This window comes from Melopsittacus undulatus, chromosome 4 (assembly GCF_012275295.1).
Source record: "Melopsittacus undulatus isolate bMelUnd1 chromosome 4, bMelUnd1.mat.Z, whole genome shotgun sequence".
NCBI classification, from domain to species: domain Eukaryota; kingdom Metazoa; phylum Chordata; class Aves; order Psittaciformes; family Psittaculidae; genus Melopsittacus; species Melopsittacus undulatus.
The window spans coordinates 54759613-54903791 of NC_047530.1; the positions used below are offsets into that span (position 1 = coordinate 54759613).

The following is a 144179-nucleotide window of genomic DNA, read 5'->3' on the forward strand; positions in this document are numbered from 1 at the left end:
ATAAAGTAGCCCCAGAACATCTGTAATTGGAAAACCTCAAACAGAAAGAAAAAAAAAAGTCTGATTCATACTGGGTAAATTCTTTAAAAACTTTTGTCAACATTTGTCCCATGAGAAGGAGAAACTAGGAAAGTTGGTAAGCACAGGATAGTAGAGAGGCAAATAAGTGGAAGCATACCGCTTCCTGAATAGGAAGAAAATGAAATTAATTTCTCATGTTCCTTTACAGAAGTTCAAAATAAAACCCTCTGATGGAGATTGCTATCGATAACTGCTGAATATCTATTATACTCCTTGGAAGGTAATTTGCTAGGTGTTTTTTCTGAATACAAGCAAGGCTGTACTTAAATCAGTTTTGAAACATAAACAATGTATCTATGGATACCATCACTTATGAGGTCATCATTCTATGAAAACATCTCTTTCCACACAATTCAAAGAAATCTAAATGCAGCAAAACCCTCTTCATGAGGCTGGCCTTTTGAGGCCTATCCAAGCAATCAGTACATATGTGGTACTCAGACTGTGGGAGTCTGTTTCTCTGTACAGAACTTAAAGTAATATAAAACATTATCTTGATCTCCTTTGTTAGGATGCTGTTTTCAATGGCTGTTTTGTATTATTAGAAAACAGTTCTGCAGCAAGCGTTCAGCTTGCTCTTTTTACAGAAGGATTTCACCTGTGACTTCCACAGACAAAGGACTGGGCCTGTCCTTTCTGTGTTCAAGACCCGTACCCTAGGCTTCCCCTACAGGAGTTCCGTATTTGGCTGTAAAAGAAAAACATGTTTTATCAAGTCCTCCTGGTTTTTTAAACATAGCTCTTGATGACTGAAGACTTCACAAAGAGCAAACACACTTAAGCAGTCTCTACATATAAGCCCAGTATTAAATAACTTGCTTTGGCTTTGAGCTGTTGTAGGCTCCTTGAGTGGCCATGGACCAACTGCCATGCAGGGATCAGAAAGCTGGTGGTTCCACATAAAATGCTAGTTGTAGAGCACCTGTCTCCCCATTCTCCTTGGCTTTGACTGATGTGAGAAAAAATACTGATAAAACTGCCATAAGCATTTATGTTTTCCTTCTGGTGACCTTCTTAGGAGCAAGGTAGGAGTAGAAAGGTGTAATATAATTCATCCAAACCTAATCACCTAGGAAGCATTTTGATTAGACTGCCTTGATGATATCACAGCACCTACAATAGTGAAACCACCCTCTGACAGCTGTAGCTAACAGCTAAGAAGGCTCAGGTGATACTACTGCTCTCGCAGCTGCTGGTGATCCTTCCTGCATATCCCTAGAGTTACAGTGGAAGAGAAGTGATTCCCAGGAATGCTGTGCCAAGCCAGCGGTGCTCTCCTGCTGGTCATGGAAGGTTGTTTGAATTTGGCTTAAGGATTGATGCTTTGAGTAACTTCAGTTATCAGACACTGAGGATGCCCGTCTGAAGCAACTGCAAAATCTCACCACTACTATGCTAAAAAGCTTTTCTTTCTCCACGAAGAGACAAAAGTTGCTGCTCCCGGTAAGTACATCATTGCCATAGAACAATGTATTTTTCATGAGGGATCAAGTGAATTATTTGTTGGCAATGGACTGATGACAACGTTTTTGATCAGGGCAATGCTCCTTTCGATGCCCTTACATGCTAACTTTGCCACTGCCAGCATCAAGAAGTGCTGGCCAGTTTAGAAAAGAGACACAGACACTGAAACAATAATTCCCCCAATTCCTGTTTCTAGGACCAAAGCAGAGACTCCCAGAAATCCTACTGTGAGGTGCCTGAGCTCTGGTGAATAAGTGGTGGGTGATGAAGCTGTGGAAGGAGACAGTCCATCAGGTTAGTCTGGTAATGGCTGGCAGGACCTGGCCAGGGACTGCCATCTCCCTGTGGCTGAGGTGCTCAACAGGAACAATTTCTGGGATCATCTGCCCAGTTCCAGCTGTTCAGACAGCAGCTATCTCTTCTGTAGTAATTTAAGAGTCTGGTATTCTGCTAGCGCAATGGTCTGCAGCATTAGTCAAAGCAATTCTGCTCTCAGCTCAAGTCCAATTAAGGGTAGCTCTTGCGTAAAGTGAGCTAAATTCAGTAGTCACAGCCCAGACCCCATGGAAAATAGTCTAATTCAACTACAGTAATACAGTGTAATATAAATATAATGGAAATACAAAACCATATAATTTAATTTGACATGACTGGCAGTTTTTTGCTTAAGTCGGTGAAAATGAACAAGTACAAACACTGAACTTCCCTCTTTCCTGCCATCTTTTATTGTCAGTACAGCAGGAAGGTGGTTTCAGAATGACTTTATGCAGCTCCAAGCTAACCAAATGCACCGACAATATGCAAATTTCAAGCTCTCTTCTGAAAATATATGCATGTTTATAATTTTGAAATTTCTTAGACTGTTGCAGTAAATTGAATTAAACATGGTCTGGACTTTTCTGCAGCTGTCCCATGTGCTTAAAGGAGGGAGGAAACAATTCCACATGGTCAACACAGGTGAGCCATGGCTTCAACCAGCTCTTTGAGCCAAGCTCTTCCATGCCCCTTCAAGTACTGCTGCCCTCCCAGCATCAGTTCTACCCCAGGTAAGGTTCTGAGCGCTTCTCAGGCTGTGGAGAGCACCACTAACCACACTGCTTGTACTGGTACCAGCTCACAGCGCACCAGGAACTGCAGGCTGTGTCCTGCCACCACTGCCACCAGCAGAGACACCACTGAAACCCCTTCACAGGCAACAAAAAACTGATCCAAGTGTGTATTTTTTGTATCTTCCTTCAGTAAGCGTTTGCAGTGCTACAGCCAAGGGGGGGAGACTGAGTATGGAAAACACTTATGGCGGAGTTAAGAAGGGACGAAATGCTCCCTGCCGCCCGTGCCTGATTTGAGGTTGAGGTCCGTTTCCATAGGTCCTATGGGAAGCCTAGACCATGACCTGCACTTCCCATTCCAACCCTCGACCCCACAGAGCGGATCAATCTCCCCAGCGAGGCCCAGCCCCTTGCCTCCCTCAGGGTCCCACCCGGCCTCGGCCACAGGGCGCATGCGCGCATCTGCGCGTACCCTGCAGGGGAGCGAGTAACGGTTCGGCGGCGGGGTCTGTCATGGCGTACTCGACGTGCTGCAGGGTGGCCGTGCTCTCCTGCCTGGTACTCTGCGTGTCCCTGCTGCTGCCGCGGACCTTCTTGTCTCGGGGCGGCGGGCGGCAGGAGCCCGGGGCTGCGCCGCCCGAGGGTAAGAGGCCGCGGCGGGCCCCGGCTCGGCGGAGGCGAGGGGAGGCCGCTCCCCGCTGCCAGCCCCGGTCTGCCGCCCCGGTGCGCCGAGGTCCGTGTGCCGGCGGCTGCTCGGGGGTTCAACGGCGAGTTTGGGGTTAGGGTTAGGGCGTCGGTGCTGCGCTGGGCCCCGCCCGTGAGGACCCCGCTGCCGGGGTCGGTGGTGCCGGCGGCCTGCCTGGTGCGAGCGGGCCCGGGTTGTACGGAGCGTCTGGAGGGTGCGCTGCCGCCTGGTATGGAAACGTAGTGTAGTCTTTCCTTACCGTGTTACCTGTGACACTCATGCTGTCCTTAATGATGCGTGGCATGACAGATTGAATTCACTGTTGTGTGATCTAATTTTTGCTTTTCCATGCAAAAAAAATATAGTTTAAAGTCTTCCAAATTTCTCTTTGTTTTGGGTAAGTGCGGTACTAAAGCTACTAGAAAAACACCACTTTTTTTCTTTTTATTCTTTTCCCATTGTGATACATCACTTTTTATTTGAATACTTCATTACTTCGTTATTTTCTGTACAGAATGCTTTTGGTTTTGCACATGAAATAAAGGTTCATTTGAATTGTCTTCATTGTTTAGTTTCCTACTCTGGTATTTTAAACTTGGCTTTCATGCAGTATAATATATGTGCACATGGTGCCTCATTTAGAGTCAGGTTCTGTCTATGCTGTCCCTCAAGCATATTTCATTTTAAGTTCTGGAGGAATGAGTTCATACAAGCATCTGCCATTCTCTTTATGCCCATTGCCCTGTAGGTTTTCCTCCCCAAGGCACTTCACAGAAGTAGCTAGTATCATAGCCCCATGTCTGGCAGCAAACCAAAGGTGAGTCTGGTGGAAGTACAGAGAACTTCTGGGTGGCACTGAATGCTGTCCCATAGGGACGCCTGTCCAGTCACTTCATCCTCTGCAGCAGCCTGGTACTGATGTGACTGTACCATTCCGCAACATGATTGTCATCTGTCCAGGATTTTTTAAGGACCTTAGGTTGAAGTTACTGCCAAAACAATGTTACACTGAACTGAAATCTGTGTCTTGCATTCTCTCCCGTGGTGGTTTGTATTCTTGGTCTTTTAAGAATGTCAGTATAGGTTCATCATCACTGTAGATCTACAGGTCTAGAGTTTCATTGCAGAATCTCTGAACACCAAAGTCCTGAATGGTAGCTGGTGGGTCTTTCGGCAGAACTTCAAGAGCCTTTATCATGAGGGCCCACAGAGGCCCAGAAGGCAGCACAGAGGCTCTGTAAGGATGTTGGAGACACCTGCCTGAAGCAGGGATGGGAGCAGATGCTCTGGGAGCTGGTACCTGTCTCCATTAACTTCTGACCTATGTAACTCCTGACTGATCCTGGGGTGATACCAGATGATGAGATTTGACAAACCATTTTCCTGTAGCAGTGAAATCTTAGTTGTAGCTAATGTTGTGGGGCTTCTTTCTTTGGACTGAATTCATCTGACAGAAAAAATTGCTTTTAAAAAACCAAGCCAAAACAAAAATCTTGCTCCCAACTTGTTTTCAGTCACAGCTGTATGGTGAGCAATGTTCATACCTGCAATAGCATGTCCCGCTTTAAGCCGTGCTGTCATAAACTGACTAATCTCAGCCACCGTTGAATGCTTAACATAAATACTCTTTTTCATCATAAACATGTCTAAATACTCTCTCCATCACCCTGCAGGAGATAGCAGTTCAGTGTGGGTTAGTGTGTGCCTGGCACAGAGTGAATGCTTGGTATGCACTTCTTGTAGCCTAGCACCTGTCTTTGGCTGAGAATGTAATACCTCACCTCAGCTTATCCATTTCAGGTGAGAATTTATAGTCCATATTTTCAATTTGATAGCAAGAATTTCATTACACCTGCTCTGTAGACCAAACTTTATTTCACCTGAAGTTATTTTTTTATTGGAAGAATAAATCTTGATAGAACAGTTCAATTCATATCTCTGTCATTAGTTGTCCTCTTCAATGAACTGGTAACTGCAGTTACCTGGCAAAAGTTTCAGGAACTTGAAGTAATCATTTCATTCTTGAAGTTAATAAAGTACTTATTGTAGTCTTGGGGGCAAAATGCCTCAGAATAAAACATTCTTAAAGTTTACTACCATTTGGTAGCACTCAGTGTTACCATGAAGGCTTTTTATTCAAACAAGCTTTAAGCATGGAAATGTTGCTTGCTCTAGTAAAGCCATTTTCAGAAGTCTCCTAGGAAAATTATGAACATGGCTTCTATATTAGTAGAGGTTATTATGGTCTTTCAGACAGAAATGTTCTTTATCACAGTAATAGTTTAATGCATAGAGAACAGAGTCATAGAATAGTTAGGACCTTAAGATCATCCAGTTCCAACCCCCCTGCCATGCCAGGGACACCTCACACTAAACCATGTCATTCAAGGCTCTGTCGAACCTGGCCTTGAGCACCACCAGGGATGGACCATTCACAGCTTCCCTGGGCAACCCATTCCAGTGCCTCAGCACCCTAACAGTAAAGAACTTCCTCCTTATATCCAATCTAAACTTCCCGAGTTTAAGTTTGAACCCATTACCCTTTATCCTGTCACTACAGTCCCTAATGAAGAGTCCCTCCCCAGCACCCTTGTAGGCCTTGAGATAACTTATTTGAAGAGCTCACTGTGAATGTATCACTTTTCTGGTTTACTTCAAGGGTAGGCATTAGCATTTTTTTTTAATCTTTGGAAAAGAGAAAGAGCTACTATCAATTTCAAAAGTACTTTTAAGTTTGCTGTTCACAAATATTTGCCATGCATTTTGTAAAGCTACTCTCTGAGATGGTAATTTAAGAAAAGCCTTCAGCTCCATGGCAAAGGGTGTTTTGTCTGTCTATTCTTATGAACAATCAAGTGGCACCAGCTTTACCAGAAAAATACATGACTGTCCAGGTAATGCATCTGTCCAGCGTGGGTTTGTGCAATGTCCTTACTTAGGAAAACGAAGATGTTTGTTTCCATTTGGGTATTTTTTGTGTTTTCCTTTTTAACCTCCACCTGCAGTATTTAGTAGAAAATGTTGAAGCATTTAACTGTGTCCATTAAAAACACTGATGTGGTGGTTTACAGTTAGGATTTCAAAACTATCATTCCTTCTAACTTTTTTGTGTAGGTTTCTAAAGTTGTGTTAGAAGCACAGCTAGAGCTATACTGTAAATGTCAGTAAAACAACAAGAACTAAATGAATGCATACTGTTTGTCCATTTTATCTTGATGTTAGACTGTCTGCCAGAGTGAAAAGTATTTATAAAAAGATTTAGAAGAGAAAAATATAAATGATTACATGTGTAAAAAATCTAAAACATGGGTCTCATGATAGTGTGTAACACTGAAATAGTGGCCTCAAAAATAAACCAGACATGAACTTGTAGTGTTATATAAAGGGTTACTTACTTGGGCTTTCTGTGGGCAGAGGAGTTGGGGAAATTACAGGATGTTAAAGAATAGCAACAGAAATGATATAGTGGCTTGAAAGAGGATTTAAATTAAATGTCAAGAAAACAGTTTCTGTATATATTAGTCTAAGCTATTATACCAAACTTAGATGTTATGCAAGAAAACCTAGGAGAACACTTTTCAGCCAAGAGAAGATGAGGTTACTTTATCATGCAGTCCATGGGATTTCCTGTGTGTTGCCACTTGCAGCTTTAGAACCTTTTGGCCAATTCATCTTGTTAGACAGAGAGTGAAAAAATAAATGTTTTATGAAAATACACTGCTGAGAGGGGCTAAAGATTGATTCAAGTGTCCTGAGATGCAGGTTTCAGTATGAATGCCTCTTTATTGGCATCTACCAGAGAGGGAGGTCTTGCATAGCCTACTCAGGAAAAGCTTTGCTTAGAGCACATACCTTCTTCAAATATCAAGTCCAACAGAGCAGGGGAGAAAAGCGTACAAAACTCTGAGTTCTGTTTCTCACAGAAGCACATTTCATTGCTGATCCCTGGGACTGTCTGAAAAAATGCTGATTTTCTTTTTTAGTCACTATGATGAACATTTTACCAGGCAAATGTAAATGTCAGCTAATGTAAATAAGCATCCCTAAATGTGGGAGTCCAAGTACAGTTTGAAGATAGGTTTGAGAACTGGAATTTGCATTGCTGAGGCAGGAGGATAGTTCTGTATCCCACTGTCACATGGTTTTTTTGGTTAAAGCTTTTGCAAAACATCTAGCTGAGTTTGTTCTTGGCTGTTTGCTCTTGGGCTGTGTTTTTTTGGTTGGTTGGTTTTGCATGCACAGCAAGGAAAAGTAAATGTCTTACTTGGAAAAAAAACACACTTAATCTTAGCATTTCCAAACCAAAGTGATATAATCATGGTTTTGGAATGGAAACAAAAAAGCAGAGCACCTAATGCAGAGAATACCCAAAGCTGTGGGTGCTGTCCCCCACAGTTGAGATATGAGGAGCAATCAGAACAGTGTCCTTTGCTGTCAGCTTGGAAGAATCACATGCACTTCTCAGATTGCCATTTCCTGTCTAACCCCTCTCCTATGCTTCCTGGTGTCTGAAGAATATGCCCATTTTATAAATGAAGTAATGTATCGTAAGTTTCCCGATGAATTGAGTGCAAAGTTAACATAGCACCAGCCCATATGTACTATATGTCAAACTTTTATTTTTTTATTATACATGTATATATGTATGTGTCCCAGCATTTTACAGCTGGTCAGATGTCACAGAAGGATGTATTATCTAGACTAAGTGGCTGAATCATACAATAACTCAAGTCTAAATAACTTTTTAAATAGTCAAGTTGGGCTCAGTAGCAATTCCTAAATCCCATTCGAACAGAACCGCAGAACAGCTTTCTTGGAAACCAGATACTTGGATGGTCTGTATATTATCAGCTTGTTGGCTGTTGTGTGCTATAAATACATATTTTAAGAGTTGCTTTTTTCAGTTGAGTGTTCTTATTGTTAAGAGATTAAAAACCCCACCATAATTCTAACATGATACTGCTATTAATGACTTTATCTACATTCAGAAATCTACAGTCTCTTAGAGAACACAAATGTGAGTTGGGGCATAATTTCATTTTTGGATTTACAGCTTTTGAAGGGCCAGGATTAGACAAAGCGTGCTCTGCTTGCCCTGTAGCTGCTTTGCAAAGTTGGTTTGAAGCATTAAACAGACAAATTATTAAATGTGTTGGGTAAACCTTAGGTAAAAAGACTGCAAAGCCAGGTAGGGTGTATTCAAAACAAGGGCCCAATGTGTGCCCTTCCGTGCTGCTGTAGCAGCATTTTATTGATGGAGTGTATGTTGTTGTCTCCATTTGAAAGTGGTCTGTTTCATCCCTGGAAATGCGGCATCTGGGCACATCACCTACTCGATTATGGAGTTAGGATGTTGGGGTTTTTAATAGCACAGGGTATCTTGCTCATTTGACAATGGCATCCAAATCATTCCTCATTTCCATCTATATACTGTATACTTGACAGTTTTGTGCCTGTGTTGCTTTTGAATCACATGTGCTGCCAATTTGTTGGCAGTACAGTTTGCATGGGTTCTTCACAATAAAAAACTATGAAAAATAATATGTATATATTTTAATAAGGAAATCATTATAAAAGTTTTAAAATCAATAGATTTAGAACTAGGAGCCATGAAATTCCCCTTTTAAATTATTTTGATATTGAAATGACTAGTATGTGTCCCTTTGGCCTGAAGGTTTTAAAGCACAAAAAAGGCCTTGTGTAGTAGAAAACTATTTCCTTTAAATATAGTTTCACCTTTGTCAATTATTTTCTGTTTTATCTTTTTTTTTTTATAACAAATATTTGCATAAGTGTAAGATGTTTTACAAAGGTTTATCTACCCTGCTGTTTCATCCCTGCCTCAGTCATACTGCTCTCTGCACGACATCACACTTACTTTCACAGTGACCTACTGCTACAAGGCATTCCTGCTGGAGCAATGGGACTGTTTTGTAAATAAGATGCTATGCTTTCCATCACAGACCTTGAATAATTCACTAATATTAAAGTGCATTATAAAGCTTCCTCAGAGTTAACCCTGAGCTAATCTGAGAGTGGGTTTGGTCAGCAGTGGTATACCTGGATAGTTCCACTGAAGCCTACAGCACTCAAAGAATGTGTGCCATCACTTATAAGGAAATGTGTTTTTAATAGTAGCACTTCACGAATTATTGATATCACTTCCTAATATATATTTACTGTAATTTTCTATGCTCAGGAATTTAGCTTCCTATGATGGTGTTTCCTAACAAGAACTAATGCTAATTTTTCTCTTGTCTTGCTTCTAATAAAAATAGTTGCAGCTGGGTACTCACAGAAGCAAAGTTAGTTATTTTCAGTGCTATTTCAAACCTGCTTTTCATTTTCTTTATGCAAATGCATGCAGGCTGCCCCAGTGCCAGTCAGCAGGCTGCTTGGCTTTCCTGCTGCATGTGCCAGGGTTGGAGAGTTCTGCAGCTAGCATCAGGGGGTGAGCTGCAGCTCAGTGTGGCACTCCCCATCTCTGGTGCTTCCATCCAACGCCTCCCACCACTAGACTTGGTGGTAGAGGAGCTGGATAATTCAGTTCAGTCCCAGTCAGTGAGAGGGAGTGCAGGTGCAAGTCCAAGCTGGATATGGAGATAGAAAGAAGGATGTTAAGTACATGGAGGAGTAAAATAGCGAATTTGATGGCAAAAGTGTTGAATTCATAACAGCAAGAAAATAGAATAATGTGTGAGCTTACGTTTATTGAGATTCTAGTGCATTTCAATTGAATGGAATCATCCACAGCAGTGTTTCAGGCTCTCTGCAGTCTTGTAGCATCCACACATTCATGTAAGCTCACTTCCATTTCTTGTCTTTGCTGCTCTCAAGGCTAGAAACTATTTTTTTTCCTCTAAAATGCTGAAGATAATATGTCCCAAGCTATATTCAGTCTCCTCTTACATTGCTTTAGCTAACACCTTTTTAAGCAGAACCATTTGAGGTACTACCACTTTTCTTTCTCTTTCATTATTCATTTGTCAAAATCAGGTGATTTTTCGGTATAGCTGAAAATCTATACTGGGCAAACACTGGAGTTGTGTATCAAGATGTAGATGGGTAGTACACGTTGTAGTAAATATATGGGTTTATACATTAACATGCCTTTGTGTAATATTGACAGATCAATCTCACAACAGAAAACTGGTATGTTGTTAGCTTGGTTTATTTTTTTTGTAGTAGAGAGCCAGAAGTAAGACTTTAGGTTTTCATCCTGTTAGAGATGTTGATTCATAGGGTTCTTTGGATGATTATGTACCTATTAAAAAAGTATATTTTGTTAATTGCCCTGCCAGCTTTTTCTCTTCTTGAAATCAAGAGTAATTGCATATACCTAACTCTCCTAGCGTTACATATAGTAAGTGACTGAGGGTTGAGTTTACAGGCTTAGTACTTACAGTCCAACAAGTTACTTTATTTATCAGTGATGGTATGTTTACAAGTAGAGAAAATAGGTCAGCCGCACCTGCTGCAGTTGTAGGCTGCCTTTAGAAGGGTGAAGAGTAACAGAATAAGAATAATGGTTGTGTGTTTTTTCGCAGGGAAGCTCGGTCGCTTTCCACCGAGGATGCATTACCAGGCTGCTCCCGACAGCCGAGCTACTCCTCATTTTCCAAGGTCTCACCTTGCTGAAGCAGTTGCCAAAGCCAAGGCAGGTGGAAGTGGTGGTGGAAGCACTGGTGGAACTGGGAGAGGTCTTGTGGGGCAGATTATCCCTATATATGGATTCGGCATCTTCTTATATATCCTGTACATTTTATTTAAGGTAAGACCAACATAAATGGAAAAGTCAGGGACATAACAACTAAAAACCCTCAAAACAGCAAAGTCTCATTTCTGTACCTGGTTCCATTTCAGCCTAGCTCCAGAATAAACCCCACAAGTGTTCATGCTGGACCTTTGATTAGTGGTTGAGAGATTGGTGTATCCTCTGGGTTTTGCTATTGTAAAGACTGTAACAGAGAATGTAGGGTGGGTTGGTGTGATCCTGTATTGGCCTCTGACCTCATACAATTTTTGAAGGATTTTCTTTACCCCCTGGAAATTGTGTAAGTCTAAAACATCGTTAGATTAATTTTCAATATACACATAGTATTCTCTTTTTTTTTTTAATGTGTGACAACATATTATATATACTGTGTATGTCATGTATTGTGTTTTAAACAATCTCCCAGGCATCTTTCACGATTGCTGGTTTTGCTGCTGTGCATACTTTTCTGTAGTTACTTTCTAGCATATTTTAATCTTCTATCCTTTTTCTGTTGTGTTTGGTGGTTATATTTTACTATTACAGTAACTCATAGAAGGGTCATCTTTTTCACTCATTAGCTGGCTTCCAAGGGGAGAACTACTGCTGGAGAGCGGAAATGCCCTACTGCTGCACCTGGAAACATGAAGAGAAAAATCAGTATGTATGATTTCTGAGTTACGTCTGTGTTGTCTGTAGAGGTACAGTCCAACCCTATTCTTCAAGTTCTGGGCACACTGTAAAGCTGTTGTTTTCCCCCATGAAGAACTAGCCAGGAGCTTCTGTGTTGGAATGAGCAGGAGTTAAAGTGAATTACTGCACTGTCACTTTCCAATCTCATTCAGTTAATGAGACTCTGCAAGAGTAGACTGATCCCAAGCCCCTCTGGAAGCAGTGGCTTCTCATGAGGTTCACTGAATTAACTGTACAGATTTGCTGAAAAGCTATGTAGCTAATGATTAAAAAGGAATAATAGGATGTCCATCTATAATTATTCTATAATCTGTGGTATTCTAGTAATAGTATATGAAGATATTATTAAAAGCTAGTTTCCTTTATTTGAATTTGTGAATTCTTAGCCACCCCCAGGTACTTCCCTACTTTCTCCTTTCCCCTTTTGCAGTGCTTGAAGTTTTCATGAGTGCAATAAAGAAAGCAAATAGTATTCTGAAATACTATTTTGATTTTACCTAAACAGCAATCAGTGGGATAGATTCAACTACTTGTAGATATTTATTAGATAAATTAATAAGTTTACGATTGAAGATTGGATGAGTAGTTACCATAATAGTATTTAAATTAGCTGACTAAATTATAATAGAGAAGAAAAGTACTTAGGGCTTTATAGAAAGTGCTACCACTAGGTAATTTTCTTTAACATGCTGTAATTGCCTTGACATTAATGTTTATATTAGGAATACCTAATGTACTCAGCACTACAGATTGTGTTTTCAGTGCACTTGTTCTGCGTTGTGCCTGGAAATTTTGTGCAATTTATTAGCAACAGTAATTGTATTTTTTCCTCTAATGCTTGGTGAGAGAAACTAACTTTGCAGTAAGTTAAAACATTTACCATCATTATAACCCAAAGAACTAGTGACAAAAATTATTCGGCCTTCTTCTAGAGGTCTTCATTTGTATTCCTAAAGCATTCACGGTAAGCTGTAGCAGCGCAGGGGACAAGTCATTGGACTAGGAACTTGAAGATGAGTGACCATTTACATAGGGACTTGGAGGGAGTAACTTCCTTTTTCTATGCCAATTTCCTTTCCTCTATTTTTAAAGGCTCAGACATGCAAAACAATGACATCAGTGATACATTAAGTAATGATGTTATTTGCAGAATAGAGATCTTTCTAAAAGCAGGATGTTTGTGAATGGCTTTCTCTATTCCTACTATGTTGAAGTTCTGTCGTGCCTTTGTGCTACTTCAATGGATGTACCTGTAGCCGCTAAGTGTTTAACTAAGCTGGGTTGGCTTCATTTTGTTCTGCAGTGGGGAACAATGAAGTCTCAGCTACAGGATTTTGAGCATGAGTTACAGCAGCCAAACAGAAAGCTTCAGCTTTCTTATAGATGTCCTTGCTGTTGCATCTTTACTGTTAACATTTTTGGCTACATTAAAGCCAGTACGGGTGTTCCTGCATGTCTGCATGTGTGTCTGCTATTGCAGCATAGACACATTTTTTGTAAGGAGGTGCAACTATGAACATACCATGCTTTGCTCCCCAGACAGGCTAGCTTTTCTTCCTGGTAAGCCTAGTAGACCGTTAACACTTGCTGCCTGCTGTAGCACACCTATGCAGGGTTAGTTGGATGCCATCATGCCCATGAACTTAATTCTCTTTGATAAAGATGTGGTTTCTCAAACCTTGAGACTTCTTAAAAATGCTCAAGTGACCTTTTGTCTCTGTTCCCATGGACTTAACAGAGAAATTCCATGAGAACTATTAGTTGAGCAATAGACAGTAAAACAGTATGGTTTCCTTATGAGAGAAAAAAAAAAGGCAAACCCAACCTATTTTCCATTCCCTAACTTCAATGTCCAGGACATTTACAGTGGCCCACTCTGTACTGTGAGGTTGCTCAAGAGCCTTTTGAAAGAAGGTGTTTTCTGTGTGTCCTATTACCATTAGCAGTAGACTTCACCTTCCTATACCAGGAAAAGTATGTAGAACTCTTTAAGCTGCATGCTTTAGTTCACTCACAACCAGTCTGGTTTGGTACAGCATGTGCTACTTGTGATAATGGGACAGGGATACATTTTCAAAGCTTCTACTGATAGATCTTGGGATTTTATTTGATTTACAGCTGACTATGAACTCACTCAACTTCAGGAAAAACTGAGGGAGACAGAAGAAGCTATGGAAAAGTTAATCAACAGAGTAGGACCTAACTGTGACAGGTATGTTTCAAATTACAGCATTTTACAGACAGATTCTGTTCTGATTAGAAATGAAACTTTCTTACTTTTGCTGTATTAAAATAGCATTTTATTATTACTTCAAATTGTAGGAATTTGCTTTTACACAGCACACTTTTTGTTCTGCAGTGTTGATCTTTTCAGCATCTAGATTTAAAATAAGTAATTTCTTCCAACTCCATTCTCCTTAAGCAGAAAAGGAACTATCCCTAACTTCCCCTTTGTACAGTGCATTGTTTGCAAGATAATGACAGGTATGTGTAAACAGAAAACAAAACATCTACATTTAAAGTATATAAACCAATCTGTCTTATGTGACCAAAGTAATATTCTGAATAATTCCTAAGAGACCAATTCATTTTATGTTATTTTCCGGTTATATAAATTGTTTTTCTAATAGAAATGCTGTTATAATCTATGTAAATGCCTGTTAGAATAGCCATAAAATATTTCTTAAAGGACAGAATTGTATAATAATCTGATTCCATAACTTAGTTCCACCCTGTAGCTAGTAAATCCATGCATTTGTTTCTAAACATAACAGGAAAAAATAAGAGTTGTAAAATCAGGATTTAAAAATTTATTATGTTTATTGTTTGCTATAAATCTGAGATCACTATTCTATGTTATAAGGAAACTGGAAACAAGTCCATTTTTCATGAGGAGTGTTAATAACACATCAATAGGACAATGCATAACTGCAGTGCTGAAAATTTGAATACCATGAATATTAAGGTGATGTTTGCAGGCAAAATAAATAGCCGTTCAGGTTGTAATGCATGTTAACTTTGGATCTGTCAATGCCTGGTTTAACCCATTCTGTAGGAACAAATCTCTGCTGAATTTGCACATGATGTTTATTTATGCTTCAAACTGCGTTCTCTTTGAGTGTGTAGTTCTGCCCACTTTGCACCACGGCCTGTATTGTGGCTGCACTCATCTCAGCAAGATGAGGTGCCAGACTTGCCTGTGTTATTCCAGGTTCCAGCGGGAGAACCCCTAAACTGCACTGGTTTTGTTAGGGAAACAGATACTATTTTGTCTATCTTTGGAGAGCTAACACAATGCTCTATGCTTACTTTTAAGCTGCCATAAATAGGCTTATGAGCTGCCCAGGTACTGTGCTGACTCTCAGATAGGATATTTTTTACTGAGAAAATGGGTTTAGGGTCTGATCCAGTGTTTGTTCCACTCTGTCTTATTGGCTCAGAGCCTCTATTTAGTGGAACTTCCTTTCTTTGTTCAACCAAACTATTTATATAGATGGATCTAAAGGCCTCAGGGGAAATCAGAATCTAAACCTAATGAAAAATTTTTATGTAGCTTCTTTAAAGAGAAGGGAAAAGCACCTCTAGATGGAGCAAATAGCTGCTTTTAAAATACACTCAGACGTATTCTTTTAAGACACCAGACTTTGAAGAAAAGACACAGATTTTGAAGCTTTCTTAATCTATCCTGTGATACTCATTAAGTTCAGTAATACTGGATGAACATCTTAAAATGTATGGTTAGAAAGTGTAATTACAGCACAGAGTATAGTGCTAGGATTATTCAGTCTGGATGTTGATAGATGAAAGAGGAGAGCAAATATACTTGAACCCCATTTTATTAATATGCAGTTGATTTTATTAATATGCAGTTGAACATAAGTATTCCATTTTTTGCCATACAACAGAAAAGGCAGAGGAAGAAACAAATGGTATCATATTTAAACTAATGCTGAAAGAACCCAGGTGAGACCATGGCCCATTATACTAAATATGGTAAAGTGATTCCCAGCCTGCTAAGTGAGGCGCTAGCAAACCAAAGGCTGTATTTTGCGTTGTCACAAAAATGATATAACCCAGTGTTTGCAGCAGCACTGAGGTCTGAGCTCATGCCTCTGTGTCCTCTCACTGTACTTCAGGAGTATTATTCTTGTGGCTGAACTGCTCCAGGGTTCATCCTGGCTTTCTCCTGGTGAAGATGTTTAGAATCTGAAAAAGAAATCTCCTTTTGTATATTTCCTTAAAAAAAACTGTTGCTTTTGAAATTGGATACGTTTGGAAGGACAGTTTGTTCTCAGATAACTGTACCTCAGAAAGAAAGCTTCTTCCAAAGGAGTAGTGTATACTGTGCTGTGTGATTTTACTCTTTTCTCTGTAGCAAGTGTACGTGCTGATTTCTTGCTGTGGTGTGTCCTGCCCATTTCTTTTTCTGTCAAAAGCATTTGAGCAAATGAGGCTGGAAGACCTCTCAATGCTCTTAGCAGGTTTTCTCAGATGGGATAGCTCATATCATCCAGCTCTATGTTGTAGAAGGTAGTCTGGTTGGGTTTTTTTTATGAGGTTGGAAGACCAACCTTCAAACCAACCCAGGAGACCTCTTTCCAAACCAGCATACTAACTGGAATTGCTACAGCCTTAAGTAGAGTTTGCAGAAATGTAAAACTTACTTTCAGAAGGTAAAAGCACAGATGCTTTTAAAAAGGCCTAGCATGTAGTAGCAAGGACTAGAAGCAAGTTAAGGAAAGTAAGAGGAACAAAGAACTACCTGGCCAAGTCCTCAGCAACATAACCAAATCTAAACTGAGACGGACAAAGACAGTTGTTACCTAACGCACATATTTAAATGGGTAGTATATACCACCTAAGGATATAATGATTCACAGCTCTGAGAAAATCTAGCACTTTTCCCAGCACTTTTTTAACAGGTTATAAATTTAAATCACATGATTTTATAATTTATCATCACATCCTATCACTAAGGGGACCTCAGTATTTCCAGTCTCTACATGTAGACCTTTATAGTCCAGTATCTCTCAGCAGAGATGAAAAGCTTGGCTGGAAATTTGGTGATTCAGAAATAAAGACTTGATCGATGGCTATAATAGGGCTCTCCACATTAAAAATATGCGTACTGCTTTTTTTCCAGGCTTTTAGCAGTGTTTCAGTGTTGGAACAGTGATATAATGGTACAAAGTTTTTCCCTACCCATTCTCATGGATGTCTTACTCATAGTCTTCTCACCACTGTTTGTAAAGTTTGGTATTTTGAAACCACTTTAAATTGAAAAATGCTAGTTAATATTTTTCTCAATGGGAGTATTGTACAATGCTCTCTTGTAAAAAATTCTCAGTTTATGGTGATTAGGTAAAAGGTAAAACTAATCAGCTCAATTACCTCCTTTTAAAACCCTCTTTACTAGGCTATCAGTTGGAAAAAGTATCTTTTTACTATAAACTAAACAAATGTAATATGGAAGAAAGAGAGAGGCTGTAATCTGCGGAGTGCCAGTTTTGGGCTATTGTTAACAGTGATTGTTTTCAGGTCATGAACCAAAAAACACACTAGTGGACATGTCTGAGATACTGTGTTAGATTATGGATTTTCACTGAAGTCATGATAATTCTTCAGATGTTCTGATCTCAGTGTAAGAATAAGAAACCTTTACCTGTTAGTGCATTGCCACTATGAAAAGTAATAGCTGTGTTGGAGCCACAAGCACATAAAGCAAAAATAATTACCTTTTCTTATACTGTAAACCTTTTACATCCGTTGTCCTTGGTGTTCTGAAGTGCATTATACCCTGGTAAATCCCTCATATGCAGGCAGCCAGATGTCTTATACATTGTCAGCATCCTACACTAAGTCTTCCTAGAGGCCTTAAAGGAAGTAGAAATAGTGCATGGGCTTTGGTTTCTCCCCCTCTAAAGGGAGATTTGTCATTTAAGCAAGGTATCTGGAGGAGGAATACTCTGAAATACGGAGCCCTTGTGTTGCAATATGACAGTAGTGCTTTCTAATGGGAGTATCCAGCATATTAGAAATTCTCCCATACGAAATACCACAGTGATGCAGCTGCTTTGATTTATCCTATATATGAGCTAGCATATCTCCCCATTGTGTTAAACAGATAGACCTATCTTTATCCAGGTGATATATATTCAAATTACATACACTTTTGTCTGTAAGAGGAGGATTAGTTTGGCAGTTCTATTAAAGCTTCTGTCAAAGGCAGTAGCTGATGAAACCATTTCTTTTTGTGTGTCTCTTAATTCACATCTCAAATTCTACATCTGCCTAGCCCAGGCTTTTCAGAAGATGCAGTGTCACACCTTCACTTGTTCTGTGGAACACACTGCCACCACAACTTGAGGAGAATCAGCCCAACCTCCATATAACATTGGGGGCAAATCAGCCTTTCAAACTGTGGGGCTTCTCAGGGGAAGCACAGAGAAGTGATGTTCAGCTTTGTGGTCTCAAACAGTTTAATCTGGGTAGCTGCTAATGGAGCCAGTGGGCCTGCTGTTAAACTAAGTTCAGTTACAGGCAACTGTGCGTGCTGCTGTGCACAAAATCTAACCCATTGTCAGCACTGTGATCAGCAGTACAATGCTAATCTTTTTGGCTTTAAACTTGTATGACTCTGCTGCCTTTAGTGAAGTAACTATCATGTCACCACCATTCCTGGATATGTAGAATAGCACAAAGTACCTCTTAAACTGCTGCTCTAGTCATAACAGTTAGTAAGAGGGAAAACTAAAGATGGATGCCACAAGTTTTCAAGTTTATGAGATTTCAGGCACCTGAAACAAGGTTTAGGCAAATACTAATCACCTAAATCCAGAATCATTAACCAGTTTCCAGCTCCCCTCTTCCCATCTCACCCCTAAGATTCCCTGAGCAGCTGTCTGATCTTGGAGATTATCTGTCTGATAGTCTGCAGCTCACCAGGGATCACTGCTCTGACCTCACCTCCTATAGCACAGCATTACATGCATCCCAAGGGCCACCCTCTCTGAGTAACTGGGGGCAATGGATCCTGCCCAAAACATATTCAAAGTTCAAAAGAGCATTAGAGTAGTGCCTCCATCCCCTGAGAGGCTCGAAGTAGCACTTACACAGAGGTCAAACACCTGCTCAAGAGCAAATTGAAACTCAAGATGAAACAAGCACCATTTTCATCCGTAAGTACAGCCAGTATCTTTCTTATTCTGACCTACTGAGTTAGTCAGTAGAGCTCAGATCACCACCCTTCAAATATTGTTTTGTCCATAATATTTTTAGAGAACTATTTATAATTGGGTATCAATAGACTCTTGTGACTAATGTCAGTGTGAGACATTTTGATCAGCCCTATGGCTGATAGCATAGGTTTTGAATTATATTTTCTGATAATGCTTTAAACAAGGCATGCCCCCCTAATTCTCACCTCTTTTAAAGGCCAGAAATTTCTGTAGTATCTTTTGTACCATAACTCTTCCCTGTGTGTCACTTTCATCTCGCTCTTGCATTGGCCGTACCTACCTTCCTTTGCCTGTTTAAGTTTCCAGGTTTTCTGGGTAGATGGATAAACTTTATACCAAGCTGAAGTGCAGACCACATGCAGATGTTGAGCAGTGATCATACTGCAGCCAGGTTTCTTCAGGCTGTACTGCTGGGACAGACCAAACAGTTGGGTTCAAACCCTGTTAATAGTTTGTAATAATAGTGGACTGAATTCTGGTGTCTAATATTTTCTAGCAGGACTCAAAATGTTACAACAGACCAGGAAAAAAGGTTACTTCAGCAGCTTAGAGAAATTACTAGAGTTATGAAGGAAGGAAAGTTCATAGATGGCAACTCTCCTGAGAAGGAAGCTGAAGAAGCTCCTTACATGGAGGACTGGGAAGGTAAGCAAGGCCTTTCTTACCATTGCCCCGATGAGAAAAACTGAATTAGGACTGCTTATATCCTTCCTTCACAAGTCAGTGTTCTAAACTTTGCAAAAGGTGGTTAGTTTTCCCAACCATAATTAAAAAAAAAGGATTTTGAGGTATCCAGCATTTCCTTTAGTGTAGTCACTATGCTGTGGGCTGCCAAAGTGGCATATGAATATTCACACACACTCCGTCTGCTTCTGGCTCTTGGCTGCTCTAGGTTTGTATATTTCTCTTCTTTGCTGGGCTAGATTTTAACCAAAATCCTAAGCCCCTTGGAAATCAGAGTCAGTACATTTTGGATAGCATACAGTTTTTACTTTTGATTAGTAATTGTTCGTTCCAATGTTGTAAAAGTGATCTCCAGGAAGTCTGTCTTTCAATAACTCTGTATTTTCATGTCCTTTCCCTTCCTTGGAGTTTACTTGTTACATAAATGTGTTTTCAAGATACCCTAGTTGAGCTGCTCAGTATCATAATTTTAAATGCAGACTTAAATCCTTGCTCTTTAAGAAGCTTTCAGAATGATCCAAAACATAAAGCATAAACAGTGGACTCCAGCTCTGTTTTCTTAAGTCAAGTTCATGCTGCATTTTCTAAAATAAAATGCACATAATAATTCACATATCTGTTTTTTCAACTTTATAAATAATGCTGTTTATAGCAAAAGTCTTCAAGACATGAATCAGTCCATCTGTAGATAGAAACAAACAAAAAAATTGATCTATTTAAAGATCTAAATTACCCAATTTTTACCTGATAGCTCCCATTGCTTTCAGCAAAACTCAGATACTCACTCCTGAAAGTTAGGGTTGATATTCTGGCTCCCTAAAAACAAGTGGAGTTGTCTCATCATTACCCGAGAACATTCTTGCCATGGATTTAATACTGTGATATATACATGCCATTAAATAGATGAGACTTATACTGACAGTGCTAAAATCAACTGTTCTAATAAACTTATGCATCTGTCACTGAAGTCAGTTCTACTTTTAAATGCTGGTAACACTTCAAGTTGCGTAACACTTTATTAATCCTTAGGTTATCCAGAAGAGACCTATCCTGTCTATGATAATTCTGATTGCATCAAAAGGAAACAGGACACAATCCTAGTAGACTACCCTGACTTGAGCCAGCCCTCAGCAGAAGAGCTGGCAGAAAGAATGGAGGGCATGGAAGATGAGGAGCTTCTGAGCAATGAAACCCTGCTATCTGATCTCATCATGGGAAGGGGCAGTCATGATTTAATGCAGAAAAAGGATGAGGTAACTGGCATCAGTGAAGAAGAGGAGGGGGAACTTCATCACAGCCAAAGCACTGAGGAGTGTTGCTGTTGTTATGAGGATGACGATCCTGCTGTCATAGCAGAGAATGCTGTATTCCACTCTGAGAGCTGCAGCGAAGCAGATGAATCAACCCAAGAGGATCTGTCTATGGAATCAGAAAATGAAAATGCAGCAGTGAAAAAGCAAAAAGCCAGTGATTCAGATGAAACAGGCACACTGAGGAAGCGCAACACAAAAGGACTTGAATAATAGGGACAATGGCCGATGTTACCTAGATGGTAACAAACTATTACTCATGTGAAAACTTCGTGTTCATCTCCTTGTACCGCTTCACTCCCATGGTAACAATAACATCATCTACCTGAAGTGGAAGTCAATGCCCTCTTTCATGCAGTCTTGTCATGGCTTATTATTGCTTTGCCAACAGCAATTTGTCCTTGCTTTTTGGAGACTGGTATCTCAGAGCAGATTATTTGGTTCAGATATTTGTGATTCTTTCTAATTCTGAATAAACAGTCCTTGGTTTTGCCCTTTGTCATCCCAGAGTTCACCAAATGTGTCTTCTGACTTTCTCAAAAACATCTATTTCTGTGCTACCAGTTATGAAAATTAATAAAATCCATAAATATTTATGAGATTACCACAAAGCTGAAGGAGGAAGTATGCCTTCTTTCTCTTATCTGAAAGCTAACTGGTCAGCAGAACAGATGATAGTCATACACATAACTTTTTCTCAACTGTGTCATTGCTGCTGTATGCCCCAGAAACCGTTGTCACTACAGTCCACAAGATTCACATGCTACCCCAAACCACAGCCCATTTCCCAGCTTATTCCATGCTGCAGGACCAGTAGCCTAATCTATGTGTTCCATGGGAAAGACTGAAGCACTGTGAGTTGTTCTTTGTGTTTGCTTATAGCTGTGGTGAAACATTTTGTTGGTGAAACTCCCAGATGATTGCAGGAATCAGGCCATACTGTTAGAGAAGAACACTAAAAATACCCCTGTGGTTTAAAAGAACAAAAGGCAGCAAGAAGGTCTGAACTTGAAAGCAGAGAAGAGAGTAAGGGTGAACCTCAGACTGAAAAGAAGCCCTACCGCTTCCAGACCCCAGGGACCTCCCAGTGTCCTCCAACAGACTCTTCACATGGCATTGGCAAAACGGCCAAAAGGATGTTGCCAAAAGGGCCTCTCCTCTGACTCCCTCCAGGCTCTGTGCAGAGGAAATGGCACCTCCCCATGCTCCAGGGGCTGGGCCAGGAGATGGGGAAGAAGGACCCACACATCACTTGGCCATCAGTAACTCTTCTATGGAGTGCTGGGAGACCTCACGCAGGCTGCAGCGCCTCCCATTCCCACCAGTGGGATCACTGACCTTTGGTTTGAATTCATATTAGCTTTAAAGGTAAAAATACAGTATAAACAGCACTGGGAACTCCTCATGTTAAATAACCTCCATACGTTATGTAGGTAATTTACCACGGTGTTTCTGACCTTTGGTAGGGAAAGACATAGTTGCTTCAAACAAATCAAGTTTAATATTTCTGCACAGTGTTCTGTATTGACAAACACCAGAACCTCTATGACATACACAAGGTAAATTATGTGAAAATACAAAAATCATACATACTGGTAAATAAATACATTTACTACAGAATACCAAAGAGTTTCTTTAAAAAATTTACTTTGTAAAAGCACATTCTTACAGGTTTATCTAAAACTCTATAGGTCTGAACAAAAATGAGATTTCTAACAACTCAAAACAGGTCAGGACAGTCTTTTGTGCAAACAAGTGAATGTATTACATTATGAAAAAAGTGACTGGTTAAATATTAGTTCTCATGGCTAAGACATCTTTTGCAGTTTTGATATTTTCCACTCTTTAAACCCCATAGAATGTAAAGGAAATCTAGACCATAACATACTCAAATTCTACTGTATATCTGGTTTATTTAAGAAAGGCAAAGTGATTAATTAGATGATGCTAACTTGTTAACTGTGGAAATAAAAAAAAAAACTAATTAAAAACCCCTATCTAAACTGGGTTTTAATTTTATGGGGACAGAAACATTCATGTAGCGCTTACTGCTATTTTCTGCTTCTCAAAGTTTAAGTAAACATGTCAGAAACACAGACTTTTCTGGTTGGTTTTTTTTCGCAGGCAGATAAAGTCCCAGCACATTCTAAAATGGGTATTTCTGCAGCTGCTCCCAAACACTGCATCTTTCAGATGGTCATAAGTGGGATGAAAACAGTGTTGGGAAATACAAAAACAAGCCAGTGTGTACTAGGAACTCTCAGAGATTAACCAGCTCTGAAGTCCTTGTTTTCTGAGACACTTCTAAAGGTGTATCCAATTACAGAACATCATCCACAGACAGTTTTACCATTCTTCTACTCTTGAGTAAAAGAAATTGTTCAAACAGGAGAAACAAAAGCCCCAGCCTTGTAATGATAGGGTACAGACTGACACTCTCTATGGATCAAGCCCACTGAGAAGTCAGCTCAAAGGAAAAAGGAGAAGCAGATGTCTGTAAGTAACAGGTACAGACACAGGGAGAGCATTTAAGATAATTTTTTTAATCTTTTCCAAAGACAGATTTCACCTGTTCAAAATGATTTTAAAAGGGGTTTCAAGTGACAGACTCTTTAGAGATACTTTGCAATAATTAGTGCCAAGAGAATTTATTATTGTTGTTTATGTTGTCAGTCTCAACAGTGGGAGAGAAGACTGAGTAATCTTCATATATCACCAAAGGAAATGTTGTAAGACTATATATGATTGTTTTCTAAACACCCTGTTTAGTTGCAGTAATGACATCATAGACTTTGAGAGCACGTTTAACACAAGATGCCAACTTCTTCACCGATAGATATTGGAGGTACCCCTTTGAATGTCAACAAGGCATCATGGGTTGTATATATGAGAAAAATTGGCCTTCCATACACATGAAGTTTTCTGAAGTATTCATGCCAGTAATGCCCAATTTCTGAGACCCAGGTAAGCCCACTTTTAAACAAAGACGGACAAGAAAACATTAGGACTTTTGCAGAGACACGCAAATGGGGCATTACAGAGACACGACAGAAGTTAGAAAGAAACATTTAGTTACACCAGCAGGCTTTGTATTAGGCCTGAAATAGAAATAAATTGGTGAAAATGCAGAAATCTACATATAAACTGCTTAGGAGACATACAAAGGGTATTGTCAGATTTCTTACCAATATGATGCAACATAACCAGTGACCATCATTCTATCAATGAATACTAAAATCCATTACTTGTCATCAGTGATGCCAGGCAGTGTGCTAATTCTCCAGCAAGAAATCACTTTGCAGCCCTTCTCCAGCACATGCTGCTGCCCTGTCTACATGCTGGAGTTCCTCCTCACCTGTACATGGAACTTGTTTGCACTTTAGTATGATTCTCCATAACTGCACTCCTTGGACCATAGGTTCCTGTTCCTGGGCTTAGGGCTCAAGATAGTGCAAGTATAATAAAAAAGTCTTACGTGCAACACAAACACAAGGAAAGTTCAAAGAACTTAAGAGCCACAGGTCCCAGTTTCTGCCTTCAGGAGGAGCTCTTTCTTCAGTATAAGGAGAGCTGTATCTTAATGGCTTTGGTTCTGCAGTTTCTATGCTAAGCTTCCATGCCCATCTTTGCAGCGTATCCTCTGACTGATGCCGAGCACATGGGCTGGGAAACAGCACACAGGTCAAAACATGCACTGTTACACAGTAGAATGTCAGTTAGCATGTATTAGTTGCATTACTTAGCGATAAACCCATCCGTAATAAACCTGTTGTGTGTGGTTTTCTTATGTGGTGGCTGCTTGTGTGAATGCTAAGAGAGGCTCTCATCCTCCAGATCCAGGCAGATGCAAATGAAGAAGAAAAAGAGAAAGGAAGATTATTTTCTGAGAAACAAGTGTATTTCTGATGGATACTGTAAAAAGAGATCTAGTTATATTGGCATTATTTATACCATACTAGTCTCTGGTACCCTAGTAAAGCACTTGCTTTCAGCATACAGTCCCCAGATCCCTGGCATCACACAATGCAAAGAAGAAAGCACAGTGTTGTTAGGAAGCTTAAATTCATCATCATACAGGTGGCAATAAATAAGAGAGCACTGCAAACCACCGCAGTAGAAAAAGAGGACTTAGGAAATGTGGCCTGTAGTGTGTAGGTGCTGAGCTTTGCAAATACAATTCAAGGAGCCAAGTGTTAGAAATGCTGCACTCTAAGTCATAACTGCCACCCTGAGAATACAGAATGTGAATCCTTTTACATATGTTCTGCAGTGTCTTGGTCAGAAACATATTCAGTGCTTTAAAATTCACCAACAACCTTGAATTGCGCAATGTGATGAATATCCCCACTGAGGATTATGCAACTGGAATTAGAGGCCAACCTACTTCAAAATGAGAACATATACACAGGGATTTAACACACTTTAATTCACAGGCATTAACTTTATAGGTTTCACTGACTTAGCTTTCTGGAGTGTCTCTATATGGAAAAACCTGTACATGTTTGAGACAAGTGAAAGTTATAGATGAAAGAAAAAAGCAGGGAGCTTAAGACAAAACAAGGAAATTGTAGTAACACAGATTACTAAACTGAAAATCATCTACCACCTGCAAGAAAGTATTTGAAGTGATACCAAACAGGAATTTAAGTTACTTGCTGAGCAACTTTTCAGTTCCTGATACTTGTACTGTACCCTCGTGTTTGTTCTGGGCCATCCTCATAAATGAATACGCATGAAACTTGATTTCAGTGTCATTTCAATTGCCTGATGAGAACTTTCTGTAGTAATGTGGTTTTTCATTATTCCAAATTGCAATGAACCAGTTTATTCTTCACAAGAAAGTTCAAAACAAAGAGCCTCTGTCTACTAGTTGGTCATCCAGGGAAACAGCAAGAAGACAGGCTTAGGTACTAAGAACTAATTTCTAGTGCCAGCTCTATATATAACTATTCATTTGTCTATATCCTTTCATAAGCTCTGAATCACAGCTTCACTGGCATTAAAAGGGTAATAATACTTACCTGCTGCTCCTGGGCTGCTGTAAGGCTTTACTAGCTAATATGGAATGTCTTTGTGAAGTGTTTTTAGTTTGTGGGTGTTTGTTAAAGCTGGTATTTACCAGCCTAATCACAGATTGGCCCCAAGACAGAAGATACTGCTACAAGAATTAAAGTATGAACAGAAAGCCCCCCAAAAGGCAAGTGGTGCCATTTTGGTGAGAGGGGGATGTATCTTTCGACCATGTCCTTGCACTGCATCCCAGGTGTAGTATGCAACAGGGTACCACGGGATGTTTCATGGCACACAATACTCTGCTAGTAATAAGATTCCTGATTGGAAAAAAAAGCCCTCTGTCAATTCAGGCACATAGCTCAACAAGTTAATGATGTCACCTAGAAATTATGGTTTTCTTCCAGGATGAAAAGTTTCTATTTTTAGTATAAAATATCAAACCTCCACAAATAAGGCAGCAGAAAATGAGGCAGAGACTTTAGTAGAAAACACTGCTCTATTTGCATTCAGCACAATAAGTATGGACCTTCAGGAATAAATGTAGTGGTACACAAAAAAGCAGTATCATAAGGCAAAACCCAAAGGAAGCGTATTAAAATGGCTATGTTATGCTTTTTCCAGCAGGACTACCAAGCACTGCTCATATTGCTGGAAAAGGCAGCTACCACTCAACCAAATTGACCTGGTGCACCTATAGCTACTTCAAAGACTCTCTTCTTTGAGCTCAAGCTATAACTTTGAAACCATTTTTAATAACTACAAAATACCATAATGTTTGAAGATACTTCAGGATCAATACAATTCTACTTGTAGCCAGTGAGGACAGGAGATTCTCCCTGGAGAACAGAACAGGATGGTTATAACTGGGTTATCTTCTGATGTCCCAGACTGGAATGAAAACCTCCCGTTAAGAGGTGTCAGAGTTCACAGACTTGTTTGAATACTGAACTTCATAGCATGAGCAGTGCCCAAAGCCCACTGTCACAAAACATACTCTGGTTTTGTGTACTGTAAGAGCCTGGACAGTAAGCATAGCCATGGAAACGAACAAACAAGCAAACAAAACAAGCAACTGAAATGTAAAATATTCCTGCTGTTGTTTGGTAAATCAGCATGGGAAAAGTACAAGATATCTTACATGGTGTTCAAGAATGCCTAACAGAATTAGGAAGTGCTCTCTTGTTAGGACTTTGGAAATTCCATCGCTTACTGTGTCCTGATCACACTGACAGATTTCTGCAGCCAGTTTGCCAGTGTGCTGCACAGGCCAACCTGTATTCCACTTGTGCAGATGGAGCTGCAGGATAGGGAGCTTATGCTTAAATGAGAGCTCAAATGTCAAGACAAGCTTAAGGAAAACAAAATTTTGAACAAATAATTTCCTTGTAATGTCACCCAATCTGTAAGCTAGATTTTAATGTTAAAATCTCTAAAAATGGTTACAAATTACACCCTGTTACTTTGCAAGAGTTCACTTTACAAAGTACTGGTACTTTTGATGACATTGTTCCAAGTGGGATAACCTCAGTAAGAAGCCATAGATACGGGGTCAAATGTGAGAACCAGATTGCATTGTAAACATCCCACTTGAGTATAAAGGTAGTCATAAAACATGAGACTCGTTTTGAAATCAGATGTGTGCAACAGAGTCAAAGTCTGCAGTAACAACAGTTTTGAACAGCCGAGTTGCATCCAAGGAAAGAAAACAAAACCAGCATAAGTACAAAAAGACAATTTGCAGCACAATTGCCAAGTGTTGTGGTTTGCTGCTACATGAAAGCATTAATAAGCAGTTGCATTAACAGAACCTCTGCAAGGTGTTCAAGAATAACAGCTTTAAAACAACTGATGGTGCAAACTAAAACACAGCCAACAACGTACCACTCTGAGAAGGGAAAGTGTATCAGATGGTTTGTCCTTACTGGTATTTTTCTGCACATTTAGTGACCAAAAATGACATAAGTTTAAAAATTCAAGCCTCACTAAAGTCATTGACAAGATTTCCATAGAATTCAACAGTGTCAAGATTTTATCTTAAGACATTGGTTAGCTATTCAGTTTCTACACAGGTGGCAGAGAACTGTTCATGTTTTACTGCGGTTCCTTCAGTGAGAATCAAACCGGTTACTGAGCACACAAACCACTCCTGCCACCCACCAGCCTCGAAACTCTCCTGAGAATCCTCTCAGCAGAACAGTGATAGACATAGGCAGGTCCCAAAACAATTATTTCCACTCAACTCATTGGAACTGAGGCACAAAGAGGTTACAAGATTTGCACAGTCACACAGTCAGTTGGGTTTGAAACCCAGGTGACCTGATTTGCAGGCCTGTGTTCTCTCAGCTGCTGGACAGCCTAAAAGACTAGATGATTTTGACATGTTTGTGGCTCTTTGGGGCTTTTCCTGCATGCAGTCAATACCTAGGCACAGAATAGATGCACGAGTATTCACTGGTATTGCTCAGTTCTGGCTCTCAAGCAGGACTGCATTCCAGTTCACGTGCTAGCAAGCTTTTGTCAGAGTGATTTTCAAACTGCCATTGTAGATGTGACTAAAACCATGATAAGCTTTCAGTGTTATTGAGTAATCCAATTACAAAGCAAACAGGAAGTTGTTTTGTTTGGTTTTGTTTTTCTCAAGAACATAAGCATCATTTTTTCTGGAATGTGTCCTCTTCCTGAAGCAATTTAGGACATCTGTGTACTGGTTCCATTAAACCGTTTCAAGACAGAGAGTGAATTCAAGACTTCTCAGTGGAGGTATAGATAAACATACCCTTACTGAAAAAGAGGAATTAAAAATATCAGGGCAGTTAAATAAAATACAACATATAAGTTTTAATGCATTTTCATCCAATATACACGCACTTGTGAGTATCAGCTACTGAGCTATAGTTTATAGCAAAATAACAAAGCATCATGTTTTAGTTGTGCAAATCCTTTTCTTAGTTCCTTGGCAAGCAACAGAAAGAACTGAAAAAGAGCTGCTTAATTTCAAACACCCAGCAGAACCCTGGTAGGTACATTTCATACATGAAGAACAACCGAAACTCATTTTCATCGAGTAGCACATCCAAAGGAAGCCTGCATCTACAGTTAAAGTAATTCTAGTGCAAGATTTATATGTAGAAAACTACTTTCTTCTAGTAACCTATGAGGCCTTTTGATAAACCCGAGAGTTATCAGACTATAATTCTAATCAAGGTGACTGCTGCTCTATCACATTTGCTGTCCTTATTTACCAAGTAAAGATACTTTGTTGGTGAACACATCCTTCTCTAAAAACGAGGAAAAAGCTTGCAAATGATGTTTTAGGAGAGGAATGGGATAGCATGGGAGAACTAGTTAGAATGCCACAGCATCAAACCCAACACCTTCCCGACACCTGCCACATATCAGGAGAGTCTCTCTCTGCCCTAAAACACCAGGCAACCCCCTGTCCTATCCTACTAGAATAACCAAAGACAAATACTGGCCTACAGTCATCATCCCTTCAGGGCAAGAACTCTTGTTTGCCATGTGATGCCCACTCCTTGTTGTATCTTTATGTGAAATCACTAATATATTAATTTAAAAAAATTAAATTTGTAAAAAGCTAAGACATAAGAACTGGGAGTGATTTTCTATACTAAGGAGTGGGATGATTTCCTTCATTTTTAATGGGCAGCACTCAGGTAGGGGTCAGATTTTTATAGGTAGAAAAGTAGACTAATGCTCAATACTTGCGGAGACCTCTCTGATGGCTCTGCTTGCTGAAAGTCCCTCCTTATGTTCATCAAAAGGGAGCAAAAAATGAGAAAGTCTGAATTGATGTCACTGATTCGCTGTGACCGATAAAACTCTGGTGTCATTTGACTCCACAATGATGTTTTTCAATTGTGCAGCTATCAGATTTTGTTACAGAGCCCTCTTTACTAAAGTTTCTTCAGTTCTAGTACCTCACAAGGACAGCCAGCTGGGAACTCCAGAACTATTGTAAGGCAACTTGAATAGTGAGCGCTTTGCCCAGTCATTATTACAAACCATTCTCACAGACTTCTTGGCATCAGAATCTCTAACAATGGCCTACAACATTACTGTTTTATGGCCATTTATTATTCTACAAAAGGAGAGATTTCTAGCTTCTAAAAAATAAACTCTCTGCCAGGGCATCAACACACTTCAGCTCACAGAATCACTTTCAACCTTTTGAAACAGGAAAAATAAGGCAGCACTACAAAGGCAATCCAACAGCCTGCCTCCGGGCTTGTGGACAGTGCTGCTCATTGATTTGCAACTAATGGTTTGGAAACTCCGGTTACTGAATGTTTACTGAGAAAAATTCTGATTATATTTTAGGCAAGCTTTTTTATCTGCTACCTTTTAATGTGTTAATTTACTCCACTGAAAAGCCAAAGGGCCAAATTTACCACTCTGATCAGGCTTCTATTGTTGAAGCATCACTGGATGTGCACCGAAGGCATTATTCATCTGTGGAGAGATCACTGAGTAATACAGTCAAACGCTTTTGAGTTGCACATCCTTGCGGAAAAGATAAAGGGATTGTGAAGAGAATGAGAAGGAAGAGAACATCAGAGATGAAGAAAACTAGATAAAGGGCCAGGGAGAAACTGTTTGATGTAAACAGAGTGACAAGTTAGATTAAGAACTCTCATTAAAGCATGCAGTTATTTGCCTATAAGCAATTCAGATAGGGAAGTTGTTTACAACTCTCTGCCAAAATCAACAGCAGGTGCAAAAAAATCAATACTGGGATTTTAAATAATATTAAATCTACCATGTCCAAACACTCACTAGGGCTGTGTGATGGAAATACACAGCTCAGTGCCACTATATTCTTTGTGACACTAAGAAGGTTATGCACACTGACATGCAGGCCCTGCAGAAGCTCTTACTAATGTGAGTGTGCCACTAACTGCTCCTTGGTTACTTTAGTATGCATATAGCTCTGAAAATACATACTGGTGCCAATGGTCAAGTGAATCAAAAGAACCCAGTCCCTTGCTCAACATCAGTGAGGAACCAGGGTTTTGGCAATGGCCACTAGGTACAATCCTACTGTAACTGAACCAGATTTAATGAGAGCTCCTCATTCCTCTTAGTCCTGGGTTAACATCCCCCTCTAGTGACCTCAATTTATGGTGGGAAATTTTTCCTCAGCAACTCGTTGGCTGATGTCCCTGTATGATTCTGTTAAGATGATGGGAATTTGAGTCACCACTTTCCTCCTGGCACGCTTACAGGTTAAAAAAATACCTGGCTGGGAAGAACATACAGGGAGAGTGAAGTTACACAATGTGCTGGCAGCAAAACTGTCCCAAGAAAATGAACTCTGCCTTTCCCCAGCCTCTCATTCTCACCCTTGTGCAGGAGTTCACTGCATACGAGCTGCTTTTTTGTGCCAATTCCCTGTGGGGCCATGATGCAAGCCAGACCATTGTTATGATCCATGTTCAAAACAGTCCTTCCTAAACCAACTGCACTGTTAAAGCCAGCAGATTGTGTATTTGCACCATATGACACTTGGTTCCTTTGACACAGTGCTGTGCACAGGGAGAGGCAGGAAACTCTCAGGTGCCACTTTTTCAGGCTTTAAAGCAAACATGACTGGAGAGCCACAGAATTAAAGCCATGCAGATTCAGCCCTTCTCATGCTGCAGATTCTTTAAACACACATCTCACCTAAGTACCAGCAGTGGGGATTTCTGTCTGGTTTTGCAGTAGTCTAAACAGAAATTCTGGTTATCACTGGAGATGGTTTTTAAAGACTGACATGAGGCCTAAGGGCCTCTCTGTTAAAATCCAAAGTGAGATCACAGATGGGGATGTGCAGTGGTGAGAAAACACCAACTATAGGGAAAAGCAAAGCATCCATGTGCAAAGCCTCAGTATCACACTGCAGCTCATGATCATGAATTCTGATCATTTACTGAGGGAACTGACTGCTCATTTCTCACACACGAAAGGTGTCTTTCCATTCTATACTACTGTGTGGAAAGGCTTCTTGCAACAAGATTTGAATAAATAAAAGAATGAAAGAGCCTCCTGTTATTGAAAGGCAACATTTGATAGGCTGAGACCATCAACAAAACACTGTTCAAAGCCAGATGACACTTTTCAATAGATTTTAACAAATATTAGAAAGAATGCTGTCAATTACTTATTTCCATCTCTTATCTGAAATTGCCTTGTTTGTATACTGGGAAGGACACCTGAAGGCAAATGTGAAGAAGAGAGCAGGTTTCTTTTATCAGTTGAAATTAAACAGTCCAAATGGCACAACCTCTCCTTATGGCCTGTCCCCTATGAAACAAGCAGATTTGATCTCATTTTTCTCATTACGTAATCTTTGGTTGTGCAATGCAAGAGTCTGTAAAGACTAAAAAAGGGGACCTGAATACATACAGTATAAAACACAACTACTTCATTCACATTTCAGTATCCTTCTGTGTGAACTACATATAAATCCTATTATTTTGTGCACCATTTAGGATAACATTGTACAGAACACGGCAGAAAGACTTGTTATTTTTAAAGGTGTTTTACGGTGTGCTTTCAGTTACAGCTCCTGGCTTTTGAAATGTTCAGAAGAGAGGAGAATGGCTTATTCTTTGCTTGAGTTTTGAAATGGTATTTGTTTATATATTCCAGATAAATCAGAAAAAAAAGAAAACCAAAAAATCCACACTATTTTAAGCTATTTCGTGTCCTGCCAGTGTCTCATTTGTACATGGCATACACTACATTTGCCTAGAAGGATTTAGCTCAGTAGCTGGCACATTTACATTGAAGAACAGCATACACAGTTTCAATCGATTTCAAGTGTTCTTACAATGGGAAATAAATACTAAAAGTGGTTGTTGCTGAAAGTTCAAATAATGCAATCAACAACTTGTAAAATCGCGAAAGGCCAGACAAATTTAATAAAATCTTTCCATTTACCTTCTTCAGCTTTACACAGCCTGGTCAAAATAGATTCTCTGCAGAGAACCTTTATCCAACTGTCTGAATCACTTAATACAAAATATGTGTTTGAATTACCACAGCAATACAAGGATACCAATTCCCAACACGCGACATGCCAAATTCAACATAAGTTTGCTTTCTTGGCATCTAGATGTTTTCCTTTTCTGTACTCCAAATACATTTTCATTTGAAACAAATTAAAAAGCATGTAGATGTTAAAACATAATAACAGCTTAGAATTCAAGTGACTTGTGCAACATTGTTTTGTGCTTACTACTTCTCCGTTTCCCCCCTACTGCAATTAAAATTCATCGTGCCCTACTACATATGCAATAGCAATGCACCAAGTTCAGTCCAGTATAGGTTTTCAACCTTCACACTTTGCTTTATACTACACGAGATCCTTGCACGTTCAAAAAAGCGCATCTTTCCTGTGATCTTTCTTTTACGTTGGCTGATGTGAAGCTCTGATTAGTCGATGTAGGAATGCAACCTTGAGGTACGATTGCAGCCTCAGGATAATTCTTAAATGTAAAAAGGAACTTTTCGAGCGTGCACGCCCTTTCTGGATTTAAAAAAGACACCGTTATAATGGTGCTACTAGAGCCACGGTACAGTACGTCATGGCACATCTCCATAACATATTCAAGGACATGAGAGAGAACTTCTATTTACACAAACTTGATGTCACTTCCAGAAAAATATGACAGAAAAAAAACAAAAGGAAAACATATTTCCTGAATGTCCTGAATTTTTAGAAGATTCCTTTTACTTTCTCTTCAGCAATAGAGTGATTCTCCACAACTACTTTTTCCCTGCCCTGTTTAGTATGGACCATAAGTGACATCAGCAGGAACTGGGAATCATATAGCAAACTGCTTCCTTTGAGAGGATGCTCACCCATGCCCCTTTACTCACAAGCCAGCTTGCTGTCAAAACTTGAAAGGGCAATGGCAAAGGCTTGTAGTGCACACATTGGGTAGTTGTAGTCCATGGTGAACACATCCTCAGCCACGCGGCCAAACTGCATCACTATATATTCAGCTGCAAGAAACACCATAAAATGTGACAAAGCATTATTTTTGTTTGCAGCCCTTGCTAAGTATGCATTCAATGTCATCCTCGGGCCCACTTCAACAAAACACAGACAAAACATGCTCACTCATCAAATTCCACAACACTTAGCCATGCAAGTGGGTGTGCTGGTATCAAAGAGAAGCAAGGGTAGCTGGAGTGAGGAACAGCTGAGTGACAAAAAATTGCAAGACTTGCTACTGATAAAAAATTGCACAGATAAAGAGTGTGTTTTACAAGCTCAGAGAGAAAATTGCTACTGTATAGAATGCTCTTATACAGGTTTAGTGCAAGTTTCACGTGTATCAAGAGCCAATTAATTCTATTCCCACTTGACTTCAGGCAAGTGGACAAGCAAGGATAACGGGAGAAGAAAATGCATGACTGTGATCAAAACCTAATCATGTCTCCCTGTTACATAATTTTAATGAAATTTTCCTCAGCTTTTTCCCTTTTTGTACTCTTTATCACGCAAAAGGAAATCTCAGCCTCATTCACAATTTTCAGTCTTTAATTGCGGAAGCAGGTATATTTGTTTCACCTTATAAAATGCAGGAAATGCATACACCATTTCAAATTCAGCATTGCTCTCAGAGACCAGGACAGCCACTTGCAACAGACTGCAGTATTCCCTACAGTCTCAGCACAGAACTAGTGCAGCCCAGTGCGCTCCAGCACCTAGTGACTATTGCCAGCCCACAGTGAGCGTAAAGTGGGGCAGCATCACTCCACTCGAGCAAGTGTCTTTATCCTTGCTCCAACAACTGTACCTAAGCTTGAGAAAAAAAGGGGGCTGCACACTGCTGGCAGAAAGCAGCACATTGGTAAGGTCCTGGTGATGGAGTGAAAAGCAGTTCTGATGCTTTCAGGGTGGAAGGATTGTGTGATACTTGTGCTTGCGTGGAGTGATACTAGCACTGCTGACTGGAAGTACTGCAGCTCTGAGAGCAGGAACAAATCTTAAGGTAGTGCTCAGTCCACAAGTCAGGCAGCCAAAGAAGAAAACTAAGACAGCACATAGCAGAATCACCTGTCTCAAGCATAAGCATTTAAACACCCAACTTGCATCAATGTCATGGCCACAAGGCAGAGCATCCCACATAAGTTAAACTCACTCAAGTAATGACAGTAAGAGCAGAATGACTGTCAGACTGTGAAACCAGCAGTGTTTCTACATGTTAGAGATATACTTACGATCATTATCATGAATAATTTGGAAGTTTTTCACTGAGGCCTGTGTGACTCGACCATGGAAATTTAAAACATAGGACTGTGTGTCATCATTCCAGACTGGGGTTTTGTTATGCAGCTCAATGACACTCTCCGTATTTTTGTTCTGCCATCTTGCAAGAAGCGTCTCATGTTCCTGCACACACCACAGATACACACTTCAGGTCAACACTCTCACAAGGCCAAAAGTAAATTAATACACACAAAACAAAACCATTCATAAACCCTAGCCCGAAGACTAAACTGTCACCCCCAACCTCCAAAACAGCATCACTGAATTAAACCAAGAACTCTTGAGTATCTTAATGAGAATGTGCATTAGAATCCTTTCCACAGCTTCAAAAGTATTAGTTCTGCTTTTTGTTATCTAACTACATTATTATTTGCAGTACTTTTGTGAGTCACAGGACTAGTCACACATCACATTGTTCCTCAATTATTCAAATGTTTTTAACCTCTAAATCTTCAGCAATGCAAAAAAAAAAAACCCAACTCAAACTGAAAAAGTAATTTTTATCATTGACTGATGGTATGACTTACATTTCGTGGTCTGATGGAAACTCTTTCGTGGTCCATATTCATTCCTGGTATGATCACACTCATTTTGCGTGGCCCTTTAAACCCCAAGACATTTGTTTCCTAAAAATGTTATAAAAGAGTTCAGCATGTTCTGTATTTTGGGAGTTAATTTCTTCAGCAGAGAGGCACAGTGGCAGCCCAGGGGACTTACTTGTTAGTCAACTCAAAAAGCATCTTGAAACTCCTACCTTCGCTGGCACTGCTAAACTTGCTGACTTTGTTTTAGAAGCTCTGACAACAGGAAAAATGGAAATAGAGAAGTTTCCAAAAACATTCCTAGCATTGGCTGCCAGCAACCTTAATACAATTAAAAAACCCCTAGTCCTTTGTTAAAAAGGATATGAACTAACCAGAATGCTTGGCTACTGCTAGATCCTAAAATAAAGTGGTTATAATTTGAAAATCATAAAATGCAGTCACACATTTTGATGAGAGACAAAATTAAATATATGGGACCAACTCCATTTATTCCAGAGCCAGCACAAAAGCAAACAAGAAGAAGCTGCCAGTAAGAGCATCTGTTAGCAGTGCTGTGGTTCTCAAAGTCTTCAGATATGTTATGCTTAGAGAGAAGCATGGTATAAAACAAACACATTAGCATGAATGCAAATTTTTGAGCTGTGAAGGCAGGGAAAGTAAAGAAACATGGGCAGAAAAAATACATCCACAGAAAATGCAACTTTTTCGATAAACACAATTCAATGCCTTTATGACCAGCATTTTACAGGAGCGCTCCACAGTCTTCTCTCAAAACACAACCACTAAAATCTAAATAGGCCTAAAGTTTAATGCTTTTGACGTTTTTTCTCCACAGAAACAACTAGAGCCATGTATCATCATCTATCTCCTTTTGAAAAAGCAAAACTAAAGGCTGGTATTTCCAATGCACTCAGTAAAACGCGGTTGTCTGCTCTGGCATGAATCAGGTCAGTGAAACACTGACATCTCCGAAACCTCATCTCCTCGCATTTTGTGCTACTTACTTTTTAGTTTCTTTCAGTCACATGCATTTTTCCCCTCCTGCTCTTCCCAAGTGAAGGGCTGTGGACACGGACACACACTAAGGAATTTCAGGAAGGAAATTCCCATTGGCGCTATTCCCAGCAACATACTACAAAATGCCACCCCTGTGCTCCAGCTGCTGTGGCTCTACCACTGAGATATTTAGAAGTGACATTTTCAGGTATCCCTGCTTTCATATATTTAATTAAGGTGTCCGGATTTTAAGGAACACTGAACTTTGTAGGATATCTCTACATTCACAAATAAAAATCCCAGCCTGCATCTTGGCTCCTTGTCAACATCTGGAAATACCCGCCTAAGATTTGCTTGCACCTAAGTTCTGTCATCCATCAGACCTTTGAAATAACTTTGGTTGTTTCAGCAAACCACCTGGAGATTTCACACAACCCATTAAAGATTTTCATCCATGAAAGAACAATTCCACTGAGTTATTTTACTGAATACTGTTGAAGCAATCCAGGTATATCCGTAAAGCTCCGTAAGTCTGTATATTAATGGGAAGATCCTACCTCTTTTCTGAATCATTTATGTCATGGCCTTTGGCAGAGTAAACCAAAGCTATCAGTTCATTTGGAAATTTATACTTGGTTCTGCATCATGGTGACATTCAAACTAAAATGACTACCAGCAGATTTTATAAGCAGGGGAAACTCAGCACAGCAGAGGCCAATTCCTAAGGAAAGATTCATGCTTAAGCTTATTTTCCACTAACTACTGACAGTTTTAGTCTTCTCTGTAATGTCTTACAAGCTTTTCTTCTCACCAAGCTGCAGTTATGCTACATACAACTAATTAAATGTTAACTGGTTTTAGACTGTGTTCAAGGTAAAATGAAATAATAGCACTGAATCACTTCCCTCCCAACAAGCAGTATTATCACTCTGAAAAAAACAGGACTCTATTCTTTGGAGTTACTCAGAAACATTAAAATCAGTAGTCCTGCCAAATGATAAAGGAATGGTTTCCATATGCATGTTATGCCATTCACCAATTTCATCAAACGTTTTACTGGCAAATGCAACCCTTTTGCTAAAACCAAGGTACAGAACTGAAATTGTAGAAACACAGAATATATGAGTAAAGCAGTAAGGACAGAAGAGGAGCTTTAATTAAAAGTAGACCATTCCAAACTACATGCACCCAAGTAAAATTAATTCCCCATATCTCCTGTCTCATTCTTTCCTTCTCTCTTATTCCCCTCCTCTGCTATTTTGTGTGTAAGTTCAAGACTACAAATAGCATCATTAGGGGAACGTAGGCCAGAATCTGATTTTACACCATTTTAATGACAATGACAGAATTGGTTTACACAGGAATTCAAAATAAGGGTTGTTAGCTGGCAGAGCACTACTGATAGAGCCAGGGATTTAAATCAGCTGAGGACCTGGCACAGTATTGCTTCAGGGCTGCACCCTCTACCATTGCCCAGGTGGTAAGCGTAGCATGTGTCACAATACACTGGACTGAAAGAACATGGAGCCTATCCTTAAGGTTGCTTTTAAAATCTTATTTCCATTAAATTATGTAAGCATTTCACTAAAGTGGAAATATCTGTCATGATAAAAGCAGCAAGTTGTATATCCCAGCAGCTCTCAAGAGATTCATAACTCAGTTACCACAATTTTCTTTCAGCCACTTCCCTTTCTGGACTTGCATAGAAACTATCATTCCATAGAAAGCCCAAAACATAGAACCCACTACACTGGAGCAGAATGCGGGTGACTGAGGCCTGAGTAGGAAGTCACAGTTCTATTGCTTTGCTGAAACACAGAGTATTAGCAGAGCTCCCCATCTGATGCAAACTGAGTTGTGAGATACTATGGGTATAAAGGAATCCAGCACAGAAAACTCTGGTACAAATGGTAGTTATACCTTACTGCTTCTGGATAGATTTTTGCCAAGCGATTCTGAAATCAGCCATTAGGTGCTGCTGCAGGTTTATTAATAAGCTAGACTGCCACCCATGGGGAGAGTAAAAATGGCTTACAGCACCTGGTAAAACTCGGTCCTTGCACTGATTTTATCCCTGTTGCTTGAAACGTGCCCTAAGGTGAGCTCCACAATGAGAGTTCTCATACATTCATCCCACAGTTACCAGCAGATGCACCAGCAACTTCTGCCTGTACAAAATAGACCTGCTGAGACAATTCAGCAGGTCAGGCTCAGTAAGCTGGTGGAAGTGGGTACAGCTTCCTCTATGGGTGGGTAGCTGACTGGCTGTGCTGAGAGACAGTGAGAGGCACAGTGGTGCTTTCAAAGTACTGTTTGTTATAGGTTTTGCTGCAGGAAAAATCTCAGGAATTAAAAGGTTACCTTAGGACAAGGGTGTTTCAGGAGCGCTCTTGAATAATCTCACTTTAGCAAGCCTGGGTAGTAATGAAATATCATTCCAGTTTCCTTTTGTCCTCTGGCCACAGCACACCTGAAAGCCTGATGCCTTTCTTCATGAGTACCAAAATATCAATGCAAAATCCTTCTCTTACAAAAATGTACAAGTTTTAAACTGCTGATCTCAAAATAGACATATGAAAGGAGCTTATCTTCGCCACATTCTCCAAACAGTGGCCATGGTTCTGTTCTTTCCAACACACACTTCTAATCACTTCTGCTGACCCCAGTTGAGGTTTTTAGTTGGTAACATTAATGGGTCAAATGCTGTTGGTTTTGACTTAAGCAATGTCTAAATTGTTCAATATATAATTTCATTTCAATTGTTGGGTTTGGGTATATTCCTCCTTGCATTTCCACATTCCCCCAGAAGATTAGTTGCCTGGCTCCAGGGAATGCCCTCCTATATAAACCTATTTACTAAACGTGTAAGGTCTCCTAGGTTCCGACTGTAAACTCTAACATCAGATTCTGGACAGTCTTGTTAAATCCTGTTAGGTGGATTTTATGAAATGCTCAGAGAGTTTCAAATTCAACAGCAATGGGGGGATATGTATCTTTCTGTCTGTCTTGTCTGCAACTGCAGGCCGTGTGCCTGAATAACAGCACATGTGACCAAAGGCACTATTTATGCTACATTCACAGAAAAACAGCATCCTAAGCAACAGGAAAATAACACGTCAGCCACCCTCCAGTGCTCTCAGCATTTTGCATGGGAAGGATAGCTCTCTGCTTTCCTTTTCATGTGCTGAAATCTGCCAGAGGCATTGCTCCCCACAACCTGCAGCTGCCCTTTCTAGGAACCCATTCTCTGCGTATATGCTGGATCATGATCTGATGGATTTAAAGGCATCCTTGATTAGAGCTGGGCAGGAGCTTTTCATGAAAGTGGTTCTTGGGTATTTTTGTCCGAAGGTGTTGATTTGTGAACTTCCTGTAGCAGTGTACATACCCATTTTGATTGGAAGACTTTCTTGGGCCCAGATATTTCTGGACAGAAAGAATACTCTCACTATTTTGTCATCCAGCCATCATGAAAACAACAGCAACTGTATTTCAAGTCTCGGTTGTCTGTGTTGCTCCTGACAAATGCTATTTACTGTCCTATAAGAGACTGTTTTCTCTTATTGAATTGAATTTCTGATTTTGTTTAGGGTTGGTTTGGGGTTTTTCTTCTGGTAAAAAGGAGCTATAGAGGTTTTTATCTCTGTCTCCAAGCCAATGTGGCAGATCTAGCTGTTCAGCTACTTGGGTTTTGGATCAGAGTCCTCCTCCAATATGTTATTGCAAGTGATCAGACTTCAGTGCAGTAATTCCATGTGCACAACTCTTTCCAGTTCAGGAGTCTCTCTCAGATGATGCCTGCAGGCTGTCAAGCACCCTACCTCTTCCAGAGGGTTATGTAAAAGCTTCTCACCTTCTGACCAAAAGTGAGAACCGGGCAACCTGGTTCTGTGCACAACTTTATTCACCTCTACTTTCCACTGAATTTCCTGGTTCCTCTAGTGAAGAGCAGCTGTTTGATTACATCTAAGTATGAATGGTGATTTACATAATCATAAGTGAGAAGTAAATTCAGTGTGCTATTTCAGAAACTGATCTGCTCTTCTCGCATATTTTGCCTGTGAGCAGTACTTACATAACAAATAGCAGCTAGCTCCTGACGCAGGATACTCGCCTCCAGGCTTGATGTTGTTTTCATTGGATTTACTCCATTGTCATAAACTGTAAACTTAGTTCCCATAAGATTTGATCTATCAAAAAAATGGAAAATCCAATCACCGTTTGTCAGCAATGCTGCCTGAGACATCTATCCTTTCCTGCACTGTAGCCCCAAAGGAAAGACAGATAATACTGAGTACAAATAGCTGTTAATTCTACCCCAACTATGTATCAACTCCTGGCTTAAGGGCCGTAACAAAAATGTAAAGGCACATTAGGGCAGAGTATACTAAAGGTCCTTTATCATTACACCAGAGACTTCTCATGATGCCTGGCAAAGCAGTAAATTCAAGAAAGCGATAAGAAAACACTCTGGAGGAGTTATTTTGTTTGTTTGTTTGTGTTTAAAAGTATGCTTACTCTCTACAAAACTATCTGCTTTGTTACCTGACTACTAACTCTATTAGAATACAGAGAGTATTTTCATAAAGTTTTAAGATGAACCTTTCCTATTCAAATGGAAATCACACCAAGAAGCGCAAAATATAACTTAGAACATACTAAAACCACATTATCCTCATTCTGTACTGCAGTAAGTAGCAGATGAAGTTCCAAGATCCATGCAGGCAAGTGGCCATTAACAGCACAGCCCCTCTCCCCAGGCACAGACAATCTAAACATACACTGAGAGGCTCCACATAGGTGTCAACAACAGACTGATGTATGATGGGGTGACAAGACAGAAAAGAAACATGATTCTGAAAGTATTTCACTACTTCATAGAATCATGGAATGGTTATGGTTGTAAGGGACCTTTAAGGATCATCTTATTCCAAACCCCCTGCCACAGGCAAGGACACCTCCCACTAGACCAATAAATAACTCTAATTAGGATGTTAAGAAACAGGCAAAACTGAAGAGGTTTTCAGATTGTGTAACAGAGAAAACTTCCATTCCAAGGTATTGATATCATTAGGGGCTAGACATAATCTACTCGTGCACTCCTGAAAATCTCATTAGGATAAGTTGTACTCATATCCCCTTGAGAATCTGGCCTTTGAGCATTTAAGAGCTTCAATCCTGTTGACTTTTAATAAAATGTGGTCTTGTAAGTACTTGAAATGTTTTGAATACTGACGAACTTCAAGACTGTTATCACATGATATAGTCAAGCCTCTAAGAAGGTCATAGTGGCTTCCTAATTTCAAATCAACTGCATCATATAAAGACAATTCATAGATGTATTAGTGTTTACCTCAGTTTTCCAATAAAACTCTCTCCACCCCGAGACAGGTCAGTTGGGTCTATAGAGATGAGGTAATTAGAGGTTTTACTCTTCTTTCGTTTCCTTCCAGCTAACAGAAACACCTGAGCAGTGCAAAAACACATGTTCTAGAATGCCAAAGGAGTTAGCAAGCACCACTTCCTGCTTTGACAAAAGGAAACCATAGGCAATATTTTTGTCTTCCAGCATCATTAGAGAAGCAACAGAAAATCTGGAAAGTGACTTCCCAACCATTCAGTTCATTATTTACAGTTTAAATAATTAAATTGTATCTGTTTTGTTAAATGTTTCATTCTAAGTTGCTCTGGCTCTTTCAGTTGAATTGAAAAGAGATGTTTTTCAGGCCACAGAATGCAAAGAGCCCTAACTGCCAACTGTCTCATAAAGGTGCCATGTAGGGATTATTTAAGGCCAAAGATTTGTCATACGAAGAAAGGCAGTAGAACAAAGCAATAGTATTGTTTTGCTTTTGGAAGACTGTAGGGCAGATCTTAATTCAAGAAAAAATATATTTAAAATACAAAATTATATTTTTTTAGTAAAACTTCTTCAGACTTTTACTATTTTTTTATATTGAAGTGCAACTGGTATGCCATTCAAGTTATTTTATGACCTTTTTACCATGCTCCCTTTCCAAGTGGAGGTAATAAGTAGGGTACATCCCTCGGTCCATTCCCTTCTTGTCTCTTGTGATTCTGCATTTGACAGTGACACCCTGTGGAGCAGGTCTTATGGCAAATTCCTCCAGGTCATCAACATCTATGAGAGGCTCATTCGTGGAAGGACTGGGGGCTGAGGCCGCTTCCTAGAACAGTAAGCAAAACTCAGGTTTTCTCAGCTTTCATTTACAAGGTTATAGGTCCAAAGAATGACATTTGATAGAAGCTACACATTAAAACAATAAGAACAATGGACATCCTGTCTTCCTCATTCTGACCCCTCAGAAGCCTTGAAGGCAGCTTACCAAGCTTAGGATCAGTCTCCTCCAATCAGGCAAGCTCCTGACCACCAAAGGCCCAGGGAGCAGTTCCCTGCACCACTGGTGCTCAGCATACAGATACATCTGGCAAACCAGCATAGGGTGGCTGCACTGGCAGAGTGCTGTAATGGTAACAAAGCAAAACCTGGCTCCCACCTCCCCATCTCACCACACTGCTTTCTTCAGAAGGGCCATACCCAAGGACAGTGATGGCCATTGCTGAAAGGAAGAAATACGGAGAGACAGGTTAACTAGACAGAGATATAACAGAGGTGTGAGGTCAGTGCAGTACGTAAAAGAGTGGGGCACCATCAACTGGTTTAGCAAGAGCTTGTGATTTAGAGTATTTGAACAAGCCAAAGTCTTATTTTGTTCGAATAACAGCAGCAAGAACAGGGTGAGAAAATGTTCAGAAATAAGCAATAGAAACAAAAGGTCCTTCTGAGCACCTGCAAGAGGTAGAAAGGTAAATATTTACTGTTTACCTTTCTCTTAATTCAAGTTCAGACAATATTTGCTATTCTTTTCTCCAAGTCATTATTTTCATTGCTTGTTCCTGTGAACCCTGAGAGCTATAACAGTAAATCACCTTGGAGATACTCTAGTGCCTATTGTGACTGCACTCTGAAATCATGCAGTACGTAGTAGCCTGCATGATCTTTCTTTGGCACTCACTCCTTACCTTATTGGATTTCTTGCTCGTGGCAGATCCAGGCCGGGTATTACTGTTTAACTGTGAAGAACTGGAGCTGTCTTCATCTTCCTCATCTTCTTCCTCATCAAAATTCATGCTGCTTGAGATGCCTGAGGAGAAAGCACCACGCTTACATGAAATATTAATACATTAAATCTGTCTATACTTGCTGTAAAGCATCATTTATTACACTGTTTCACCCTTAGGCTCACAGGTGAAAGAGGGTGTGTGAGAGGGGATTTACTGTGTGAGGCCATTTACAAACACATGGATGAGACAGTACGTGCCCTGAGAAGCCAAAACATTTCAGCAAATGAGAAAGGAAATACAGTTTCCATTCCACAGGGAGGACTGAGTTACCCAGAGATACAGGAGCAATATCCAGCTAGGAATTAAATCCAGATCTCCTTCATTCGCTCAAGTACTTCAAGCACAACACAAAATCTTAAACCTGAAATTGGAGTTGAGTAGACAACCTGTCACAGCCACTTGGAAACCTTAGCAATTAAAATACGAACCCTTCTACAGCATACTTTCAACTATTCCTATGTGATCTGATGAAAAGCAGATCTTAGACTGAGAAGAAACATTCACATCAAGGAAATGTTCTCATGCATATTTATTTCACATAAGAACCAGTATCAGCACGGGCCAAAGGAACTGCCTTACAGCACTTGAAAATTTGACTTTACAAGAATTCAAAGCCTCAGACATTTCAAAGGGAAATAGAACTTTGAACATCAAATAGGACTTAGCAGCAGAAAGCGTCAATGGTGGGACATTTGCCAAGCCAAGTTTTCCAAGGAGTATCATGCAGAAGAAGCTACCCTCCATTCAGGTTAAAACTCTACATTCCAAGTTACAGGCTACCTACACAATATTTTTTGCTAAAGCAAACAAACAAAAGGAAACACTTGGTCCAGAACTGCCACTATTGGTAAGCCCAGTGCAGAAGGAGAAATGAAATGCAAAGATTTCCAGAGCCAAGCAGCATGGGCGTAATTAACTTTTTCCTTCTATACTTACCAGGAACATGATCCAGGGCGACAAGACTGGATTGGGAGGTGGAAGAGGACCAGGATGTATTTGCATGGGGATCTGGGAAAGGAAAAAATCCATGGGCTTGATTCTGCAAACCCTTAATTGAGTGAACAAGCCTAACTTGCCAACAGGACTCCACACAGGGCTAAAGGCTGACTGGATGGGGCCATAATGCTGCTGCCTGAATTCTCAGTTATGGAGATTTACTCTATCTGCACAATCATAATTCACCTTCTCTCTGTTTATACCTTCTATGACCTTCTTTTTAGTACTCTGAATGAAGTAAAAAAGCCCTGGATCACACTGTGAAGCTTCAGAAAGCATCATCCACGCTAAACTGTTGTGTCACAAATCCTTCTGTGCATGATGCGCTCTGCACGGTAGGTTTTCAGCTTACTCCTGAATCCTAACACACCAAAAAAAAAAGACCTGATTGACACAAGTGGTATACACAGATCCCACACAAATATTCCTTCAGTAACATTGAAAAAAGTGTTTAGACTCATATTCAGATGGCATAAACTCTACCTATACCCCTGTGCCTACTGAATCCTCATCATCTTTCTCAGGCTTTATAAACTTCCAGGGATACACAGAGACTTTCGTGTCAGTCTTTTGGAACACAAACGTGGTCTTCAACAAGCAGAGGCTGAACCAAATAAATGTAGAGAAATATGAACATCAGAGATAATATCAGTAATGGCTTTCTTCAGTTCAATTTTTGGAATAAAATAAGAAAAAAGAGACATGAAAAAGGTTTTAAAATAGTTTTTATGTTATTACTGCTTCCAATAACTCCAATGCACATCCCTTTAAGCCAGCTTTTGACACCAGGTGCACACTGGATGATGAAACAACACCAGAATGGTCAGAGCAAGTGGATAAAAGTAAACCAGAAGCATATGCAATGCTTGTATTTCATTCAGCTGCACCATGAACGCTCTCATTATTAGCTTCTTCATTTCCTCCAGTCTGGACATACACCCCACAGCAAGAAGTTTCAATAGGATCTGCTTATGCAAGGGAGGCCTGAGTTCTCAGGTCGACAGATATTTTCAAGCCTGTAGAACTCACTCATTAATAATCACAGATATTAATCACAAGCATTATTTCTTAGTTTATTTCTACATCCATGCTCACTATTTCATCACCAATATTTTGGTGTTGAAAATTCTGTGCCAGCCTTAGAGAAGTCTGCATTCATGATCTGTGGGGAAGAATGCTTCAGAGAGCTCCTTTTTGAACTCAGAAATCAAATCTATTCGTTCCCTAAATCTCAAAACAGTTGTAAATTCAGGTGGTAAAGAAGAACTAAGACCGAATTGCTCATTCCAACTCTTTACAGAGACATACTGGAATCTAATAAATGTGAAGACTAAGTGTGAGTTATTCACTGTTTAAACTTATGGAAGTCTGTCTCTGTCCTAGTGACTCATCTGCCATATTAAGACTTTGGAAATCAAAAGGACAAACATTCTTCCTGCAAGAAGGAAATTATTCTAGTATGGCAATTTCCAACAGATGGAGAAATCAAATAAAACATTTGGCATTTTCTTTATTTTCACACTTGGGTAGCCTATGGGTTCTTGTCTTGTGACAGAACTTAACTCACTGGGGAAGCAGAGACATGCTGAGAGAGGCTTCTCTCCACAAAGTTAGTGTCATAGAGCAGCATGGGTCCAAATCAGGGCTATGCAAATCTGGTGGGACTCAGTCTTCCCCATTGTGCCAGATAGCATTTACTTCTGTGTTCTTTCCCTTTTGTTCCTACTCCATGCAAGAGAAGGACTGGTGGGAGACGGTAATTCTAAGTGCTTTTCACACCAGGGGGGACATGCCAGTGAGGCCATGACACAAGCAGTGAAGTGGCAATGGGAACCCATATGAAAAGCCCTAGCTCTACATAAAGTTTCCCATGAATACTGGGATACTCAAAACTTTCTAACAAGCCTCCTCTGCTGGTACCAAGTAGCAAACCACACAGAGTAAAAATATTGTATGGAGGTGCTGCTAGTTGCAGCCTTGTCTTAATACCTTTCGTTTGTGTCTCACAGAGCATAGATCTGTTTTTAATTAAAATGAGTAAACCTCAGCATTCCCAGCATTAAAAAGTGCCCCTCCCCCGACTTGAAGCATATTGATGGTGTACTCTTAGCAGTGTTTGATGAGGAGTATACTCAGACCTGGTAAAAAAAACCATCATACCATATATTTAAGAATATAGAGCAACAAAGCAAAACTAAACCAAAGCAAAATAAAAACACCCATCCACTGCTTCTATTAAAAAATCAACAAAAAATTGGGGAGAATAAAAATATATCCTGGAAAAAAGAACATCAAAAACTGAAATGTCCCCTAGAGTAAAAATCTGAGTGCTCTGACCTAATTCGAGAAGTCTGTTCGTAGTTTTTAAATCAATCAGCTTTAGTAGTGTGCCTGATGATTAAACATTCTGAGCCACGGTTTAAGACAACACAATCACCACACAGATCAGAACTTGTTAGTCATGCCCAACATCCCTCGGACCCAAATGCCCAGGAAATAGCACACTTGGAGAAAAGCTGCCCATTTCAGTTGAAGTTGCTCACATCTGCAGAGCAACATCCCAGAGAAAAATGAATCTTAGTGAGAACTGCTCTGCAGACAAGAAGCGACCATTTAGGTATGAATAGTCTATTCTAGATGAGTCAAGTTTGTACTTACATTTTGCTCTTTATGCACAAAGAGTTTATTCTTAAAGCCTCAGAGCACTCTTGGCTTGAGCCATCTTTGCTTCAAAAGCTGCACACTGAAGAACAACTCCAAAGCAAAAGCCTTCAGAAAAAGCTTTGTGAGGATTTTAGGATTTTTTTTCCTTCCTACAGTTAATGTCTAATGAGAGCTAATAACAGCACAGGAAGGAAGGGACAGATGCATGAATGTGGACATACACAGTCTATCTCCCAAATCATGTGTGCCTCTAGAAAAACCAAAATCACAAAACAAAACAAAAATTCCACAACATTTGGGGACTGTACATGGGAAATGCTGCAGAATACAGTGCTGTAACCTTCACCTCTCACCAAGAATGAGAAGAGGAAGAGGAGTCAACGTACATCAAGCAATGAGACCATGAAGGCATCTTTGACTACTTACCTTTTTTCTGCATTGCTGTTCTAAGATCTTGTTTGCTTTGCTGTTGTTGGCCACTAGCTGTTTTCTCTCCATCATCTTCATCATGGCTAGACTGTCCAACAGTAAGAATCTGTACCTGACCTCCTATCTTCTGAACATCATCTTGAAAAGCAGCTGGGCCATCGATCCCTGTCAGACAACATCAAAAGCCTCAGTTGTCTTTGTGTCAAGAAGTTACCGAAAAGAGAATTGCTCACTCACAAAAAGCATCTTTTCTAAGAGTCAGAGATCAAAGATTCACATTCAGTAACACTTCTAGACTTAAACAAGACTAAACTAGCCTCCAAGGCAAATATCTTACTTCCCACACTGCACTTCAGAATCTCCATGAGATGAACCGGATTTCGCTGTTGCCTGCCTCACCCCTAAAGCACACCCACCCATGCACCAGAAACACTGAAAACTAAGCAGAAAATAAATGCACTTAAGAGGATCAACATAGAAAACATATGCAGATTTCATAAGGACACACAACTGGTCCAGAAACAGGTAAGACTGAGTCCCAGATTATTCCATGTCCCTTAACAAAGAACACTGCTGGTATGAAACAATGCTTCAAAGTTTCAGAAACCTGAACAACTCACAAGTACATCTAGCAGTGTACACAACAGGAAGAGCAGCACATTAACAAGACTAAATATGCCTGCTGAATTAGTAAATTGCTATACAGTTAAAACATCAGAGTTAAACTATAAAGAAGACAATACATATTCATTGGCAGCTCCATCCTCTGAGATGGACATGGTCCTGGGGAACCCACTCTGAGGTTCCCAGAGTCCCCAGGGCACCTCACAGTTTCATGCTGTGGTTCTGTGGCTTCTGATGACAGCCAGAAAGAAACTACTTCATTACACCTGTAAATCACCTCTACGGGGTGGGGTGTGCTCTTATCACAGGTTTGGTTTTTCTCTTCAGGATAGCAAGTCAAAACATGAGATTGCAAACATACTTCAGCTCTTGGTTAAGACTTAGTGCTAGCAATATACTATTATGTTAGCCATAAAAAATGCACATTTGCTACTATTCTCATGTATGATATAGTAAATAACATCAGACTGTATACTGTTGCTGTTCTGAAATACTTTGTTAAAAAGCAAGCAACACAGTGGAGAATTAGCAAGCATTATAGAGAACTAATTGAGTAAAAGAATCTGGTGCTTCCCACAGAAAACAGAGCTAAATAAATCCTGTAAGAAGGAGCTGTAGGGATTGGGATTTTTTCAGTGTGATCTGTAGCAAGTCTCCAAGAACACCATTTCAAACCGCTCTGCCAGCAGCTGTCAACTTGCATTAAAAGACAACTGGATTATACATTTAGCATGCTTCACTGTACTTTCCATACTTGCTCTCACTGCCGCTGCAGTACAAAGTACAAGTGGAAAACAGAGTGGTCCACACCCTCAGGAACAGCACTGGCTGTGCAGCTACCTAACAACAGGCAGCCCAACACTGCAGAAACATTAAATTCACAGAGTTCCAGACCACAAGGAATTCCTGACTCATCTGCATCACACGGACCCTTATCCAGTGGTTTCTGCACCAACCCTGTGAATTCTGATTTACTTACTGTAAAACTAATAACAACTTGCTACAAATAAACAAGCTGTCTCTCCAACCTTGAAGGACTAAATGAAGTCCATAAGAATATTTTTCTCATCTTGGTAGGATGATGATTTCAGACAGAAGCTCTGTGTGATGCAGAATAAAAAGTACAATTTTCTGTGTTGCAGGTATAATACAGCAGTGAAGAGAACAGCATTTCTCTTAAAATCTCAGGATAAGCGCTACAGCAAAGGTGCTCTAGAACAGAGAGATGCTGAGATCCACTGTGGCATTTTTAACAGCTTTAACCATATTAACCATTATCATTAATGTGGCTGCCTAAAGTTAAGTTCTTACCTCAATACTCTGAATTTCAAAAGTATTAAGCATCCATGAGTTTAACAAAATGCTCATACCTCATGCATATCTACCCAGATTATTATTAAGCTTCAGACAACACAAACCTAATTTTGAGAACCCATTTCAAAAAGGAACAAACCATCTTATTCCTCAAAACAGACACTGACCTGCAGCAAATGAAATGCCTTCAACAGCATTAAGACACTGCACTGAGGCTGCTTTTTTCTGATGCCTGCAGAACATCTGCGCTCACATCCTGCGCTGTCAGGAACATCACGTATTACTAGGCATTAGGACAAAGGCTACACTGCCAGGTCACACTTTTAGAGGAGAATAATCAATTTCAGTGTTCTGAAGAGCGTATCACTGATACTGTGTGTTATGAAGCATTAAGAACAGTTCCACTGGCAACCCCATTTAAGGGAATGGAAGACACAGTCAGACAGGAGACAAAAAAAAGAACCTCCACTGCATTAGAATACTGTAGATGGTTCGTGGTAAATGCAGCATTAACTATTTAATATTTGTGTGCATGAACACATGTTGGTTGCTATATGCAGATGTGTAAAATGGCATTAAATGTAAACATACGTACATGCTTCTTGTTTCTGTATCATGAGATCTAAGTGTATCTTTGTAAGTCATAGTTCAAAAGGCAGCTTTACCATCACCTATTGTCTGAAAACACTTCCAAGCTTGTGTAATTGTGATACCTCTCCCTATGTTCTCTCTTTACCTTCTGGTTCCTTTCTACCCACTTACTGGAAGGACAGATCACTGTGCAGTAAAACAAACCATTCATGTCTCTAGTTATAGGTTTCCCAGTTTAAGGGCAGGATCAGAAGAGGCAAAGAAGCTGAGCACGCTGTGCCAAAAAAGGAAGTCTTTATTGATACAGTCAGCATTTTCTAGTTTTTCTGCAAAATCAGATAGAAAAAGCCCTGATAGAGATGTTCCTGAATACCTGCTTAGAAGAAAAGGGAATTTTTGATAGGCAATTACAAAGGAGGGCAGGGAGGAAATAGGAAGACTTGAAACAACCCCCAGAATACCAATCCCTTCAGTAGCAACCTAGCATCAGGAAAGGAACATAAGCTTTAACATGGTGATGTCTTGGTTGAAACACAGAAATGAAAACAAAGAGATAATGAAAAAAAAATGCAACAGAAAATTGGCATTTCCACCCTATAAACTATTTATCAAAGCCTATATTCTGTCAGCACTTAAAATCATCTAGACAGTATTCTTAAATAGACAGTATCATGCTCTTAAAAACTACTAATGTAAACTACGTTGTAGAATGCTTTTATAACCTGAATTAATCTAAATTGTAAGAACTTCAAAATACATTAGGTGGACATGCACTTAATTTTGATCTCAGGTATGGGATTTTTAGATAGGATTTTTTTTCTTTTGCTTGAAATACACAAAATGTGAGCTATCTACACACAAAAAGCACAAGACCTAGGCCTGGAATGAGGGGAGAGAGAAAAAGTTAAGGAGAAAAAAAGAAGAGGACCGCTACTGAAAGCCTTAGGAAAGGAATAAAGTGGTAAAATTTTGCTTAGTGTTTTCGATGTATGAGAAACAAATCTAAGCCTGTATGCATCTTATGATATCTCACTATCATAAGTTCAGCTTCTAAAGGATGTATCAACCCAAAATCCATTCAGTCTCACTGGATTTAGTAACAACAATACATTTCAAGGATATGAAGTCAAGAGCTTGTTTTACTGTTCTAATCCTGCAATTTAAAGAAATCTCCTTATGGGAGCATAAATTTCTCTGTCCTAGATCTCCATCAGTTGGAAGCTGGAAGCTGAATAGCTTCCAACAATTTTAACATGTCCTATAGATAGATGCTAAAATAAACATAGGTGAGCCATCTCAGGTCTACTAGATGTAGTTATCAAATTTCTTTCTGACAAACTAAGTGCAGACTACATGGGATGGAGTCTGTATATCCTAAAGTATATCCCTCCTCCTTGACCTTACAGATCTAGAGGTCAGTCCAGGATGGGGCTTTTTTCCCCACAATAGCACTAGTAGACCATTACAAGTGCAGTTCTGGGTATCCACTTGAGTCTCATGCATCTTTATTTCAGCTTCACAACCTTCAAAATTACTTTGCAGAAAAGAAATACACTTCCTAACCCTATTTACAAGTGGGAAACTAAGGGCCTAGTCATGCTGAACTCAAACCTTGGATCAGGCTCTTGAATAGTCCTATCTAAACCTAGAATCTGTAACAGAATTAAGTCTAAAAGGAACTTTCCCTCAAAACTGTAGAGAAATTAAGCCTTTCTAGACACTGCACCAGAGAAATTCTCAAAGTCATGGGAGTCTAACGGAACTATAATGCTCCAGCAAAGTAAGAATATTAAAGAGGATAGGCAGAACTGCAATTTTTATTATTTCACTACCCAATAAATAATTAAGAAAGAGTACAGAAAGTTTTTAAGGGGTGGAGGAACAATGTCAAATGGAAGGAAAAGATTACATGCTACCAAGCTATGTACGACCAGGGAAACTAAAGGGAGGCAGCTGATGCATGTGGCCACCACTGATAGATGTGCACATGATCAAACATGAGGAAAGATTTTGCTATCTGACAGTAGTACACAAGGCACACTGGTAGTCTTGAAAACATTAGTTACAGATTAAATATGTGACAAACTACCCAGCGGCAAACTGCAGGCATAAGCATGGTGAGTCAGCTCTCCAGAGCATTATTTAAGTATTTGGCTATATACAACATGAATCCCCAGTAATTGGATCTTGCAGGAAAAGAATCTAATTGTATTTATACACAGCATGTTCCTCTCTGCATGTATTTATACATGGAAACGTTTTGCTGTGAAAAGATTTTCAGCAAATGTTATTTCCTCTTGATTCTTTCACATGAACTTGTAAGTACAGGAAAGAATGATTAGCTGATTATTTACAGAGTCTTTAATGCTCCTAGGACACTATGAAAAGACAGATTTCTAAATTACTTGACAATAACTGTTAGAATAAATGAAGAATTTCTTCATAGGACATTTGCAAACTAAGAAAGAAACTAAAAAGAAAGTATCATACATCAGAGAGAACTGATTTTGCTCAGTGATTGCACATTAAAAAAGATTACATATCAGGAAAGGAACATAGCAGAGAGAACAAGTATTTCTGTCCCTACTTTACACATGAGGAACTGCAAGATACAAACATTTCTGTTCTCTTTCTATAAAACACTTAGGACACATTCAACGTGTGAAGTCAGGCACATTGCTCACAAAGGTTTAAGGATATGCTTGAACCCTTTGCAGATCAGATGTGAAGAGTTGACTGAGGTCAGGTGGGAGGTCTCTGGAACCAAAGAAAATCTCAAGCCACATTTTCTGACCTCAGTTACATACAATAAGGGTTCTACAGTAAGTATGTCCCTCCCCTACAAACAAGCTGACAGCAAATGCAGGCACACCAGATATCAGGTTAGATGAGCCACTAGTCTGACACAGAAGCCATACCCATGTAAATAACGCTCAATGCTGAGACCAGCATTGAGCTGAGTCTGTTAGCATTTAATTCCAGAACAGTGGTATGAGAAAATAGCATTGCACAAATCAGTAAGTGGAAAAGGTTCTTTCTCAGAATGATTACTTAGGAAGCTCCAAGAAAATGATCAGAATGAAGTATCATGAAACTTCATGTTCTAGAAATTTAGAACTCCATCACTGCTGGGTGAGAGAAAGAATTTACTGAAAAACAAGAATGTTTAAAGGGTGGGAAAAGCTCTTTTTTTAGTCTATTTTAGGACTGAATAACCTTAAGTACACTGTAGCCGTCAATATTTTGCAAGCCGTTTCCCAGTATATGCCCTTTCTCATATGAGCTGCTCACTTACTGATATGGGTTCAAGCAACTGCAAAATCACAGAGGGATTTGTTTATAGGGACAGGGGGGCAAATAGAAAGCTTTTTAGGAAAGGATCTCTGGAGGAGATTGAGCCCAAACTTCCATCAAAAGAAGGACTATCGATAACACCAGGTCACTAAAAAGCAAGTGCTTGAGCACCAAGCTCTACATTCACTGTGATGAAATCTAAAAAACCCTGGCAGGAACTCGGATTTCATAAATCTCTACCCTCAGGAGGCTAAAAGGACTTTTTCACCACCAAGTCCATGTGTTGCTAAAGCACAGCCTGAAAGGGTTGTCAGATATAGAGATAACTGGACTTTTCTTGCTGGAAACTCTTTTATTGTTCCTCCTGCCCTTTCTCTTTAATGCGCAGGGAACTGAAGCCAAAATACATCTACTCTACATGAACTTCTCTCCCCCTGTCAGAAAGGAAGTGCTACAGTGAGAAATGATAAGTATCCAACAAATGGTCCTGCTTTCTTAGGCAGCCAGAGCTAATGTAGTTGCTTGTTACATATAAAAATGGAACAGGAGGCACAAATCAAAACAGACAGACAAGCGTGAAAGAAAGAACAGAAACACAGAAGCAGCAAAAGAAATCAAAACATGAAATAGCCATCCTGGCAGAAAAACTGCTGTATGTCAAAGCAGCTCGCTTGCTTTCTGGCTCTCATAAAGACAGCAGGGAATACCCAACATACTATATATACATTTAATGTACAGTGTAAAAACAAATTGCTGGGAAGGTATCATTTATTTGAACATTTTAAACTCATCAGGGTTTTAGATTTCAATGACAAAAATCATAATGGCATTGAGTGAACCAGTGCAGTTCAAAGCAGGGGTTTTGTAGAATGTATTTACATGCTGTAAGTGCAAGACTGCTAGGAAGGAAACCCCAAAACAACAGCTTTTCACAGAATGATTCCTGAATTTTCTTAACAGCTTTGCCTTTGATTTTTCTCCTGGTTTGCAGATTTTCTGGGTCTTTTTAAAGGTTCCATTTTATCTTCCTGATTTGGTTTTGCTCCATTCATTGCACATAGGTAGAAAAACCCCACTTTATCCAGGATATTTATTAATTTCTTCACAAACATATACTGGGGAGAAAAAACAACCAAACAAAAACCCCACACCACTATGCACCTGTAATACTTTCATGAATCTCAGTTTTTAAAGAATCATCAAGGTATTTGATACCTAAAGATGCTGTGGTTTTGCACATGTAATACTATGCAGTGTAAATACTTTTCAGAGGTTCCTGCCACAACTGTTTTCATCTGTTTGCATCATTTTAATGTTGAACTATCCAACAATCCTGTTCAGTAATGGCCTTAGTCACCCTTATAGCATCACAAACCAAACCAAACCGGGATTTAATCCACTATTTCCATTGGAAAGACAACCATATTCATATTAATTCATTATATTTTGCTTGGGTTTTTTTCCAATACTGAATACTATGTCAAACAATAAACTGGGAGACCAAACCTTTCAGAAATACCAGCTTAGTGAGCTAAGCTACTATAAAATGTCCTAAATTTACTGCATTTGCAGGTTCTGTCTCACCAAAGTGATGTTTCTTTTTGAAAACAGGCAGAGTGTATACTGGATACCTCCATTAATAATAAAATACCAGTAATAATCACAGATATAGGGGGAAAGAAAGCTAAGTACCATACTACCCAGCACAGAATTACAAAATGCACTGACCCCTAAGTTGAGAGGCACAATCAGCTCTACATGAGCAATTAGCCACATTGCTCTTCTTGCCTAATGTCAGCGTAACCTCATTAAACTCAATGTTTCCTTCACGTTTGTCTTTAGCACATTGTTCTGATCATAGTTTCATTGTTCTCCGAGCCACTTAAAAATGCATTACACATCTAAGACCAGAGTACAATCATTACACTACATCTTCAAGAGCTATTCATGTGTAAGTCAATAATTTCCTGTCTGAATTAGCTTATTATTCACAGGATCTGGTCTATAGGTTCTTTTTTCTTAAGTCACAAAGAGATTGGCTGTGCTTGGAAAGGTAATGTTCACTGTAGTTAAATTCTAGCAGAAACCTTTAGAATGTTATTTTAGCACATTAAGTGCATTTATCCTGCTTGTTTACAGGACAAAGGTTACAATCAGAGTAGTCGGAGTGGTGACAAAAGCAGAGCCTAAAACTTTCAAGATTTCATCTAATTACCAATTAACTTTCTCCAACAAACTCTCTTGTGCCACAAAATGGCATAAACCAATTTACTCTTCATCCATTTTCATTGTTTAGCTCTGAATTCCTCAGCAAATCCATTCTTTTTTTAATTATTTTTATTTTATTTTTTAAGATTCACACTCTTAACAGTAGTGAAAAAATGACACAAGTTCTACTACAGGGTTCTGCTTATCACTTCCATTTTCTTCATTCCTAAATAACATGAACTATCTATGTCTGCAGTGGATTGACCAGTAAAACCCCTCAGGAATTTTAAAGTTACATTTGGTTTTACTTTTTCAACCAAAACCAAAATATTTTGCAGCTTCAGTAGGGATGTAAGAACAGAAATCCAGTTATAACCCCCTGCAAACACTACAGTTTTACAACACTATCAAAGGTAAACTTTGTATGATTCCAAGGGTGAAATTATACATGAATGAACAGTTCAATACCACTGTGCAAAAAAAAAGTAGATGAGTTGGATGAGAAGATGCTACATGTATGCTCTGAACACACTTCAACTGACAGGGATGCTTGTTGCTTGAGATTTGTTACTAGTCATCAACATAACCTTCAGGAGAGGAGGTACTCAAAATTTCCTTTAGTATAGTTGATGAATAACACCTCCACTCCATGGAAACATACACAAGATGCCATTGAGGGGCAAATGCTGAAGGCAAGAGAAGACTACAGAGGGATAAGCAATAAGAATTGCAGCAAAAGCAGAGGTTTTTATAGCTAAGAATATTAGTTTCCACCACACAGAGCAGTATCAGCATGCAAAAGCTCTTGGTCTACATTAAGCTGTGTTACTTTTACTGACACAACTTGCTTATATTAAAATATGTCAACATTTGCCTGTTTAGGGAATTTTTCAGAAAATTAATACAAATATTATTGGCATAAAAGACAAATACTTGGTGTTACCTGCTGAGAGGTAATAGAAAACCGTGCAACTCCTTCACAGTAAGCACACAGTGCTCAGGGTCTGATTTAACCTGCCTACATCTAGCAGTAAGTTTGAAGACAGCTATTGATCCCCGGCAGCCCCAGCATGTGTGTGACTGGCATCTGCAGAATGGCCCTGGAAATCACACACTGACCAGCACAGCTCTGAAGTTCTGCACACAGCACAGACACAGACACCCCATGAAGGCAAAGCAGGCACTATGAGATTAAACAGAGCCTCAAGGTCATGTAGTAACCATGATTTAAGTCCTACCCTGCACAATGCTCAGTTACAGCCTATGACAGGTTTACCTTTCAACTAGTAAAAGGATTTTTACTTTTCAGCAAGATGCACTTCAAAGTAAAATTTGGCATCTGCATCACTGTGCTGCAGTGGCATTACTTTTTGTATTAAATTGAGAAACATTAGGTTTCTGTTCAATTATTTTGCCAACAATTTTTATATTCTGGTAATTCTACCTTTGACTTTAACTTATTTTAAGCCTAGGTATTGACACACACCATCTTTTTCAAATATCTGGATAAAGTCCTTGCCTCAGGGCCAGACCAAAGCCTGTCTAACCCAGGGCTTTCTTTTTAGCCAGAGAGACTACAGACATAGTGATGCTGTAGATTCAGATCTCAATAATCAAGCTGCAATATGTAAAACATGTGTGAAGGATTTGGAAAAGGTAGGCTCAAGTCCTGCAAAATCCCTGTAGGTAAGCCCCAATACTCTGACCTCAGTAATTACCTTTATTAGTCAGTGCTACTTTTAAATAGACTTGTCAAGGATATACACTATTTTCTTATTTAAGCAGTAATGAAGAGACTGTTGGACATACACAAGACAAAAATACAGTACAGTCCAGGCAGGATAGTGTTACACTGAATTTATCCAAGAATTGCACATTACTGGAAAGGTATTTGTCATTTACCATCAAATAACTTGGTAATATATCAAACTTGGTAATATATCAAATAACTGGTACAAAAACTTCTCTTTGTGAGTGTGCACACACATATACACAAAATCTGAATACCTCTAAAGTAGATCATGTTACTTCTTCCATCACTATGTAGCTCAAATAGTAAATCTAATAATGGCAATGTCATTTCCACCTACCCCTTTGTCACTGTCAGTAGTGTATTTTTTGTCTACCTAGTATCACCCAAAATCATTACAGAACTTTTTCCATGCAAACACCCCCATATGTCGACCATGTGAGACAGAGTAACACTGAAATAACAACCTGAAGAACCCTTTTGAGAATGCTGTTTTGTTGAATTGATTTACAAAATGCCTACTTACATCTCTAATTCGTACAGCTCAAGCCTCAGTAAGACTGGAGAGAACTGACTGCAATTTAAGGCTCTTTCGCCAAATTACATTACATGCAGACAGTCTAAAGAAACCACATTGATGTAAGATGACTCTCATTTCTTTAACCCAGCAGGAAAACACCAGCTATTTTTCCATTGGTACTTTTTTCTTCCTCTGCCATTTGAACGCTCTCCTTTTGGAAAGACTCAGTTTACAAACCTTAGCCCTCCTTCACTTCCAGGTTACATGTGCCAAATCAAGACCAGACCACTCACATTTTCCAATCTCACAAAATTATTAAGAAATTACTTTCAGGCTCTTTACAAAAACTCAAAGAAATTAAAAGAAAAGAGACAGATGTATTTTGCAGTCAATTCCACATCTGACATTCAGCTGCATGCAGCTAACCTTTGTGTTTCCCTTTTTTCTCCTTTCTGGTGCCGCCAGTCTGACAGCTCGCAGCTGCGGCCTTGGTTTTTTTAGCTGGTTTCGGAGCTTGGGCATCCACTACCACCTTTACATCTTCCTGCTCGGCCTCCTGCACTGCTTGAGAAATTCGGGGGACCCCACCAGAAAGAAAACAGAGAGAGAAGAAAGAAACAAAGAGAGATGAAAGAATGAATTGAGAACTCCGTGAAGGTATAAAAGCATAAGCAGACACAGCAGAGTTTGTTTGGTATTTCAGACAATTCATGCAGACAGGAGAGTCAAATAAACCATAATTTGCAAAGCTACAGTAGACCTGAAAGGGTTAGGTTAGCTGGAATGTACTGCCTAGCTTTTTTCCTCCTTCCAATAATCTATTAGCTCCTAACTTTCAGGCCAAAAGTGACATCAGAATATTAATGTGCTGCTGAGCTATTGTAGGAAGCACTTTTCCTCACAGTAAAGCTCTGCCAGACTGATCATCAGCTGTGGCTGCATGAAGCCAGGAAAACTGTATCTAGTTTGTAATGCCTGTGCTTAAACCTACATCTTAACCCTGAAAACAAGGAATCATTGGAAGGTGATTTTCAAGATACAGCTTGCATCACAGTCTGATGAGCAGAATGGCCATGTATTTTATGGTGAAACTACACTCAAGCCAAAAATACAAACTCCTCCTACTTCATAACATATGCAAAAACTAATTAATTCCTTAGAAGTCTCAATAGAATATGCATGGCATAAACTGTGAATGTCAGCGTAATTCATGCAATGACAATTGTTTTCAAAGTAAAAGGATGCTTTATCATTTTCTAAAAGCATGACACACTTTGAGGTCAATATTTGAAGCTGTGAAAGCAACAACTCCTTCTTCTGGCCAGGCCAAGCCCTGAAGTGAAATGATATTGAGTTTACAAAGACATAAACGTAACTACCTTTGTGAAATACAATAAAATAACCATCAAACTTTACCCCCCTAAGGAAACAACTTGTAAGTGGGCACTAAGAGATGTTGGTGCCAGCTGTTGGTCGCTGTCAGTTACTAAGCTCCGTTGCTTCACGCGGTGGCTGTGGTTTATCTCAGATGGAGATGGCCTCCCACCATCCCTTTATCTCAAAACTAAAGTGCTTTATTTAAAAGGATAAAACCAGTCCAGTAAGGAACCTTACCAGAAAGAACTGGTTGCCCATAAAATTACTTTTACAATATCCTGAGAAACTAAATAAATCCCCCAAAGGCCAAATGATGCTCAATGACATGTTCTGCCAGTAATCTCTCTCTGAAGGGGGAAATTCTCCCTAGGCTTCTGGTCTGTGAGGCAATTTCCCTGCTCATCAGGAATCCTTCCTGCACATGAATAGCAATAGAAACACCAAGGAAATTCTTAGAGGAGTAAGATGAAATGGATTTATCTCTGTCTGTGGAGACTGTAGCTTACAAACCCACAGCTACCCTCTTCAGCATAGCAATCTGTCATGAGTAGCATTACATTCACAACACAATGAGCATCTGAGGCACTCAATAAACACACGCTCCTTTTCTCATTACACAGCAGAAGAGTTCCAGATTTAGAGAAAATACACATTAAATTAGCAGAGGGGTGACTAAGAGCCCAAAGAAACAGCTTGTCACTGCCCAACTCCTCATACATGTCTTCATCATCCATTACTCACAAGACTGCAACCCCTTTGCTGAGTGTACAGGAGTAAGACATAGCCAAAGGAGTGAGTGCACAGGATGCTAGGGAAAATGTCACATTAAAGACAGTACACTGGGTCCTGTTTTCATGGACATGGCAGCCTTGGGCTAAGCAGAGAATCGAAGAGTCTCCGCTCCACAGTCTTTAAATGTGTGGCTTACCAACCCAGCAATCTATCTTGTATTTGTAGCTCAGTCACTCTTTAAAAAACAGGGGTTCTTTTGTTTGGAAAATGCTAATCCACATTATAATTAAATTCAGTACAAATTGCCTGTATTAAATGAGCAGACAGTTCTCTAAATCATTTTAAATATGGCCATATTCATTCACTCAGATGAAGCATCATTTACTTGGTCCAAAGCAACGATTAATCAGCAAAGGATGAAGCATTCTGACACTGCTAATTGAAAAGCTAAAGACTTATCTTCACTATCTTGTCAGGCATCCTTTGATCTAACAACTAAAAGCCTGAAGCTTTTTGTATTACTTTTGTCTTATAACTTTCAGCAAGAGATATCTGATTATAAGTACATACATGATGGAGCTCCAAAATGCAGAGAAGGCAACATTTTCATTGCTTTATAAGGCAGAGGACAAGATATCAGTCCAGTAGCCATTCTGAGCATACACCATCACTGCTGTCTCTGGTAAACAGGACTTTCACTTTAAGTGATAGAGGCTTAAAAATAAGATTTAAACCATAAATGTGCAGATGCTGCAGCTGGGTTCATGAAAGGAATTGGCACAGAATTTCCTGCTCCTAAAGGATGCTTTTCTGAGCTTTACAATTACATTTAAATGTTCCTAAAGGATGCCTTTCTGAGCTTTACAATTACATTTAAAGCACCACCTCTAAGATAAATCCAAATCTAATCCCAAAATACCATCTGCACCACAAAACCATCTTATTCTTAGCTATTAATTATTTGGCAAATCTCAACTAAGGCTCATCTACTCACAAATGTTTTCTCTCGTGACTGCAGATACCAAAGAAATTATGTATTTTTGCTACTGACTGTACAAATTCAGTTCATGACAGCACTGAATTCCTGGACATTTGGCTGCATATATGCATTTAAGCACTGGATAAGCACTGGTCTCACCTGCCTATAAGCACTAACCTCCTCATGGGTAAGTGCTGCCCACTGCAACAAGGCAGGAAGTGAAGTTTACAGTGCACAGTTCCTGCCAACAGGGCCAATCAATACTTTGATCCCTGCAGAGGAGTGGGCAATGGGCTGTCTCCTGAAGCCTGCCAACCTGCAGAGAGAGCTCTATAGACCTTCCTTGCTTAGTGGGTCCAACAGATTTAGATGTGGAACAAAGTAAAAAACTCTGTTTTCTGTTTCCAGTGCTTTCTCCTGCCCTGGAGAGTGGTAAGAACAACCATTTCTGATACCCTCTGTACTCAGCAGCTGGCCATTAGCATGCGGAGCTTTGAACTCATTGAATCAGAACTCCTAGTCTATCTCTGTAGAGATGAAGCAATTCATAGAGGTAATGTTTATCTCTAAGCATGTTGTCAGGGGATCAAATGTCTTCCCCTCTGCCCTTTACTACATTTTTGGATCAGTAAGTAACAGCCTGACAAGAATTTCCCTTCTCAGCAGGATGGGAACCTTGAGGCAAACTCTAACCTGCATTCTCCACAGACAGCCCCATAAAACAGCTCCCCACAAGAAAGTCTGAAGGCCTCCCTAGGTAATATTTGCTGATACAACAGCAAATTACGTCCTTAGTTGGATGTTAAAGAGTTAAAAACAACGACAGGCAGTAACACGGGATAAAAAAAGAACCTTAAATGCAGCTATACAGGGATGAAATTTCAAAGACTGTCACTCAAAAATGCACTCATTTCAGTACAAAGAGAAATGTAGACTACTTCAAAATCTTTATGAGAGTTACCTTAAACGGTAGAAGACTACATGTGAAAATACATGTGCCCCACCCCAAATGGTTAAAATCTTCACTTAAGCACCTGACCCCCTCCAGTATTTTCTTTTTCTATTAGAATTATTCATTTGTACTAGAATTTGCAATTGGACAAGACAAAAATGGAGGAGCATATGCTGTGGGGAGACAAAATTCCTAACAGCAAATAGCAATGAACTCTCAGATACGGTGTTTCATTCTCATTTCAACTCCTAAATTGTAAGAAACAGTTTTGACAAAATTGGCAAATACAACGCCATGGTTTTAATTTTAGTGTTATTCATTGATGTTCATTAAATCCAGTATTGACCCTAAATAAAGGATTAGGAAAAAGAAATACTTTTGGGAAGATAGAAAACAGCACATAGTGCTATATTAATGCAAGATCTGAACTGGAAAGAGGGACAAACAAACAGTCCATTACAAGGTGAGTGTTGAAGGACTCACATCTAAGCAGAAAAGGGCAGTATCGTGTCTTTGCCCTGCATCACCAATGGCCTGTCTGCTAAAAGTGGGAAAAAAGAAGCCTCTCCCATGAAGCAGTTCTGTGCTGGACAACACTGCGTGTTACAGTGAACAGGGATAAAACTACAGCGCACAATCAAACACAAAGATGCAATTTGTAAGGAAGTGACAAATTCTGTATTATCTGTGATAGATAACACAGAATTGGGAAAAAAAAATTGAAAGACAGTTATCCACACACATTTATATGAGCAAATGAAAAGCATATTTTTTGTCTGGCCTTCATGATGAGAAGTTCACACAGGACATCAGTTTCAAAGTAGCATTCAATGAAAATGCAGATTTCTGTTTCCATTTGCATGACCATTTGTCTTGATAGGAGTGCTTGCACACTCTGATGATCTCAGAGGAAGAAACAGAAAAGGAATCTCTATGAATCAAAACTTACCAATCTCTATCACATATGTGATACCAACACCATGTGCTGAAAAACAGTAGATTTGATCAGTACATTATCTGAAGAATGACATGAGTGAAAAATCACAAACAAAAAAAAAGGAAAAAGAAAAGAAAAAGAAATTAAATGACATTAAAAATTTGTACAGTCTCTGTGGAAAACACCTGAAGTAGAAAGAAGACGAACCAGATGATGAGGTATGTGAGAAAAACTATTGGCTCCACTGAGTAAGGCAAATGTTCATTTTATTTACCAATGTTCTCTCAACAGTTAAAGTGAAATCCAGAATAAATAACATGCAAAACCCCATAAATTACAGTTCAGTGTACCTTAACAAATCAATGCAAATTGATTGTCCTTTTCTTACAGTTGACTGAGATGTTCTTGTGCTTCACTGTAAGAACAGCTTGCTACTTTACTTTGTAAAGTTCTGACCTTAGTGAATCTTGCTGCTGATTTGGGCTGTTCATTATTACTTTATTTATCAACTTAGATTCTGATCTGGTCTACAATCCATCTAAATGATACTTGATTCTATCAGAAATATTGTAAAGATGGGCAAACCCAGTGTATTTTACAATGCAATATAGTATTTTTATTAATTTTCTATAAACAATAAAATGGAAGGGCCTGAATTCGGGCAAGGACACTGGTATGTTAGTTAATATTCAATCACAAGCAAAGATTTGATTTCTGCTTCAAAATGGTTATAATCAAAGGCATCACCCCTACAGCTAGTAACAATCATATTCCTAAAAACTTATATTGCCCATAACCTTATGTCTCCTTGCAGCTTGTGTATCTAACACTGATGTGTTGACTAGGCTACTTCTACAAAGGTGAAAATTCTCACAAGTAAAACTGAATGGGAATGAGCTGTGAAAAAAGAAACAAGTGTAGATGAGAATCTGGTGCTGCTTAAGGTCATTATTAAAAGCTCACTGCTGCAAGAAGATTTCCTCGGAAAGAACAAAGGAGAGAATTAAACAAAAGATTCTTCTCAACCCCCACATGACTGCTGTCTGACCCTGGGGATGGGGGAAAAGAAAAGGAATTATGTGAAATGGAGAGTTAATAGCAATGATTTAGACTCTTTGGGAAGCAGACAACTAATAAGGAGAGCTAAAATTATCCATGAAAAACCTATGCCATGAAGATTAAAGACAGTAAGGAATTACATAATTGTTTAGTGTACTGGGGCCCTGAGGGCACAAGCAGGCTTTAATTGCCCCAATGAGCATCCCTGGGGGCTTCCACCCTCACCCTGCCCATGGGCCACAGGCTCTATTTCAGCTCATGATGCAGGTGTGCTGTGTCCCAGGTATGTCTCTTGGGAGGACCTTGGTGCTACACTCTAAGTAGCTCATCTGCATGGTGGACTCCTCGTATGTACACTGCAGCCCCATCTCCTTTCCAACCTGGAAGCACTGTGCAGAGCCCCAGATTCATCCCTTGCTGTGTATCTGCTGAGAATCCTGCTCGCAGTGGCCAGTTCTGCATGCTGTGTCTGAAGCAGGTGGGTTGATCTTTGAGGGCATCACCCATGCTGGGGTCACCCTCATCTCCTGGCCCCTGCTCCTCCCAGATACTGAGATTGTCAAGGACAGAAAATAACAGCCAATGCTGAAGGAGTAACTGAAAGTAAATACAGTGTAAGTGGATCTTATCTCAAACCTTTCAGCACCAAGAAGCACAAAAAGACCTCTAAACCTCTTGCTACTCATTGCTCTCTGATCGTTGCTGCTGGGTTGGGAAATGTGCTAGCACAGTAAGGATTGCTGATAAATGAAAAAGATGCTTTAAAGGATGAAGGTGAAGAGACTGCAGCTGAAAGGGAAATTTCAGAATATATATTTATTGGAAGTTAAGTGTTTTGCCCACACGATACTTGGAGTGCTGCCTGATCCCTCAGTATTAATAGTCTTGTGCACAGAACATTCTTTGCTGTCTTCAAAAAATAAACAAATACCTTCTCATTTCAAGGTCAGTGGAAAACAGGGATGGCAAGGCACTGTTTTGATGAACATGCAAATATATGGAGTTTTAAATGGATAGTTAATTGATGTCATCTTATATATCTGACAGCTTGATACTTCTCAAAAACCTCTCATCGTTTGTGGTAAAGGAACAGAATGACACATCAAAATTAACCATCCAGAGCTATGACTTATCATCAGAAGTCTGTTCAACACACAACACAACCATTACATCTAAATGTGCTGGCAAATGTCAAAGAAGGAAAGTAAGAAAGTAATTTTTACACATGGTTAATCTAAATCTCTAAATTGAAAGTTGCTATGAAAATTACTCTGAGAATATGTAATTGAAAACATTTTTAATTTCAAGCCTTAAAAAAACCAAGCCACAGCTGCAATGAAGTATGGTAATATTAATGAAAGCATATCTGGCACTCATTCAAATCTCTGCCTTCCTCAGTGCTGCAAAAGGAAAAATTGCTCCCCAATGGATATTCACCATTTTCACAGAAGTAAAATTACTCTTCTCTGTAAAAATGGGCTTTCATCATTTGCATTAAACGTAATTAAATAATGTAATTAAATTGTTGCGGTAACTAGTGTATCTCTGCATGTGACTTGGCTCCAGGAATGCTCAGTATGTATTTTCAATCTAGACTGAAAAGAACTCAGCAGAATTTGGCAATGTCATATGAGGCTAAAATGTTTGTTCGGGTTTTCAACAAACTTCACAAAATACATGGTGCAGAGATACAGGAAAACAAACCAGCAGATGAACCTGAAAGGTATTACAGAACGGCAAGTGAAATTTAATACAAAATTTAAACAGGTTTAAATATGTTCTTATGAAGGACTCTGAATTGAAAATAAACAAGAATACAATAAAGAGAAGAGAGAGCAATTTGTAAGTGATCGCTCCTACACAGAAGAATTAAATTTATTCCAGTGAATAAATTACTGTTGTCTTTTATATACAACGTAAACTTCATAGCAATAGAAAATTTTGTTATTGGTTCTTATTTTGCTATTTATAAAGATGAAATTGTGATGAAGTTGTATTTGGTACTGCAATAGAGAGATGCATTATTTGTAATAGTTGTAATAATTGGAGCCAGACATCAGGGAAGTTTAATGGAAGGATACCTGCTGTTTCAAGCAGCAGGAAGATACTTTAGGGGCTAACCTACAAGTGTGGTCCCAAAAGTATATTAATACTTGCATTTCAGGGCAGGGGAGAGATGGGGAGAGACACTATATTCATCATTTTACATGAACACTTTCCATTTGGACCAGAGTGATAAAGATTCATTTTATCTTGAGTTGGCCTATTCAACTTAATTCATGTCAGGTCCTGCAGACAACTCAAATACTTCTATTGTTATTAATTAGTCATTATGCCAACAACCAAATGGTTTTAAAATATATATTACATGCAAGTCATTTACAAGCTACAGGATTAGAAAACTTTTACCTGTAGGTGAAATATGGGTAGGAACTGACAAGAAGTGATCTTTATGGAGACTGGTGCATGGTGAACTCTGCAGAGCCACTTCCCCAGTGGAAGGGCATCCACCTCCTTCAAAGTCTCACAGCACCCAGAGAAATTGCTACTAACACTTGTCAGGGAAAAGAGACACAATTTCATCCTATCAAAGTGTCACCTCTCTGTTTTGAAGATATCTAAGAAGAATGATCCCAGCAATATTCCTCTTTACCCTGTGAAGAAACCCTTTCAACAGCATCATTTTGTTACTTATTAAACTAACAAAACCCAAAAACTCAAGAGAGCCCTGTACCTGCTCAGTTTCATACCGAATTAAACTGGTCCCAGCATCCTCAATCCTACAAAACACAGATGTAGGAAAGTCACATTTGTATTATCCCTTTTGTGAGCTGCCCAAGCTTTACTCAGTCATAGCCCCTCCATCCTACTGCATCTTAGATTTATTTACGCTTCCCTTTGGCTCCAAGCTAGATGAAGCAAAATACATGTGTGGCCAGAGGACTAACAGTGATCACTCTGTAACTCCCTGCAGAGGGTCAAAACCAGGAAGACCTTCTTTATATGGAAAAACTTATGATCAGCTTAACTAGCAAAATATGCTGTTCCACTGTATCTACCTACATATAGCTCATCAGGCCAATGTTGTATTCCAGAACAGAAGTGACTGATCTTTCACTCCACACTGATTATTATTCTGGAATGAAATGAGTTTTCATTCCAAAGTAGAGTTGCCCATCAGGGAACTATTGCAGAAGAGAAAACTGCATCAGAATAAGTTATGGCAGTGTATGAAAGAAAAATTCCCAGCACGGAAAGCCTAACATCTCAGAACTGCTGTTATCTCTGACCTACTTTGCTCAAAGTACCATAGAGATACCTCCACACAGGCATCCAATTATTTGTTGAAATCAACAAGTACTTCTGTGCTACACAGAATCAGTACAAGCTAAAAAAAGAGAGTACAGGAGGATGATAGGTGAAAAGAAGTGATCTTTTTGTAGCATTTGCAGTACAGGAATTGATTTCAGAAACATGCTCATCCAAGCAATGTAGTTCATTCAGTAGACCATCAGCTCCCATCAAAGAGTCATTCTTAACTTAAAATCAGCATGCCCATAACAGAAACAAATGAACGGAAAAGAGCAGAATAGTTCTTTAGAAATAGCCCAGCTGTCTCATGCATCCGACACTGCCACATACAAATGTTTTCATTGAAAGGGAAAAAAATGCCTACCCTGAAGCTGAATACCATAGTTAAAAATGGTCATCAAAACCTAAATACATACCATGCAGTGTAACTTAAGACACAAAGCACATTCACACAGAAGACCACACCATAAAAGGACATATCTGAAGTTCTTATAATATTTTCAAAAGCAATGCTCCTAACACTTTACTAGGTAATTAAATTCTCCTAGATTGGCTTTTGCTAACTGCACAGTTTATTGCAAGGACAGCTGTTCCCCGGGATTAACAAACGCCATGCTGAATATGAGAAATATTGCTATATTTTCTTTGCTCCTCTGAAACCTTATGAAATATTGAAAGGGTCTGAGAGGCAAATTTGGAACAAACTTATTTAAGTCAAATAAATTAATAAGTATTCCAGTAAATGGTGTGGTGTAGTTTTACAGGAAGGTTCACTTTTACCTTAAGAGCACAGTTAATCTTACTTAAGTCAGAAAGTCCATTCTAGTGCAAACTGCTCAAAATTTAGCTCAGTGCAGATATGAAATTTACTACCATTTATGGGGTGATAATGTTTGTTTCTCTCGTCTGTGAAAATTAAAACCTTGTTCAGTTGATATACAGGTTTCGTATACAATGGCACCTCTGTACCGTAAGGTACTGTTTCTTAGAACAGTTCTGTACCTTTGATAAGCTATTGAAAGAGGAAAGAAAAAATCTCTGAGTTTTCTGATTAAAAAGAAAAATGTAAGGAAAACAACCTAAACTTCTGTGCAAAATATAAGTCAAACTGGAATGGAACTAAATTTCTTCTGAAAACTTTTCTTCTCAGACCCTAAGAAAAAGACAATAAAGAGTAAGAAATATTACTGATGCTTTTAATACATAATTAAATAATAACATAATTAAAACAATACTAAGAGAAAAATTCTCTAGCCTATTGTGTACAGAAGCGAGATAATAAAAGCCCATTTTAATGAAACCTTAACATGTATCAACACAATTTTCCAGTTTCTAACAATAAATTCCACCAATTTGCAAACCAGAGGTAGAGGCTCTGGAGCTGCACTTCTCACAGCAGGATTACTTAGTCCAGTAAATACCTGCCATCTCATTTTCGAATGATGTGATAAACAACTGAAAATGAAATGACAGGGTAGATGAAAAGTAACCATGTGCAGTACAGAGATCTGAACTGAATAATGGATTCAGGTTTTGTCTGTTTAAGAGTACGATTCTGGCTGGTTTGGGTTTATTTCTACCAGATGTAGCCATCTTAGGTTTTGGATTTTAGACATTAAATCTTAATTATTCTGGCACCTAGTAGCATTCCCAACCTGAGAACAGGCAACTGCATTACCAGTACAAGCAGATTTCAGCTCTGAAATATTCCCTGAGTATTAACATGTCCATTAATACTGAGGGAAGGAAGCCTTTTTCTACTGAGGTTCATGAATCCCTTAAGAATCAAATTCAACTTGATCTGCAAACAAGAACATTTGAAAATTACTGTTCTCTATAACCCTTTGAAATGATTATATTCAAACTAAGTTGAAATTAGTTAACATGTTTCCAATTTATCATGAACACTGTCAGGCTTAAGCAAAATATGTCGAATGTTGTAGAGTGAAGAATATGTAGAATGAAGACTATGTAGAGTGGAACAGCATAAGCATTACTTCTGTAGGAATCAAGGTTGAAGACACCTAAATATATATATGGTAGAAGGGACAAGCCACTCGCTCTTCTCACAGCACTGAAATCATAGAATCATAGAATAGTTAGGGTTGGAAAGGACCTCAAGATCATCAAGTTCCAACCCCCCTGCCATGGGCAGGGACACCTCACACTAAACCATATCACCCAAGGCTTTATCCAACCTGGTCTTGAACACCGCCAGGGATGGAGCATTCACTACCTCCCTGGGCAACCCATTCCAGTGCCTCACCACCCTCACAGTAAAGAATTTCTTCCTTAGATCCAGTCTAAACCTCTGCTGTTTAAGTTTCAACCCGTTACCCCTTGTCCTATCACTACAGTCCCTAATGAAGAGTCCCTCCCCAGCATCCCTGTAGGCCCCATTCAGATACTGGAAGGCTGCTATGAAGTCTCCATGCAGCCTTCTCTTCTCCAGGCTGAACAGCCCCAACTTTCTCAGCCTGTACCTCACTCCCACCTGCTAGGATAGCATTGCAAGTGCTGATGTTTTTATCTCAAAACACAAGTGAAGGATATCAATAATTTATTAAAAAAATCCAAACCAACCACCTTTGTTCCCATTAGCATACATGTAACACAGAGCATCATACTATGACTTGCAGTAAATACACATGCAACAGATCATATTTGTATACCATGATATATGGTGCTGCTGTTGCTGTTAAGATATGATTCAACCAGTGGTGCTTGTTCTTCTGAATGTTTCATTCTGCGTGTCCTTGTGCGACTGTCCACATTGGACTGAACCATTAATGGCTCCTGGCGCTTTTTTTTTCTGCTTCTGTTCTAGCAATGCTCGCTGAGGAAAATACAAAGAAAAGCATCTGTTACTGGACTCCAAACAGTAGCAACCTATGATGAAAAACAATGGACACCTTTACACCTTCTCCAGGGGCAGCAGTTGGCAAGTGGGATATTGGGTTATGGGAAACCTGTCCAAAAAAGCCAGAGCCAACCCACTGCTAAAACACCTGCTGAAAACAGCAAATAATTAAAATAGATCTTTCTGAGCAGTCTACCAGCTGTCATAGCCTCTCGGAAATAACCCTTGGGAAAACAACAGTGTGAGAGTACTGGCTGTGAAGCAATGGGAGGGAAAGCAAGGGCATGAGACAGAGACACCAATTTCAATTTCTGCAAATTAAAACTAAGAAATCTGCAAGCTAGAATCAAGTGATAATGCTGAACATGAGCCTAATATAACAACTACACAAGTCAAACTGTAATTAAACACATCCATTTCTCAGCTAGACCAGCTGAAAACCAAAACCTTCAGGATCCAATGGCACTTCTCTCTTTAAGCCCTCTTCCACAACCTCAGTGAACTGCTGATTTTATTTACCCATTATCTTCCCATTTCCCTGCTCCTGTACAGTGATTTTTTTTCCCTTTTTCTAGAAAGGAAATATATAAATCTCCTTTTAGGGAAGAATAAGAATGGAGAATGGACTGTTTCAGCTCCATAAGTTGTGTGGAACACCTCAACAGGACTTCAAAATGATCAGAATCTAGTACAGGATTATGGCATTAAGAGACAGCATTTGAATTTGAAAATGAGACGTTGGTAGACATGCAAGCTGATAAAACAGTGAGAAAAGAAATGCACAGAAAACCATAAAATTAAACTCACAAGGTTTAACTAAACATGACAAAGGACCACAGAAAAATCAAGGGAAAAGTGGGAGAGATTCTGAAGAGATTCTAAATCACATTCTTATACATCTCATGTAGAAATACAGTAGCAAAATAGGCAACATAGCGGGTAGTGCCACTAGCGTACAGCCACAGGGGCTAAAACCATGGAATTGAAGGACATAAAACCTTTGTGGTAAAACTCTGTGGACCAGTATGTTTGCCATAACCTCCTGTCCTTTCTGGTCCATTAAAGGGGTAACAGATACATTGTAAGTCAGCTTAAAACAACTCCAAGGCAGTGGGGATGAGAATCACTCAAACCACAGTCATAAGAAAAATTGTAATGGAAGTTAGAAGTCTAAATAAGCTGTAACCTCCACAGACCTTTCTTCTGCATTCCCTAATCAGATAATGCAATTTTCTATCAATTACCAGATACATGTGTCAGTGATCTCATTACTTCAAGATCTAGATTTTAGACAGCAAGAAGGTCCCCCTCCCAAAACCTTACCTGCCTGTCAAGCTTCTGCTGACGCAGGCTGCTCCCCTCATCATCCAGAACACTGCAAAGACAAAGAGTACGTAATTGCAACAAATTTATCACTCAAAATAGCAGGTAACAGCAATCACTGGAGCAAACTCTTGAGGAGCTATCCATATACAACTCCCACTGTGTTTCAGGGAAGTTTGCCTGCCCTAACCTGCAAACATTGGCTGAAGAGAATTTCAATGCAGTCCAGGGAAAACTGAACAACTCTGGCTTATAGACATTTCAACTGAAACATGTATTCAGACGGTTCACAAAGAAACACAAAATTCACAGATTGCTTTCTTCTCCACTCTCTTCTAATGCAAAATGTTGAGGTACACAGCAATGGGGTTTGACAGAAAATTTGCAGGTAAAGCATATAAGTGATGAGTATAAAAGAGCTGCTTAGCAACTCCACAGTACTTAAAATTACATTAAGAAAATTAACTGGCTAATCTTTCATACACTGAAAACCAGAATTTAGTCTTGAATATCTGAAAAGTCACACTTACTGCCATGCACTTCAACTTTAGATGCTGGCAAGACAAACAGTATGGCGTGCTGCCGTATAATCTTTCTGCTTATTGCTGGTAGTTGGGAGATTAGCTCTGGCACATTAAATTATTTTTATTAATTAGATGTTAAAAACCAATGGCATTGAAGTCAGAAAATTATATTTGTGAAGCATTTTGTCGAACTACTGACCACACTTTATGTTTCTGGAGAACAAAGGTCTCTAGTGTAAGAACATTATGGTTACATATTGCACATAGATAATTAAATCTTTTAAACTGTAGTATGTCATCTACAAAGAAGACAGTGCTATAAAGCAAAAAAAAAATAGCCTCTTATACGTAGAATTAATTTTCTCTTACAAAACATTTTTATAAAAGATTAGCCTCCTTTTTGTTTTATAAACACTTTTAATAATCAAAAGGATAAAGAAAGAAAAAACTCCAGAACAAAGGAACCTGGATTCTGACATACATAGAACCAAATTGTACTGCAAAAAAAAATACTACTTCCCATGTATCAATATATACACTTTAGGAGACAGTAACATTGTAGACTTAGAACAGCTAATAAAGGCATGCAGAATGTCACCTTTCTAATACCAGCATTATCTAAGGCTATAATCAAGTATTAGCTTTTCACAATTTACACTCAAGTTCTATGTTACAAAAGGCTGATGTTCCATGGAATTAAGCTGTGCTGTACAAGTACCTTGGGTATGAAATTACACAGTCTCTTGTAGAGACAACACATTACTCATAGTCCACAAAAAGAAAAAAACAAGAAAAAACCCAACAAACATTACAGGAAAAACCGTCACTCTCACAAAAAATGTTCTTCTTTACATCAAGCATTCTTAATTTGATGAATTACAGAAGCAAGTTATAAAAAAAGATGCACATTTCTCTATGGTATACAATGTCAGCAGCTTATTTCAATAGTTCTTCACTACAACTGCAATATGTATTAGCTGCACTGCTAGAAAATAAAACTACCCTAATGGACTGGCCAAACAATTGTGTAAAAGATGCTTAAATATAAAGTTTCAGACTTAACAGCCTGAGAAAATCCTCCTCATTTAAGACAATGCTTGAAAAAAGCCAAAAAAATGTAATTATGCTAATACAGACCAGAACAGCAGAGGCAGCAATTCATATACCAGCCTACCATCCATATCCTGGCGCAACACACTGCACAGTACAAGGGAGCAGGAAAATGAGCATTGAGTATCACTGAAAAGCCTGCAGTTCTATCCTTTCTTGATGCCTAAATAACGCTTATGCAAGTCCAGATAAAAAGAGGATCCAATTTAGCCCATTTATTCCTCTGATATAATAGCAGAGCGCTCCAGTTTGAGACTATGTACTATGTTAATATTTTCTACAGGACTAGTGGACCTTGGAGTTGCTGAATAGCAACCAATATTTCACATTCCCAGATTTTCAGTCTCCTGAGACCAGGTGATTCCCAACACTGCCCATTAAGGGACATCAGGTTGTCAATAAATACATACATACGTATATAAAATAAGCTCTGTTTCTGTAGCAATTCCATCAGACCCTCACTCTTGCTGCTTTCAAAAACATCTGTAGTGGACTCCAAGATGTGTGTAACCATGACTGACCCTTTTTCTCACACTTCAGCAAATCTGTGCAGAAAGATTTAGCAGCTGATCTTACCACAGCATCTGTCAGTCCATGCACTCTGACATGCTCCAGAGGCCAAGAGCTGAAATCCAGAAAACCTACCCTCTTCTTTCTTTGGAAAACACAAAAGTTGAGGAGTGGGACAGCCTTTGCCCTTCATTTTCTTTGAAAAGAACAGAAATCAATTGCTTTCTCCTCCAGAAGAGTTGTGCTTATAGTGAGGACACAGCCTAATCTGCCCAGTTTCAGAAGCAGCCACGTTTTTGTTGCTCAGTGGTCCAAATAACTGGGATAGTCAGAGACTAAAGGCCCAGCACAGTGGAAAAACTATGGCTTTAATATGGCAAGACCACTACAGAAAATTATCTCATAGAGAACTGTTAGAAAGTTCTCTCCACATTTGATAAAATGCTAGAAAATCCCAGCAGCAGCATGAAACTCAGTCAGTCTTAATAAAGAAATGTAACTTTAAAATTCATGAAAACTGAATTGCTGAAGAGGATGCATACATATTAGCAATCTGCTGAGCATGCTGAAGTATCCTGAAGATCCAGTAAGGCTCATTTTTACTATTTGATCAAGTATCATGTATCCACCTGGCACATTGTCTATGGCTTTGACCCATTTAAAACAAAAAGCAGTCTTACACTATATATAATACTGTAAACAGAGACTTCAGCTCTGCAGTAATAGTCTAATCCAAATTCAGCTAACAAATCCCAGCCTGTATATATTTCTTTGCAAATAATTATCCAGGGAAGACCCTATCCACCTATACACAGCTCCAGCAACCTACCCATTAGAGCTTACTGGATGCTGGGGTTAAAAAGGCAAGCATATAGCTATATATTGAAAAGATTCATATTAGTAGCCTGGACCAAGGCATACAAAGACTTAAGTATTAAATTTAGATAGTATTCTTTCTAAAAGTTAAACATGGCATTTGATTCACATATTCCCACCTCCTATTTTGTAAAGGAAAATGCATCAAATGAACAATCACCTTTTTGTCGAAGTATTGCTTTTAATACCATCTTTTTAAGACATAAAATCATATTTTAGAGACAGTTTAAACGTTAAATTCCATTTACACAAAAATAAGCAGGCTTTCTATCCTGCTGCATGTAATAATGATGACAAAAATTTAAGCAAGAACTTTGGTATCCTAAGCTTTTCATAATCTGTATTCCTTAAAAATAATTTAGAGAAAAACCCAAGACCAATCAAGTTTTAGGGATAAAGTTTCATGACTACACGAAGTTCCACAATTTACTTCTGAGAAGAAGGCAGAAGAATATGTAAGTCAACATCTTGCTGCATTTTACTGTAATTCCACATGGACTGATTTCAATTTGATTAAAATCAGAAAAGCCTTAATTCCAAGAATACATTTCACAGTAAGTACTTCACTCTGAACATGCAAACTGCTTGCATTTCAGTGAGCTACTGCAAGAAAAAAAAGAATTAAGAAGAAATGCTTCCAGTTTGAGTGCAAACTGCATGTAGACACTGATTTACTTTTGACTCAGTAAAGCAGCTCTATTGTTTCTGCCTGACGAATGAGCAGATGTTTTTGTTCCTTCCTGAGACTGCTTCATAAAGAAACATTTTCCATGACAATAACTGTTTTATCAGGACAAAGGTCCAAAACTATATCACATCTCTGCAGCCCAGCACTGATTGCAGTGTGAAGTGTTCCTCGTCGAACAACCAAAGATTCATAACACTCAACTTTCATTCACTGTTTAAAAGCATCACCCTTGCATTTTCTCTTTCTGCCACTTCACAATAACACATTACTAATAGCAGCACCCACAGATTCTATATGAAATCAGGGACCTTTACGCAAGCGAAATGAACATACATTGTCAGGGAAAACTCCTGAAACAAACAGCTCACATTATAAAAAGATAAGGAGATAGATAAGAAAATATTACTCCCATTTGCAGCACTCAACCAGAAGCAATGGAAAATTAGAGGAGATATTTTCATCTTGAGTGTCTTCTGTCATATTGTCAACTGCAATTCAAAAAAGGATGACCAAACCAGATAGAAAGGGGAAAAAAACACACCATAACACACTAATCTTCAAGATCACTCAGATCTTTTCTATGCACTCTTGCTGTGAAGAAAGCTGGCATGCTGCTGTGTTGTGGGATCTCTTGGTTGCCTCAAAAGGACAGGAATGGGTGCAATGTGCAATTTGAATATTACAAAGTCTCTAAAAACACACGAAACAAAATTCCTGCAAAGAGATAGCACTTGGCTGATTGAATACCATCATATTCACCTAATTACACTTCTCTATAATCTCTATACTTCCATGAAGATTCTGTAGTTCCATAAAACAAAATTGCTCTGGATAATATTACTGTTAAGGTTTTAGGACCAAGCTTTCTGGAAGCACTGACGAAATGCTACTGTTAAAGCCCATTAACAGAGTCAGGGACCTGCAGGCTGAAGTCATGCTCCAGAGGGAAAAGCATGCAGTTAGGTTCTTCAAAGACGAGTAATTCACTGAATTCCTAACCAGTAAAGCCAGCAACGTCTATAAAGTACCAACACCTCCAAAGCCCTACACCTGCAAGTTGCCACATAAAATAAGTTCTGCTCCTCCACGTACATCATATGCTGAGTTCACCAGAAGCCACTTGGAAGAACATTATTATATCAGACACACATTATCATATTTAAAAGACTTCTCAATGAAACAAATCACTCTGAAAGACTGCAAAGGCTCCTCATGCTAGGAACCAACAAGGTTTCTGACCCAAAGCAGTTGCTCAGGCATCTGATTCAGAGTAAAAGCTGCAGCTACTAACTTTATAGTAAATTAGTAACTTCACTCCTAGGCCATCTAAGCAAGCAAAAGCCTGGCCATCTTCTTCACTGAGAAGAAGCCCAAGGACATTCAACTGTAGTTTGCCCTTCTATTGCCAACAGCAGCAAGAGCAAAAGCATATCCACATATGGCAGAGATTATTACGTGTCTGATATACCTAACAGTTACCACTGAACTGAGCACTGGAGTACTGACACCAGGAACTGCTGCAGAAATGAAGGTTGCATTTCTTTATGTAAAGCTTCAGAGGAATAAAACTGTTTCACTGCGAATCTCAGTAAATAACAGTATGCCTGTTCAGAATTGCTTCCCTCACCTGTCCAGATGTTCTAAAGACCCTTAAAAAGACTAAAAGAGATAAAACAAAAGGACAGGGAGAAAAAGCAGTAATATGAACACTGATATTTGCATCAGAATTATCAGCACCAAGTCACTGACAAAACATAAGACGATGCAGAGGATCCAACACTGTGCTAGTGATCCAAATGGCTCTAAAAGTAATGCTTGCAGGGCAGATGGTTGAGAGCAGAGACTGAATTTGTAGTTGCACAAATAATTACTGAGCCAAATGCTTTATTTTCTTTTCAAATCCTGGCTGGAAAACTACCTTAAAAATCAGTAAATGATCGAGTCCTTCTTGAATTGATGGTCCTATTTGCTTCAGTAAGGTTTATCTAAATGTCCAGTGTACATTAAGATCTATGATACTTGTTATGTCTGTCCAACACTTCTGTTCTGGGGATTTAAAAAGAACAACAGAAAACCTTTTAGCACTCCAGTAAGTCAATGCAGAACATTATTTGTTAACGTTTTTCTCTTCCATTCTCTTCAGTCACATTTGCACCTGGGCAAGAGATACAAATTTTATCAGTGACCTGGAGAAGACAACTGAGTGCACACTTATCACCTTTGCAGAGATGACAGGCTGAGGGGACAGTTGTTATCCCTGCTGCAAGGCTGCCATCCATCAGGACCTTGCCAGGCTGGAAGAATGGGTCATCAGGAGCTTCATGAAACTCAACAAGGACAAATGTAAAGCTCTGCACCTGGGAAGGAAGGCTCCACAACAATACAGGCTGGGGACCATCCGGCCAAAAAGACCTGGGTCTGGATAGACAGTGAGCTGGGTGTGAGCCAGCAGTCTGCCCCGGCAGCAAAGGTGGCCAACAGCACCCTGGACTGTTCTGACAGGAGCATGGCCATTACATCAAGTGAAGTGATTAACATCCTTCCTTTTCTCCACACTTGTGAGACCCAGTGTAGAAAACTATAACCAGTTTTGAGCACCCTGGTACACAAATAGGGAATAAACAAAAGGAGTTAACAGATGCATTCATGCCTGCAAGGCATGATCTTATCAGCATCAAAGAGACATGATGGACTGACTCCTCTTATGACTGGAGTGCTGGAATGGAAGGACACAGGCTCTTCAGAAAGGACAGGCAAGGCAGATGAGGAGATCAGCGGGAGTCAATGACCTGCTGGAGTGCATGGAGCTCTGCCTGGGAACCAATTGAAAGCTTATGTGTCATGATTAAAGGGAGGGCAGGGATAGGGGATGTTCCAGTGGGCGTCTGCTACAGGCCACCCAACCAGGAAGACCAAGTGGATGAGGTCTTCTACAGACATACAGGAGCAGCATCACATTCACAAGCCCTGGTTCTCATGGGAACTTCAAACACCCCAGTATCAGTTGGAGAGACAACACATCAGGGCACGAGCAATCCAGGAGGCTCGGGAATGCACAGATGGTAACTTTTTCTCCAACTAATAGAGGAACCAATGAGAAGAGGTGCTCTGCTGGACAAGGAGCACCTGGGCAAACTCTAACACAAAAAGGAAGCCTACAGAGGGATATTGTGAAATTGTCCAAGCAGCCAAGGATCACATTAGAAAAGCTAAAACCCGGACAGAATTCAATCTGGCCAGGTACACCCAGGGCAACAACAAAAGCTTCTATAAGTACCTCAGTGATAGAAGGGAGGCTAGGGATAATGTAGGCCCTCTTCAGAAGGGAACGGGAGATCAAGCACCAGGCACTAACAAAGAGCAAACAGCCTATCAGACTCTCTGTGCCAAAGGAAACAACAGGAGCTCTGCAGATACTGTAGATAATGCTTTGTATTCATGAGATCCAGTTTTGAGTTCAAGCATAAAACTGCCATTCGCCTTCCAAGAACAAAACTGAAGTCACTGGGAAAAAGAAACTACAGTTTAGAATCTGAAATGTCTAGGCTGACAGCTTTAGTGAAGATGGTAAGAAGCCAGGAAGAGATCTAATGAGAGGGAAAAAAGCAAAACTATTCCCTAAAGCACATCACGCATTTTAAAGAACCTGAATTACAGGACTGCCACTATTGCCCTGGAAAGATCAGTTGAACTAATATTTGTACAGATCCATTCTCTGCAATTACACAGAGCTGAATAAGATAACACAGCAGTAAATTGCAGGTAATGAAAATAACACCTAAGGGAAGAGTGGATGGCTGGGCTACTTCTTGCCCTCTCTCAACACACACAAACTCTGAACACAATGTTAGAAAGAAAATCTATGTCCCAAAAGAGAGAGGTGAGTTTAATAAACATGAATGATGGAGCACAAACACACAATAGCCTTTGGATATTTACGAGCTATGCTAAAATTGTGTTTGAAGTAGATTGATGAGAAGTGCCTGAATAGGAGCAAACTGGAAAGGGAGAAAAAAACCCAAAACCAACAAGCTGACCTGGAGACACCCTACCTGCAATGCAGATGGATCCAGATGACAAATGACATGACTTTCAGGAAGTGTGCTTATTGAAAACACATTGCTGCCAGCCACAGGAAAGATCCAGCCCTAACAGTCAATCTGATTTCTCTTTCAGTATCAAAATTCATCTGATCTCAATCATTAAAACATAAAATATATGCACAAACGAAACCAACCCATTAATGTACAAAGCAGCTGACCACAACAAACAGTGAATCAAATAAGCAGAAAGCAGGGAAAAGTATTGTCTGGATAAGAAAACTGTGCTTCCATGTACAGTGCAGAACAAGAGTTCTGTGCCTGGACCTCAGAGGACCATGACAGCTGTCCCATTCCACTATAGCTGCACTGGTAAAAGGCATCACCTGGAACAAACCTCTGTGATTCTGATCTGCAACCAAGAAAAAACCCACATAAAATAACTGCTGGCTGCTTTCTCTCTTATACCTAGTCTGTGAAACATGGTTTTGTCCAGTTGGCAGCATACAGGACCCATTTTACTTCAAACAGTATAACCTTCCAAGACACCCATAAAATGAGATTAACAAACAAGTCTTAACTTCTCTTGGAAAGAACTTTGTGATGCAAGAATGAAGCGTTACAGGTACAGCAACTAAGTTAACACAATGCTGGCCTTCAAAATAATAGTCTAATTGTGAAGTGTTTAACAAACAAAACACTGATCCCAACAATAGGGTCAATATTGCAGGTGTTCCGAGAGGTTTCTCCCTGCAGCAGGCACACAAACACAGGCAACACAAATATGTAGATCAAATACTCTGCTGCTGATAGAGATGATATCTGAGGTAATTCACTAATGCAACAATTTATTAAGAGGTGCCATTGCTACCTATGTTTTTAGGACAGGATAGGAAAAAGACAGTTGTATTTATTGGATCTTTAAAAAAACAATAAAATTAAGCTACCAATTTATTGAAATTGTGAAGGTGAAAGAAACTACCTAGTCTCTCTTGGCTGATTTAACAACCAAAAATGAAGAAAAACACAGTAAGAATTACCACTGTGATAGGAAATGTTAGTGTAGTGAAACAGCCAAGCTTCTTTTTCCTTTTCACAGGTGGTTTTACAGTTTCTATGGAATACAGTTTCTAAGGGAAGACATGTCATTTCATGATAAATACTACCCTGAAACAAAATATTTTGTCACTTTTCCCCCCACACATACTATCTTTATAATTCAATCTAGTACTCTTTTGGTGGAACTGAAGAAAACAGATTTCTCATTTTGGTTTGAGTTCATTTTCTGTAGTTACCTTCCATACAGGCAGCAAATTCTGACAATCCTGGACAATGCTGGAAAATGAGTTTGTCAGACACTGGTACATGATGCGGATTTTCAAGACTGGTAAGATGTTGATGGCTGTCAAAAGCAACAAGCACCATTTGGCCTAGATTTTGTACCCAGTAATGAAAACTAAGTCATTACTTCTAACAGTACTCTATGCAGATGAGGTATTCCATGCAGGCTGATCTGCATACTTGGGCCCTGATCCCAAGCTATATTAATTCAAACTCATGAAAATGTTCCCACTGATTTCATATGGCGAAAAAAGATGCATGTGTATAAACCCTTTCAGACTGGGACTTTTAATGATAAACTTTTGGGACAGAGAATTATGTTCACAATGTACATATAAAGCACCTGCACAAAAGAGACTCTTTCTGATGGCATCTTCCAGGTATTAATACAATCTTTGAAAAGCATAGTAATAATAAAGTTGGGATGGTGACTTCCCTCCTCCCCCCCTCCCCCCCTTTTAATGATATGGAAGTATCCACTCCTTTCTAAAACATGGTAATGTCTGAAGTATTCAAAGATAATTTCGCAAGAACTTACACATTTCATCCTTTCTAATTTATCAGTTCCCTCTGAAAAGATGATCTTGCAAGTGAACAACCTGAAGAGCATTATTCATCATTTCAGAACTAAGCTACTCTCTGTCCTTCGCTTCTGTGTTCAGCCAAAGGTAAGTAAGTAGAATCCACTCTCAAGGCTTAGGAACTGGCAGGAAAACTTTATGACATGGTCAGAGTTCTTTTTGCAGCTGGGAAGCAAACAGCTATTGAAAAGCAGCGGCAGATAACCAACACTGGCTGTTCAGCCTGGAGAAGAGAAGGCTCTGGGAAGACCTCCGTGTAGCCTTTCAATACTTAAAGGGGGTTTATAAGAAAGACAGGGACAGACCTTTTAATAGAGCCTGTAGCAATAGGACAAGGGGTAATGGTTTTAAATTGGAAGAGGGTAGATTCTGACTAGATACAGGAATAAATGTTTTACAGTCACAGTGGTGGGGCACTGGCACAGGTTGCCCAGAGAGGTGGTAGATATCCCATCCCTAGAGGTGTTCAAGGTCAGGCTGGACAGGTTCTGAGCAACCTGCTCAGATGTTGAACACATCCCTGCTCACTGCAAGGAGGTGGACTAGGTGACCTTTAAAAGTTCCTCCCAAACCCAAACTATTCTGTTAATCTGTCATAACCTTTCACACTTCTCTGTAGCAAGTAACTCACTTTCAAAGATGTTGTTAAGTCCTGGTGCTGTGTTAGAAGAAAGCAGCGTTGGACAGGAGGCAACAAACTACTACCAGGCAGAGTGCAATAGCTGTAGCACAGGGTAAAATTATCTCCGTTATAGATTGTTCTCTATGGGTGGAGGAGAAAAGTATGCATTACTGTAAGGGACAGCAGCTTTCTTTTGCTTTCTGATATGTGAAGAAACTTTCTCCACACCTGTGTGTAATCCCAGCCAAGGAAGCTGAACTACTACATGCAGATTTCATCCTGTGTCAGTTTCCAACTTTTTCTAGTAAAAACAATGGTAAGAGAGAAAACAAACAAGAGGAGGGAAGAACAAAATAAGGAGCAATACTGCAAAGTTTCTCATGTCACAGGACATATTGGGAAAGGGAACAAAAACTACTTTTTGACACATTTTAGGGAAAAAAATCCAACTTGTTCTATTAAACTCGTATTTCTGTATTCTGACCATACTTTATTTAACCCCAGATATGCTGGCATGCATTTTTGTGTTTCAAATGGAGAAAAAAAGTCTTTTTAATAGTAAAATGCATTAACTGCATTTACAAATACTTGCAGTGTTACAAGGAACAGTCTCAGCACTGTTATGCAACATACCTCTTTTTGTTGTATACTAAGATGTCTACCTTGCATGAATTTTAATCATCTCTGATTTTCTTAAATCACCAATTTTAATTTATATACCTAGTTTATAGTGTATCAGCTTCAAGTATTTCAAATAAATTAGTCAAAATTAAAACATCAAATATTTATTATAAATATTTGTTAACTGTACTTCTTGTTGACTGCTCTGAGGCCTTTTTTGTTATATCTCACAACCATGAGGCACCTTTTACTTATGGAAGCATACTGGAGGAAATGATATTAAGAAGCACAAACATGCCTGGGCTGTTCTTGTGCCACACAACGGGAAGATTTCAGCTATTTAAGTCTCCTACTTCTACCATCAAAATTGCAAAACAATATATACACGAAACAATACAAGTTCTAAGTTTAACTATAAAGCTAATATGTTAAGCCAGGAAATCTTTAATCAAATATTCAAGCAGGATCTCATGGCAAATGAAGCACAGTTGAAGAAAGCTTAGTTGACGAGGGCAGCAGTAGAAAGCTGTGTACATCACAAACTGAAAACTATGGGAAACTACAGAAGGTAGAGCATGTAAAGTATAGGGAGGGGGTTACACCTTGGGATTTTCCCCAGTGCTTTTACAGATATACTCTATGTCCTCAATATTTCAGCAAGTAAGAGAACCAAATTATCCTGACAATGGGACCTTTAGCTGATTAGAATTATCAACTTGTCTTAGTCTGGTTCTCTCAGACTGCTCCCAGTGAAGTTATCATTTAGTCCAATAATTACACTGGATTGTTCTCTCAGCACTTTGTAATATATTGTGTGGGGCTACAAAGAGCAATGTGAAATGCCTTGCTGTAATGATATATAAATGGAAAAATACAGAAAAGCATTTAATTACCAAGAAGTGTGATGACTTGATAAAAGTCATACATTATCTGCTATGCCCAGCTTGACCTCCCAACAGGTAACTGGGCAAGACATTATTTCCCCATATTTAACTACGTATACATAGGTATATATATATAAAACTGGGAGAGAATATCTGGAAAACTACTACCTTTTTTAGGACAGTTTGGAAAACTATCATCTTTAACTGTTAGGACTCATGTTGGATTCTTTCAGCACTGGGCAGTTCATTGGTATAGCAATCCTTCCTTTCAAAACATAAGATGTTGCTCTACAACACATATGGGACATGCAAGAATGTGTGCTGCCAGCAGGAAATCAGAGTGATGGGAAAGGCTATGGCAGAGGAGTCAGAAAACACAGACTCACACTTTCAGAGAACTGAGATTTGATGTCCCTAAAAAGCTTTGGATTTCCATCTGAAAACCTTCACTGCAGTGCACAGCTTATAGTTGACACAGTAATTAAATAACTGGAAAATTCAGAGCTAATTATCTCAACCCAACTAATTCATATTTCTAGCTGCAACTATCTTTTCCAAATTACTGTTCTAGCCTTGAGAATATTCACACGAATAGCCCGTACAGTACTGTCAGAGAGCCTCCATCGGTCCCCCATGCAAAGACATTTCAGACTCTAGAACACCAATGTCACTGTATTTGAAGAAGACTTAAAACAGGGTCTGATACATGCACACCACCTAATTTTTAGGGTTCTGATCCTGAGCAGACTAATACAAATTGCTATTGCTGGTCATAAATATTGCCATCTGAGCCCAGTCAAATGGCTAAGTATTTGCAAAATAAAAGCTTATAGCATGTGAATTAGTGAACACCAAAAGAAAAGGCTGATAGCAAATGATTACTTATCTTTGTCTTCTAAACTGCTTGTCAAATATTCACCAGTTCCATCAAACAATAACCAAAAAAAAGGGGGAAAGATAAAAGATGCTTTTTCTAAATGTTTTTAAAAGTCCTAGAATGTGCACAAACATTTTACAAGCAAAAAGAATAATCTTTTCTTTAAAATAAAGCATGCATAAGATAATTAGATTTTAAAAGGTGTACTGAAGTTGAGGGGGGTCTTAAACTGGCAAGCAGGCTTTATCTGTAACAAAACATGCAACGGCATGAGACCAAGAAGAGATTTCAGCATCTATCCAATCTGCTATTTTTTAAACTTTTCTTACCAAACGTAAGCATTATTTTTGTCCTTCAGCATATGAAACCTGCTAACCAAATAGGGTACCATGTTTTATAAACCAAACAGCTACCACACAAAACCACAAGCATTCTTTGCCAGCCATGTGCTACAGATTTTCAGTATAATTCGACCTCTCAAAATAGATAAAGGATACAATACCAGCATGATATTGAAGAAAGTAATCAGTCTAATTCTCATTAACATTGTGCCATTAATCCCTGCACAGAGTGTACTGAAAATTTAGGCTCAAATGATTTATTTCTGAATATCGGTAGAAATTACAGTTCTCTAGAACCAGATTATAATTATACAGGATTGCAAATTGTACGGGTTTAGTTCCTCGAAACAAAATGGATAGCGAAATCTGCAATTCTAATGACTGTTTTGAAGCTAAATACAGATACTGAGCACACTGCAGTTCATTTACCAATTAAACACTCTCCCTTGTCTTTTTCTTCTCTTTTCTCCAAGATTCAGGCATATTATGAACCCACAGAAAGACAAAGATAAGTTTATTGGCCAGAAATAACAAAGCAAAAATCTACTCTTACTGCACAGAGTAGACAAACTCTCTTTTTGAAAACATAATTCAGACACAGAAAGTTTGGTATCACTGGGTTTGGTTTTTTCGGATATTTATTCCCTTCTGGTTTTTAAAGAAAAGATGAATGATAGTCCTACATTGAATTTCAACCTGTGGATTCAACCTGAGGAGCTCAAACAAGTCCTCAGTACTCAATTATATTGGGAGAAGTACTACTTCCTATGTCTTTACAACTTGACAAAAATAACTTCAAGATAGAAAGAATAATCAGAATCTAGATTTTTGTAAATGTCACTTTCCATGTATTCAAAAAAAGTGCAAATGTTTTCCCACTCCAAGCGTTTGAATAACAAAGTAAAACCATGTCTGTATAAAGCCACCTCCATTTCTAATTTGAAAATCAGCACAGGTTTCAAGAGCTATATCACTGCTGAGAGCCATACGATTTGTAGCAGATTTGTTTCAGCATGACAAATACATCCTGAGGTAATTCAAGATGCACAGGTCCTGGATTTTGTGCTTTCTATTTTTCAGCAAAGAAAACAAGCATAAACTAATTTGTTCCAGTGTGTCATGTAAAAAGTCTACAGATAAACTACTGCTGGTTTTGTGCAACTAAAAAGATCAAAGATGAAGTAGATCAGATCAGCTACTAAAGAAAGATCGTGTTGACAACAGTAAAGTTTTATCAGCATTTTTTGTGGATAGAAAAAGCACAGTAAAACATACAAATCTATTTACCAGGAAGGCTGTCCTGAGCTTGTGTTCAGCTTCTTGTAAAATGAAGAATGGAAGAATGAGATCATGCTGGTTTTGACTGGGATAAGAGTTAATTTTCTTCATAGTAGGTGGAATGGGCTACATTTTTGTTAAGTGTTGAGCAGTGCTAACACAGAGTCAAGGCATTTTCTGCCTCTAACCCCACCCCACCAGTGAGCAGGCTGAGGTGAAAAAGAAGTTGGGAGGGGACACAACTGGGACAGCTGCCCCCAGATGACCAAAGGGATGCTCCATACCACAGAATGCCATGCTCTTCCTTCATCTCCCTCCATATAAAGCTGGCAAAAGAGGAAGGACTGGAGAAACATTAGGAGTGATGGCGTTTGTCTTCCCAAGTAACCATTACGTTGATGGAGCCCTACTGTCCTGGAGATGACTGAACACCTGCCTGACCATGGGAAGTGGTCTTGTTTTGCTTTGCTTGTGTGTGCTGCTTTTGCTTTACCTATTAAACTGTCTGTATCTCAACCCTCAAGATTTCTCACTTTTACCCTACTGATTCTCTCCCCCATTCCACCCAGGGGGGAGTGAGCAAGCAGCTGTGTGGGGTTTAGTTGCTGGCTGGGGTTAAACCTCAACAAAGATGTAAAGGGTTTTTGTAGAACAAAGAGCTGTTCAGGTGCTCCGACATCAGAAGCAACCCATTATAGGAAAGGGCTTTTTACCTTCCTTTTCATATCCTTTTTAATATGTGTCTGAAGCTGCCACTTTAATTCTTCTAATTCACATGCTAGAATGCCTGTTGGCAACAATTATAGCAAAATCAATCTCCACTGGGGACTGAAGAGCCACATACATACAGCCTTGAAAGCAGACATTTCTAAGCCTGCTAGTTCCCTCCTATGAAACATTTTCAGTTAAAATGTGGGTAAAATGTGAATAGAAATATGCGATTATCAGACTGGTTGTTATTTTTCTAGAACAGGAATCATACCATGAAAGTGAAATTAGATTCAAAACATTCAGTTCATTGACACAGAGGTATTTCTGTCTCACATGAAACATGTATGGTAGTGCTACATGTTGCATAAAAGACAAAAAGCAGTGAACAAATGCATCTCTGGAAGTTTCAGGAACAGTTTTCACTTCCAAAGGGTTTCTGTAATGAAATTTGACCAGCGCACTCAAACTTCAAATTCCTTCGCTGACACTTCTGTATCTGTACAATGGGTTTGTCTGGTTTCTTAAGGAAGAAAGATTTATACATTTGTTATGTCCATAATTTTTTTTCTTCAGTTGATTAATTTCAACTAAAAGCAAAGTCCAACAGCTTTCATGATGAAGGTGGTGGCTGGGTAGAGGCAAAGACCTTAAATGGCCTCTGTGGAGAGGAAGGTTTTAGACTCAGATCAGTATTATTAATGAGAATTCACGTAGGGAGATGTGATGTACAAAAGCTATAGGAATTCTGTCTTCAAAAGCCGTAGGCATCCTAGGACCAATTCTGACAAGGTATATGCAGAAGATCCCTTCCAACCCCAACACATGGTGAAGAAAGATTACTGGGTTTCTTTTTTCTTGTCAACATATGCATAGCTCTTATTTGAATTTCTTATATGCAAACAGAAATACAAAAGAAATTAGAAAGTTAATCTGTTTTAGAGGCAAGAAGGGTGGAAGATAAAGCAAATATAATTCCTGCTACTGAAATTTTACCCTGAAAGAGCCACAATTCTGCTGTATGTGCAGTGTCCTCATCTGTAATATGGGGTAATGCGCCTCTGCCTTTGGAGCATCTCCCAGAGCTCCACACAAAGCATAGCATGTGAGGGTGAGACACAGGACTGGCAGTGCACTACAGCACCACACCAAGGCACATCCACACCACCGAGGGACCTGTCACACTCAGCTCTCAGGCCACGGGCATACTATATATAGCACCAGGAAAAGGAGACAACAGTAGGTATAATAAGCAAGCAGTCCCCCTCTCAGAGAGGGGAAGCTGTATCAGACTAAGCTGGAGACCCCTTTTAACTGTATCAGATGTAATTAAACCACTTCTGGCACTGTGGGAAGCTGTTTCCAAATGTATTTGTGTAAGGCAGAAAGTATCATTTTAGCTACTGGACCATTAAGAAAAGAGTAAAAATAAGATCCCCCTTGGGGTCTAATCAACACTCATACACCAGCAGATGTTTTTCTACTCCTCTTAGATAACTACCTCTTAGATAACTACATATGGCTGTGGATCTTCCAGTTGCTTTACGGAACACTAGCTGGCCATTGCACAAAAACTGGTCAAGCATGCAATCACTGTTATTTGGACACTTTTCATAACCCTAATATTTCAATGCACAACCCATGAGTTTGTGTTTATTGTAAATATAAGGTTACAAGGTGAGCCTGCAGGATCATCCACTGAGTGTTATCCACCTTCATTCTGTCAGATGTAGAGAGCTCTATGTTCTTGCTCTTTCAGGACCTAGCCAAAACCAAAACAGGATGAGGAAGAGTTCAGCCCAAGAAAAAGAAAGCAAGCCCATAAGCACAAGCAAGCTAGAAATGTGCAAGACAGCACAGCTTCCTCTACATGACCCTTCAGAAGAGTTTATTATTCTGGGGTAGCACTGTACTGCTATAAGTGCACATGCTGCACCTTTATGTACAGCAAACTGGGAGCACGCAGCATGCTTCACTGGACTGCCAGCCCCACAGCGGTGACTACAGCAGTGATCAGAGACTGCTCACCCATGCTGCTGAAGCTATGGGTGCTTGCAAACCATGCTGCTCTCCCTGCTCCCAGCTGCTGACAGAGGAACCTCTGCTTGCATCTGAAACCTGCTTTAGAAAGACTTCTGATGACAGCTCCTGGATGGGAGCACAGATCTAAAATCCTGCTCAAATATTTATCTGCTTTAGGATCATTAAAACATTCAATTTAAGAAAAGCTGGAAGATTATAAGGAAATACTGCCACTGACTTACAAATTTAACTCAACCCATATTATGCTGGGCACTCTCCCAGCAGCACATACACTATTCTCCCCAAAACCAACATCAGCCATTTGACAGAACACTGGACAGAGCACTACAGATCCAATTTCCACATATAGAGAACTCATACAAAAAGGGAAAGAACCACTAAAGCTGAATAAGTTTCCTGAAGTACTGAATATCACCACAATACAGAGGCAGGCATTTTGTGCTGCAAAAAGAAAACTGATGTTTTATTTCACAAAGTAATTAACCTAGGGAATTATTAATAGTAACTCAATCATTGTTAGGTACAGACCTGTTCTAATGTAGTGAAAATAAAAAATACTGAAACAATATCATAGACATGATGAAAAACTAGCAGCAAGATTAAGTCATCAACAGCAAAGTGAAAAGCAAAACCATAAAGAACACCATGTTTCTATTTACTATTTACTACAATATAGAATCATAGAATAGTTAGGGTTGGAAAGGACTTTAAGATCATGAAGTTCCAACTCCCCTCTCATGGGCAGGGATGCCTCACACTAGACCATGTCACCCAAGGCTCTGTCCAACCTGGCCTTGAACTGCCAGGGATGGAGCATTTATCACTTCTTTGGGCAACCTGTCCCAGTGCCTCACCACCCTCACAGTAAAGAGCTTCTTCCTTATGTCTAACCTGAACTTCCCCTGTTTAAGGTTAAACCCATATGCAGTCATGTTTGGCATTGTTAATCCAAGTCCACAGTGAATGCAATACTGCAGAGCTGGCTGTAAACTAAAACCCTTTGGGATGAATTTTCCATCCCCAGTGCTAGAGAATTACATTGAGGACTCCTCACAATGTCAGTTGGGCATGCAGTTCATTGTGCAATGCAGTGAAAACTTCAATGCCTCTAATGTATCCTACATTTTAAACAGAATAAGCTCTTTCAGTTGAGAATGAGCTGTTCCTGCCAAAGAACACTTAAAACCTGCAACGTGTTATATGCAGTTCGTCATTTTGACTAGACAGCACAATAGTCATTCTCCTCTCTTCTTTCTCCACCAAAGCATTTTCATCAGAAACTTTAGATTTTCAAAGAGGCTCATGATTAGGAAATAATATAAGCAGAGAATCAGAGTGACCCTGAGCACTCTTGAAAATCCAGCCACAGACTCTACAAGGTTCCCTGTGTAGTATCACATTCCATCTTTTGAAAGGCCTGTAGCAGCCTAATGTGAAATATGTCGATTCTGCACATTTCTTAGATCTTCTGCTTCAAAATCTTTGTATTTTAATGGAATGCAACAATCAATAAACTGGAAGTTTAGCAACTGAATACTCATTTCCAGTGAGCTGCTAGTTGCCTTACAGTCTCTCTCAATTTTTGTTATGGCTTATATTACTTGGTACTACTTCAGTGAAATGATGTCTTTCAGAAATTATAATTTATTATAAATAAAATCAGTTTTCTAAGCCCTAGTATCTTTCCTCCCAAGTCTAGAATTCACTGGATTCTTTTGCCCGAAGTCTTGGAAGAGAATGCCAATTCATCAAATCCAGGTCTTGTAAACTCAGTGACCTCCAGTGTTTCAGAATACAATTTGGGGGGTGAGAGGGACAGGCCCAGCCCACACCAACAAACAACCTGAAAGCCCAGGCACCCATCTAAGGTATCAGAAATACCCTCCTAAGGAATGAAACACAGATGGCAGAGACCTCAACACTTGAACTTGCATATCCCACCTTCCAGGCTATGCAAATGTAATTTCACATTTTTTTCCAATAGAATAATCTGCAAATCACTCTGATACAGAGTGCACAGGATTGGAAAACCTTTTTTCATTCCCGTACTACACAGAACGACCTCTATCGTGCCCCAGGCATATAGCATTAAATGAATACATAACAGAAGGTGCCCAAGAATCAAACAGGAAAGAAAAAGGAAGGCAGGCAGGCAGAAAGGGAGAGCCTTTCATTTCATTTAAATTTCTCCTGTGCTGGTTTTCCTTGCTCTTTAAAATCCGTGTGTGATATTCAAGCCCTGAGGAAGTAATTAACATTTTTTCAAGCTGGATCAATACTGCCAGGATACTACATTATCTCATTCTTTGAAATAGCTAACATTTAAAAGGCATTTTCCAGGATGCCTCAAACTTCTAGCAATACCATGATCTTTCTTCACTGATATGATGGCCCAGTTTCTCTAGGTATTAACATAGTATTCCCTTACCGATGTATCTGGCATATCCAAGATGAATCATCCTAGTATTCTGAAAAGCCAGAGCATAGATTAGGTCTCTCATAGGTAGTTGGTGTTCTTAACAGCCAAAAATTAACATTGCTTGTTTAGACCTGATACTGAATTAAAAGTTTAGGCCAGATAATATATTTGTTTAGACCAGATAATAAATTAAAAGTTACATCCACATTGTGAACTGTGCTATGATAGATACCCAGGTAGCTGTAAACATGCTAACACATATACTGGAAACAATTTAACTATGGTATTCCCTAATTCCTCACAGACTGAACTGCATTCCTCCTCAAAGGAGTAAATCACTCCTGCATTTTTGATGTGGTTGTACAGCTTTCAATACCTGTATCAGCTCATATGCAGCTCACCCAAGAGTCTCTCTACTGCACTGCAGTATGCAGCATGGACATACCACAGAGATCAAATACAGAAGGAAAGAATTTAACCAAGTCCACACCAAGCAAAGCAACATGTTTCTTTGTGTTTCCATCTGTTGTCAAGGCAAGAAACTCCGAGAGAAGGGCAATGAAACTGGTGAAGGGGCTGGATCACAAGTGTTACGAGGAATGACTGAGGGAACTGGGGTTGTTTAGTCTGGACAAGAGAAAGTTCACTGGGGACTTTATCACCCTCTACAGCTACCTGAAAGGAGGATGAAGCAAGGTGAGGGTTGGTCTCCCAAGCAACAAGTGATAGGACAAGAAGAAATGGCCTCAAGTTGCTCCACAGGAGATTTAGGCTGGATATCAAGAAAATTCTTTTCACTGAATGGGTTGTGAGGCACTGGAATAGGCTGCCCAGGGAAGTGGTTGAGTCACCATCCCTGGAGGTATTTAAAAGACCTCACATAGATGTGGCACTTAGTGGCATGGTTTAGTGATGAACTTGGCAGTGAGTCTTATGTTACAGTTTAATTTGGTGATCTTAAAGGTCTTTTCCAACCCTTTATCATTCTATGATTCTATGATTGCATAGATTTAATGATATGCAAAGTGCAGAGGCACCTGTACTCTGCCTTAAGGACAGGCAATAAAACAGTGCTAGTGTTATTCTACAGCAAGCACAAAATCTGTCTCTCAAACCGTGTCCTTCACTTTTTAAATCTGCAGCAACAGCCAGAGAACTGATTCAACATTCAGTAAAATGTTAAAAAAATACCTGGAAGAGTCAATTATCTAGGTCTGCCTCACTGATGAGAGACATCTTTAATATTATTTAACATTGCTCTACAGATGCTGTGTCCCAAAAGATGCATTTTTTACCCATATAACTAACTTAAAGTTTCAGGTAAGCATGTAACAGTTCACACAATCCCTAGGTCTGCAAAAGATTGTTAATGGAAATTCACATTCCTGGCTTGAGTCTTAGGATTTATATCTGCCAAAAATAGTAGGATGCATTCCAAGGTACTGTAAGTGTCTTAGTGTCTCAGTTTCCACTCAACCTGACCTGAGCAGTAAGTCCAAGTCATTGTCTGAACAAGTTATCTATTCTTTAATTTCTATAATATATCAAAGAATTTCCTCAAACTTACAGAAGTAAGAACTGCAACATGGTGCAACATACTATTTTGTCATTGCTGTTGCTGTAGACAAGTGAAAATGCTGCCACAATAGCATCGGGCAGCAATAACATGCTCTGGGAAAAACACAGACCAATTTTCCTTATGCTTCTTATTGCAACACAGGTACCATTAATGGAAATATCCATCCTTTAGCTTTTTATTTTGCTTTCAACCTGAGACCAACTGAAAGACAAACCTGTTTTGATCCCTTCCCCAAACATGGATGACATACTGATGTATCTGTATTTCACTTGCAGATACAGTTTCTAACTTAGTCATTACTTGAAGTTAATCAAGGAATTTCTTCATCTTGCAATTTCTCACCTGCAGGTAGTTAGAACTGTGATTACAATTAAAATTACCATTAAAAACTTCATGCTGTGGTTTCATTACCTGTGTCAAATGAGTTACATTAATTATGAATTATGATATTCACAAACTTGTCTTAACACACATCTCAACAGGAACCTTGAAGTTTCCACTGAAATCTGCAATCCAAGACTTAATTTTGGTAAACATCTAAGAACTCAAGCTAAAACTCCATGAAAGAATAACTCAGGCACTTGTATTGTCAGAGAGCAAGATAGGTATGTCACCCACAAACAAAGTGCGTTTGCACATTCATATTCATGTATCACAGACTGCTTGCCATTATTTGCTCTGCTAAAACATGAGCTCAGAGAATGTTGTGGAAGCAATCCAATTCCCTTTCAAGTCATTAGAAAGGCTTTTGTGGCACTTCTTTGCGACAGCTTCCTGCAAGAAACCACACACCTGTGTTGCAGAGGACAGTGTTAGATGCTACAGTATCCTTACCTCCAGGGAAGTAGTCTCATTACTACAAGGGTGATAGTCCGACTACACAGAACCAGCATCCAAGATCTGCAAAGTTCTTGTACCAGCAGAAGCAGTTACTATAATTTGCTGTATAAGGCCCTGCTGCATTTCCCCAAAGGAAGCGGTTTAAATTAGGTCACTTTTTCCCTTTAACAGTAAATAATATATAAATGCATAACCTCACAACTTAATCCAAAAGTATGGATGCTACTTCTTCTATAATCACTGAAAGGGAAAGCAAAAATATATTTTAGGTTCTTGTTAATGTAAAGGAAGAAAATATAAATACATCTAGTAAATTATTTAGTTACAAAGCAAACCGAGTATTTAAAGATCTTCCTAATGTCACAAAGCTACACAATGTAGACCTAAACAGAAATTACTCCACAGATGACCCACAGTACACCCACAGTTACTAAACAGGTATAAAGCAAAAAAGCTACATTACCATCAAGTATTAGAAGAAATGAGCTGGTGTAAAACAACTACATCAGGAAAAAAAAAAAGTTTAATTTTTTATCATGTATACCAAAATAATTACTCCAATCTTTCCACCTCCCACAGTTACCTTTGCACACTCAATACACCCTTCTCTGGGAGCACATTTCCTTATCTATTTAAAAACTATCCGTTTAATTCCCATTTTTTTAAGAACAGGATAGTCAAAAGATGCTGATGATCACATCTGTTAACAAAAATGAAAGGCAAAAGTGTGACAACAATCATCCTGATCTTTTTCACTTGTACCTTTCTTTTGTATTTATATTCTAAACTGAAAACTCTTCAGACTGAAGACTCTGTTGCTGTACACCTGCATACTATTAGCATTATACAATGGCAACAGAGCCCAGAGAGGTGTTACATTCTCAGCCTAGAGTCTTCAGAACTTGCAGGTATTATCCTGCCACTACGTAACATTAAAAGAGATTATAAAACTGTAAGAGAACAGTCCTTCTGTTGCCCACCATCCACATTTTCATTACACAGACTATGACCAAGAACGGGATCTCCTAATTCCAGTTACTGGCCTTCATATATGACAGTAACAAAAACTCCAGCAATGAGACAGAAAATAACCATTCACTTTAACATGCATGCTTAATCTTTTACCAATCTGTGCAAAAAAAAAAAAAATAAATAAAAATAAAAATCTCAATAATCTCAAAAAATAAATGTCAAAAAAATGGCAAAACTATTTTAGTAATCCAATGAGAAGCTGGATTTATGCAAAAGTTACAAACACTAAAATAAAAATAGCAAACATTTACAGAGAAGGCATCTTCATATAGCTGCTAAGGTAGAATTCTGTTTTCATGAAAATGAATTATGTAGAAAAGAGAAGAAAACAAACAAAAAAAGGACAAACAGCAAAAAGAAATCTGTTCAAAAAGAGAAAGAGCAGAAAAGCATGAATTAGGAAAGAAGTCATTAGTGTGAGGGAATGAGGAACAAGCAGGAAATGTGAAAAGAATCCAGCTCTCTACTATGTCAATTTTTAGTTACTAACAAAAAGAAACGCTGCTACTTGCATGTTTAAATGGATGGTGCTTTACGTAAATGTCCAAAAACACTCACACATAAGAGTCAAAACTGTCCAACTCCGGGAACTGCAAGAGATGACATAACATTTCATATCCACTTTCCAGCTGTGATCCAAATCTGGCACAGATGGCTTGTAAATGATCGTCATGCCAGAAACCTGAAAATGACTACTGCTATCACAAACCCACTGGCCTATTATGAAATAAATGACTTTTAGTCTCGATCAGGATGTTGATACTGCAAAAGTGGTTGGGGGCAAGAATACTCTAGGGCAGTTAGGGCAGCCATTTATCTATTGCAAGGCCCACAGTGCACCCTGCAAGAAGTGACAAAGACCCTTCAGCCCCTTACTTAAATCCACCCTTGGCACACTGCAAAGCACAGGATGACTAGGTTTTACTTCCAGCACTGAGAGTGATCCCCTTGAGCCTTGTCCCATTTCCATTTAAGCCAGTTCCCTACAACTTCCACAGGTCTCTATTTCCCTTGCTGGTAAAACTGAAGTGATACGTTATTTTCCTTGCCTTTCTTTTCCGCCTGGTTGACTTAGGCTATCAGCTTCAGGGTAGCAATTGCTCTGACAATGTGCTTGTACCGTTCCCTAACAATAATGCTGGGCAAAATAGGACTTTGATCTCAGCTGGAGTCTCTATGCACTACAGCAGTAGTGCCCTGTATAAGAGCGCAGACCCTCATTAAGGGAAAGCTCTAACTTAAATGTTTTAAAAGCACATGACTAGGCTAATTTTGTACATCGTAATAACCTGAGACAAGACAGCCTAATTTAGAGGAGACGCATGCTCTCTGTACCCTCTTCCTCAGAAAAAGCAGCTCTCATAAATTATCCATGCCATTCCCCACAGCAGGCAGCTGAGAGCGGGCCTGTCTGCACTGCAATGCACTGTCACAAACTGCACCTTGCAGCAGGGTGAGCACTCTACTGTCACTGTTACCTTCAAAATGTTGAGGCATAAAGGTAGATAATACCCCGATAACTCAAATAAATGCATAGAAGTGAGTGTGGGACACCCTTGGTCTTCAAGGCTGTTCCTGCTTCACAACTTCTTTACACATCACACTTTCTCAAATCTTACCTGGTCTAACTGCCATGATTCATGAATTTACAACACCCATGCACTCCACAATTTCCATGCAACTGTAATCCTTCACTTTGCAAGTAAATAACTAGTGACTCTTTATAGCTACAATATCTAAGCACAGCCTTAAAACTTCAGAGTAAATTCATGAAAGCTACAAAAATTGAGCATAATGAAAAATGTCACAAAATAAGGCATATTATTACCATCATCATGCACATATCAAGATATATTATGCCACTGCAAAATGCATGCTGTGTAATCTGCTTTATACAGAGCCCTTTGCACAAAGTGCCTGACTCCCTGCGGCACGGTTCATGGGGTCCTCTTGGGCTACAGCAGGTTTTTCCCCCACAAACCAAGTCTCAGTAGAATCTCAGAAGCTTTACAAAGAACTCTGGGGACTCGCAGCAAATTCATTTCTCTGTGGACTGCGCTTTTCAGCTGACAGTCTTCATATATTTCTCATTAAACAGGTGAGATTGTTTCATAAATGCTGCTTTTTAAGCTATAGTATTAAGATTTATTGTTAAAGAAACAAGTGAAAAAATAAGAAGTCATAATAATACATAATAATGGGGACTGGGACCTTACTGCGACTGATCTTTTTATCTTCGCAAGCAAGCATCATCTGACTATAGGTATGCAGTATGAGGAATGTGTTCACTTACTCCAGATAGATCAGCATAAAATAAAAATGAGTACAGTAATTTCAGAAATTCTATAAATTAAAGTGAGTTCAGGAAAAGGATAGGAAACAAAGTGTACTTCTGAAAAAAAAAAAACCCTGAATTCCTGTGAATCTGTAATGATTCCAAGATATTCCTGCTATTTTCTACTGGGAACTGCTGAAGAATACCAAAGGAAAACACTACTGTGCTTGAGAACTTAATTCCTCAGGAAGCTAGATCTTCCTTTTAAGTGCCATCAGGAACCAACTTAAGGGCTGGGGGCAGCTACATGAACTGCAACTGACTTTTTACTTTAGTCTAAACTATTTTGATTCTTAAAAATAAAGGACAGAAATATTGTTAAAAATGGATTAAGCTTCAAGAATAATTCCTAGCTCATTTTATTTGGTGTGTAGGCTTGTATAAGTGCTTACTCATATATTTGACTTTCTATCTATGCAGTTTCATGAAAATAAATGTCCTATAATTCTTTCTAAAATTTTTTAGAAATAGTTTTTATATATTTATATTTCATAACATTAGTGAACTCAAATCCCCTCACCCTATGATTACTAGTGTTTCAAAAGCAGAACATATAAGAGAAGACATTAAGAGCAAAATGCCAAAATTGCAAACTCACAAATTGTATGAATCTTTTATCCATCTCATTATAAAAAGCTAGCACTGACACTGAAAGAATTGCCTTCTATTTTTTGTTAATTCACCCAAAACATTCTCAGCATCTTAAAAGCTGAAGTATAATCTAGGTTGGACAGAGCCATGGTTTAGTGGGAGGTGTCCCTGCCTATTACAGGGGGGTTGGAACTAGATGATCTCCCAGCCCTACCTATTCTATGATTCTATGATTTTGTGAGCTTTGGACATGCAGGTGGATTGCTTAATGAGTTGTGCACAACACATGCAGAACCCATTCCCTCTGGCACATTTCACTTGTAAAAAAAATATGACATTCTACTGAAGAAAAAATCCCCCACTTTTCTGCTTGAATTCATTCAGGTACACAGCTGCATGTACAATCGATTGCCAGGAGGAACAATACAGGTTTGAGTCCTGCTACCATTTTAAACTCCGTGTCAAAGTTGAAACAGCTTTGCCAAGCTCAGAGAAGGGCTCACAGTATTTTCGACCATACTCTATGTACATCAGTGAGGCTCAGGCTATGTCACATACGTCTGTACAGACTTCAGCATGCCCAAGAGCCTGTGCCCTGTCCCCCACACTAGCAGCAGTGACATTGTTAGCTGTCACATGCCACCCAGGACATATAGAAGGTGGAAGAGAAGACGAAATATCCCGAGGGGTGCACATGAGGCCTCTCCCTCTCCTAGTGTGTTTCACTCCTACAAAACGGTTCTCTGACCTAATTTGCTAATGCAGTGTTTTCATGTGGAATCTCAGCCACATGTCCACTCAGAAACTATTGCTTTCTGGGTAAGCATGCTTACGAGATCCTGGGGGATGCTTTAAACAAGCAAGTTCCATGAGATTTGCAATGCTATCTGCTAACTCAGGAAGTAGCTCTGAAGAATTAAAATAGTGAACTTCTTGAGGGAACTCTATTTTAGAAGCCTAGACAAAGACTTTCAGTGCAGAAGCCTTTTGGTCTGGAGCAGTCCTCAGCAATTCGATATGGTTAACATTCAGTAATAACATATTATAAAAGATACAAGCATTATCAGATCTGTGTTTCTCTGAAAATCTACTGTTTTGCCTCCCTTTGCTTATCTGAGCTGCACTAAGCAGGAACTGAAGAGATGTTTTATTTCCTTCTTCAAGGCCACGGCTACAAAACTGCTCAGCAAACTTTTGCCACTGTCCTCTGCAGAGCCTCATGGACAGCAGAACAGAGGAACAGTTCCTCTGCTGCTGGGAAGAGCCACGAACAGCTGTTCCTGTGGTATTTTTGCTGTTATTACAAGGCTTCAAAATTGCATCAGAATGCATCCGCTACTCATTTTTAAAGCTTATTGCCAATTTGTTAACATCTTATAAAGCACATGGTCTGAAGGAGCTGTTGGACAGAGCCGCAATATTCTCAGGTTCATTGCAAGCAATTTCTTTCTTTCTGATTCTCCTATTGATTAGAACTATCAATCACGCACACAGATTGAAGCGGCAGACTTCCACTTGTGCCTCTATCAGGTCGGGTTTTTTTCTCTGTATTAAGGAGTGATTTATTTGTGTTTATGTTGCACTTATTGTGGCATATGGTGGCTATAAATACTGTCATTTAGAGCAGGGCAAACTGCAACTGGCCTGTTTAAATATCTAAAGCACACTCTGGAAATATTTTTTATTTCAGGAGTGTTTACAAAATAAAACAAGAAAAATGTTACTGTATCTACGTTATGTTACTATATACGTTACTGTATCTACCTGGTCTTATTTACAACCAAACAAATGAAACAAACACGCTTGCTGCCTATCCAGAACACATTTTTAAACGCCCGTGATTTCTTTCTGCCATGATTCAGTTTGGAAAAGATACTTTCATGAAGATTAAGAAGACACAGAACCCTAATGCCACTCCGAAAAGCGAATGAAGAACTGGGTTTATTCCTGCTCCGGAGCCCAGCCCAGCCCGCCCGGAGCTCGACCTGCTTTGGCTGCTTCCCCCCTGCACCGGCGACCCAGAAAAGCACTGTTCTCATCTCCCAGCAGCAAACGCTCTCTCTCCGGAGCCAGACGCTGGTGTAGACACGGAAGGGCACTGAGGAGCCGCTCCAGCACCGCCCGTACCGCCGCACGTCCCGGGGCCGGCTCCGCTCCCTGCCGCCGCTGACGCACGGGGCTCCCCGGCAGCAACAGCCGCCGCGCGGCGGCTCCCGTAGCTTATGGCAACGGCGGAGCCAATGGCAGCCGGCCGCCGGGCGCTGCCATGGCGATCCCGTTCCTCGCCATGACGGCACCGACGGCCCCGGGCGCTCCGCTCCGCTGCCCGGGCCGCCCTGCGCAGCTCCGCTCTCGGTGGTGCGCAGCACAACGCGCAGCGGGCGCGCTGCCGGCAGCGCACGGCGGGGCCGGGGGCTCCGCAGCAGAGGGGCGACGGCCGTCACCGACGGTGCAGGGCTCCTGCCCGGCCCCCCAGGGACGGGGTCACCACTGGCGGAAGCACGGAGGAGAGCAATGCCTCTCTCCGGGGGCCCGACAGCTCTCCCCAGAAACTACCGCTTTAACTTCGCGGAGCGGGACCGCCCGAAGTTGGGAGCCGAGACCGGGGCCCCTCCGACAGCAGCCGCCAGCCGGCAGGCATGGGGCTGGCCCGAGGCTCGCTCCTCAGCGCCAAGGCACGGTCCGGACCCTCTGCTCCGCCGCCGGTTGGGTTCCGGCGGCCATCCCCCGAAGCCGCCGGGGGGTATTGACTCCGATCCAGGAGCAGCTCCGGTCCCTCCGGCCGCGCTCACAGCCTGGCGGGGGTCCCCCCTACCTGTAAGGGATCCAGTCCGCCTGATGCCTTGAAGTCATCTCTCCGCGGCGACGCTGCCCGGAGCCGAGGAGGGGGACGCGGCCGCTGCTGCCCGAGTCGGAACCCGCCACGGCGCGGGCAGCATCCTCCGTCCGGGGCGGGGGCGGACGGCGCACCGGTTATCCCGGCAGCGGCCGCAGAAACATCCCCCCGGGGAGGGCTCCCAGCTGCGGGCCGGGCTGCATGGGGAGGGGGGCGGCCGGGGGCAGCGGGAGGCGGCTCCAAGCCCTTCCTCCCTGCCCGGAGCGGCGGCTGGGTCGGGCGCCGGAGTTGCGAAGGGGGGGCCGGGAGGGGGCGGAGGAAGGGCCAGCGGCGGGCAGGGAAAGGCAGGGCAGCAGCGCTCGGCCCCGCTGCCGCTACCCGCCCGCCCCCCCGCTGCTGCTGCCGCCGCCGCCGCGCTGAGACATCGCCCGGGCGAGGCGGGCCTGGCCGAGCCGAGCTGAGCCGAGCCGAGCCGAGCCGAGCCGAGCCCAGCCGAGCCGGCCCCCGCGCCGGGCCCGCCCCTGCCCGTCAGCCGCGCCGCCACTGACTCACGGCCGGCGCCTGCCCCAGCACTGGGCATGTGCGGGGCGTCCCCCCCGCGCCGGTAGCGGACGGGTGCTGAGGGGGAGCGGGCGTGGGGCTGTGGCAGGCGGTGGAAAAGGTGCGAGGAGAGCGCATCCTGCAGCCAGGCGCTCCCCGGCAGCCCTGCCGGCAAAGGCTGTTCAGCAGCTCGGCCCAAAATGGCTGAGGAGCCACGGCCTGGGGTCTGCGTGTGAAAGCGCTTAGGGGAAAACCGGTGATTGCTGTTCGCTGGTGCCGGGCGGGCACCTCGCAGGTGATGCAGAGCCGCAGGGACATGGTGTCTGCCGCCCACCTCAGCTGGGACCAGCACGGCTGTGAGCACCGGCAGCGTTCTTGGGGTAAACCGTGGTGGGAGGCTGGGGCTGGATGCACGGAGCACGGTCACGGCTCCCCGAGACCCCCGCCTGTCGCTGCACCAGTGTCCTACAGGCTGTCAGACCAGCTCTGCTCCAGCCCTACAGCCAGAGCAGAAGTAAAGCCCATTTAAACTGGTGTAAATCCTCCTCGTCCCCTTAGTCTGTGTCAGACTATACGTTTACAGAACCAACTCCTGACTTTGTGGAGAAAACTATCTGAAGAAAGAAGGAATTAGTGAAAGATGAAGATGGATGAAATCTATAATCTGTTTGAATAACGGCAAAACTCAGAAGTTTTGTTGCAGGTAACATGTACTGTGTGGAGATAGCTAAAGACTTTTATGAGTTAGCTGAAGTCACCTTTTCACACAGAACAGGCGTGGTGGGATAAACCACCAAAGAGTTAAGTGTGGCCACCTTTTGTGCCCTGAAGAGGCTAAAACAGAGAAGCTAAGATGGAAAGGGACACCCAAGTGAGAAAGACATGAAGCTGTGACCTATGAAGCCATCACCAATTTGCAACATTAGTCTTCATGGGATGAATTCAGGTGGAAGAAGGGTATGGCACAGATTATCCCATTGCAAGAATTAGAGGGAAAGATGACCTTCATTCCAGTCAGGCACAATCTGGAACTGTAAACCAGAAAGCAGGCTTCACCACGTCGTGGCAGTGGTAGTAGCGTCAGGAGGCAGCTGCAGGAGAGATCCCATCTCCTGCCACTAAGATGAGTACTTTGTAAACATACCTTTTTAGAGGCTTCTGTAGAAAAGAAGGATGAAAACTAGAAGAGTTTTGTGTCATTGGGAATCAAAAGCTCTCAAAGGTGATGATTAGAATATCTATTTTCAAAGAGCTGTAAGTGTAAAGTCTGATAGATGAACTAATATGAACACATCAAAAAGATCCCTCTGAGCCTTTAAAGGATATGAAATATGGAAATGCTTCACTGTCATTTAAACAGCCCAAGACCATGTTTCTATTAACAAATGCAAAGGATATGGGGTTTGCTAGATGCTTAAAATGGGATATTGTCAGGGTGTATTGCAAGATGGGATTGTGCAGAGCACAACGTAAATCAGGGAGAGCTGACACGAAGGAGAAGAAAGATCAGGAAAATTGCATGGGGAGAATGGAAAAACAATTCACCAATAGGGTTTATTTATGCTTCCAACCATGTTCCTCATCCTCCTCCACCCTGATTCTCCCTTATCCCTTTACCATCTTGGGTGGCTTGTTTTTACACTGCTTCACTCCCCAGCTTTAGTTCTTACTCACTGACAGTGCTCTGCCCCCAGTTTAGAAGCCAGTGAGCTGAGCAGAAAGGTGAATCTCAGCCCTCTAAAGCTGGCAGTGTTATGGGCAGGGCTACTGCATCTCTCTAACTCAGAGCAAGATCCCAATTCATCAGTCTCCTATGGATGTCACTGCTTTGTTTACATGGAACACAGAACTAACTCTGAATGACAAGGCAAGAATTTCAAGACAATCTTTGCTGGGTGGGTGACTAAGGTGTTCATTTTGCTGTGTAACAAGCCTCAAGATTGCCTGTGAGGTACAGGTCTGCTCACTGACATTGCTAATAATTTTCAACAGCTCAGGGAAGTCCTGGTTTTTGCAGGCGTCAGTTTCCCCAAGCACTTCTACAACAAAAACAGGGAAAAAATACCAGGATGGGATAAGTAAACCTTACACACAATGATGATTTCTAAGTGCTATCTGTAAAGAGAATTGTACTTTTCAAAAGCCATATTTAATTAGTTTCAGATACCAGCCTGATGGGCAAGGTAGCCTGTTAGGAAAACAGTGCTTTAAAGGTTCAGCTATGGATACATGAAACAGATGCAAACCTAGCTCTTCCATTGCCAGATATGTCTCACCGAGTACCATCTTCCTCTATGTACAGTGTGCTACCTTTCCAGTTATTCCTATTTTGTCCTCTGTGTAAAGGAAGTGTCCTACTAATTCATTTTTTGATTGAGATGATGAATAATACAACACAACTATATCTAACAGCTGAAAACACCTGCATTTGCAACTGAAAGCCTCCTGGCAATCTGGGTAGAGAGCAAGACATCAAAGCACTCTGTTGAAAGGGAGTTGGGAGAACCTAAGCAAGCAGTAAAATAAGAAACTGATGTTAGCTCTTTCCTAAATGTACAGATTAATAACTTTTTAAAGTCTAATTTTCCCATGTTGGGGTAATTAATTCCTTGTAATTTAGCCCATGAAAGAAAAAAAATAATCAAGTAGTAAATCTATATACTGAACTGAAAAAGTGCACAGTGTATCTTTTATAGAGAGATTTTTATCTCTCTATATTCCTGCTGCTCCTCTTTCTAGAGCCACTGTTGCTTCTGCACTGAGCACAGCAATCGTCAAACCTTGTGTGCTACCTGTGGGAAGGTCTGCATGTTGTGTGGTTTAAAAGGTTTCCTACCCCTCACAGCTGCTATAGTAGGCTCAGGATATCTATTCAATTAAATTCCTGTCTCATTTGCCTTCTGAGCAGACCTGAAAAAAAAAGGCTGATTTTAGAAAAAGGAGAAGTACAGTAATGCATGTCATAGATTTTCTGATTTGCAGAGCCATGCTGGTTTTATGCTGTGGTATAACACATCCTAACTCACAGTTCCTAATCCCTTCATAAGGCATCCACCAAGAGACTAACTTGATCTTTACTTTTTAGGTCATTTAAAAGGGCAAAAGCTGGCAGTCTCTGAATCAGCTCAAACACAGTGCAGAAAACACTTCTGTTCAGCATTTTTCATCTTACAATAGCACTATCAGGACAGATTTGGCAGAAACATGTAAAGATTCTGGGTTTTCCTTTACTGGCTTGGACATTTCTAATTTTAAGCTCCAAATAACAAGGAACAGGGATGTGTTTGTGCTGGCATAACTACAGAAGTGGTTGAGTTTAGATTTTTCCATTCCAATGTATCTAAAATCAAGCTATCATATTTGAAGTAAGACCATGCCAAATAAAACTTGTCTGCAGTCATTATAAACCTAGAGTTCCTGACAAAGTTCATGAACCTTTTTGTGTATAAAGCTCAGATCAGTTGTGAGCGTATCTAGGATATTTTGTTTGTTTGTTTGAAAATCAAACTGCAGCTAACCAAGACCAGATGCAAATGCTGAGGGTTTGTATAATGACCTGAAATTCAGCAAGTTCAGTGGATTTCTTCCCAAGCAGCGAGTTCTGGAATCTGCTGAAACAAATTCAGAATAAACTCCAGGGATGACAATAAGGGCATTAAAACTTTCACACACCAAAATGAAGAAAAGGCTTACAAAAAGCCAAATAAAATCAAAGCCTCGAATGGTAGTTTTCTCCATAAACACTTCAGTAATACCAAAGACATGATAGAGGTAATCCTGCTCATTGTTGTGGACTTCGGATGAGATTTATGCCAAGTCCACTGTCATTGTGCCTTCAACAGAAAGAAGCCCAGGTTAAATCTTGTTTCCCAGTAAGAAAAAAAGGTATTAATTTTGATATCCCAATTTCAACTGTAACAAGAAAGTTTTGTGGCAAAGGTGAAGAATTTGGAGATGAAACTCTGGGGAGGAGACAAATTGGTATATGAAACATTTATTGCAGCCTTTACATGTTAGATCCTCTCCATCTCTCCATGAAAGCTTTCTTTCCCTTGTTGTATTTCATCTATTTTCATTCCAATAACTACATTTCCGTTTCTTTATTGTGAGGCTGTGGAGCATAAATACTGATGGGAAACACACTTAAATAAAATCTATTCTGCAATAACAGGATAGAGCTCCCTTGCCACCCAGAGTGATTTTTCAATTTAGTCACTTCAGTTTAAACTTGCCTAGCTCCGCTGAGATCCTGTCTGATATCAGGTTTTGAGCAAATAATATCAAGCTGACACCTACATGTACATATTCCTGTAAAGTTGAAAGTTGTTAAGCTGACTTTCCAGTGCTAGAAACCAAACCTTCTACACCACTGTCCTGGTTTTTGCCACATGCTTTCAACAGCAGCTAAGTAAGTTTTTAGTTCAATGAGATAGCAGATGCTGTAACAACACTTAGCATCTCTCAGAATCTTGCACTGAATATATCCAATGTTCTGGCTCTCCCTTATAGGTTAATAAAGTGTATTACTAAGGTGGCGACACAGTCTTGCACAGAGACAGACTAACCTACATGACTGCTGTACATAAAGTCACACAAACTTGAGTAGGAAACTGGTATAATTGTAATTAGAGCTCTTGTCATCTTTGGAATTCCTGACCCATGGATCACTCATCTAAACCCAGTGGGTCCACTAGAAGTGGATTCTGCTATACATTGCCTTCAGACTCTCTTTTTTATTGCCCTTTAACATTTTTTCCATATGATGATACCTAAAATGATGGCTCATGAAGAATGAATTTTCCTATGATAGTGCTTAAATACAAAATTGGATAATTCTATCCCATTTCAGCATGCTATTTCACATAGGTTTTGCTTTTAAAGGTTTCTTTCCCTTTGAAGGTCATTACTAAATGAAATTTTACACAGGAATTTTGCTCCTGTCTTTTGCATGGGTGCTTTTTGAGCTTTCCTAAACCATTCACACTATTTACATGTCACTCAAGGCAGTTAGAATACCAAATAAAGAAAAGACATATTTTCAGAAAGACTCCCCTGCTCAAAGTACGTCTCCCTCCTATAAGACAGGTCTAAAGTCCTAGTAAAGCAAATGCCAGTTTACTGCCCATGAAAATTAGAAGTCACATTTCACTTGTTTTTTCCCTTCTAAACTCAAGAGTAGTTTTCAGTTCTGACTTCTTCTTTTTTTCTTTTTTTTTTCTTATTTTTTTTTCCTCATGGAATCAGGGCGTGGATGACAGTGGAATGCATTTGTCTCCAGCCCCTCTGCCTAGAGCCACACCAGATTTCTCAGAGCTGCTCAGGCAAGTTTTTATTATCTCCAAGAAAGGAGACTCTGGAACCTCTCTGGGCAGCCCGGGCTGCTGTTTCATAGAATCATAGAATCACAGAATGGTTTGGGTTGGAAGGAACCTTAAAGCTTATCCAGTTCAAAGCTCCTGCCATGGGCAGGGACACCTTCTCCTAGACCAGGTTGCTCCAAGCCCCATCCAACCTGGCCTTGAACACTGCCAGGGATGGGGCAGCCACAGCTTCTCTGGGCAACCTGTGCAGTGCCTCAGCACCCTCATACGGAAGAATTTTGTTCCTAATACATAACCTAAGTCGGCTCTCATGTCAATTTAAAGCCACACTCCTTGTCTTATCCTTAAATGCCCCTGTAAAAAGTCCTTCTCCAGATTTCTTGTAGGTCCCTTTTAAGTACTGAAAGACAGTTACAAGGATTCCCCTTATCATCCAGCCTTCTCATCTCCAGGCTGAACAAAACCAGCTCTCTCAGCCTGTCTTCATAGCAGAGGTGCTCCAGCCCTCTGATCATCTTCTTGACCCACTAAAGCAGGTCCACATCCATCTTGTGTTGAGAGCCCCAGAGATGGAGGCAGTACTCCAGGTGGGGTCTTAAGAAAGCAGAATAGAAGGCAAGAATCACCTCCCTCGACCTGCTGGTCGCACTCTTTTTGATGCTGCCCAGCATCAAAGCCCAGTTGGCTTCCTGGGCTGCAAGCCAGGGTTTGACAAGCCTCACTATCAAAAAGTATTGTCTTATGTCTAAATGGAATTTCCTGTATTTCGATTTGTACCTGTTATTTTATTCCTCTGAGCTAAGATGCATAATTTTGCCCTCAACCAGCAAGAGTGGAACACATTGCATTTTGTTTTGTTCTCATGGCAAGTCCAGAGCACTGTGGGGTGTCTTTTCAGGATAAAAGCAAGCTCTTCCAGCTCAAAGGGAAGGGCCAAGCTGAAATTCTCATAAGCTGTTACCAAACAGTAGCATGTCTCAACCTGCTGAAAGGATGAACCCTAAACTTTCTTCATATTAAAGAGTCTTTCCTTTGCAGCATGTTGAATAGGCAACTGTATTCAACACTGCAAAACCTCATAATTAATCTGAAGCTAAGTACATCCTACATAACTGTTCTGTAAAAGCACGCATAGACAATTCTTCCAGATAATGTAAATAAACAAAAACAATCAAAAAAAGCCATTGAAATTATAAATCTAAACCTGTCTGCCCCAGCTGAGAATACAGTTTTAAATGTTGATATTTAGCTATTGCAGAGTTAAGCAATAAACCAAACAAAATCCCCTCTACTATCAGAGATATCACCAACTCATAGAATCACAGAATAGTTAGGATTGGAAAGGACCTCAAGATCATCTAGTTCCTACCCCCCCTGCCATGGGCAGGGACAACCCACACTAAACCATATCACCCAAGGCTTCATCCAACCTGGTCTTGAACACTGCCACATGGATGCTTCGAACGCAAACAGGACTTATCTGTTCTTAAAAGCTTTTAGCTTCACCTGACAATGAGCCAGAAAATTTAAATACTCCCAGCAGAACGTGTAAGTTGAATCAGAACTATTTTGCTATAGGTGTTCACATGGAACAGCATAATGACCTTCTCATTTTGTACCCTCTAGATTTCTTCTTCTATCAAACATGATTACTCAAAGAAGTCAGTTTGTTGGGGCTTTTGGGGTTTTTTTTTGTTTGTTTGTTTTCTAAAGTCACAAGTTTTGGAAGAATTAAATTCCATTACACTTGAGCACAGAGTTCCAATCAAACTAAAATGAGGTTGAGTTCTGTGTACAAGGAAAAAAGATTGAAATGGGTTTTTTTTCTGCAGTCAAAGCACCTAGGAAAATGGGAAAATAGCTTTAGAATAGCTTAGCATTTTTATAACTAGAAAACATCTACAAAGTCTTCAGATGACATTTAGGATTAAATAGCATGAAGTTATTACTTTAATTTGCTTGCTTTAAAGTGGTCTAGCTAGTAAAACTTTCCAAAAGGAGCAGGAATAGGTATTTGAATTACTGCTTTTCTGCTCTCTTTCCAATAGAATGGGTTAAATATATTTGAGTTTGCAATAGAAACACCTGAGATTTTTTTTCCAGAATTTATGCGATTTACTAGCTTGGCTTACTGTAAACCCTCTGCACTTCTGGCCAATATATGACACTATTCATAATATGACTGCTTTACATCAGCTTTGTAATGCAGTAAAATGCCATAGTCACATTAGAGATGATAAACTGAGGCAAGAGCTTGATTACTTAGTGTGCCTGCAGCTATACAGAAAGTCTCTGGATACACTCGGAATTGATCAGTTGATCGTCACTGAAACATCCATCAACAGTGCATGCAAATTATATTCTTGGTATCATGAGCCAAGCGCTTTCTGAGTCCTCTCTATTTTGCCAGTACAAGGACAGGATGAGAGTGCACTGCTTACTCAGTGTTTCCCTGAATTACAATCTAATGCAACTGGTAATAATTTCAAACACACAGATACACTACATTAACCTAAACATCTGGCTGAGAATTTCTGTTTGCAAAAGCTGTTAATGGTACTGATTTCACCACACTATTTTTTCACTTTACTTCAATAGATGGCTGAAGCTGTGGCCAGATAGTTCAGCATAAGCTAAACATGAGACTCTATGTTCAATAAGCTTCTCAAGCCTAAAGAGATTTTCTGTTGTCATGTTTTAGAATATTCTTTTTAAATGTTTTAGCTCACTATCTGCCAGGTTCTCAGTGATTTGGTAGTCAGAGGTTAAGGTAGCTGCAGGGCAGCTCCCAGCTTCTACTGGAGAATCATAGGTGAATTCCAGGGCAGTTTCTTTTTGACCAGTGAAGATTCCCCCTGTGGGCACCTGGATGCTCCCTGCCTACTGCCTGGGGATTTCTGGGCACTCATTGTGCAGCCCAGCACCCACCTCCAGCACACCTTCCCAGCTACACCTCACATCCCCCTTGGCAGGACACTCACTGGCAGAGGCCCCCAGGCACCCCAGATGGTCCTATCTGACTGCACGTTTGCCAGCCCCTCTGACAGGCAACACCTGGAGGGTTTGGCATGGAGCAAGTAAGATTCCACCACTTCAGCACCTGCATCAAGCCGGACCCTGCCCTGCTGCGGTCCTCAGCACAGCAGTTTCCATTCAGAGAGGGAGAGCCCAATGCTGAACTCTTAACAGTTCTTTTGCCAGAACTGTATCAGCTGCATCTGGCAGACCGTGAGCCCATTTTCCTCATTAACTTCATCAGTCTTTGAACAAAGTCCTCTCACCAGCAAGCACAAATCACAGCAGTTCTGTTTGTTATTTTTCTGTAAAAATGTTGGAGGAACTGTTGTTTGCAAAATATATTTCCTGGCAGCCGAGCAAGAAAATAAGCTCTTAAAATTTCCCTTGCAGACATAAAATGATAAGTATTTAAACACCAATTAATTACTAAGCAAAACATGTACTCATACCTTCAAAGAACACTGTAAAGAAAACACAAAGGATGCATTAAAATAAGGCTTCCACTTAAAAAATTAAATTATTCAAAGAGATTTTTCTTGCATAGCATAAGGTAAAGTAATATTCCTTATGTAATTTTGGGATGAGAATTAAAAACAAAGGAAAATTAATCAAATAGTTTACCTCTCTATAGTAAATATTGTATAAAAATTACACAGATACAAAGTTCTCGGAGCCTTTTGTGGATTTTCATAGAGCAAGATGACTGTATGAATTATACCTTCTTTTTCTTCACTTTGCTTTGCGTAAACCAGTCTTCTCTTTTTGGCCTCTTGGACCCTTTTCAGACATTTACTTTTTGCTAAATTACTATTGGTAGATACATCTGGATGTTCTCTCTAATATGCAACTCACAAACTCCTATTTTGACTCCTTGAGGTTTCTTTGCACCTCCTTATCAGTGACAGATCCATATTCTTCTAAAACAAATTCTGCTGCACCTTCCTTGCATTGATGTCACATTTTCCCCCTCTATCCTTCCAGCTGCATGGTCAGCTGGGTTCATGTACTTGGTTCACTCACAAACACAGCTATTCAGTTCTGGATCACAACCTCCCTTCGGGAGCAGCAAGTTATAAAGACAAACTGAGAGCAGGGATAATTCCAGATTCATGCCAAATATATTACTTATGGATAAATGAAAAGGAGAGTGGCATAACACAGCGTTCATTCAGTGCAGATACAGTACATGCTATGAAGAAAATAAAACCAGGGAGATAACCTGAACTGGTAAAAGATGTGATGCATTCACTTAAAATATGTAAGTATTTCTGTGGAAGCTTGGATTTAGTGAAGATCTGGGAAGAGGAAAAAAATAAGGGATGTAAGACAACTCCAGATGTCAGAGCCTGTTACTGCCTTGCTGCTACCACACATCATTCCATTCCTGCATGAATGATGTGGCCGTGTCTCAGTTTACCTTTCTTCCTTTCACAGCTCTGTCTCCTTTTCTTGAGTTTAAAGAGTCTTATGAAGATTCTTCAGGAAAGATCAAGGTTCAGATCTTCAGGAAGGGATTTTTACTGTCTATTGCAATGTTGCCCCCCACCTGCCTCTGGACAGCACAGTTAATCTCTAAGGATCAGCACGATTTGACTTAAAGATAAGCTTCAAGAGCTGGGAGGAAAAGGGCATTACAAAATGGGAATAGAGGTTAAGAAAAGAAATTACCAGATTTTCTGTGTTTACTGAAAGTCTGTTCTAAAACCACTTTTCCCAGAGAATACTAGTATGTTCAGATATGTTCTATATGTATATAATATACGTACATGTTGTAGCTTTAGCAGCCATAATGGAGCAATTGTGCCTGCTGAATATTTGGCACAGACTTTTTGCTGCTGTACCTGCTGTGTGACTCTGCTCCCTCTCACAGAGGATGAGCCATAACGATGCCCTTGAGAATCCACCCTGCAAAAAGCACTGCCACTTCCTTGAGAACTGCGGAACAGTTTTCTCATTCTGACATGTGCTATTTATTGATCCTTGTCTACACTGTCTCCCCTTACACGGGGAAAGTGGTAATGTAGCAGCCTATTTACAACTGATGCTATATGTTACTGTAGCACGAGACAAGTGTTGAGGCACACTGACTCCAAGACCTGGAGAAATTTCCTGATGTGCCTTTCAGCGTGTTTTACAATTTAACTCTCAAGCAGACCAAGTTAACCTTCCTTTATACAGAAATGTCAAAGCAAAACTGAGGCTCAGTGAAGGAAATTAAGTCAAGGAGAAACATAAAAACCTCAGCCAATGCAGAGAACACTGAAAAGGTTCACTCAGGGGTAACAGGCAAATTGATGTGAAAAAGGAGAGAACAAAACTGAAGGGAAAAAGTATATCAAAAATAAACCCGGAGAACAGGAGACTCAGATCTAGGAGATAGTTGGAGTTAATGTATAAAATACAGTCAGAGAAACTCACAGAAAAGTTCAAAATATCAGCCAGCTGAGGAAGGAAAAAACCCAAAACAACAAACAACCCTACAACAATGACAAGCTCCCCAAAATATCACATTCTGTAATGGGATATTGGAGTAAGCTGGTCAATGAGAAATGAATCACAGATGAAATACACAAAGGTATGCAGCACCTGGAGCACTACAGAAGCAGATGGTGGCTGATACTTTTTTTCTGCTTCCAACTTCTTACTGCTTGATGTCAATGGATTGTGTTGCACGAAACAGGCCAGCCATACAGTAAATGAGCAATGCTTGAAAGGAGACATACTGTACGTTTTTCTGAAAGGCAGAGTTGACTTAAAATCCTTTCTTAAAAACAAATTGGTCTGTAGAAAAATATATTGTGGTTCTACCTTCTGAAAGTACTCATCCTCACAGAGCGCTGTTCTGGAGATTGCGTGTTTCCCTGCTGTTTGCCTTAACTATCCAATAATAGTTGAAGAGTTCTTGGTTTTCCCTATATGACTCACTTTATACACAGACACTTCAACTGACCTGGATGTATTATTACACTGAGATAAGCTATTGTAGAATAGTCCGTGGCTCAGATACAAATTATGTTCTGGAAGGAAATGATTGGCAATAAATTGACATTTCCAGAAGTCTGTTGGGATTGGTGGAAGTATTTATTCACATTTATTTTATAGTCAGCCTAATATGATCAAGGTAGGGATTCTGAGAGGAGGAAAACACAATTATACTAGCCAGCCTAAAGATGCATTATACCATGCTGTCCTAATGTCAATAAATGCCAGCTTTCCTTGAAACAATTTTTAATTATTTGCAATTAAATCTGACTCTGGATAAAGAAAATTGTTCATTAATTCAAATATTCGGAAGAATCAGAATCCTTTAAAATTAAACATTTGACTTAACTGTAAATCAGAAAAGAATACTGGCAAATCTTTAGGTTTTCATATCGGTATCCTACTTAACAAAGTGTCACTATCCACCAGAGAAACTTTAGGGTGGCATTAAAATAGAGGGTGCCCCTATGGATATTGCCCCTACTCTGAAATAAGTCTATTTCCTTCCTTCAGTATAGCAGTTGTAAAAATATCAAGTAGGATGAGTAGTCCTCCCTGCTTACATGACACAGGCACACATTGGCCAAACATAAAATGTAGACTTTGAGCTCTTTGAACACCTACCGATCTACTATCTGTGTCACTGTATATAAACAGTTTTCATTCCCCACTGACATGAAATGAATTCTAACCAGGTACAAGGGGAAGTGCACCTCTATCGCAATTGCAATCTCAAGAGCAGTACTGATTAAATATATCTATCTTGAAAAATGTAAGGTTTACAGCATCACAAATGTATTTCCAGAGATGCTTGAGTTATATTTCCTATCTTGTGATCAGCTACATCCCCGAAGCAATCTATCAACCCTTTATTTAAAAGAAAATGTTCATGAACAAAGGTAGTGCTATGAACACCTGTAGCCCCTGAAGAACAAGAGACAAAGGGCATCAAAAGAGCAGCAAACTAGGAAAAAGCAAGGTAAGATCACATGAGACTGAATTTTCAGCTGAGTGAGATTCTCAGTCCAGGGCCTGATTACTTGATTTTGAACAACTCACTTCACCCTTAGGTCTCTCTTCCCTTATGGGATGTTTATAGTGTAAACATGCAAGGCAACCAGAGTGTGATTCAGGACAGCTCCCAGGTGTATTTGTCTGCCCCAGCAATACCACCATCTGGATGAGGAGCTCTAACAAAAAACAAAACAAAACAAAAAACAAACAACAAGAGAAACATGGAAAAATGTTCTGAATCAGTTTACACTGAGCTGAACTTGTAAGCCATCATCATTTAATTAAGTTAAAATCCGCAGGGTTTTAAGAAGGCCAGGTCACTGAAGTGAGCACTTGGTCTTGAGGTACTAAACATACTATTCCCCATCACAGGAACATTTCTTACTTAACCAGCCAGTCCTCCTGGGCATGAGGAATTTCTATCGCTGCTTCGTAATAAGGATCTTCTGCAGAGAGGTTTAAGTAAACAGAGAACAGAGGTCTAATCCAAAGTTTTATGCCCTAAATGAGAGTAAGTTAAACCAACTTAGACTGCACTCTGAGATGGAAGAATGAAACTTGTTTCATTAAACCAAAGGGAATGCAGTAGTTTTAATCATATCCCCAAAGAACAGCCAAGCTGCTGACTGTTATGTAGTTTACCAGCGCTGGCAATACCAAGGTTCAGAGGTTATTCTGGAACACATCCAGTTAGAAGTAGCAACTTCTATTAGAAAGCCTTGCAAAATCCCAGCAGCCAGCCACTGATCACATTGGACTGAAGACAAGCCAGAGTTTAGATTCCTTCCATATTTCATTTCAGGGGTATACATGCTGAAAATTCCTCCAGGTGACTTATGCATACAAACTTCCGCAGCAGTGCGTATAAATTACAGGTTATGTGCATAAAAATAATACAGAAAACAAAGATGGAGATAGAACTTCTACAGAGTTGAAAATCTATTTTACTGACAACACTTCTGATAATCAAGAACTTTTCTAACTCATCTTAAAAGAACAATCCCTTCCTGTGCCATTATATAAAGGCACATGGAAGCTGTATGACTTCCAAATTCCTCACATTTCACTAAAAGAAAGACTGGTACTATAACCTGATCTTTGCCATGAGTAAAGATGTCCTTAATTGTAGCAAGGTGCAGAGGGAGCAAAACCTTTCCTTTACAAAATATCTTCTACCCAAATGTCTTAGGATACCTGAAGGAAGAGAACTGCCAGCCTTAATGTGTGAGGACCTGTCTTGCCTGAACAATTGGCGGCCTCAATGATTTTACCTACTGCCTTCCTTATTGCAACATACCCGTCACTGGCCAAGCCATTAACAAAGCTATATCTGGAGACATAGGACACAAAAGGGCATCAGATGACAGTTCCATGTGGCTACCACCCAACCACCACATATTTTCGTTCAGTCTGTTCTCATTGTGCATTCAAAACTGATTTTTTCCTACAAAGTATCTCTCCATTACACATGCACAGGGAAAAAGAAAGAGCAGACTGATTTCCACACAAGCAGAGATGTTCCAGGGACAGATCATAATTTATTTATTGGTTTAAGTCTGATTAGCTTCATCTGAACTAATAAGTCTCCTAAGTTCATTCTTGTGTGTGATTTACTCTGGCAGACAAATTAGTAAGTGTAAAGAGATGGATAGACCAGCCAAAATCTTTTCCATTTCAGTTCCAAAGGAATATAGCTGCTACATGGTAGCAAAACATTGAATAAGAGAAGTAAAGTTCAAAGCTAAGCAGTTGAAAGCTTGGGTTGGGTAAAGTCATCTTTTGCTAACCAAGCCTGCTTAAGTGTTTTATGAAAAATACAGAGCCGGGCTCTGTTCCTGGATAAAACCTATAATTATTTTATAAAGACATATAGTAATTGAAGATGATTCAGAGATAGCTGAAGGAATAACAGCTCTATCAATCTTCAGGGAAGCAGTTCACAGAACTACTTTTTAAAGACACCTCAAGGGCAACTGCTCGTTATAGTCCATCTGCTCATAAAAATCAAAATGAGAAAAAAAATCAATGATGATTTAAATTTAAATCAGGTTTCAAGCCCAAAGCTTTTAAATTTCTTTGTCTAAGATTGCCAACACATGGGCTTTGGATTTAAGACCTGCATGATCTATTTGAAAGAACGGATGATAGGTCACACCATTACATGTTCAGGCCAAGTTTGTGAATAGTATTGAACTTTTCCCCCTTTTACTCCCAGTCAAAATGATACCTTAAAGTTCCATTTCCATAGCCTGGCCAGCATAGCAGCCTATAGACCCAGGAGGGTAGTTTGGTGCCCTGGCCCTCTGCCTAGGCAGAGTCTTGTCCCCCAGGTGGAACTCTCTGTGTCCTTATATCCCAGCCCTTTCAGAAGCAGAGTGCCTTGAAAAATCAAGTTCCACGTTCCTAGCTCAGATCAACAAACTGCAGGAAAATGTAGGATGGAAAGATAATGACAGAAGTGAAACAGAGGTCACATCAAATATAATTTTGCAGATTGGTTCAGTGTTTCTCAGATTATAAGACAGCGTGTATGGGTATTATTAGGAACCAGAACTCATAAAGACAAATTCTTGGGCATTCCCACATGCAAGGGATGTAACTTGGGAATTAATAGAATTGAATTTGCTATGGCAGAGTAAACATCAAATTATATTTTTTCTGGGAGAATTGCAAAGCTAAGAGCTAAGCAAGACGTCATTAGTGTTTTTAACTGCATTAGCAATGCAAGGTCAGGTACATGTCCTTTTGCGAGATCAACTTCATGCTATTAATCTGTGGAGAAAGCTCTGCATTCAGATGAAGTTATCAACATTTTACTTGAAATACATACTGCAAACCCTGTGGAAACAGGGAAAATATTGTATGTAACAAAAAAAATGCTCATCAAACTCCAAACTAGCAGAACTTCACTGAGTTGGAGTGAGCAGTGAAGATTTACATCAGCTTAGAGCTTGGCCTATTATTTCTGTAATATTACATAAATTAACATAAAACCTGACAAATGCAGTATTAGTGATGAACTGCTAAAACTTAACCAGAGTCTCCCTCAAACCTTGCTGCTTCAGTCAGTGCTATGTATGACACTTCTGGAATCAATTCTCTTTCATTCCAAATCCATCAAATGTTATGTTTTGTCATTCCTTAAAGTGATGGACTTTTGGCTGGGGCAACACTTATAGTCAGGTCTTTGCTGGTCCTGGGCTAGAGTTCACTTTGAGAGAACAGCCTTTCCCAGCTTCTGAGGATGTGTGAAACTTCTGTGAGAGTCAGGTAATCTGATGGGCAAACAATTTTCCTCTCGCTGAGCCCAGAGGGAGAACAAGCTGACACTAGATGGGGATGAAGGGAAAATCCAGAATAACGAAGGCAACTCCCAGAACCAGCTTTGCTATCCTTTGCCTTCCAGGGAGTGAGGAGAAGGGTGTACAGAAAGCAGGAGGATGGAGCTTTCACATGCTTCATAGAGGCAGTAGCTCTGCCCGCAGTCCTGTTAAGTAAAGGATGGATGCTTCTGAGTGCAGTAACAAACACAGCACCTGCTTTTGCAAGGAGATGCTGTTAAAGTAGGTGCCAGTCAACTTAGAGAAAAAATCAAAAACCAAACCACCTGTTTCTTAATGCTTTGGAGTGTGCTGCAGCACATCCCCTCACCCTCCGACACTGAATTTCCCACCTTCTCCCACCACTCTCCATGAAGTCAGACAAGGCATTTGGAGGGCATGTGGTAAAACTGGACTTTGGGACAGACTTGCAACTTTCCATGCCCTTATATGAAGGCATGTGGGGGAAAACAAGAATATTTAGCCTGCCCTCCAGCCGCTTGAGGAAGAAGCCCATCCCATCCCAGTGCTGTGCTTAGTCACAGCCTTTCTAGACTTTGGGCCTATAGATGGCTGAAGGGATGATCATGCAGAAGTGGTTACCTTTTCCAGAGGAGCTTGGAAAGCCCTATGAAAACAAAAACAACATAGTGTTCCCAAATAAACTGAGGCTGTTGAGGGCTGCCTCTTGGATTCTAGCTGTAGGATTCTGGTTTTCACATTCTCTCTACAACAGGGAGTGCCAGAAGTATTTTCCCTGTAAATCATAGAATAGTTAGGGTTGGAAAGGACCTTAAGATCACCTCGTTCCAGCCCCCCTGCCATGGGCAGGGACACCTCCCACTAAACCATGTCACCCAAGGCTCTGTCCAACCTGGCCTTGAACACTGCAGGCTTAAGAAATCACAAGTGCTGAGACTCCAGGCTGCATCTCAAAAGTGTCTCAAAGTGCTTCAAAAGCAAGCACTGACATTGAGCAGCCATAGAAGAAGTCCAGCTGATTTCGGTGACAGTATTCAGTACACGTTGTGCACAGGTCATCATGAAATAGCACACATTACAGCTGTATGTATGCAGCATTAGCATATTAATTCTGTTGCAGGCAACAGTACTAATATTGTCGAGTCATTTACTGATCACTGAATAATTAACTTTTATCACCTATATACTTTTGATTAATCATTTTCTCCATTACATTTGAAAGTGGATCAGGCCACAGACCATCAATGCAGCACCCTTTTCCAGTACTTTGCATTTTCTTGTGAAATGAACTAGATAAATTAACTGCTTTTTTCTCAACTACAGTATTCATCATTCAGATGAATAACCATCATTTATATCAGCAACGTTCTCCATTCTAATAGCTTATGCAAAAAAGAAAATGAAATTTAAGTATTTTTTCAAGCTGCTTGTTGTGAACAGTGTTGGCACTCTTGAGCTGAAAGATGCTGAGTCAACAGCACTTTCATGGATGAAAATTTCTCTAAAGCAATAGAAAAAACATAGGTGATAGGGAAGAATAAGAAAAAAAAAAAAAAAAACCAAAACAAACATCATAGGACCAAATCCTGGCCCACAATAAAGCTGTTCTAGGAAACACTAGTGATGAAGAGCTGATACAGGAGCCTCTTGCAATCACTGGAATGACATTATCTCAGATTCACACCAATGCCAGCATCTGAGGGTGGTTTAGCATGCTGCCTTGAATCCAGAGGCTAAGCCATGTATTCAGACCTAGTCACACACAGCCCCATTTGGTAAAAGGCTGCATTTGCTGTCAACTCCAGGGTCTCCAAGTTGTACAAAGCTACATCAAAGGCTTCCTAGTGCTTGTGGCAAGGTGTTAGGCTGCAATAGGCAAGCAGATCCTGTAGCAAATATATCTCTGCCCTCCCATTTTTACGTGCTCTCTTTCTCTTCCAACACAATTTTCACAAGTAACTGAGAAATAAAGCTTCTCCTTGGAGGACAACAGCACAATTGTTACTTGTGTGACTTGACCCACAGAGAACCTAACTGGTTGCAGATGGAGCAGACTCTGCATTTCTGTTTCTCTTACAAATTTGTAGGAGAAATATTAATAGCACACTAATGGTAGCAATTACTATAATGAATGCAACAGCTGGTGCCACCAGCTGAGCATACGTTTCAGTTTTATACTTTCCATGTACAGCGTGAGGTGGCTCTCGGTAGTTACAATCACTGTCTTTCACTTTTCTTTTCTGAAGATTCTATTTTCAGCAAGTCTGTGCTTGTGGCAAAAAGATGGAGAGCTACTTTTGTATATATGTCACCTCTCAAGAGGTTACTCACAGCTCTAAGAAATAGGTAACATGTTCAAAGTATGGTCAGGCTCTCAAACTACTCTGGCCCTCTCAATGAGTATGGTTTCACCACCAAAGTACACATGTTTCAGTTGTGCATCAAGCAGTTTGTTCCTCCTCCTAAACATAAAATTGAGTGGAGGGACTCCTGCAGGACAGCTGTGGAGACACAATCCTGCTCACATGGAAACATTTACAAACAAAACCCATGTCTGGGCTCCCACAATTGTCACCCTCCTGAACAGACCCCGTGAGAGTAAATTAAACAGAAATGTGGCACAGGCACTAGGAAAGCACAGAAAGGAAATAAGGAAATTGTTCTGGCCCATCTTCACTCAGATTAAAGCTGGACTTTTAATTAGGAGTCAACTAGGCTGCTGCTCTGCAGGACATGGGCATCTAGCAGCCGCCATTAGGCTGATAGCTTTTAGTCAAACCCATATGATGATGCCAGCCTCCTCAAAGGCAATTCAGTTCAGGGGCTTACCTCCAAATTCCCAAAAGCTGCCAAATTCGGCATTCAGCATTTCTGTTTGAAACTTGGAATTCAAGCCTATTCAAATGCTGCACAGCATTCATATGCTTTTCATGCTAACAGTCTAGGTACTAACAAGGCTGAGGCACTTCCAAGCTTCAGTGAAAGTGTTCAGGAACTGAACTGAATGCAGGAAACAAAGGAAGCATGAAAAGAAGCAGGCACTTCACTTTACATGGTGGGAAAATGTAAAGGGCTACAATGACTGTGCCTGTCATATGTTTATTTACTGAACAATCAAGGATAATATTTATTGAATCAGAATTCCTTCGTACCATAAGATTTTAGATTCCTCTTTAAAGTAGGCCTCAGATTGTTACCCAATCAAACAAAATGCAACAGAAGTACTTTGTTTCTCCTGAAGAGCTACATGTTGTGAAATTACCTCAAATCTTTCCCAGAACAAAACACTTGCAGAATTGGCCAAGGTTTCAGGCTGACATCCGCATCTATTACCATGTTTGAACTCTGCCTCTTGGAAATTCAAAGTTGACTCACATGACCCAGTCTTCTAAACTCAGTACTGATTACCCAATATTCTTGTCAAGAAGGGCTATTCCCGTTTACAGTGGAATTACATTGTGAAATTTAATGACTGCATTTTCAAAACTCCTTTCTGTCAAATGCTTATAGGGTGTGAAAAAAACCCCACAAGTTTTACATTTAAACTTTATGCGTTCAACAGGACATTATGCAGCAAATCTCAATGTCAAAAGATGGGAAGGAGAGTGTAAGGGAGTAGAGAGAATACACCAAGACAGTTCTTGAAGGGAAATTAATTTCCTAGAAGCAACAGAAGACAAAATAATTTTTCCATGCTGAAATACAGCTTTAGGTTCTTTACTGTTCTGACATTGCTAAAATGCAAATCTCAAAGTACAAGGCTCAGAGAATAACAAAGACAAGTAGCATATCCATTAAGGTCTGCAAAAAAAACAACGGGACAACCTAAAGGCAATCTGTCAGTGTAATAGTAAAACAGGCACAGATGCTGACTTCAGCAAGGAAGCAGGCATTCTGAACAAATAAGTTCTGAAGAAGAATTGCTGGTAGCTGTGTTGGAAGGACATTACAATAAAATCCTGTGGTCACAATGGCAAGTGTTGCAGACACAGGTGAGTCATAAACTATTTCAGGACACAAGGTTTTGAACCTTACAACTATAAGGGACACTTACAACATAGCCTCACGTGTCTCTCTGGAGCAAACACAGGATCAAAGAGAGAGAAGTCCTCAGATGACTCAGCTGCCACAGTATCATTTTTACACACCTCTGCACACCTCTGTCTGGCTTGCTCAATCCCAAACAAATCCTCTCAATAAAAAAAGCAAAGGTTCTGCTCGAATCTGTGAGTGCCAGGTTAATGTTAATATAGCTCTTGAAAGCATTGGCTAAATGTCACCACTGCTATAAAGTCTCACTTGTTTAATTTTGTTTTCTTTAAAGATGTGGAAGAAAGACTATGTTCTTACTCAAATTCTAGAATATCATCCGGCTTCCCCTCCTCCCTGGTAGAGCATGAGACACAAAAAGTCCTTGGCCAGAGTAACCATTACTGAGCAACAACTAAAAACATGGGTGTTATCAGCGCTGTTCCCAGGCTAAAAGTCAAAAACAGAGCACTGCACCAGATACTAAGAAGGAGAAAAATGCCTGCTACTGCTGAACCCAGGACACTTACATCTTTAAGAAAGTATGAAAAACAAGCTCTTGCTGAATTGTAACAGATAAAAAGATGCTCTTGGCATTGAAAACTAGCATAAGCTTCAAGGTGATTCTGTGTGGCCTTTTCTATAATGTATTTTACAGTTTACCAGCCATTATACATACACCTACATCATATGCAACTGTCTCACTGCATTGTTACAGGATTCTGCTATTCATCTAATGCAGAAAGGGAGGTGGCTCAGATAACATTTCATCCTTTTTTTTCCCCTTTCTTTTCTTACTGTATTATCTGCACAACAAATGTCATAGCCTCGTGGGAATGCACTGTACAGTGCATTAGGATGCCTGGATTCTCCTCTTGGCTCAGCCACTGGCTGACACTGGCCCTGAGCAAGTTTTTAATCCTCATTTTCTCCATTTTGTTCCTTCAGGACCAGGTTGGTCTCTGCCGCTTCTGATGAAGTGCCCAGCCTTTATGTAACACATAAAGACAAGCTGTAAATACGCAAGAGAAGCAATGCTAAATGCATTACAGAGAGGAACCCACATAGAGGAAAAATTTGTGCCTACTTTGTAAACTGCTGCTGCATTTCAGCAACTCAAGAGCCTGCCACACTGTGCCTTGTATCCTTGTATCTGCAGCTAGGACAGGTAATCAATCCGCACAAGCTGTATTCTGGACAAATTACAGTATTATCACTTCAGACCAACAGGAACAGGAGCTTGGTTGCAAAGATACAGTGTGCAAGGTCATGTTCAAAATCAGACTATTTCCTCTTTATTCAGGGCCTTGCGAATTTACTTGTCCTAAACCTAAAATGGCTACCATCACTTTCAGGTCTGTAGAGGTAGTAGAGCTTTCCACAGTCTACAGAAGAAAGACTTACCATGCACAATAACAATAATGAAAAGAAAATCAAGTTTCAACATCTTATTTAAAGGAATAATTCAAAGGAAGCATTAATACACTTGGTTGAGGTTTTAATTCTTTTTAAAACTGGAGACAGTAACAAAAAGCAGGGGGGAGGAGGGAGAAGAGGCAAAGGACAATGACACAGACTTCAGCATTCATACTGCTTTCCCAGCTACACCCTGATTATTTCAGACACTCACCCTTTCCTTGTGTTCTGCTCCAGGTTCATTCCTGTCCTGACTGGTGTTCTAGCTGGAAAAGCCTCTGATTAAGCTAGTCCTCAAGGAGTTGCCTATGGGCTAAATACTAAGGCATATTGTTTTTAAATCTTGAGCTATGTTATATTCTGACCCCTATGACAGAGAAAACAATGCATTAAATACAACATATTTTTCAAAGCAATTACTATGATTAGGAGTATGTCACTGCATAAATCTACCACTGAAGGAATAGTAGGTGAGAGGATACATTTTCTATTCCTAAATGCAGTTGCAGACCATACCTGTGGGACTGCCTATTTCACTCTCTATTAAAAAAATTAAGCAGTGGAGTCACTTTTCAGAGCCAGAAACACTTGCTGTCCTGTTGCCCCCATATAGCTGTCTATTATAACATAAAATGCAGTTCGAAAGTATGCATCCTCCTTTTGTACACTTGGCTACTCCCTGAGCACTGCCATACATGCTGCTTTGTTTAATGCAATGAAATTGTGCCACATGAAAAGGTACTGGTCACAAAGAACCAAAGGAAAAAAACATCAAAGAACCAAAAAGCCATCACCCACAATAAAAACACCACAGGGTTGAGACTTGGTGTAAGGAATCAGTGTGTTGTACATATCGTCTACACTCAGTTTTCAGCATTCCTTACAAGTATTTTTCCTTGCGTCACTGTCAAGCAAAACCCTCAAAGAGAAGATTTCTGACCTTGTGATAAGCTGACCTTGCTTTGTTCTTTAATATGCTATTTTCTTGCTTGCACAGCCAATTTTTCCATTTTTTTCAATCAATGAGCTCTCATATGCTTTCCCTTCAGTCCCACCATTTTTGCAGAAACCAAAAAGGCACAAACTAAAGCTAGCATTAGTTTAAATCATTAAAGCTGGGGTTCAGCCAATTTTGTGAAAATTAGCAAAAAGTGGCTCTGTAATTAATAGAGAAAAACCATGAACATGAACCTCAGGTAGCATGGGTTTTCAGTCATCTATTCAGTGAACAGCAAAGCTCCTTGAGCTTCTTGTGTGAAAGTCTAGGTCCCTAACACCATGACTAGTATTTTTGAACATAGTGGCTTGCTTCAGATTCTTCAGTAAGAGCCTGAGTGCCAGGTAATTTGCTGTAGGCTCTCTAGTGTGAAGGCAATCTTCAGTTTTCCAACATGTTTTCGCAAAGCACCTCCTTATCCCTGCAGCCAACATTTATTGGTGTTAAAATGATTTAATAAATACATGCTTGCAGGCAATCCCATCTGAGCTACCTCCAGTGACCCACAGCCTATACTTTTCTTCAGAAGGTACTCTCACATCTATGCACAGATATATACCAGTAAGTTTGCACCACTATTCAAGATAAAACCAACATTGTACCATCTACAATAATAGTGTTAAGCCACTGAGGGAAATTCATTTGCAAGCTACTTTCATGGTGTGCTCCTTCTGGTAATGGAGCTGATTTAACCTTTGCTGACAGTGATGCATTGGCAGTCAAAGGTGTCTAGATGTCTGAATTATATACTGTCCTTTTTCATTGGGGTGAAGACTATGTATGATGTCATGTAGTTGAGAACAGGGTGGTTTTGGCATGGGTACATTCGAAGGCAGTGGGTTTTGGCAAAGCTCCTCTAACAGAAAAATACCTTGAGCATGTTTCTGAGCAAAAGGAGCACAGCAGCTTTCTTACATACCCACTTTCGTGAGGGACTGAGCTGAAAGCTCAGCTAATTACCAAATCAGCCTTGGGGGCTTCATAATGCAATGTATCCACTCTGCCAAAATCACCCATGAAAAAGTTCCTTGCACAGTCTCTAAATTAAGTGACTTATTGATGTCTTAGTAACTAGTCTATTTTTATAATACAGCAGCCTAATGAATGTTCATAGTCAGCCTGCAGAAGCTGGAGAGGAGAAAGGCAGCAAAATCCTCATGAGCTGGAGCTCAAACATCAAGGAGCACTTCTGCTTTCAGGAGGCAGTTACCTGAGCTGTTATGCCTTTACTGCAGCCAGCATGGGGCAGTGCAGAAGTCTGCAGCAGCACTCGGCTTGGAAATGAGAACATAACCCAAATTCTGCCCTGTTATACAAGAAAAACAAAATCTCACCAGGAAGCCTACTGAAATCAATAAACTTTTGCCAAATTTACACAGAGATAAGAGGGTTTAAAAATGTGGTGCACCATAGTACATGCTTTCAGCAATGACAAGGTGGATGGTGTCATGTACAAATATCTGACTTGTTTAAAGGAAGCTCATCAATGTCAGGCATGTGGTTTTGGTGTTTAAGTATTTTAAAACCAGAGTAACTAATTTGCACATTGCATTAAAAATGGCTCAGTAGCCTGTGCTGACTCAGTATGGTGCAGAGATCCTTTGCAAGATAGTAAGCTCCTGCAAATAGAGAACCCCCAAATCACTGGAGCAAAATACAGCTTTTCCTGCACATTGTGGTAATGACTGTAGTCGATGCATTACCATAAGAATATTCTTTTTCCCCTTACTTGTATTTTGAAATGGGTTATTGTTAAATACCATGGACAGTACAATACTGCGCCAAGACTATGGGGTAATTGGTGCGGGATTCCTTAAATATCAGTGTAACTTAAGCAAGAAATCTAACTTACATGGAATATTATTTTATTACTTTTCTAGAAATACATAGATTTTCTGCCATGGATTGTGTGGCCAAAATCCAAACACAAGAATAGCTTTCCCTGAATATCATTATTTTAATTGTGTTCCAGTGACTTAATATTTATGCATTTAGAAAGTAACTAGTGTGGCATTTTAAAAGGTTCCTGTGAATGGCAAGCTGACAAGTGCTTGCATATCATTCTAAGTAAAACCACTTCACATTGTTCTGCTGACTATAACAACTATAATTACTCTTTTATTCAAAACGCTCAACATGTTTCAAGAAAGAACACAGGATCTTCCCTTAGTGTTCTAATGGTTTGCTTTCCACTGACGAGCAAATCTTTGAGTAGTAGAACATGTAAATTAACCGTATGCCAAGAGTTGCCCTAAATAAATATCACCCCATCATTTGCAGTTAATTTGAGTCAGTCTGACACTACTGAGCTATTAGGCTTCTGGGTACTGAGCTTACAGAGAGGAAGGCAGCAGTGTGACAAGCTGTTGGTTGTGCTTATACAGTTATCTGTCATACTTGCTAGGCATTTGGTTGGTTTTGTCAGGATGCTGTGTGCCTATGGAGAAGAAAGATAAATCTGGGTATTTAGTTGAAGTATTGGCTGTTTATTCAAAAGCTGTATTTGAAGATAGCAATCATTTTCTGAAACCTATTTAGTAATTTGAAATTATTCAGCAGTTGATAGGGAGTACATCACTGAAACAGATGGAAATATTACTACTTACTTCACAGAGCCAAGAATTTAATTCCTGGTCTGTTAATTTCCTGTGGAAAAAAAAAACATTGAGTTTCTACTGCTTGTATTAGCATTAGAAAAATACCTAATTGTTTTTGTTTAAAAATAGTCACTTTGTGTAAATCAAGCACAGGAATACCGACTTTCAGATGTAGGTAAGCTCATAGCCATGCTTTTAGATCAGCTTGACATAGAATAAAGATCTGGTGTGAACACAAGGTGTATCAGTCTTTTCAGTGTCAGGACAGTCTGTTCAGGCCACGAGTATGAGCCCTAGTGGAAATTCATTTTTGATAAAATCCACATTACTTACAGTAACAATTACACTTTTATGATTAGAAGTTAGTGAAGTTTCAAAGAAACTTCGTGGAAGAAGGAACCAGTAAACGGTTTAAAATTAAAATAAATAGAACACAAAATACAAACACCTTTACCTTGACAATCCAATACATATTGTGCCCATATTTCAAATACTGTACAGAGAATCACAGAATAGTTAGGGTTGGAAAGGACCTTAAGATCATCTAGTTCCACCCCCCCTGCCATGGGCAGGGACAGCTCACACTAAACCATATCACCCAAGGCTCTGTCCAACCTGGCCTTGAACACTGCCAGGGATGGAGCATTCACAACCTCCCTGGGCAACCCATTCCAGTGCCTCACCACCCTCACAGTAAAGAATTTCTTCCTTATATCCAATCTAAACTTCCACTGTTCTAACCCCTTATCCCTTGTCCTATCACTACAGTCCCTAGTGAAGAGTCCCTCCCCAGCATCCTTGTAGATGTCCTAGTCCATAGTCCTAGTCCTCCCATTTCTAAAAGAACATAGCAAACTAGAAAAGGTACTGAAAGGGAAACAAAACCAATTCTTCTGTGAGTGCTGGGTGACCTTTGATGCGGACACTGTGCATCCCTTTCTCAAAAGCAAGATGTCTGAGTGCTTCACCCCCACCTCAGCCATTGTTGGGAACAGGAGGCTGTGCCACTTGCAGGGACCTGGGTCAATGTGGGGTCATGGAAGACTCCCAGCCCTGCTGGAACACCATTGCCATATCTCACCCAAGGGAGCTGAGGCACAGGATTAGGGGGAGCACAGAAGGGCAGGTGGAGGGCAGTGCCTGTACCCAAAGGGCAGCAGGAGGTCACAGGGAGCAATCCCCAGGAAAGGGGCCCTCACCCCCTGACCCTGCTTCTTCTCCCATATGAAGCCACCTTTCAGGCCATTCAGGTTGTGTGCCCAGCCCCAGGAGGCTGAGGGAACTGCCTCTGGTCATGAAGGTGGTGAAACACTGGCACAGGTTGCTCAGAGAAGCTGTGGAAGCCCCGTTCCTGGCAGTGTTCAAGGCCAGGTTGAACAGGGCTTTGATCAGCCTGGTCTAGTGAAAGATACCTGTCAACCTCACCTCTGTGCCAGTGAAGATCACAGAACAGATCCTCCTAGAAGCTATGGCACATGGAGGATGGGAAGGTGATTGGAAACAGCTGCCTGGCTTCACCAAGGGTAAGTCTTGCCTGACCAACCTCTTGGCATTTTACAATGGAGTGCCTGCATCAGTGGACAGGGGAAGAGCTACCGATGTCGTCTATATGGACTTCTTGTGATGCCTTTGGGCTGGTTCCCCACAGCAGTTGAACAAATGTATTTGAAATTACTGAAGGACAGTGAGTCAAAGTCTCAGTGACTTTGCAAAGCCAGTATTTCACTCCTGTGCTCTCCAGTCTTCCTCCTTGGACATGCCCTGAGAGCAGCAGGCAGGTGTGCACTCAGCAACCAGCATCTTCACTGTGCTGTAAGAAGAGATCATCTCCAAGATGCTCACTCACCCTCCAAAGACCAGCACCAAATGATGTCTTCCCTTTCACAATGGAAGAAAAACGTTTGAGCTGAAAAATGATAGGATTTGTTTCTGATCTCTGGCTCTGAAAATCTGATGAGGGAAAAAAAAGACTTGAATGCTTATCATGAAGACTCCACTTGCTTGGGAAAACAGTGAAGGACAGCTACAAAAAGTAAAAACACTTCAGGGCAAATTCATGCCTTTAACGTCTCAGAATAAAACATAGTGCAGCAAAGTGGAAAATTTCTCCTTACTGTCATTTCTCAAAAATGGAAAAAAAACAAACCAAAACCCACCCAAAACAAAACCAAAATTCTTTCACTTCTTCCCCTGAGAAAAAAAATAAAATATTGATTGCTTATTTTTTTTATATTTTTAAATCAGGTCAACCAGTTGGGGGAGTGAATCAGCACAATGTTCATTTACAAAGTCTTCAACACAGTTAGTTGCATAATGGTTGAATTTGTTATTCACAAAGCCATCAGCAGACATTTCTCTTTTGCATGCACTCCAATGGTTTTCGATGGCCTGTGCCAAATTCCAGTTTTAAAACCTGCCTAGTTTAAGCCCTTTTTGCACCACACTAAGCAATTCAGGTGGGTGGTTTAGAGACTTTCAAAGATATCCAATTTCATTAATTTCTGTAGTCCACATTTATCACTGTCAGAAGGCAAAGAGGAATGGGAACAAAGGAAAAAGTGTATTGCACCAGAAGAGCTAAGGATTTCTTCTGGGCTTGGATTCCTCCTCCCATACTGTACTGCAGCTATAACAGGTGAATAATCAAGTGGCCTGATTGCCTTCTAGAGCTATAGTAATCTAATAAGTAAATCAAAATGATACAAGCATGATTATAATAATACATGCAGCAAGACCAGTGTCACAGAAGGGTGCCATGCAAAAACTGTCCCTCCAGACAGAAGCTGGAATAGAAATACTTTCTCTGTTCCCAGCCACGCTTTCTCTAATTTCCTTGCAGGTCAAGGTAGCCTAATTAGCTCTAAATAAGGAACACCCAGAAGAGTTTGTTCTATCACACATTCTTTAAAGCCTTTAAAAATGTGATCCATTCAACTGAGCTCTGGAATTTGAAATTCAGGCTATTGTGACAACCGTGATCCTGCCCTTTCCCTCAGATGGAAAGGCATCCCAGCTCTTGAAACACTCCAGCTCCTCGGTGATGTCTCTTTTTAAATCTCTGTCTTGGTTCAAGCCCAGTGAATAAATACTTCAGGGGCATGTTTTAATTGCACATGCTTCCAGCTCAACCCTTCGCCTGATGAAGCACCATCAGGTGGCACAGCAGAGAAAAACCACCAGGCTGAATGCCAAAAAGACAAAAGCATTTCTGGTGTCTGAATGAAATTGCAACAGTACTTCAAATCTTGAGGGGAAAAAGCAGCAAACAGGAGCTCCCTTGCATTGTGTGCCTGACCTCCATGCTGCACAACTGCTGCACTGGGCTCTGCTTTCCATAGCAAAAACACTTCCATCCAGGATATTCAGAGGTTCTGTAGCAAGAAAGCAAGCAGCAAAACCTCACCCTACATCTCTGAGTCATCTGTGACAAGGTACCTGGACAGCTGGCTGTGGTGGCCTTTGTAGTCATGACTGTGAACAGAAAGGCTGCTAATTAAGGGCACAGATTTAGACACAAAGATGAGCTGTGGGGTTCATCCTTTGCCAATGACAACTGCAAAATTCAGATGTACAGTATTTCAGGCAGAGTTTGTGCACACAATCAAATACTATAGTGAGGAAAACAGTCATATTATTTTCCATATGCTGATGTCTGCAAATAAAAAAAGCACCAGACTGATAAGACTATTTCACATTTATGAAATATATCTAGAAGCATGATTCAAGAGCCAATAAACCAATGGTAGATAAATTGACATCTTTCAGCTCAGGCCTCATTTGCAAATGTTATATTTTAGTACTTGTGAAATTCTGACATGCATACATAAATCAGGAATCACTTTGCCAAGCTGTTCTCATGCTCTTTCAGTTTAAAGTGGCAAGAGCCTCATCTAGACAATCTAACAGTAAGTGTCATTGGCCACTGAATTTATTCATAAACATACAATATTTCAAAAACCCTGGATATAATCCAAAGTATGGCTTTTAACTCCAAAGGCTTAGATGATTTTGGAAATATCATACTAAAAGAAACAGAACATGAGGCATCTTGAGAAAAACAGGCATGGGCTTTCATAAGTGATGTTTGCTTTCATTCCTACATAGTGCTACTGCCTGTTACTGATTTATAACGACTGTTTCTGATTTGTGCCTCATCAGAAACCTTCTGGGGTTTTCCTCACATGCTTTCTTTTAAACATTTCTCCATATTTTTTTTCCAAGATGCTATTTTTCCCAATTTACAATAATGAAAGTAAGTGTCTACATCCTTTGTCTATAATTCAGTTTATACTGATCTGGAATTTTGGATATTCTTTAAGATAAACTAAGTGCTATAACTCTCTGTAGTTACAGTTTTCAGCAGGAGGATTATAGTTTGCCTGTTCAAACATTACATGCAAGAGTGAGACCCAAAAATAAGAGATAAGAATAGTCAATTAGTATGCATACATATTTCTTTTTATGTAATCTATACGAAAAAGAAAAATAAGAAATAATAGCTTCCACTCTAAATTCCTGTTGTTCTACCTTCCAAACACTTAGAGGCTACATTATCAGATGTTGCTTGATATTTTATAGATTAAGTAAAAAATAAATAAATAAATAAGTTTTATTGATCTGTAGTGCAGCACCATTTTATGTTAGAGTCTTAGATGACAAAAATCATAAAAACTAGACAACTTCATTTTCTCAAGTGCACTGTATTAGGATGACCCAGATAAAGGTTTTCCATCCCAGTATTTCAGTGCAGGTAACCTACACAGTTTGCAGCCTGCCATACAAAAATTGAGCTAAGAATTCTGCTTTTAACTACATTGTGTTTCTAAATCAGGACAATTAAATCTCTCTGAATTTTCTTCACTGTTAGAATGGACTAACGGAGCTCTTAACAAAACCTTACTCAAATTGACCACATTGTTCAAACTTAAGTTATGGTGTTTAAACATGTTTTGATTTTCATCATCTATGCATTGTGCTATCCTTCGCCCTAGCATCTCTGCCTAGACTAGCATTTGCAGCTGGTTTCTATTCATATGTGTAGTAACTTGTCTTGGGGCTAAGCTCTTTGGAGTCTCCAAACATAGAATTTGCCACTGTCTTAGGTAAAACGAGTTAATTTTCAACTAGTTAACTATACATCTATAGTTATACATCAGAACTATACATCATATATTACATGTACAGCAAGAAATGAGAAAACACCTAAGCAATACGCTAAAAGCTCTGATGGCTGTGGTGCCATGTGCAATCTCAGGTGCTGTGGAATCAGCCTTACCCTATCAGAGAACAACTTTGCCTTCTCTGCCACCTCTGGCCACTGAGCCTGATGGATGAGGGCAAAGAATGTGGTCCAGAACACCCAGGGCTTGGCTAGACCTCAGAGGCTTCCTTATTGCCCTGTGCACTTGCTATGCTAGACTGGGCTGGCCAGGGAACATGGCAGCAGCCTTTCCTGTGGCACATGGTGGGAACAGAGCAAAGGTAGAGGTTAGGTGCCAGGGCTCAATGCAAGCAGTCACACATTCATACCCCTGGGCCACTCGAGTTTGCCTTCTTGGCACCATCCCCTTGGCACCCACACAACTGCTCGCTATGGTACATATCAAAGAAGCAGGTAAAACAAAAATACAGGCAGCAGAAGAGACATTTCCAGCAGATTTAAAAGAACCCACAGTATGGTATTTCACAGGAAGCTAATGCATTTACCTCATTTCTTTGAATAAAAACATTCTCACCTGGTGTATTTATATTTACTATCGCTTTGGGATTACCTAGTTAAGGTCGTATTTGAGAAAATACTAAGAGCTGTCATCAGAACCAATGAAATGTATTTATAGGAAAGTTTTAATGTTTGAAAAGACAAAAACAACTATGGAGAAATGCACAGAAACTGAATGGGAATAGAACTTTTGAATCCAGGCAAGATTGAATAAACATTTTTATCTGTATTTTCTGAATTTTAAAGTCTTCTCAAGACACAGGCAACAAAAATAAATCATTATAAGAGAATAATTAATTTTGCAGTTTATGCAAAATGGGTAACGGATTCAGCAACATGATCTCATTTTGAATAGAAATAGTTCTCTATAAATTTAATCTCATTCTCCTCCTTTCTCTTTCCTGGTCATATTATTCTTCCCATTAATTTTAATCACCACATTTGAACTGACATTAGCCAAATCATCTTCTTTACTGATACTTCTTAATAACCACACTCGACTTAATCATCACGACTTGCTTATCTTGCTGGCACAGTTCTTGCAGTTCCAGATGACTGCAGAGAGTCACTGCCTTTCTTCTGACATGTTGCTTTCTGAATCAAAATGTAAAGCTCTTAATTCCCATGATACACCTTTCCTTTTCCTAGCCTGGTGGAATCCCTTTTCACACACTCCTCTCTTACTGATAGGGGATCCTTCTGTCTATGACAGCCTTCCTGGCTCACGTGTCTTCACTGGCTCCATCCCATTTTGAAGCTTCAGATTAATTTCTTTTAACCCTTACCCATAGACTGTTGTTTGTTAAATTAGAAAAGCAGATTAGGATTTATAAATTGTTCCTTCAGTAGACATCTAAGAGATGTCATTATTTAATCAAGTTGTAAGCATTTGGAGTAGCCAACAAGTTGCTTAAGTGGGAGTAGATTGATGCTCTCAAAAGAACATCCTTCTCCAAAATCCAAATTAAAAATCATTTCTATTCAAAGACATTCTTTAAGTGCTTTTGGATAAAGGTGAGGTTACTAAAACACACAGCCTTTTTGACAGCTACTTTGCATTTTACTTCCAGACCAACTGGAAGAGGAAATCAGGGGAAGTCTGTATGACCAGCTTTCAGAAGCATTTAAATCCTAGAAGTGCAAGCTTATTTTATTAAATAGGAGCAGCCATCAGGATTCACATTTATTTGTAAGAACTATTTATCTGTAGGTATGCTTTAATCGTGTCCTGGTACTGAATAAAGGGCCATTTCCTCCTATATCATGGTTTCAGAATACCGATATGCTTTTGTCCATTTGGCTACTGTGCAGGATGATGAGAGATTTCCTTCTCACTTGCCTTCCCAAGAAGCCAAGACCCACCATTGTATAACCCAGACCATTCTACTGTAGGCTGTCCTTTGGCCCTGGCTTGAGGTGTAAAATTTGCTAGTGAAACATTTCAGGGTGGCCCTTGCACACTCAGTTGCAAAGATCCTGCCTGCTAACACATGCCCTCTCTCAGCACACAGCACAGCACCAGCTCCTGAACCTTGCCACTGTGGTAGCCATGATGGCCCATCTTCATCCAGCCTCACAGAGAGTAGGAAAGGCACTACCACTAGTCTAGTGCCAAAAGTAAGGTGGATTAATGGCCATGAAAGACCAGTTACCCTTCGCATTGCCCTGCTACACATCTGCTCCTGCCTGGAGTGTGGGCTTAGAGATGAGGGCTTGGGAAATAAGCCAGCATTAAATCCTTTCACCATGTCTTTTCCCTGCACCAGACTTCTCCCTCCTTTGCTGTTGGTTTTCATAACAACCAGTATTTCCCACATAGTTCCACTCCAGACCCCTCTAACAGTTCTAGACAACTAACACCCCAAACCCCAAAGGATCAGCTTTCCACCTGACAGGTACTTACATACCTAACCTCAACCCCCACAATCAATCTTTCTGTTTCTCACTCAGATAGTTCATTAAAAGGTGCACTCAATAACCTGACATACAGCATTTGTTCTGTCTTTAAAGATATTCTTAGGCAGTAAGAGTGCTGCATCCTATTCTCCAAGTTAAAACTAACTATGGTTTGCTAGCAGAGGTAACTCGACATTTTTGATGATGACATAGTCAAAAGTAAAACATTTTCAAAGCAGCTAAAACCAGACTAGACATATAAAAGGATTCAGGATGCCTGAAGGACATTGCATTGTTTAAATCTCATACTCAGGTGATAGAAAATGGAGTTTCCATTGCTGAAAAGGTGTCGTGACACTTGTCTTGGAAACAAATAGTGTTTGATTGACAGTTTGCTAACAGACCTATTACTACAAAGGAAGAAGCAAATTCTGAGTATGCTATATTCACATTCTGTCCATAACTCGGCTATGCTGGTTACAATACTGGAGATCAGGGGGTTTGGGGTGAAGAGGGTTTTTTTTCCCCTTCAAGAAGACAGCTTAAAGCATAGACAGGCTTTGAATTACAAACAGCTGATAGTTGTTCTCTGGCTACAGCACAGGCTGATAATTCAGCATGAGTTTTAAATGTGCAGTTATGACTAAGAAGAGACTGGGCTTATGGGTGGAAATCATCAACCATCATCACACTGTGAGCTGTCCACACATTTGGACGTAGCACAGTATGAACCACAGAGCACTCCTGCTGATCCCACATATTGGTTAGCTCCAGTCCAGCCTGCCCATCCCTTCAGTCCAGCTGGATCATCATCCCAATAATATACCACTAAGCAACCCAGTCTGAATTTTCTGGATGGTGTTTGTGTCCCCTGATGGTCTGGCTCAAAGAGGTTTTCAGAGATAAACACAATTATTTTTTCAGCTAACAGATTTGTTTCTGCAGGAGCAAGGAATACCTCTGTCTTCTGTTTATGCATCTCCTTCCTATCTGTGGGGCGTGGGGAAAACACCCTCTTCTTCTCAGAGAAACAGGACTGAATCCCTTTTTTATTGCTTTTCCAATGTAGAGGCCTAATGGGTAACAAGAAGAAAGGCAGTGTCCTGAAGGAGAAGCAAAGTTTATAGCTTTGCAATAGCTGGAGAACCTTTCCCATTAGGAGCAATCAGAAATAGTCATACACATGTGTCACTGAAATGTCAGGCTGAAAAAAACAGAAGTAAGCCTTTTGTCTCCTAAGAGTCATATGAGATGGCAGTGGTGGTGGCTGGTGTGCTGCCCAACAGAAAGGAATGAGAATTGCAGAATTCCTTGGCAGTTGTGATACGGATTATGGAGGAAGGCAAGAAGGCTTCTACATTCCAAAGTTTTTATGTCAACAAACTGGGAGCAAAACAAACTTAGACCCATCTCTGTTTTATCTTGATTCATCTGCAAAACTTCCTCAGTCACAAATCACAGGCAAGTATGATTTCAGGGTACTTACGCACACTAGCTGCTAAAAGATTATCAGTACTGTACCATGGGGGCCTCCAGACTTAAACACTCATCAGGACAAATGAGTCCAGGCAGCAAAATAATGAATACTACTATCTTTTATGCTCATACCTAAGTTAGTTCTTTTGGCACTCCATGAGAGTCACAATAGTGCATCACATGGACATACCCTCAGGATAGCATTGCCTCTTCCTTGCTCTGTGGAAGGGAGCCTCCTCTGTCAGGGCTATGGTAACAGGAGCTGTGTCTCTCCATGTGAGGAGGAGACAAAAAGATGATGAGTAAGAAACATTTTCCTAGAGGCTTTGGAGCCACTTTAGAGGCTTTCTTAGTAAGCACATATCATCCTTGACATATAGTCACCGGTACATGGAGCAACACATGCAGGGGGTCCTCATTCAGCATCTGCTGAATGTACTTTTCATGTTTTGCCGTCCTTCCCACGAGCACACCTTCTGGCCAGCAGCCTACAGCAGGACCCTCCCACTTCTGTAGTCAAATAAATAAGTAGCTTCACTTAGAATTGTAACATTTGAAGCCTTTTTGCCACCAGTGACTGGAAAAGTGTTCCCTGTGCCAATCGTTTCTCCATTGAGGGGCAGTGTTTCAATATTGCCTCTTCTCAGGGAGTGATAAAATCCAGCTGCCTTTTAACAGATAAATACAGATGCCTCAAACATTTTCAAGTTTGCAAAGGCTTAAGCAATAAAGTTCCTGATGCTGTCCCATCTTTCATAGTCCTCCAGATCTGAAATGCATCCACTGAACTGCCTGATAAGCCACGTGTGTGCTTTACTAATCCCAGTTTTCATCTTATCTCACCAGCAAAATAGCAGCGCTCTCAGAATGACAAATGCTATCCTACTTCTACAAGTTGGCATTCAAGGTGACTGAGTGAGACACTAGGAGAGTTAATTTCCTCTAGTATTGTTACGGCTGATTTCTAACTCAGCAGTGACACACAGATACCCAAGACACATATATGAATGCTCAATAAATAAACTAAAATCCTCTTCTGAAAGAATGAGATATTTCTGAAGGTGGCAACAAGAGGATGAGTGGAAGACATTCCTAGAAACATCTGAGCAAATTAAATAATTCACAGACAAAACAGCAGATTGTCTGATCATCTTTACAGTAAGAATATGTGCACCATGTATTCCTTTATATCTTTGGTTATTCTTACATAGCATAACAATGGAATTGCTCCAGGTAACTTTGCAAGTCCCAGTTTATACACAAAATGTGCAATATTCTACAAATTAGATTGGCTTTTCCCCAGAATGTGCTCTGTTTGAGACTCTTGTGTATTCAAGGATGCTCTAATGTTCATTTCCTAACATGGCTTGATGCTATAGTGTGACTCGGCCTTCTTTGAGTTTTATAAAAGATCAATATGGTAGTAAATGAGTAAACAAACATCTAAAAACAAACCTAAAGTCTACAGCCAGCTCCTGTTCCTGAAGTCAAATCAGCCTTTCTTGTAAACACACCTGCAGTTTCTGGGGCTACTAATCAATGTTTTCCCCTTATAGTTGTGAGTTGCTGACAGCTTAATGAACCAGAATTTCAAGTCAATCTGAATGGTAGCATGGGCACACCTGGCACTGTATTTTCACACAGCAAGTACTCTGCACCATGGTTTATTAATTACCATACAATGGACTCTTCATTACAGTCACAGAGCATGTTTCACCAATGGTTAACTGAATGTTTTTCAAAGCACTGTTTCTAAATGGCACAGGGTGACACTGAAAAACATAGGTCAGATGCCAAGATGTTAAGCTGCGCTGCAACTAGTGTTTTATTAGTGTCAGCATGATTTCCAGAATCAGCAGGATGAAGATTGTTTGGTTTGCTATTAGTGTTACAGCTCATTGGGCAAACCACATGGTGTCTTCTTCTGTAAGGGAACAGCATCTTCCAATACAGAAAAAAGGTACCAGCCTGAGTTTCAGACAAAAACAGTCTGTGGAATGATCAGGGGAGCAATTAGCTATGTGTGGCTCTAAGCATTCCACCTTTGATTCTGCAATATGACAGCAAACTTGGTCTTCCAGAGTCACTTCAGCCCTATCTCCCCACTTGTGTTTTCTCCATCTCTTTTCTCTAAGATAAGTTTAAAATAAAAGCCCAAACCTGATAGTAAGGGGTGAAAAGAAGATGTCTCTGGCACTCATAAGTAATGCAAACTGGCGTATGATTGATACCATTAACTTGATAAATTCCTTTGTGCTGAGCTGTACTCCTTGTGTGACTGATACAGAGATGCTGGAGTGCCGAGAGAGAAGACAAGCATTTGTGACAGATGGGTGGATGTTTGCAGTGTTGAAAAAGAAATGACATCTTTCTGAAGATGTCATTATCATTGTGCTGGCATCCCCATGCGTCGCGTAGCTGCCGGCAGAGCAGTCTCGACAATGAGTGACACCCTGACTGAAAGAATGCAAATAGGGTGCTGCCAAATGTACGGCTAGTTAGGTCAGAGCTGATTGGGATGATGACAACTGCTGCCAATTACAGATGTGATTTTTTACTGCACTGCTGCTTCCTGATCGGGAAGGCACTTACAAACTTCCCTGCTTCTCAACAGAAGGCAACTTTGCCTCCCTGTAACTAGCACTGACCTTCTGAGATAATTTGCTGGGGTTCAAGTCACCACCTCTCTCTGGTCTGCAGAAGCTTATGGGCTGCACACCAACATAGAATCATAGATTAGTTTGGGTTGGAAGGACCTTCAAATGTCATCTAGTCCAATCCCCTGCAGTGAGCAGGGACACCTTAGACCACATCAGGTTTCCCAGACCCATCCAGCCTGGTGCTGAATGTTTCCAGGGATGGGGCATCCACCACCTCTCTGAGCAACCTGTTCCAGTATTTTGGTGCCCTCACTGTACAGAATTTCTTCCTCACATCCAGCCTGCATCTCCCCTCTTTTAGTTTAACACCATCACCCCTCATCCTATCGCAAGAGGCTATGCGAAAAAGTCTCTCCCCTTCTTTCTTGTGGGCCACTTTTAAGAACTGAAAGGCTGCAACAAGGCTTCCATTGAGTCTTCTGCAGGCTGAACAACCTCAACTCTCTCAGCCTTTCCTCCTAGGAGAGGTGCTCCATCCCTCTGATCATTTCTGTGGCTCTCCTTATAATGAGCTCAGCTGGCTACTCCCTCTGAAAGGCCATCTCCCCACCTCTGCAAAACTGTGCAGTTTTAGCCTTTCAACAAAGGAATGATAACCCCCCACACACACACCTTGGTCTGGTGCTTGTTTTCACTTGAAAAAAAGCAATTCAGGAGGTATCCAGGCCTGCAGGAAGGATCTGCAAGGCTTGCTAGCTAGCCAGTGGTGTCCCACCCCACAGCAGCTGCTTTTTGTTGCAATACCCTACTTGTTTCCCTACTTTCAGCAGTTTAGTTATTTCAGGGAAAGACTGCCTAGCATAACAAGGCTGTACACCCAGTTATCCACTGCTAATAAATAAATATATAAATAATAAATAAAAAGTAATAAAGCAAAGCAATCAGTCGCCGACAACCCAGTTAACCCAACACTTCAGGTCTGCAGAACACAAGCCTTCCCTGCTCAGCTTAAGGGATGCTGCCTTGCTCTCACACCCTCCCTAAGCCTCCGCCGTTGGCCACCGTGTGGCTTTTACAGCACAAACCTGTTACCAAGGCTGAAGGAAGCTGCATGTCTGTGGGCACCAGTGTCGCTGGCAGAGCGAGCGGAGCTGGCCGCCAGCAGAGGCAGCTGGCTGACCTTCCATTGAATTACCTTGGAAACAGCTTGAACGAGGAGCGCCTTGTGAGCCAAGCCTCGGCTCTCCGAGCTCTGCTCGCCTCGGTACCGGAGCCGCCGTCGGCAGCGGCTGAGCACGGGGCTCGGCTCCCAGTGCCAATGAGCTCAGAATGCAGCTCCCCCCGGCACCGCAAGGGGGCGCCGCGGATCCCGTGCCCATGGCAACGGCGCAGCGCTCCCGTGGCAAGGCGGAGCGCTGCTGCCGGCTAACGGCAGGTAACGGGTTCGGTGCCATCGACGGGCCCGAGCCCTGAACTCCTGCAGAAACACATTGCACTGCAGGAGAACTCGTGCCCGTTTAAGCCTACGGGATCCCTCATTACGGGGTGCAAACACGCAGCATACTCCCCTCCCTCCCACATAAGCTCTGCCCACCGGCATCCTTATGGAACCTCACTGAAGGGCAAACACCCGAGCAACAAGTGCCCAAAGCAACCAGCAAGGAGGGAAAAAGGTAATAACAAATGAGTCACAAAACACGTTGCACCTTCCAAGTAACATCCGTGGATTCTGTCAGTTATGGAAAGGGTTTTCCAGTTGCTTTCTATTGAACCTCTGACTAGATGAGAAGGAAATGGACACCAAAAGCCATTACAAGAGTAAGCACTGGCCTTTACTGTGATAAAGCAGTTCATTCTAGCCTTAAGTGGCTGTCTTATCACAGCTTTTCCTAAGAGCATCTCTGCTGTACATCTGTAAGTACCTCATAAATCATATTTAGCATCTTCTCTGCTCCCCAGTAAAGAACCTGAAGTAGTAATGTGGCATAGTTTAACAAAGATAGCATCTAGGTTATTCTCTCTTCTGTGGGGAGTCAATAGTGCTGAAAGTAATTTTGAGAGTATATAATAAACCAAACTGACCTGTCTAAATTACATATGCATTCATTTCTACCATAGTTTGTTTGTTTCTTGTTAACCATTGAAAAGCCCATGTTGATCCAAAGAAGCAAACCGCTGCCCCGATGTTATTCCACACAATCAGCCAGTGACAGCTTTTGGTGCAAGACCCTTACTTTGGACAGTCTACCTCGTGCTCACATGAGCTACCACCCAAAAGCAAAGCGGTCCCACCACATCCTCTGGGAACACAAATCCAAGGCAATTCCTAACCCATGAAAAGACTTGGGAGCTGTTTGCCTCACTGCTTAAAACCACATTAGTGCAGCAAGTGGCTTCCCTTAGAAAATGCAGTAAAAAAAGAACCACAGGTATCTAAGCTTTACCACAGCCAGACATGTTAGCCCTGGAGAGACATTCCAATCTCCTGCCCAAAGAGACACAGAGTGTCACCCAGGAACTGCTGCACCAAACCCAATTACTTGTTGTTAAAATCAAATCTCTCTTTCAGAAAGACAGCCAAGTCTTGATCCTGGGCATGTAGTAACATGTGGGCCATTACACAATAGAAATTAATGTGCTGCTTCTTACCGCTAGGATGCTTCACTTTGGTAGTGACATTAAAATTGCAACAATTAACTCTAATGAAATTGACAATTATGTCTTAATGCAATAACAGGCTGTAAAATAATTATGTAGAAGTTATCTGAGCGCTTTCTCCTAACGTGCACACTCAGGCCTGTCTTTGATCTATAATTCAGCAAGAGAAAATAGAAAGTCCAAAGGCAGTGACTTGGAATGAGTATCAGTTGCGCTGCACACTCGTGTCTCTTCCTCCCCTCCTACCTTTGTTCACAGCCGATGCTTTCATGAGGCCAGTCTCTCTCTTTTGTACACAAGCTGTATTTCCATCTGTCTCTCATCAGGAGGAAAACACCCCCGTGCTAGGAATGTTTTCAGATACAAAAGCAAAGCTTAGCACAACCTGATTTACCAGGAGTCAGGAATCTCAGACCAAGGTACAAGCAGCTGAGGTACAAAAGCACCTTCTGCTACCACAGTACACGAAAACGTCGTTGCCCATTAATGAAGCTCTGCTCAGGGCACCATTAGTGCATCCTCATTGTCTCCCACTGAGACCAGCCCAAAGGGTTTAAAAGATTTCACCAGTGTGCCAGGGAAGTCTGAAACAGACTACAGGCTTAAGCCAAACCTTTGATCTCAGTGCAGTCCCTTAAGATCCCATAGCCTTTGTGTTGATCTGGGGGACCAAGAACAAGGAAACACATCTAAGAGCAGAGTCAGCTTTAACTAGAGCAGAGTTGGTCTGATAGTTGAGGAATATGTGTGGTTTCCTTTAAAAGGTAAAGAGAAAACTCATAAAAGTCACAAGCATAGACAACAACATTTTTATCCAGATCCTTAGAATACTTAACCTTTTTTCTTAAAGAACAGCTTCTGGTTAGGAAGACCCACTTTTCTATAAAGGCATTCTGCTGCCAGGGTTATGGAGGAAAGCCTGAAAACCATGACCTCTGAAACTTTTAAAAGTCTTGGAATAATATATTTAAACTCAGTTTTCTGAAAGATCCTTACTGTCAGTGTATAAATTCTCAGACCCACCAACACTACAGTATAGCACTAAATCAAAGTATTTGCCATCTGGAGGGCACAGTCCAAGAACAGTTATGGGCTCACAATTTCCCCTGTCAGGAAAGAAAGCAAGATCATGGGAGTAACCGAAGGGCTATATCCATTTAGTTTTATTTTCTTACAAATGCTAAGAGATTTCAGTTATTTCATTCCCACAAGCTAATTCTGCTTCACTCTAATTTCTAGGACCAAAAGGAGGACTAGAAGGGAAAACCAAGTCCAACCTGCATATGCATTGCTCTGCTGTTAGCTGTGTATCTCATAAGACAAATACTCATAGAGTCTTCCTTACACCTGGGGTGACAAGCTCAAATGACATAGTTCTCACTCAAAAGGAGCTCCATTCTGTTTCCAGGCATTTGTATCATATACTTAGAAAAAAAGTAGAACTCTGCTGTGGACCATAGTGTCCTGGTTTCAGCTGGGATAAAGTTACTTTTCTTCACAGTAACAGGTACAGTCCTGTGTTTTGGATTTAGGATGAGAACAATGTTGCTAATACACCCATGCTTTTGTTGTTCCTCCACTTACCTGATCAAGGACTCTTCAACTTCTCATCTGCCCTGCAGCAAGGAGGAGGGGGGCCACAAGAAGCTGGGAGAGGACACAGTCAGAACCTGAACTAGCCAAAAGGATATTGTATAACATGTGGCATCATGCTGAACCATAAACCTGCGAGGAACCGTCTGGAGGATGATGCCCACTCTTTGGGGTCTGGCTGGACACTGGTCAGCAGGAGGTGTGAAACTGTACTGTGAGACACTGGTTTTGTAAGTTCTTTTATCATTATTAGTATTTTCCCTTCCTTTTCTGTTCTATTATGCTGTCTTTATTTCCACCTAGATTTTACTGTTTTTTCTGATTCTCTCCCCATCCCACTGTAAGGGACAGTGAACACACGGCTGTGTGGTGCTCAGCAGCCTGCTGGGATAAACCACAACATGTGGCAATCCCCAGTGCACTCAGAGCCACTTGGTGCCACAGCCCAGCCTGCACTGCTCTTTTATAGGATGGATGCTCATATTTAGGGTCACCTGCCATTCAGTACCTTTCAGGGGCCAGGGCTAGCATACGACTGATAATAGCAAAAGAAAGATATGTAAATGGTTTGCCTCTTTCTTGTGTTGGGCTTGATCTCATTTTAAAGGGTTACTACTTCCTTGTTTGTAATGGTTCCAGTAATGAGGATGCATATTGTGTACCCTTCACTAGCATAGCTGATAGTAGACTTCTGTGCTAATGCCTCCATCTAGTAAAGCTTGGTTTTCTTTGAATTACATGCCAGAAGAATAATTCAATAACTCAATTAATGTTATTAATAATATGTTATTAATAATATTATTATTAATGAGTCATTTCTTTAACCCAACAAAAAAGTCTTGTGCATGTGAATATAGGTAAATATATTAATACGTCTGTGCTGCTCTTTAACGTTAGACTTGATAATCTGAGTGGAAAAAGGGGTGATGAAATATTCTTGGCTGCTTCTCACACTGTTCCCTTTGCATCTTCTACTAGCTGCTGTCAGAAAAATGAGTGGACGAGTCAGGCCTCTAGCCTGACCTGAAACAACCCTAAACCTTTAGAAATCAGGACTCCTGAAGCTTCTATTTTGAGCACTATCTTTGCCGTCTTTTTGAAAGAAAAAAACCCAAGAACAAGCAAACAAACAAAATAAATAGGATATTGAAAAAGTCCATTCCCCAATAAAAAAACAAAACCACTATGGTTAATGTGTACACGTCTGAGGGATGCAGAACAGAGGGAAGAAGAAAGCTGTTCCTTTGTAAAATCTGCCACATTTTCTGTATTGCCACAAGTTCTTTCCCATAGGCTGTCTCAAAGCCAAGATATTGGTTTTGTAGTTTAGCCCATAAAAAGGCAACTGTAAACACAGAATGAAGTATGCACACAACCATAACTCCTTCAAAAGTAAGATGAACCCACGATGTAACTAACACAAGCAGCACTCAGTAGCACCGCAGAGGTGGTTTTGAGAGGTGTGCAGCCAGCACTTACCTAACATTGAGACCTGTAGTGAAGTCTCTCAGAGGACCAGCACTGAGCAATTCTAACACACCCTGCCTTCCCCAATGGTTCTGAGTGTCCTGCCAGTTACTGTTACTAGTATCTACACAGCAAAGCCATTTTCTGAGCTTATTCAGCTCAGAAATCTTGTTTATGCATTTCAGATAGCAAAACATCTCTCTTATAGACAAAGCAGCTAGAACACAGGCACTCAGCAACAGGTTCAGAGTTAATAAGAAAGCCAGTGACCAGGTCAAGAATGTAAGAAAGAGTTATAAAATTGCCCCCAGATGATCTTTTAGTTCTGTCTGGAAGCAAGTGCTAAAAGCTTACCTTTGAAGTACTGTGAAATCCTGCTAGACTTCAACCCTGCATACATTGTGCTAAAATTGTAAGCATTTTAAGGGCTAAAATTCAACGTTTGTTTTCAACTCATCCAGCTAGATCTTGGGTCATTTAATTTAATAACATTAAGCATTAGGAATAGGCTTTTATTTCAGATTCCATTCTTCTGCCTCCTCAGTTTAGGCTTTCACAAAACAATCCCTATCTTATATAATAGATCAGTGTCAAGGTGATAATAGGAGAACCTTAACAAGTTTCTTGTGTGTGTTTGGCTCTTGGCATAGTAGAATTTACACACAGTTACAATTCTCACAAAAGGATCAACTTGCACAGTCAAAACATGCAAAATGACTTTGTAATGATTACTAAGAATCTGAATCTACTGTAATGTTACACCCGTAAAAATGAATGCAGAATTTTTCTATAAAGGCACAGGTGATAGTTATGCTGTTTTAAAATTAAGAAATAGGTTTAAAATATCACTTAGACCTTTTTTCCTTTATTTAACAAAAGAACAATTACAATTTTATTGGATTCTGACCGCCTGACAAATGCTATTCATCAGTGCTTTTTTTCTTTAGAATAAACAGTTACAGCTAAAGAAAAATCAAGTTTTATCCATTGCAGTAACTTCATTTTTGTGTTCCATCA

At 40.2% G+C, this 144179-nt stretch overlaps 2 protein-coding genes across 2 annotated transcripts; one reads left to right on the top strand and one right to left on the bottom strand.

The window, feature by feature from the left end:
- Positions 1 to 3087: 3087 nt before the first annotated feature.
- RIC3 (RIC3 acetylcholine receptor chaperone) lies at positions 3088 to 22948 on the top strand. The gene is made up of 6 exons (XM_013130064.3): positions 3088 to 3237; positions 10827 to 11050; positions 11614 to 11692; positions 13844 to 13937; positions 19460 to 19608; positions 20677 to 22948. The coding sequence occupies exons 1-6, from the start codon at positions 3108 to 3110 to the stop codon at positions 21168 to 21170; spliced, it is 1170 nt and encodes a 389-aa protein (XP_012985518.2). The 5' UTR covers positions 3088 to 3107; the 3' UTR covers positions 21171 to 22948.
- TUB (TUB bipartite transcription factor) lies at positions 22436 to 101117 on the bottom strand. Its single transcript, XM_031052738.2, is given in 18 exon segments — positions 22436 to 33980; positions 35205 to 35376; positions 35781 to 35879; positions 40870 to 40984; positions 42148 to 42260; positions 42791 to 42982; positions 43839 to 43960; positions 44877 to 44948; positions 48027 to 48194; positions 58757 to 58891; positions 70351 to 70489; positions 70491 to 70514; positions 71862 to 71913; positions 100517 to 100665; positions 100667 to 100750; positions 100752 to 100842; positions 100844 to 100886; positions 100889 to 101117. Coding segments are annotated over 18 exon segments (2133 nt in total). The 3' UTR covers positions 22436 to 33846.
- Between the last annotated feature and the right edge of the window lie 43062 nt (positions 101118 to 144179).

Coding starts and splice junctions, on each gene's coding strand:
- RIC3 (XM_013130064.3), top strand. CDS start 3,108: ATGGCGTACTCGACGTGCTGCAGGGTGGCCGTGCTCTCCTGCCTGGTA. Junction 3,238..10,826: donor CGGGGCTGCGCCGCCCGAGG/GTAAGAGGCCGC, acceptor GTTTTTTCGCAG/GGAAGCTCGGTCGCTTTCCA. Junction 19,609..20,676: donor TTACATGGAGGACTGGGAAG/GTAAGCAAGGCC, acceptor ATTAATCCTTAG/GTTATCCAGAAGAGACCTAT.